The following is a 144,179-nucleotide window of genomic DNA, read 5'->3' as shown; positions in this document are numbered from 1 at the left end:
ATGACAAAGGATTTAAATGTTCTCTCTGTTACCGAGATCATAATTATACTACTCCTATTTATTTTTCAACACCCTGTTTCTCTTCCTCTCTCCTTTATTTCTCCATCATCTTCTTTCACAAGCTATTCTCTCTCTGTAAAAAAGAAAGCACGAAAACACTACATCGGATTCTGAGAGGACGGCACCGGCCAAGCCCCCGCTGGAGCAGTGGCTTGGCCTATTCTGTCTCTGTCCACATATAATAATATCTTTATAATACAGTAATAACATTAAGAACATATACATATCACAAAATTGGTATTGATATATAGTTGCTAGTTCTATAGCTAGAGAACTAGCAAAATCCAGCCAACTATTTTTCTTCAACAAGGTTGTTGCCAAACACATACAAACAATTTTAATTGCTGTTTAGTTACTCATAAGGTGGTAGTCTATTTTGGTAATGAAGGAAGTATATAAGAGTGGTAGTTAGAACACATTATTTCGTGGGCAGACGGAGTATTTATTAGTAATGACGTTTTTGTCATCTATTTGGAAGAGATGGGCGGAACGTTGTAATGGGAATTTCAGCAGGAAGGGGAAGGGGAATATTTAGAGCATCCGCAATGGTGCTTAGGCCAGCCATTCTCTCCTTTGCCACGTCAGCAACACTAAAAAAACCACCTGCCACGTCAGATTTAGGCCAGTCATAGGCCAGCCGCAATAAAAACAATTCAAAATATACTACATTTACGGAATTAAAATTACGATTAAAATACGGAATTAAATTTAGACACGTGTACGGGAAAATTCATTAATTGCATTTAAAAAAGTTACATAGATAAAAAAAAAGTACATGCATAATAAAGAAAAAAAACTATCGTCGTGCAGTCCTCCGTGCCCACAACTCTTCAATTATATCCTTTTGGAGTTGAATATGAGCATCCACTTGGCGCATGCTGGCAAATTCCTTGAGTCGGCCGGCTTCATCGAGGGGTACCCCCTGTTGTACACTAGGGGTGGCCGTTCCGTGGCTTGGACCGGCTTCATCGTCACTGACCCAACTAGTCAGTTGTACGCCTTCGTCTTCGACGATCATGTTGTGCAGGATAATGCAGGCGTACATTATCTCGGAAACGCATCCGACATCCCACAAACGCGTTGGGCCCTTGATTGCCGCCCATCGAGACTGGAGCACACCAAATGCGCGCTCCACGTCCTTGCGCGCCGACTCTTGTCGTTGCGCAAAGTAGGCCTTCTTTTCATCACTTGTTTGTCGGATCGTCTTCACAAAGACCGGCCACCGAGGGTATATCCCATCCGCCAAGTAGTAGCCCATATCATGCCGGTTGCCGTTGGCCACGAATGAGACGGCTGGACCGACGCCCTGGCACTTCTCGTTGAAGAGGGGAGATGAGTTCAGGACGTTGAGGTCGTTGTTCGACCCGGCTACCCCAAAATACGCATGCCAGATCCACAGCCGGTAATCAGCTACGGCCTCGAGGATTATTGTGGGGTTCTTTGACTTGTAGCCGGTCGTGTAGGCCCCCTTCCAGGCAGTCGGACAGTTCTTCCACTCCCAATGCATACGGTCTATGCTGCCTAACATCCCGGGGAACCCATGCTTCTCCCCGTGCATCTGCGTCAAATTCTGACAATCTTCGGGAGTAGGGCTTCGAAGGTACTGCTCACTGAAAATGCTGATCACGCCCCCACAGAACTCCTTCAGACATTTCAGGGCTGACGACTCACCGATGTGGAGGTACTCATCCCACATGTCTGCCGCGCCTCCGTAGGCCAACTGCCTGATTGCCGCCGTGCACTTTTGGATAGGGTTGTGGCCGGGTCTGCCAGCCGCATCGTGCCTGAAGCGGAAACACATATATTGACGCTTCAATGCCCTAACGATGCGCATAAACAACTCCCTGCGCATTCTGAAACGCCGCCGGAACATGTTGGCGGGAAACCGCGGGTACTCTGCAAAGTAGTCCTCGTACAACCGCTGATGTGCAGCTACGTGTTCGCGATCAATCACTGCTCGGTGGTGGACAACTCGTGGAGGGCGAGGTATCGCCTGCTGTTCCACCATACGCATGTACCGCTCCATCCCGCGGTTCATGTAGGCCTCCATAGCCTCGTTCATCCTCCGTTCGTACTCCTCAGGATCCCCACCACTACCGCTACCGCTACCACCTGCGTGATCCATCGCTCGATGATGCTCTTGAACAAAAAGTTAGAGAGAGAGAAAACTCGTTAAAACAAGTGGTGCAAATGAAAATGAAACGAAAATCGCGTTTATATATGATTTAAAAAAAAAATCGAAAATTGGCGCTGGCCGATCGCTGGCCGATCGGGCCTCCACAATGGCGGCTAGCCGATCGGCTAGCGTTTCGGCCAGCGACGAGCGATCGGCGAGCCCACGCCGATCCGCTCGCCGATTTTGCGCTGGCCGATTGCAATGGTTCGGCTAGCCGATCGGCCAGCGCGACGAATCGGCTAGCCGGTCGCTAGCCGACCATTGCGGATGCTCTTATGTCTGGTTTTGTTGATGGACGTGGTGGAGATGCACAAAAGATGTTTACGCCTAGCAACCATAAGCAAAAGGTTGCGGTCTTACGGAGGTGGTGGAAATGAAGATGGAAGTGAGAGCTACTACAACTTAACATATTGAGCTTCATATTGAGCTGAATGCTACTAGTACTTGGATGTGTTTGGTTGAAAATTGATCATATATATAGGCATACATATATACTCCCTCCGTCCCACGTTACTTGAGTCACTTCTTTTTCACACTCGTTTTCAAAATATAATACTTCCTCTGTCCCATTAAAAATGAAAGGTTTTCCTTTTTTGATTGTCCCATTAAAAATGAAATGTTTCCTAAAATGGAAACAACTCTATCTCTACTTTTTCATCTCTCTTACTTTACTCTCTCTTCATTAACTCACAAAACAACACTACATAAAATCATGTGCTGATTCCCAAATGTTTCATTTTAAGTGGGACGGAGGGAGTAATAAATAGTTAAAATGGAGAAAAAATAAAGTAAAAAGGAGAATACTATAGTTAAGACTATTCTCTATATTATTATCTCTCTTACTTTTCTTTCTCTTCACTTTAACTATTTATTTTTTCAAAACTAGTGCAAAAAAGAAATATCTCAAGTAACGTGGGACAGGGAGAGTATATGTTAATTAATGGAATGGATGCAACTGGTATAGTAGTAGTTGCTACAAGTCATATATAGCTCATCAATTATACAAGTTAGGCCATTACATAATATTCACAGTTTACTTCACCTTATGCAGGAGTAGATCAAAAAAAAAAAAAAATTGTATTTGTACAAATACGACGTTATTTATATGATGGCATTGTGAATAAACTTTTAATCGCTTCTACTTTACCAATATTATTGTTATTTATATTGTTTCAATAAAATATATCCTATGATATAGTATTAGTTACATATTTAATACGAGATTTTCTAATTGTATTGGTTACCAAATGGAAGATTAAAGTTAGAATTCTAGAGTTTTCTATATAAATAAATAAATAGATTTATCGCTTGAATGTTTTGTGAAGAGATTATAATGAATTACACTTTGAACATATAATATTCATCATGATAACAATGACTAGTAAGGTACATATTTCAACGTTAAATGCATCGTTGACATTATAAACATTAATTAATATGCATAATGCATGTACTAGTAATGATCATTTTCTTGTAATCCTCGTAATTCAAATTGAAGAATAGGAGACACCCACATATTATGGAAAAACAGGTAAAACCAAAATATTGGAGAGATGCAATGGGACGCACCAACCGATCTTTTAAATGAATTTTAAATTTAAAAAAAAAAAAAAAAGGTATTCAAGTTGAAAAACACATACCACCTAGACCTTGGTCTAAATAACATGGATCGATCTGAAACATATATTTTTATTTTTTTTATAAACCAAAATCTCAAACCACAAAAGTGGTGAGGAGGAGTACAAGAAAGAAACAATTTAACAATAACAACAAGAGAAACACAAACACAAACACAAACATAAACGACATTACAACACCCAAAGAGCTAACATGAAGAGAAGACAACAAGAGACAAGGCCAGAGGAGAAAAAACCAAACACTAACCGGTAACACCAAAGCAGCTAGCGTCCAGGGACTGCTCGAAATCGCAGCAGGCACCGAACAGGAGAAGAAACAAGCACTTCCCCAACAAGTCATCTTCTACGTGGGCTCGTTCCCCTTGCCCACCTTTTGATATCCTCAAAGTTTTCCACAACATTTCCTGGTGAAAATGGAAACTCCGATTTGTATAGCCATAAATTTTATTTTCTTCCTGACATATTGTTATTTTTTTAATACTAATACTTATTTATTATATTTAAAAGTTTGTAGGACATGAGTAAAACTTTGTAAGATAATTTAACAATAATTCATCAATCAATAATTTTAAACTCTGCAAGTGTGCCATAGTTAATCCAACATCCGAAACAAATCACACAACAAGTGAATTTCTAACTTTCGAGTTAACTCTGCATACGTGCCATAATCCGCAAGAACAATATTTACACGCTCGTCCTCCTCTTTGTCATGTTCATGCTCACGTAAAAAAATTATTTTACGAGTAAATTTTAAGTATTTAAAGGATGAAAATATAATTTATAAAAATTTGAAGGATGAAAATGAAAATCATAGAAATTTATAAGTGCAAAATATAAATTGCATACAATATGGAGGGAAATTGTAATTAAAAATATTTATGAGAGTCATTTTATAAAATTTCAAATGCAGTTAGTTAGTGTAGTTTTAGACGTCTTTTTGTAAATTTTCAAATGCAGACTACATATTCCTTTTTTCTTCTTCATTGCTATCATCAACAACCGTCTTCGTTTACAAAGCATAGTAAAAGTAAATTGATTATGGACTACTGCATCAATATTTTTTTATAATAACATTTTGAAGTTGGGTTTTAAGAAATTGTTTGATTTTATGAAGAAAAGTACAGGAAGAAATTTTGTGAAACGTGAGATACACTTTTAGTAAGCAACCGATTAGCTGCTGTGACAAGGGAATCGATCAGTTTCGAACACACTCGAATGAGAAACGATTGATCAAATTTCTGACCGGATTGAATCAGGAATATGATTCGATTCGAAGGGACATCTTGAAAGAGGAACCAACCCCATCAGTAGAGCAAGCCTACGGATGGGTGAAGACGGAGGCGGCTCGACGTAAAATCATGCCACTGGCATCGTCCTCACCCACCGGAGAAGCCAACGGCAGCAATGCCGATTCGTCATTTGGGGGTGAAATCGGACTCGGGCTCGCAGCAATCGGAAAGAACTCCAACCCCCAGAACCAGCGCCCACCGTACCGCGGCGCTCCACCGCGTCCCTCCGCCTCCAGCCGATCGGGAAACCCATGCCCCGACACCTCCAAATTGTGGTGCTCACACTGTGGAAAACAGAAGCACACATGGGAGACGTGCTTCAAACGGGTAGGATACCCAGAATGTGGGAGGAGCGACAGAAATCGAGACTAGGGGCGGCGGCGCATGCGAAGCTCGCCGTGGAGGTAAACCACGATGGAACACCACGGCGAATTGACGGAGGAAATCATGGAGAATCAGGTGGATTAGGGGCGGCGGGGCGTCAGGAGGACCAACCCGTCGGCGGCAACGTGAGAGGCGCCGAGAATTTCACGGAGAGGACGACTGGAATCGGCGGAACGGCGCAAGGAGGTAACGGGTTTGGGTTAATCCCAAACCCTAATTTAAAACCTGTATATTTTCAATTAAAACCCCATAGAAATTGGAAATATCGAAAAATACCCCATTTTGTTAATATTCGCCCCCTTGACTGCCCGAAAATTATAATTGAACCCCAGTCAGGTCGAGAATATTATATTTACCCCAATTATGTGTCTGAAAATCGTTTTGAACCTCCACAAGAAACTTCTGTTGCATTGCATGTTCATAATGTAATTGATAAACATTCTAAAGGTTGGATATTTGATTGTGGGGCAACTGATACCATGACTCGGAAAGGGATGATTTTATTACTTTTGATAGTGGGACGAAGTCATATATTAGAACAACCAGTGGGGAATTGATTACTGTTGAAGGATCAAGCACAATTGAAATTCCACCTACACTTAGACTGATGAATTGTCTATATGTTCCTACTTTATCTCAGAGACAGATGTCCATTAGTCATGTGACTAAGGAATTGAATTGCACGCTCCTAATGCACTCCAACTTTTGTATTTTGCAGGATATTCATACGAGGAGGATTCTTGGGCGTGGCACTGAGAGGCAAGGACTCTATTACGTGGACGAGATAGCTCAACATGGTAGTGCAATGCTGGCTCACGGATCCACGAAGCAGGAAACTTGGCTCTGGCACCGAAGACTAGGACACCCTTCTCCTGGTTACTTTAAATTGCTTTATCCGAACCTTTCAATTTCTTCTGATTTTTCATGTGAAACTTGTGTTTTGGCCAAGAGCCATAGACAGTCTTTTAAGCTGACAAATACTTGTCATGTTTTCTTTAGTACACTCTGATGTTTGGGGTCCCGCACCAACGGTGGGCGGGAATGTTTTTCGATACTTTGTGATTTTTATTGATGACTGCACTAGAATGACATGAGTTTATTTTTTAAAAAACAAATCTAATGTGTTTGATAGATTTACCTCATTCTTTAAATTGATTGAGACACAATTTCATACCACTATCAAAATCCTTAGGTCAGATAATGGGAGGGAATTCGTTAACAGTGCTATGACCCAATTTTGCAAAGAAAAGGGAGTGATCCACCAAACCTCGTGTGCCTATACACCAGAACAAAATGGGGTTGCCGAGCGGAAAAATAGGACAATCCTAGAAATGACCCGAGCCATAATGATTGAATCCAAAGTCCCGAAACATTTTTAGCCAGAAGCAGTTGCTACATCCATCTACCTCATCAATCGCCTTCCTATAAAAATCCTGAACATGAAAACCCCCCTTGATTCTCTATCCAAACAAGCCAAAATACCCGAACACTTGAACCTTCAGCCCAAAGTCTTTGGTTGTACCGTCTATACTCATATCCCAAAACACAAGAGAACCAAACTATCACCTTATGCAACCAAATGTGTCTTCGTGGGGTATGGAGTGAATCAAAGAGGCTATAGATGCTATGACCCATTCACTCGAAAAATCACCACTACCATGAACTGTAATTTTCTGGAAACCGAGTTTTTCTATCATACTCACCTTAGTAGTCAGGGGGAGAGTGGTTCGAGTAATTCCGAGGACTATCTAAGTTGGGTTGTGCCATTGCCAAGCTCCTCGATTGGGGAACTAACAGATCCAGTGGTAGTCGCTGCCGCCGAGCCCGTCTCACCACAAGAACCCTCTCATCCGCTCCCAAACGATCCTCCTACGACGATATCCGAGGTAATTCCTGAACCGAATGTTGTTGAAAGTACAGTTATTACTGATCCAATTAATACAGTACCCCAAGAGGAGGATAACACCGTGGACGTAGACACCGGAAAATATGTGCTTCCTTTCAGAAGTACAAGGGGGATTCCAGCGAAGCGATATTCCCCCGAAAAGATAGGAAGAAGAGCCGCTATAGGGTGACAAACTTTGTGTAAGGAAATCTGACTAAAATGGCTCGAGCTTTTGAGGCAGCTCTATATGAAGAAGAAGAAATCCCACAGACAGCCGAGGAGGCAATGAAGCATAAGAAATGGAGGGAAGCCATGCTTATTGAAATGAAGGACCTGATGAAGAATAACACGTGGATTAAAAGAAAATTGCCCGAAGGAGCTAGAACTGTCGGATGCAGATGGATATTCACGATAAAGAGAAGGCCAGATGGGACAATAGACAGATACAAGGCTCGACTCGTGGCGAAAGGATACACTCAGACGTATGGCGTGGACTATGCTGAGACGTTCTCTCCTGTTGCTAAGATCAATACCGTGCGGGTGTCGATTGCTGCAAATAAGGATTGGCCGCTCCACCAGTTTGATGAGACAAATGCATTCCTGCACGGAGAGTTCCCCAAGCCAGTATTTATGGAACCACCACCTGGTTTCATAGGAGAGTGAAGCTTCCCGATCTTTCGGTTTTGTTTAGACTGCGTGCACAGTAGGGAATAACAAGACTCCTAGGTCCAGTGAATCCACTAGATCACAAGGTCTAGGAACTCACGGATCGTTGGAAGATCTCGGTCGTCGGACACATAGAATACCACTTCAAAAAAAAACCCTCAACCACGTATACTAAAATTTAGCACAGGGAAGTAGGGATCGATCCCACAGAGATGGATGCGTAATGAACATGATCATGGACTTGGAAATTATTTTTGGGTCGGCTGCTGCCACGCATTTTTTTTGGGTTGAGGAAATTAGACTAAACTTGGAATTTAAATCTGTTGCGCTAACAGCTAGATCTAGGCAAAACGGAAATCATGCATGTAAACTGGAAACCGAGACAATCACTAGATCTAAGAAACTATTCTAAATTACCTAGACCTGGAAAATAAACTGACGGTGGGGACCATGGCTGAAAAAGCAGAGTACGGACGAAAAGCTGGAAAAACAACTAACTAAAGTACTAACTAACAGCGACATCATCTTCTTCAAATCAAATTGCACAAAAACTCAGTAGAACAGGTATGAAACGTAATTGGAAACAAAGCAGACTGGAATTAAGCAATTTAGCGAAGAACAATTAGGAACTAAACAGATCTACGGCTACTAGACGAAGTAAAACAGAAAGGAAATAGAAAACTCAAAATCCATGCACAACTTGAATCCCCTGTTCAGATCCAACCTCGAATGCTAAATCCACTCCGGATCCAAGCATCCGACACCAACTCCGGCCAAAAAATTCCATAACTTCAGAATCACCAAACAACCTCCGATCAACAACACCACCACAAATCCACAGCTGAATTCCCCAGATCAAGCACGAAATTGACCAAAACAGAGATTAACATGCAACTGCCGAAATAAAACTTCAACAAAACAGAATCAACGCAGATCAACACAAGATAAACACCATCATGACAGAAACTAAATGCATAGATGAATCGGTAACAGCAACAACCAAATCGACTTCCAAACGCGAAGTTCGAACGAAATAGAGTGCAAAAACAGAATATAAGTAGATTGTTTCTTCGCCCTTCGCGAGGACGGTGTTACGACTGACTCTCTCGGAAGATGAGACCCTTAGAATCCTAAACTACCCCAGAACTCCCATTTCCCAAGTGTGTGTTTTTGTGTGTGAGCTAAGAGCAAAATCCATTTTTTCTCGTGTGGTGCATGCTCCTTTATTTATAGGCGTTGAAGTGGGGCCAGCGAGGTATAAATAGTCTTTGTTGCCCTCAGCTATTGACTCCCTTCTTCTAGCCATTCTTTCCCTTTCACTTCTGCTCACTCTCCTTCATTTCCTTTGCTAGTCCGTTTCCTCCGGCTTTTCTTGGATCTAGCGATTCTGTCACACACCTGGCTTAAAAACGGTGTTAGACCCAGTAAAATATAGTGCTTTTCACCACATAACCGATGCATGAAATTAGCCTTATCAGAGAGTTTGTATATGGGGAAGTTTGTCAGCTCAAGAAGACACTATACGGGTTGAAACAGTTGCCTTGAGCGTGGTTTGGAAGATTTACTGAAGTGATGAAGAAGTACGAATATGAACAGAGTAATGCAGACCATACTCTGTTTATCAAGAAAAGAGGAGGAAAGATCACATGTCTGATTATATATGTAGACGACATGATCATTACTTGAAATGATGAGGAAGAGATAATCGAATTGAGGAAGAACCTATTCCATGAATTTGAAATGAAGGATCTTGGTCTCCTCAAATACTTCTTGGGGATAGAGGTACTAAGGTCAAAGGGGGGAATCTTCATAAATCAGATAAAGTATATACTTGACTTGTTGGACGAGATAGGGATGATCGATTGTAAGCCCGCATATACTCCTATGGTGCAGAATCATGGATTGCAGATAGTGAAAGGAGCAAAGTCGACCGACAAGGGGAGATATCAGAGGTTAGTCGGGAAACTTATCTATTTATCTCATACTAGACCAGATATTGTGTATGCAGTTGGAGTAGTAAGTCAGTTTATGCATGCACCGCAAGAAGCACATTGGGAGGCGGTTTTGAGAATCGTGCGATATCTGAAAGGAACAGCTGAACATGGACTTATGTTTGAGAAGCATGGACACATGGAGATACATGGTTTTACTGATGCTGACTGGGCAGGGAACACAAATGATAGGAAGTCGACTGCCGGGTATTTCACATTTGTGGGCGGAAGTCTTGTAAAATGGAGAAGTAAGAAGCAAAAGGTAGTAGCGCTTTCTAGCGCAGAGGCAGAGTTTAGAGGAATCAAAAGTGGACTGACAGAGATATTATGGCTGCGAAGACTGATGACGGAAATGGGTCTTCGACCTGCCCTTCCTTGTAGATTGTTTTGTGACAACAAGGCGGCCATTAGTATCTCGGAGAATCCAGTGCAACATGATAGAACCAAACATGTGGAGGTAGACAGACACTTTATTAAGGAGAACATTGAAGCAGAAGTGGTGGAAATGCCTTATATCAAATCTGAAGATCAGTTGGCGGATATCTTGACAAAGCCAGTGAATTCGAAGTCATTCCAAGAAGTACTATACAAGCTAAGCATTTGGAATCCCATTACTTAGCTTGAGGGGGAGTGTTAGAAGAAATATCACGTAAGTATGAAATTGATATGGAAGAATATTGTGTCTTATATAGAATAACAATTATTGTAAATTAGGTTTATCTTATGCAGAGATACTCTAGCCTATATATTCTTGTAATTTATGTATCATTGGCTGACTGAATAAAACAACCGATTCTCCCATTGAATTTCTACAATCTTGAATCTACATAACGTTGAAAAACAATACATTTACTAGTCATTTTTATCACTTATATAAAATGAATAAAAACTTTAAATTTTTTTGCTCCACTAAGAGATTGTGATGAACGGAAATTCCATTTTGTAACCACGTATAACGTGTGATATAGGAGTATTTAATTAAAATGTGATATATTTAATTGAAATTTATTTTGGATGCATCATGCATGGATTCGAATGTACAAAAGTGAAATACAACCGATTTAAATATTTATTCACTACGATATGTAACGCTGCACAAATACATTTTCCTGAAATGAAGTAAACTATGAATAATAAAATGGCCCAACTTTGATAATTGATTTAGCTATATTTGACTTGTAGCAACTACTATTCAAATTGAATGCATTCCATAAATAATTTACATATATAGTAACCTTGGCACAGTAACAAACATTCCTACATATATGATCACATTTCACAACAGTTTTCAACCAAACACATCTATATATTAGCTCAATATGAAGCTCAAGTTATTACTTGTGTTGGCTCTCACTTCCAACTTCATTTTCCACCACTTCCGCCACCATATGTAGTGCCCTATTTCCATCTTTTGTTGACCTCCGCCACCGCCATCGCCTCCACCGCCTCCCCCATCACCCCTCCACCTCCATCTCCGCCTCCACCCTCTCCACCACCTCCCTCGCCTCCGCCTCCACCCCCATCCCCTCCACCTCCCTCGCCTCCACCTCCATCCCTGCCTCCACCACCTCCGTCTCCGCCTCTATCCACGTTTTGCACATTATTTGGACAATTCTTTCCAAGATTATGTCCATCACGTGCCTAATAAATTATGAAAATGTGTCACCACCAATAAATCCTTACATCCTTTATTATACTTCCACCACTACATAAATAAACTACCACCTTATGAATAAATAAAACATTAATGAAAATTGTGTGTATGTGTTTGGCTACAATCTTGTTGAAGAAAAATAGTTGGCTAGATTTTGCTAGTTCGGATATCTCTCTAGCTATAGATTACTAGCAACTATATGTTTCTAATCATTAATGGATGTTCGCAGGCAATGTGATTCATGTTTAACTAATTAACCCCTTCACTTGACGCGGGATGGGACGCTTGCAATGCAGCCCTTTGTTGTATCTTCCCTGGGAATGCGACGCCCTACGCTGCAGATGTTCTAAGTTGTGAATTTCTGCTTATATATATACTCCATCCGTCCAGCTATAATGTCTCATTTGCTTTTTTAATACTGTTGGTAATTATCTTCACATTCCACTATAACTTTATCTCACTCACATTTTATAATAATTTTATCTCACTCACATTTTATTGGCTAGTCACTCGCACTAGTGTAAATTACAGCGGAAGAAACTGCAACCATAGAATCCTTGGGTGTATCCAATTGTCAGTGGTAATTCATCTCCGAGATAGAATGAAAATTTCAAGAGAATATACGATTGAGAGTTTGTGACACCTCATCTGTATTAACACTTAATTAATACAAGTGTCATGTTATAAGGTGTAATATTAGGTTAAGTGTGAGGATAGAATCTCTATCCCTTTACGTAAAACGTCATGAAAAAGATCATAGGTTACACTAAAACGCGTCATAAAATGACGTCAACTACTCTAACTAAATGAATTTGAAAATTTACAAAATGACTCTCATAAATATTTTTAATTATAATTCCCCTCTATATTGTATGCAATTTATATTTTGCACCTATAAAGTTCTATGATTTTCATTTTCATAATGATATTTTCATCCTTTAAATACTTAAAATTTACTTTGTAAAATTAGGGCCGGCAAATCTGCGTGTCGGGTCGTTATCGTGTCGACACGATAACGACACGAACACGATAACAACAAATACGAACACGACCCGTTAAGAAAACCTTCAACACGAACACGACCCGCTACCCTCAGACACGAACACGATACGAACACGACACGAACCCATTAACGACACGAACCACTTCCGGTCAACACGACACGATAACAACACGTATTGAAAAATGAGATTGTAAGAGTCATTTAATAAGTAGTGAAAAATGAAAATAATAAGAATTAATAATATTAAAATATTATTTGTTAACGGATAACACGAACACGCATTGTTAACGGACAACACGAACCCGACACGAACACGACACAAAATTTTCGTGTCCTTAATGGGTCGACCTGATAAGGACACGAACCCAATAAGCTCTGACCCAAACCCATTAATTTCGTGCCGGTTCATGTCGTGTTATCGTGTCGTGTCAAAAATTGTCAGCTCTATGTAAAATATTTTTTTTACGTGAGCATGACAATGAGGAGGATGAGCATGTATCTGTTGTTCTTGCGGATTATGGCACGTATGCACAGTTTACACGAAAGTTAGAATTAAATTCACATGTTGCGTGATTTGTTTCCGATGATGGATTATGGCACGCTTACGGAGTTTAAATGTATTGATTGATGAATTATTGTCAAATTTTCTTACGAACTTTTACTCATGTCCTACAAACTTTTAAATATAATAAATAAGTACTAATTAAACAAATAACAATATGTCAAGAAGAAAATGAAATTTATGGTTACAAATATGTTTCAGATCGATCCATGTTATTCAGACCAGGGTCTAGGTGCTGTGTGTTTTTCAACTTGCATAACTTTATTCTGATTCAAAACTCATTTAAAAGACCTCGGTTTAATTTACAGCAACTGAAAGTAGCACTTAAACCGTACTCATCTTCGCCACATTTAAGAATGTCTTTGCATAGTCCACTCTTCGCCACCAATAGAGCTTTGTATTGCTCGATAGATCCATTTGGTCTTCGTTTCGTAGAGAAAACCTCCCGATTGCCAATATATCGCTTGTCTACTGATAATTAACATGTCTCCCATTTGCAATTTTATCGACCAAGACTTCCATTTCTCCTTACATTTGCATTGCCTCTCTCCAATATTTGGATTATACAAATTCTTCCATAATACAAATTCTTCCATAATATGCGGTGTCTCTTCTTCAATTTGAATTATGAGAATTACAAGAAAATTGTCATTACAAGTACATGCATTATGCATATTAATTAATGTTTATTAATCAAATCAATGCTGTATGTCAACGACGCATTTAACGTTGAAATATGTACCGTATTTACTAGTCACAAGTGATAAATATGTTCATTTACATATATAGAAAACTCTAGAATTCAAACTTTAATCTTTTATTTGGTAACCAATACAGTTTGGAAAATCTCGCATTAAATATGTACACACTAACTAATACTACTATATCATAGAATAATGTATGATATATTCAATATTTTGATTGAAACAATATAAATAACAATAATATTGATAAAGTAGAAGGGATTAAAAGTTTATTCACAATGCCATCATAGAAATAACGTTGTACAATTTTTTTCTGGATCTACTCCTGCCTAAGGTGAAGTAAACTGTGAATATTATGTAAAAATGGCCTAACTTGTATAATTGATGAGCTATATATGACTTGTAGCAACTACTACTATACAAGTTGCATGCATTCCATTACTCAGCTTGAATATTTATGCCTATAAATATGATCACATTTCATAACATTTTTCAACCAAACACATCAAAGTATTAGTAGCATTGAGCTCAATATGAAGCTCAAGTTGTTACTTGTGGTGGCTCTCACTTCCATCTTCATCTCCACCACTTCCGCAACCTTATGCATACAGTTGTCAGGCTTAAACATCCTTTGTCCATCTCCACCACCACCTCCGCGATCGCCTCCACCACCTCCATCACCCCCTCCACCTCCATCTCCACCCCCGCCCTCTCCACCGCCACCTTCTCCACCACCCCCACCTCCATCTCCTCCCCCACCCTCTCCACCACCCCTGTCTCCACCTCCACCTCCATCCCCACCTCCACCTCCATCTCCGCCTCCGCCTCCACCCTCTCCCCCTCCCCCTCCGCCCTCTCCACCACCTCCACCCGTACAACGTCCATGCATACCTCTTCCCTTTCCCATTCCCCGTCCTCTTCCCCCAATATTCTGCTCATCTCCACCACCACCGCCTTCCAAATAGATGACAGATATGTCATTACTAATAAATACTTCGTCTGTCCACGAAATAATGTATTCTAACTACCACTCTTATATACTTCCTTCATTACCAAAATAAACTACCACCTTATTAGTAGTAATAACTAAACAGCAATTTAATTTGTCTGTATGTGTTTGGCTACAACCTTGTTGAAGAAAAATAGTTGGCTGGATTTTGCTAGTTCAGATATGCCTCTAGCTATGGAACTAGCAACTATATTTCAATACCAACTTTGTGATATGTATATGTTCTTAATGTTATACTATATAAAGATATTATTATTATATGTGGATACTTGCACACAGTGTGATTTATCTCTAGCTAATTAACCTCATCAATTAATCTACTATAGTGTCTAGATAAAAATTAAAGGAAAATTGGAACAGTATAAGTTGTGAATTCACTCTCATATACTATGTAAATAAATAAATAAAATACTCCCTCTATCCACCATTTAAAGAGTTATTTTGTCATTTTAAGTTGTTCATGATTTATAGAACCATTTACTTTATTCCATTTTTAAGTACAGACCTCACATATTATACTTACAATCCTTTATAAAACTACTACTAAAAATGGGCCCCACGTTCCACTTATTTTCTTTCTTTACTTTTATTCACAAAATCAAACAATTTCTTAAAACATGTGACGATCAAAAGTTATATAAAAACATATTGATGCAGTAGTCCATAATCAATTTACTTCTATTATGCTTTGTAAACGAAGACGGTTGTTGATGATATCAATGAAGAAGAATAAAAGGAATATGTGGTATGATGAACAAGACCAAAAAGAGTATGAGCATGATGCATCTGTCCGAGCGGATTATGACACGTTTAAAGAATATTCTTTACTCCTACTATTCAAAAATACATCATAACAATATATGAGTAAGAAATTAAAATTTATAGTTACAAACTTACTTAAAGATATATATGCATCATAACAATACATATTATTCGGACCATGCTCTAGGCGACTATTTCAGACCATACAATATGTTTTTCAACTAGCGGTCTAGCACACCTTTTCGATTCAAAACTCATTTTAAAGATCTGTCGGTGCGTCCATGTACACTTCCTTCTCTAAATCACCTTGCAAAAATGTATTGGTGACATCAAACTGACCAACCACGGTATGTAGCAACTGAAAATAACACTTAAACCGTATTCATTTTCGCCACATATGTGATAATGTCTTCGCATGCATCCACTCTGTGTATTACTCGATAGATTCATCATGTTTTCGCTTGATAGTGGAAACCCACAGATTGTCAATACTACTTGTACAGTATTGACCAAGGCTTCCATATCTTCTTGTATGGCCTTTCTCTAGTATTTTGATTTTACTGCTTGCTTCTTCCATAATCTGTGGGATCTCTTCTTCTTCAATTTTCTCATTCTCTTTCCTATGATACTCCCTTCGTCCCACAATAATTGCCACTATTATTGTGAGCACGTGTTTTAAGAAATGTAAAGAAAAATTAATTGGAAAAGTTAGTGGAATGTGAGACTCACTTTCTTATATTGATTTTATAATAAAATGTGAGTGAAGTGAGTTAGTGGAATGTGAGACCTAATTACCATTTAATGGTAAAAATGGTGTGATAATTATTGTAAGACAGACCGAAATGGAAAAGAGTGACAATTATTGTGGGACAGAGGAGTAATAAAAATGAGATGAAACTTACAAGTGTGTCAAAGTGGTCAGTTTTGCGGGTAATTCTCCAGTTATAGTTGCCTTACTTATTTTAGTACTAATGTACATTACTCCATATTCTACGTATTTTGAAGCATTACCAAATTTCTTTAGTCAACATTTTACATTATTTTACGATATTTTGATGCATCTTATACAACAATCAGAAAATGAATCTATATGGAGTTTGAATTATGAAAATTACAAGAAAATGAGCATAATTAGTGCATGCATATTAATTGAAGCTATTAAATCAAATTCTATCCATGTTATTCGGACCAAGGTCTAGGTGGTATGTGTTTTTCAACTTGCATACTTTTCTGATTCAAAACTCATTTAAAAGATCTATTGGTGTATCCATGTGCTCTTCTTCTGTAGCTCAGCATGCACGAATCTATTGGTAACATCAAACTGACTGACTTCTGTTTACAGCAACTGAAAGTAGCACTTGATCCGTTTTCATCTTCGCCACATTTAAGAATATCTTTGCATAGTCCACTCTTCACCACATGCGTACCCTTTTGGCCACCAATAGAGCTTAATATTGCTCGATAGATCTATTTGGTCTTCGTTTCGTAGAGAAAATCTCCCGATTGCCAATATATCGCTTGTCTACTGATAATTAACATGTCTCCCATTTGCAATTATCGACCAAGACTTCCATTTCTCCTTGCATTTGCATTGCTTCTCTCCAATATTTTGATTTTACCAGTTGTTCCATAATACGTGGAGTCTCCTCTTCTTCAATTTGAATTATGAGAGTTACAAGAAAATGATCATTACCAGTACATGCATTATGAAAATTAATTAATGTTCATTAATCAAATCAACACTCTATGTCAACTATGCATTTAACGTTGAAATATGTACTGTATTACTAGTCATTGTTACCATAATATCAAGTGATACATATATTCATTTACTTATATAGAAAACTCTAGAATTCAAACGTTAATCCTCGATAAGGTAACCAATACAATTTGGAAAATCTCGCATTATATATGTGTACGCAGTGCACACTAACTAATATAGCACTTCCTCCGTCCCACTTTAAATAGGAGTCTCAGTCACTTTTCTACACCAATTTTATTAAAATGATAATAAATAATTAAAGTGAAAAAATGGTAAAGTAAGAGACAGAATAATGTTGAGAAACTCTTCTAAACATTATTCTCTCTCTTACTTTACCATTTTCTACACTGGGTCCGTTTGATAAGTTAGTAATGCCTAGATATAGATACTTATATGACTATTTTTAAGTGTTTGATATCATAGTTAACCTATTATGTCAGCCCGTGGTTTTCTCTATGGCCCATCCGAGCCCGCAAATTTTTCCTTAAAATACAAAGATATGTATCTCACAAATTTGGTCGGATAGCATTTCTAACTCATTTATTATGATTTATTAATACAAAATCTAGATAATTTCTTGTCTACCAAACAACAACGAAAAAACCTTCATCCGAGCTTATCTTGACACGAAGCCCGCATTTCTTATCTTATTTAACAAATCTTGTTATATATCATCTTTCTTATCAAACGAGCCCTTAATTACTATCATTTTTATAAAATGGGTGCAGAAAAATGACTCGGACTCCTGAAGTGGGACGGAGGGAGTATATCATAGGATAATGTATATATTTCAATATTTGATTGAAACAATATAAATAACAATAATATTGGTAAAGCGATTAAATTAAATGTTTATTCACAATGGCATCATATATACTCGACATGAATATTTATGCCTATAAATATGATCACATTTCACAACAATTTCCAACCAAACACATCTAAATATTAGAAGCATAGAGCTCAATATGAAGCTCAATATGAAGCTCAATTTGTTACTTGTGGTAGCTCTCACTTCCATCTTCATTTCCACCACTTCCGCCACTGTATGTAATCCCCTATTTCCCATCTTTTGTCGACCTCCGCCACCACCGCTACGATCACCTCCACCTCCACCACCGCTATCACCCCCTCCTCCTCCACCCTCTCCACCACCACCTTCTCCACCACCACCCTCTCCACCGCCGCCTTCTCCCCCACCTCCATCTCCACCACCTCCCTCGTCTCCGCCTCCACCCCCATCTCCGCCTCCAGGCCCTCCACCACCTCCGCTTCAGCTGCTTCCGGCCAACTCTCTTCTTTGCCAAATAATTCAAGCAATAGCTCCACAATTCCTTCCACTAATCTGTCTACCAGCCTGATAAATTAAGACAAAGTGTGACCACACCACCAATAAATGTTCACTTATACTTATATATATACATCCCTCACTCCTTTGTTATACTTCCATCATCACCCAAATAAACTACTACCAACATATGAATAAATAAAATAGTAGCAATTAAAATTGCATGTATGTGTTTGGCTCTATAATACAATCTAGTTTAATAAAAATAGTTGGCTAGGTTTTGCCTATATATGGCAACTCTAGCTATAGAAAATTAGCAACTATATTTCAAGACCAAGTTTGTAATATGTACGATTTCACTATGTTATATATTATGAATAAATAAAATACTATCGATGGATACTTGTAGACAATGTGATTTATCTCTAACTGACTAACCCCATTCATCAATCTGACTAGACATAAATAGTACCTGATCTTTGTTTTATATCATTAACCCCAAAAACGATATAAAGCAAAGGTCCGATAGTACTATTTTTGTGCAAAAGTGAATGATCAGATGCTATTTATATAGTTTACTCCTTAGAAAAATCACCCATAATTTTTGTAGTCTTGTCTTAAAAACTTTTGAATCCGATTAAATTTATGATTTCAACTTCGAGGAACCTCTCGCACCTAAGTTGACTTTTGAGTTTCTTACTGAACAAAATTCCACAAGTTCTTCATCTATGGTATCATCCAATTTCCAAGTGAAAGAGACGCGCATTAAAAAGAGGTCAAATATATACTATTTCAGATGCATCTTAAAATAGTATATCCAGAAATCGAACCAAAAACACCAGATTAGATATACAAATTCAACAAAATTGCTTTGTCAACATTTGGGTGTGTGATAAATGTATTGATGATCAATTACTTAATTATCAAGAGCTCGAATCACCAGCACAGGGATCAACAATGGAGATGGTTGTTGGTGATGGAAACGAAAAATGAAAAGAGGAATACGCCCCATCAATATAGTCTGATGAACAACGCTAAGAGGAGGACGAGTGTGTGTTTGTTGTTCGAGCGGATTATGGCACGCTTGCAAAGTTAACACCACGGTTAAACATTTATTTGTTGTATGATATATTTCCCGTGTTGGAAATGAAATCCGGCTGGTGAATTTACACTCAATGCATGTTAATCTGATGGATTTAAATATAATGATCGATTAATTATTGATGAACTTTCTTAGTACAAACTTTTAAATCCATTAATTAATTACTATACAAAAATTTATATCATGAAGGTACTAATTAAAATTTATTGTTACAAACTTACAGATATTCATCAGAACATAACATGTTATTCGGACACTGCTCTAGGTGACTATTTCAGACAATGTGTTTTTCAACTTGCACACCTTTTCGATTCAAAACTCATTTAAAAAATCTGTTGGTGCGTCCATGCACACTTCCTTCTCTAATTCACTTTGCAAATATGTATTGGTGACATCAAACTGACCAACCTCGATTTGCAACAACTGAAAACAACACTTGAACCATATTCATTTTGTGAAAATAACGATCGAACAAGAAAGCAAAAACGCAAGAACACCAAGAAATAACGTGGTTCGGCCGAAGCCTACGTCCACGGACGGAGAAGATGATATGTATTGAGCTTAATCGAAAAGTGGAGCTACAAACGAACCAGCTAACTCTAGATTACAAGAAATAACGTGATATGTTTGGAGGCGTTTCCTAGGCATATATATACCTAGGGTTGACTTTGGGCCCAAAATAAACTATCGGACGAAGCTGGCGGGTCGCCAGGTTGGGTGTGCGTCGAAGCTGGCGAGTCGCCTGCTGCCTACGGCGTTTTTCTCGTGTTTTGGTGGCGGGTCGTCAGGTTCGTTTGCATGCGAACCTGGCGGGTAGCCAGCTATGTCACTGCTCTGCGCAGTCTTGGTAAAACGGCCATAACTTCTTCTACCGAACTCCGATTGAGACGCTTAAGATATCCACGCGAAGCTCTTTCGAAGAAGAAGAGAATGGTATGCATTACATGCGAATCGGACTTCAAAATATCCAGAAAATCTGTTTCAAACTTTGAGCAGCTGCACATCCACAACATATTTTGTATATTTTTCTACACATTCTTCACAAAATGGTCAAAATACCAACATAATAATGAAGTAGCTATAACCATGTCTCAAAGTACACAATATATGATCAAAACCAAGTAAAACTACCCTTTAAAATCATGTAAAATCCAAGTGAATCATACAACCAGATGAACATTCAACTCTCGTGATTTGTTTCTCACTGAATCGCACAAAAAAACTCTCTCAACCGTGGATGAAAATCTCCTTTCACTCTTGTGTATAATCTCTATGAGAATACTCTCTCAACTGAACTCCAGCTCACGCACTCATCATACTTATACCAATGTGCGTGAGTATGTGTGGTTACACCAGCTAGAACTCCAACTCAGCTCCAACGAGCTCAAGCGGTTGTAACCGCCGAAACAGAATTATTGAAGAGCCTCTCCCAATGGCTAGTTTCTTGATTCGAAAAGCTTTTGGTTTCTACTCCCTTGATCAGCCAAAAATCTTAACAAATCCTCCACCTGGATGATCAAGTCCTCTTACATACCACATCTCCATCTCCCATTTCAGAACCACTAGTTTCGGACCACCCCCACCAAATCTAAGCAATGGTTGAACTTGGACTTTGGTAGAGCCTTAGTGAGCATGTCTGCAACATTATGCAGACATGGATAAAATGCAACCTCACATCAATGTGTTTGCTGCGTTCATGGAAAGTATGATGCCTTGCCAGATATATAGTACTGCTGCTATCACACTTCACTGCCACACTCTCCTACCTTACTCCAAAATCATTTGCAATCCCCTTTAACCAGTGACTCTCCTTCACAGTCTCTGTTAAGGATATATATTCAGCCTCTGTTGTTGAAAGTGCTACCACAGATTGAAGACTTGACTTCCAACTTGTAGCCGAGTTGAACAATGTGAATATGTAGCAGATTGAGACCTTCTGTTGTCCAGATTTGTAGCATAATCTGAATCACAAAATCCAATCAAAGCATCTTATCCACCTGTGTCTTCTAATCTGATTATTATCCCCAAATCATCATGACTCTTCAAATATCTGAGAATATATTTCAAAGCCAGCCAATGATCCTTTCCAGCACATGACATGTATCTACTTGCTACACTAATGGCATGAGCAATGTCTGGCCTAGTACATATCATCATGTACATTATACTCCCAACTATGTTTGCATAAGGGATCTTATTCATCTCCCTCTCCTCAACCTCACTCTTTGGGCACTGGTCCTTAAAAAGCTTGAATTGCTATGAGATTGGGATTGAAGCTCCCTTACTGCCATCAATTTGGAATTTCTGTATCACTTTCCTTATATAATCTTTCTGAGACAGCCACAAAATCTTTTCTTCCCTATTTCTCTGTATGTCCATGCCCAATATTCTATGAGCACAGCCCATATCCTTGATCTCAAAGCTCTTAACCAGCATGTTCTTTACTTTCTGTATCTCTTCCTTATCTGGACTAGAGATCAAAATATTATCAACATACAACAATAGATACACCACATTTGCTTCATCTCTATTTTTGAAATAGACACAACTGTCATACTCAGATTTTCCAAACCCCATTCTCTCCATGTGTTCATCAAACTTCATATGCCATTGCCTGCTTGCTTGTTTCAAGCTATATAGGCTTTTCTTCAATAGGCAAACCTTATCCTCACTGCCATGCATCAAGAACCCCTCAGTTCTTTTAAGTCCCCATGTAAGAAGGTCGTCTTGACATCCAATTGTTCCAGTTCTCAATCCCTCTGTGCAGCCACTACTAACAAGACTCTGATTGAAGCATGCTTCACCACAAGGGAGAAAACTTCATTGTAATCAATGCCATCCTCTTGAGTGAACCCCCTTGCTACTAATCTTGCCTTAAATCTGATCTTATTTCCATCTTCCACCTTCTTCTTAAAGATCCATTTACAACTGACTGGCTTCTGATCACTAGGCCTCTTGACTAGCACCCAAGTTTTATTCTTCATTGACAGGTCCTAGAAGTGCAGTGCAGGTGCGGTGTGATATCACTCGATCTAACAGGTCCAGAGGATGCGACTAGACTTCAGAGACTAGAAGATCATGAAACTATCAGAAAGGGGTCGCTGGGTGCACTCTATTCCTTCAAAAACCTCAACCCACTATACTACAACTTAGCACAGGGAAGTAAAGGATTGATCCCACGAGGACGAAGGTGTTACGAAACTGCATTTGAGGATGTTTTGGGAAAAAAAGGGTTGGCTGCTGCCACGCAATTTTTGTGGGTCGAGAACTTAAAACTACTGGGTCTGAGGGATAGAAAAAAACTTTACTCTACCTACTGGGTCTAAGAAACGAAAGCGTACGGAACACACATGACTTAGAGAAACTGAGATATTTTGAAGTTCTAAGACAACTGGATGTAAACTTAATTAGACAGACTTTCCTAATCTGGACAGACAAGCATAAAGCGAAAAACAAGACAAGTTTCCTTAAACTACCAGGGTCTAGAAAAGCATGTAGAAAAGTAAAAAAGACAAAGCAGATCGTACTGACAGGGTCTGGAGGATATGCAGAAAAAGTAAAGTACATGCAGAAAAGTACTGACATAAAGCAGATCTGGTTCTAACTATCAACAACTTCATCTTCTTCGGGAATCAAACGAGAATAGCAGATAAAACAGAGTATTAAACACCATGAAAACAGAGCAAACTTTAGATCTAGACTTAAAACAAGAAATTACAGCCTAAACTAACAGATCTACGCTACTAGACCTAAAGGATGCAGAAACAGAAAGTAAACAGCCATAATCATGCACAACGTAAACAACAAACACCAGATACGCGAAATTCCAACTCAAAAACACCACGATTCAACAGATCCAAACATCTCCATACGCAAATCCCCAGCCTCCATCAACAAACCAACATATTTCAGCTTCAAAGATCCAACAATAAACAAAGAACGCAAGCTAAAAGCAAGAGATAAACATAAACTCAACGATATCCAACCTAAAGCAAACATAAACTTCCATAATAACTCGAAATAAGTCTGAATCCAGAAGATCAAAGTTACAAACTGGAGTTGCGAACTTAAAAACCACAAAGTACTCAACGAAAGCAAGTAAGATTGTTTCTTCGCCTTCACAAGGCGGTGTTACACAGCAAAATAACGATGATGATGAGAACCACGGTGGCCAGAATCCTCCATGTCCAAGTGCGCAGCAATCGAAATGAGAAATTTGAAGTGTGGAACTAAAGCATAGAACGAAAGCTAGAGCTAGGAAAGTGTAGAAGTGGCTGTCCAAGGTCTGTCTTGTTCTTCAAGGTTGAGCTCCTTATATATGTGAGGCTCTGATCCCTAGGGTATCCCTCTGGTGATTTGACGCTCTTGCCCTTGAGTAAGACTCTTTAAAATAATCTGCTCTCGCTCCATTCTGCTCCTGTCGCCAACTTTTGTTTCTCCCAGGTCCAAACGACGACTTCTAATTTTTGCTTCAATTTCATCTCTTTTGCATCTGCCAGGTCAGGTAACAGCAACTCCTAGGCCCAGCAGATTTACTACGCATCTGAACTCATAAATGTATAAATGCACATTAGCACCCCAAATGCACAGAATTTTAACCATAAACCGATGCATGAAACGAGCCTTATCAAACTGCTCACACTTAAAACCATACTTGTCCTCAAGTATAAAGACAAGAAAAAGGAATAAGGCAAGTTTCAATGCATGGTTTCCCCTTAACCGACTCTAAAAAAAGAAAAAGACTCAATCTACTAGACCTAGACGCTAAAGGACTTGGACAAACAAAACAGATAAAGACACATAATAAAACACATTGACACATTAATGCATAAACTGGTTCATTTTCTAGCAGCCATCCCCACAAGATTGAGGTCAATCCAAGAAACTACAGTCTCTGAATCTTTCCATTCCCTTCTTCTACCTAATCGGCTTGTCAGTTTGTCAAGATAGCCTCTAACTTCACTAACTGTTGGATTCGCTCGATCACTCATTCCTCACCAGGGATGTTAGGATCGTTCGCTCTAATAGTGCTATACCACTGATGCCTCGGGTCAGAGAGTTCCCCTGTCTTAGCTCTTATTATAATTTTTTCTCCTTCCCTCTCTGGACTTCGTCCAGCTTATTCCTCCCTGGACTTTGTCCAGCTTATACCTCCATTTTTTTTTTGACCTTGTCCCGTTTATTCCTCCTTTTTAGACCCTGGACTTCGTCAGCTTATACCTCCAGTACCCTTTTCCTAGGCCCGAGAGGTTACTTCTATCACCAAAAATTTTCTTCTTCTAAGTTCTCTCCCTAAGCATCAAGTGGCAGCCCTCTCATTTTGTGTTAGTATGAAGTGTTTAAAGGCTTATAACTCACTTTATGGAGGGCTTCACAACTAGATCAGTCGAGGCATATTCTATCGTCCTTACTTCATCCAAACCGATTTTGATTTATTAAGGAAAAGAGCATCAAAGTTGACATGCATTCTCTCTTCAATTACTCTCACTAAGGGGTTTTTGCTTTCTATTTACCAGTTATGCATAAACATAGAACACAGAATTTCCTACTAAACGACTACTGCTAACTCCTAGACCTAGTAAACAGACACACATACTTGATACTAACTTGCACTAACTCCCTCCCCCCTCCCACTTCACCATGCTTGTCCCCAAACATATTTGGTGAAGTGGAAAACAGGGCTAAGTTAGTGCGACACTTAATAGACTCACAAAACACATATTATATAAAAACAAACTTCTCACACTTAGACCGAGAATCGGGCTAAGTGGGAGAAGATACACAATTAAACAGACACCAAAGCATGCTATATAAAAAAACAAACTCCTCACACTTAGACCGAGCATCGGGCTAAGTGGGAGAAGATAGCTAACACATATATACAAAAAGATAACACAAATATTCACAGACACATATAAACGGGCATGCTTTGTAAAAAGAACTAAAACATAAAAAGACAAAAAAAATTGAAATTTAAAATTACTTGGTTATTGGGGGGGGGGGGGGGGTTTCAATTCTGGCTCTGGTCCCCCCGTGGGCCCAGACTTCTTGGGCACCGTCTTCACTTTCTTCTGGCTTGGTTTGGGTTCATCATCCTTCCTGGCCTTCTGTTCCCCTGGCCTAGGGGCATCCTTCTTCACTGGTACACTGGTGGTGGTCTCACTGTCCTTCCTCTTCTTCTCTGCTGGCATTCCCTGGACGCTGGAGGCTGGCTTCTCTGGGGTGACTCCTGGGGTCAGCTGCCTAGATTCTGTGGGCAACTTCGGAGGCATGCGCTGCTGCTGGGCTCGGAGGATCTTCTGGTCAACCACGGTGACCATTTTCATCATTGTCACGGCCTGGGCCATCTTGTCAGCTTGCGCGACCATCATCTCCCTCTGAGTTACTGCCTCCTGGTGCAGCTTCAGCAAGATCTCCTGTTGCTGCACCGCATTTGCTCCCAGCTTCAACATCGTTTCTTCCATCCTTGTCTGTCACCTTTCACTTGCCACTTTCTCATCACCTTCTTCATCCGCCTTCTCGGTCTTTATCTTCACTCCATCAGCTTTCCCTACTTCGTAAAATCTCAGCACGCCATCCTTCATTATCGTCAATCCCTTGTTGAAGAAGAACGGGAGATCGAAATATCCTGGGTCGCTACACATTGGCAGGTTGGTGACTGAGTTGGCTATCTTCATTGACACATTGTTCTGGAGGTATGCTCCCAGCAAGTTGCACGTTTAGAGATGGCGGTCAGAGTGAGTTCTGACTCTCTGGCATGCATAGGCAGTCCAGTACCCGAGGTGGACCTTCACGTTGTTTAGCATGCACCACATGAAATACAGCTCTGGAGTAGTAAGGGCTGCACCCACTTGACCCAAGAGATTGTACCCGATATATACTTGTGTCAATCGGAGTACAGGGTCAGTGATGTGTATCCCCTTCGATGTGCTTGTCTTGAACTTGGTCACCTTCTTGTGGGCAACCATCCTCCAGGCCTCCTCAGCATCGAAGCCTGCTGTATACTTGGGTGCGCCGATCTCTCTCTCGTTCCACGCTCCTTCTTCCTCCTCCTCGGGTGTGAGTAGTCCCAGTCTCAACGACCACTCCCTTATACTCATCTCCATCTCCTCGTTGAACAGCCTGAAAGAGATTGTGTCTGCATCGAGATCTGTAGATTGTTTGAACTTGAAGGACGTGAAGAACTCATTCGCCAGAGCCACTGGTACCTCCGCGTTGCTGTGGTTGAGAAGCCACTCAAACCCGATGCTTTTGAAGTAGGAGATGAACTTCTTCTCCACTCCCAGATCCTCCAGGTCCGAGAGGCACAATTTCTTTCCGGATTTCGCCGACTTCCCATTCGTGGCTCGGCCATCACATGCCTTCTTGGGGCTTTGGGTCCTCAAACTGGACCATGGCTTCCAACAACCTCTTGGTCACAAGGACCTCCATTATTTCAAAAGGGCTCTCCTCCACGGCTGGTATCTCAGCCTCCTCTTCTTCAGTTGGATGGGCACACGGCACACGGATCGCCTCCGGCTCGCTAATCACCACAGTGGTGTTCGCGGGGTGAGATTTCTTCCGTTGGGGCTTAGCAGTATGCTTCCCCTTCCTTTTCCTTTCCGCCTCGTATCTCATCTCCATAGCCTCTGGAGAGATTTCCTTCTCGGCTGCCACAGTCTCCTAGACCAGGGGGATATCATTCCCTGCCTCCTCTGTGTCCTCCAGCCTCAGGCGCTTGGGCCTGCCTGCCTCTGCCTCTTCCACTTGCTTCCTATTGCGACGGGAGTGCCTCCTCGTCAGCCTCTCATCAGTTGGGGTCCCTTGGTCGTCGGTAGTTATATCATCTACCACGACGATGTCAGTCTCTATCTCTTCACACGCTTCCTCGGCATCTTGTCCATCACCGTCTCATTCCTCTTCCTTCCCAACATCCTCCTTATTAGCAATTTCTTCCTCCTCTGTCTCCTTCCCAACAACTTCCTCATCAACACTCTCGCCTTCCTTCTCAGCCTTTTTGTCATCAATTGCTTCACCTTCTTCACCTACGCTGCCCTCACTAACCTTCCCACCATCCACAGTTTCATCTACACCCTGTTCCTCAATCTCTTCCACATCCCCAGTTTCTTCTTGATTCACTTCCTCTGCTCCATCATTCTCCCCACCATCTATACCCCCCTCCTGTTCCATTTCGTCCCCTGACCCAACGGCCTCTACATCCGGTGTTTCTTCTTGCTCACCTAGACAACCCCCTCCCTCCTCTCTTTCTGATTCCTCTGTATCCATCCTATCACCCTCCTCCTGTCCAGTTTCTTCTTCATTTACAGAGGATTCGGCATGGGGCTTAGTTTCTGTTTGAGGAATAGTGTGTGGGGGGTTCGTCTCTTAGGTTAGGGTTTCCGGTAAAATTTGGGGGTTTTCTGGGTGTGTGGGTAAGGCTTGTGCAGTGGGTGTTTCGATTAAGGTTTGGGGTCTTGGTGGAATTGTAGGTGGGGTTAGGCAGGAATTACCTCTTCTTGTTTCCGGCATGCCTCCGACATTTGGGCAAAGAATTTGCTCGCCTTCGGCCCCTTTCCGTACTTCCTCATGAATTCTTGTATGATTTCCTCGGGGTCCGGTTCTGCTTCGTCGGATTTTGCCTCGGCGGGGTTTTCTTGTCCGATGTCAGTCTCTGGTTGCACTTCGGTCGGTATGGGCTGCGGTGGAACTTCTGGCAGAGTGGGGTTTTCTTCTGGTGGCGGCGTGGGTGTTTTCTCGGCCGCGGGAGTCGAACTTGCCTCCTCTGTTGCCTTCTTTTTGGTTTTTTTTCCTTCGGCGGGTTCTTCCCGCGGGTTGAGAGTGACGCCAGATTTCTCTGCATCTTCGTCTACGGCGGTATTTTACGGCGGTGGGTTTGATGGTTCTCGGATCTGCAGAGAAAGAAAGAAAAGTTTGGGAATTAGGAGTTATGAGAAAATAATTTTAGGTGAGGGAAGTTAATTAGTTTTTTTTAGGGAAGTTATTTTAGGAAAAAGAAAATAAAAGGAAAATAAAAGAAATAAAAGTAAAAGAAAAGAAAATAAAATAAAAATAAGAAATGGAATATCAAGATTGGTTGCAGGCGAACGGTCGCGTCTCTGACGCAAGCAACCGTACGCCTCGCCAGCTTTTTGAATTTCAAAATTCAAACTTCCCCCTGATTTTTCTTACCTCCCTCTAACCGGGTAATCTTTAACACTTAGTAAAAAGAACGAAATTTGCTGAACGTCTGGGTCAAAGAGATGATCCTTTCACACTTGTGCGTTTCCATAGACGATCAGAATTTTCAAAAATCTTTTTGGGTTTTAGAAGTATATATATATTTTTGTATTTTCATAAAAAAACTTATTCATGTTATTTACACCTAAATGTTTAAATATTCTTGGGAATTAACTGGTCCAGTCAGCTGATCGAAAATTTTTCCCTATCTACCTGACCCAGTAATTCCTAAGAATATTTAAACATGGCTTACTAGGCAATAGTGGAAGGTGTGTGGAGTGGAATTTCTTCCACTTCACACAACTCCGAACTATCCCTAAACACTTTCACTCTATGACCATTAACAAGGAAAGGAACAGAGTTAGCATTGGCTCCCTGCTCCATGCACTCGAATACCAACGATTGTGTAAGGCCCTATCCACTTGGACTTCAGCTTCCCAGGTATGAGCTTGAGCCTTGACTGAAAAAGGAGTACTTTCTGCCCGACCTGCAGCTCCTTGACCCGAAGGTTTTTGTCGTGCCAGAGTTTGGTCCTCTCCTCATACCACATGGCCTAATCATATGACTCCAGCCTCAATTCCTCTAGCTCTTGTAGTTGCATCTTCCTCTCTTCCTCACAGGCATGAGCCTTCATTTTCATTTCCTTGACTGCCCAATAACCTTTGTGCTCTATCTCCACGGGCAGGTGACACATTTTTCCAAATACCAGTCTGTAGGGTGACATTCCTATTGGTGTCTTGTAAGCGGTTCTATAGGCCCAGAGGGCATCACCCAGACGCTTGCTCCAGTCCTTCCTTGAGGTATTCACCGTCTTCTCTAGGATGCCCTTGATCTCTCGATTTGAGATTTCAGCCTGCCCATTTGACTGGGATGATACGGAGTAGATAACCAATGGTGGACTCCATATTTTCTCATCAGTGCTTCAATCGTCCTATTACAGAAGTGAGTCCCTTGGTCTGAGATGATCGCTCGGGGCACGCCATATCGGTTGAATATATTGGCCTTTAGGAACTTTGAAACTTCCTTCGCGCCGTTTGAACTTGTAGCCTTGGCCTCTATCCATTTAGACACATAATCCACAGCAACCAATATATACGTATTTCCATATGAGGACGGAAATGGACCCATGAAGTCCATGCCCCAAACATCAAAGATTTCGCAGACTATTATCGGAGTCTGTGGCATCTCATCTCTCATAGAAATCCCTCCGGTCAGTTGGCACCTATTGCAATTTTGGCAGAACTCATAAGCATCTCTATTCAGCGAAGGCTAGTAGAACCCGCTATCCAGAACTTTCCTTGCAGTTTTCCTTGGGCCGAAATGGCCACCACACGCTAGTGCATGGCAATGGTTTATGAAGCGCAGGTTCTTTGTCCTAGTGGTTTTCGTATGTGAATTGGAGTGTATCCAACTGATCAGGAAGTGTTCCCGACCCAGCTGAGTCGTTGGTACGATAACCGGGACCTGGCTTCAAACAAATTTCCTCAACCCATTTCTACTGGCTAGTATAATGGAGGTAAGGGTCGAATCCCACGAGGATGGACACGTTTTGATAACTGTGGTGACTTTCCTGGGTGTTTTAGTTAGCTACCACGCTTGGGTTGAGATTTTACCTAGACGGGAAATAAAGATGGTACTCTACTGACTAGTAGGCAGGAAAATAACAGACATGTGGGAGTGTTCGTGAAAATAGGGGACAAGGTGTATCAGAGACATATGGAAAGTGGACAGTTACTAAAAGAGGAAATTTAGGCTACAAGGTATATCTGTTGGCTGGGGCTCTCTGACAGGTCTGGATAGTACATCTGAAAAGTAGGGAACAAAAGTAAAAGTAACTTAAAGTAAAAGGTGGTCCAATAAAGTTGATTTTGACGTTTTCTTCCTCACCAAGTATTGACAAAAATCATATGAACACAGACACCATAACTAAAACTTCAGATTCATAAATTCAAACTCAAGATCCATCGATTAAAATGCTTAACTTAAATTATACGGTAAAACTGTAACTTTACTTCTACTAACTGACATGCAAGGTGGTAATCACGGCGCAGAAAGGAAACTCATGCATGAAAACTTGCTAAACATAGCTGCAACTTACGATATCAACAACTCCCGATAAGAAAACACTTAGAAATTGAAAGCAATAACTAAATCTAACTTTCCTAGGCAGAATGAAGCAAACTCGAACCAAAGTGACATGCGAAATAGAAACTTCATAACGTGAATGTTGGAAAATAACAAGGTACTTCAAAAGAGCAACAACGATGAGTGTTTGCAAGAAACTTAAATGATGAAAACCATTAAACTTTAAACTAAGAAAGCGATTAAGATTGTTTTTTCCACTCCGGGCGATGATACTACTACACTGCTACGATAACTGGCTGGAACGGCGGACTGATGACTTCTCCGGCAAACTCTGGACGTCAAGTGACCATGGCTGTGGCGAGGAATGAGAGGTGGGATAATGCTGAAGGATGGATCTTCTAGAGAGAATTCTACTAAGTGTGATTGTCAAACTCCGAACCGAACTCCTTCTCTCTCTCCAAGTGGCTTCTTTTATAGGGAGGCTTGCCCTTGCTTTTAGGGTAGATTTCTCCTGCATTTTGACCTTTTTGCCCTCGTCAATGATCATCCCAGCTATCCTCCTTCTCCATCTCGAGCCTTTTATCTGGCATGCATCCTGGTCAGTTTCGCACCCTCCTGGCGCCCTTTTCACTTGCGTCACCCGAATCGTCTCATACTGACTTGGATCCTTCAACCCTGCACACTTAAGCAACTGTTTTGCAGATAATACACGCATTTCACAACATACTGACCAGTAACCAAGGCTTAGAATACGACTTATCAGTTTAGCACGTCTCTTTGCTCGCACTCTGGAATACACATTCTTATCACTTGATCTGAACCCATCTTCCAGAGGTATGGGTCATCCCAAAAGTAGTACTTGGAATCACTTTTAATTTTCATCCTCTAGGCCCTAGTGATTTCTTGTGCGGTAGGTAGTTCTCCAGTAACTAAATAATTCGCCAGGTCAGCGAACCAAGGCTCGTCATTTGGCTTGCCTTTCCGTTTCTCTGACTCCTCGGGCCCAGTTAATGCTAACACTGCTACCCATCTAATCGGTCTAGCGGATCCTCTTAAGCAATACAAGTGCTCCTCTGGAAAAGGGTCAGGTACGGCTTCCTCATCTTCTCCTTGGGTAATCCTGCTTAAATGGTCAACCACTCTATTCTTGGTCCCTTTCTTATCTCTGACTTCCCAGTCGAACTCTTGCAATAGCAGCACCCATCGGATCAGCCTTGGCTTAGATTCCTTCTTGGCTAGGAGATATTTTATGGCTGCATGGTCAGTGAACACTATTGCCCTCGACCCCAGTAGATATGGTCGGAATTTTTCAAATGAGTACACCACAACCAGCATCTTCTTCTCGGTGGTGTCATAGTTCTTTTGGGCCTGGTTGAGCGTCTTCGAGGCATAAAATATGACATAACTTTTTCCTTCGATCCTCTGGCCCAACACTGCTCCTATTGCAATGTCACTTGCGTCGCACATTACCTCGAAGGGGTAATCCCAGTTGGGCGAGCGGATTATTGGAGCTGTGACCAGACGATCCTTGAGTAGCTGGAAGGCTTTTTTACACTTATCATCAAACTCAAACTCCACATCATTCTGCAGAAGTCTTGTCAGGGGCTGGGTGATTTTTGCGAAGTCCTTAATGAACCTTCGGTAGAACCCTGCATGCCCCAAGAATCCTCGAATTTCCTTCTGATTCGTTGGGTGTGGAAGCTTAGAGATTACCTCCACCTTTGCTTGATCTACCTCGATGCCCCTCTCAGATACAACATGTCCCAGCACTATCCCTTCTTTGACCATAAAGTGGCATTTCTCATAGTTCAGCACCAAGTTCTTCTTCCTGCATCTCTCTAAAACAATATCCAGGTGCCCCAGGCAAGTCTCGAAAGAATCTCCATATACGGTGAAGTCATCCATAAAATTTCTATGCAGTCCTCCAGTAGATCCGAGAAAATGCTCATCATGCATCGCTGAAATGTCCCAGGTGCGTTGCACAGACCATAAGGCATTCTCCGGTAGGCGTATGTTTCAAAGGGGCAGGTAAATGTGGTCTTCTCCTGATCCTCCGGATTGAAATAGATGTGGAAGTATCCACTGTAGCCATCTAGAAAGCAGAAGTATTGCTTTCCCGCCAACCTTTCCAGCATTTAGTCGATGAAGGGTAGTGGGAAATGATCCTTGCGTGTGGCCGCATTGAGTTTCCTGTAGTCTATGCACATTCTCCACCCCGTGACTAGCCTTGTGGGCACAAGCTCGTTGCGGTCATTCTTGACTACTTGTATTCCTGATTTCTTCGGAACCATGTGGACAGGACTCACCCACTCACTATCGGGAATGGAGTATATGATTCCCAGGGCCAGCAGCTTCAATACTTCCTTTAAGACTTCCTCTCTCATGTTGGGGTTGAGTTTCCTCTGGAGATCCCGGTGTGCCTTGGCTCCTTCTTCCAAACGGATGTGGTGCATACATAGATCGGGGCTGATCCCCACTAGGTCACATAGAGTCCACCCTATTGCTTTCTGGTTCATCCCCAGCACTTCCAATAGCTTGACTTCCTGCTCCTGGGTCAGAAGGCTGTTGATTATGAAAGGCAGAGATTCGCCTTCGCCTAAGTAGGCATACTTCAGACCCGGAGGAAGGTTCTTCAACTCTTTCTTTGGAGGGGGTACTTCAGGTGGCAACAGATTCTTCTCCATTCCTTTCTTGACCAGCTCGTCCAACTCTGGCAACTTTTCTACACTGGCTAGTTGGACTGATCCCTTGGACCCAGGGATCGTGCCTCGCCACAAAAGTCCATTATTGCCTTTGTGATTTCTTCATCAGATAGCCCTTGTTTAATAACTGCTTCACACCATCCTGCAACTTTTTTCCTCATAGATTCTGTCATCTCCGAGGTATCAGCCTGTTCCTGCAATAGTTCGGTCTCAAGAAACTCCTGGACCGGGGGTTAATGACATCAACAAAATGGAGGTTTTCCACGTCAAGTGGTTTCCTCATAGCTTCATCAATGCTAAAAGTGAATTTCTCCCCATTGTAATCTAAACAGATGGTGCCATCAAAAACATCAATTATAGTCTTGGCGGTCCTTAAAAATGGTCTTCCTAAAAGAACGCCACTAGACTCAGCAGTCTCGTTTTCACTCATCTTTATCACATGGAAATCAACAGGGTATAGGAAATCATGAACTTTTACTATCACATTTTCTAACACTCCTTCAGGGCTAATGCATGATCTATCAGCTAACTGGATCACCACTTTCGTATCAGTCATTCTTGCTCCTACCAGTTTTTTATATATGGAAAGCGGTAACACATTAATAGACGCACCTAGATCACACATAGCATGCTCGACTCTGACACCTCCTATAGTGATAGGTAAGGTAAACATGCCTGGGTCAGTTTGCTTCGACGACATTATCCTCTTTTGAATTACTGCAGATACATTCTCCCCGATCACGATCTTTCCATCGGATTTTGCCTTGCCCGTAATGAACTCCTTAATGAATTTGTTGAACGGGGGCAGCTTCATAGCCTCCAAGAACGGGAGATTGATCTCCAGCTTTCCAAAAATCTCCATGAAATCTACGAGGTTGTCCTTTTTCTTCTTGGCATCCCCTCGGTAGGGAAAAGGTTTAATCCTCTTTGTTGCGTTGGTTGGATCTTCCTTAGAGGGCTCTTCCGCCTCTCCCTTCACTTTTTCAGTTTCTACCTCAGGCTCCGGTTCTAAGAAAAATGGGTCAGCCATCCGAGGTAACGATCCTCCCAAGTCACCGGCTTGGATATTATCCTCTGCCCTAACTTCTTCTTTTTGCTGGACCGGGTGGATAACATCTTCTCTCATCGGCACTGGCATTTCATCATTTACCTTCAGCTTGGGTCCTTCATATGCTTTCCCGGATCTTAGGGTAACTTGGCTGATATTTGCCCTTTCTGGTGGCTTTACTGAGGCTGGAATCCTCCCTTTATTTCCTCGCATGTCGCTCAGGGACGTTGCGATCTGAGATAATTGCTTCGACATCAGATCCATCGCGGCCTTGTGTTCCTGCTGAGCATGCTGGAGCTTGTAGACCACGTCATTATTTGCCAGTGAGTTGTTTTGCATGTGCTGTTAAGAACTCACTAGGTCATGGACCATATCATCCAGATTCCTCTGGGTCCTGGAGTTCGGTTAACTGCCACTTGGCCCTTGACCATGATTTGGTCCACCCCCTTGATGCGGGCGAAAGTTTCCTTGACCTCCTTGGTTATTGTTGTACTGATTCCCTGGTCCCTGATAGTTGTTGTTCCTCTGGTGTGGGGGTACATATGAGCTTCCCTGGTTATTTTGATTCCTATTGTTCCAGCTGGGTTGATTTCCTTGACCTCCCTGACTCCAATTACCTTGTGCTCCTTGATTCCAGTTGCCCTATCCTTCTTGATTCCTTCTGGGCCAGTTGGATTGGTTCCCTTGGTTTCCTTCTGAGTTAGTAATCTGGAGTGGAGGGTTTTGATTCCCATCGGACCACCTGAAGCATGGATTGTCCCTCCATGGAGTGTCTTTGATTCTCCACTGGTTCCAATTGCTGCCTTGATTATTTTGGTTCCAATTTCCTACAACATTTATATGGGCTGGACAATCTATCCCTCCTTGAGATCCGCAATAATTGTAACCATCCTCTGGGCCCAGTGCTTGTTTTTCTTTTTCTGTTGGACCCGGCGAGTCGTTCTTCCCCAGGGCGGTTAGAATAGTCTTCTCTAGCTGCTCCATTCTAACATCCATCCTTGCATCCACTCGGGCATCCATCCTTTCTTCATTTTGCACTGTTACTGCATCCACACTTCCTCTTCTTAGGATGGTACGAGGTGAATCATATGCCTTTTTTGCATCGATTAATCTTCCCAGTATCTCTCGGGCCTCGCTCACCTTCCTCTTGGTGAAATTTCCTCCACTAGCGGTATTCATCAGATCTTTGGACTCAGGTTTTTCCCTTCATAGAATAGATAGTAGGTTTCGGCTTCCATCATCCTGTGGTTTGGGCAAGCATTGAGCAACCCCTTAAATCTGGACCAGTATTGGCTCAACGATTCATCATATTCTTGCTTGCATTCCTGGATCTCCTTCTTAAGAGCATTCATTTTGTTAGAAGGGAAAAAGTAATCCATAAATTCCAACTTGAAATCCTTCCATGTATGGATTGAGTCGGGTGGCAACCTCAATAGCCATGTGTTAGCCTCCCCCTTTAGCGCAAACGGGATCGCGCGTAGTCGGTAATCCTCCTCTGTTGCATCGTTGGGCCTCTTCTGAATACTGCAAAGCTTACTGAACTCATTGAGGAATTCATATGGACATTCATTCCTCCGACCCGAGAAATTGGGTAGAATACCCAGCACATTAGTTTTGATGTCGATCGCCCTCTGGCGCTGGTTGGAGACGATAGCCTGGGCGGGCTCGCCGTCTAGGTGGGCAGTGAGCGAGCCGATCTCTGGGTCGTCGTCACCTGCGGTGGCCATGCTTTCAACGCTTTCCTCCTCTGTTTCTGAGGTTGACTTTGGTTCGTTCTTAACTGACGAAGTTGACTCCTCGTCGCTCTCAGAACTCAGGTGAACTGGATCCCCTGTTGTAAGACCCGATCTGGTGGTAACTGGGAATATCGCTTCCTTGACCCGCCAACTAGTCTGGGCGCTTCTCCAACCAGGTGAGTTGTTCCAGTGTCCGAACCGGTAGCTCCTGTTCATAAACTGAAAAAAGAAACAAAAGAAAACATAGTAAATAAACTATTTACACCAAAACATTCGCAAACACATAAATAACACCATGCATCCCCGGCAACGGCGCCATTTTGACAGGTCCTAGAAGTGCAGTGCAGGTGCGGTGTGATATCACTCGATCTAACAGGTCCAGAGGATGCGACTAGACTTCAGAGACTAGAAGATCATGAAACTATCAGAAAGGGGTCGGTGGGTGCACTCTATTCCTTCAAAAACCCCAACTCACTATACTACAACTTAGCATAGGGAAGTAAATGATCGATCCCACGAGGACGAAGGTGTTACGAAACTGCATTTGAGGATGTTTTGGGAAAAAGGGTTGGCTACTGCCACACAATTTTTGTGGGTCGAGAACTTAAAACTACTGGGTCTGAGGGATAGAAAAAAACTTTACTCTACCTACTGGGTCTAAGAAACGAAAGCGTACGGAATATACATGACTTAGAGAAACTGAGATATTTTAAAGTTCTAAGACAACTGGATGTAAACTTAACTAGACAGACTTTCCTAATCTGGACAGACAAGCATAAAGCGAAAAGCAAGACAAGTTTCCTTAAACTACCAGGGTCTGGAAAAGCATGCGGAAAAGTAAAAAAGACAAAGCAGATCGTACTGACAGGGTCTGGAGGATATGCAGAAAAAGTAAAGTACATGCTGAAAAGTACTGACATAAAGCAGATCTGGTTCTAACTACCAACAACTGCATCTTCTTCGGGAATCAAACGAGAATAACAGATAAAACAGAGTATTAAACACCATGAAAACAGAGCAAACTTTAGATCTAGACTTAAAACAAGAAATTAAAGCCTAAACTAACAGATCTACGCTACTGGACCTAAAGGATGCAGAAACAGAAAGTAAACAGCCATAATCATGCACAACGTAAACAGCAAACACAAGATACGCGAAATTCCAACTCAAAAACACCACGATTCAACAGATCCAAACATCTCCATACGCAAATCCCCAGCCTCCATCAACAAACCATCATATTTCAGCTCCAAACATCCAACAATAAACAAAGAACGCAAGCTAAAAGCAAGAGATAAACATAAACTCAACGGTATCCAACCAAAAGCAGACATAAACTTCCATAATAACTCGAAATAAGTCTGAACCCAGTAGATCAAAGTCAGAAACTGGAGTTGCGAACTTAAAAACCACAAAGTACTAAACGAAAGCAAGTAAGATTGTTTCTTCGCCTTCACAAGGCGGTGTTACACAACAAAATAACGATGATGATGAGAACCACGGTGGCCAGAATCCTCCATGTCCAAGTGCGCAGCAGTCGAAATGAGAAATTTGAAGTGTGGAACTAAAGCATAGAACGAAAGCTAGAGTTAGGAAAGTGTAGAAGTGGTTGTCCAAGGTCTGTCTTGTTCTTCAAGGTTGAGCTCCTTATATATGTGAGGCTCTGATCCCTAGGGTATCCCTCTGGTGATTTGACGCTCTTGCCCTTGAGTAAGACTCTTTAAAATAATCTGCTCTCGCTCCATTCTCCTCTTGTCGCCAACTTTTGATTCTCCCAGGTCCGAACGACGACTTCTAATTTTTGCTTCAATTTAATCTCTTTTGCATCTGCCAGGTCAGGTAACAACAACTCCTAGACCCATCAGATTTACTACGCACCTGAACTCATAAACGCACATTAGCGCCCCAAATGCACAGAATTTTAACTCTAAACCGATGCATGAAACGAGCTTTATCATTCATCAGAGACTGTATCTCCTCTATCATAGCATTCATCCACTGCTTACTCTCTTTAGACTTCATGGCTTCCTTGAAATTTGATGGTTCAGCATACTATATATTTTCTGCCACACATAGAGCATATAATAAGTACTCAGCCTCACTGTATCTGGAAGAAGGCTTAGGGATTCTTCTTGTTCTATCTCTGGCCAACATATAATCATCTAGATTCTGCTGAACAACCTGTGGCTCATTTGCACCATCACCTAACTCCTCTTCATCAAGAACTGGTGCTCCTTGTTCAGCTCCTTGTTGCCCAGATATATGGTTCTCAGAATCAGAATTCCCACTATCCTCAGAAGCCTCCATCTGAGCTGATCTCTCAGGTTCCAAAACCTCCAATTGCACTGTACCATCATGCTATGACTCCTGGTTTTCTTTTGTTGAATCATTGCTTGCCTGTGCCTTCTCCAGAAAAGACATTCTACTTTCCTCAAACTGCACATCTCTGGAAATGATAACCTTTTGGTTTCCTGGCTCTGCACACCCCTTAACTCCCTTTAGATAACCAACCAATCATCACACACTCAGAGCCCTTGCCTCAAGCTTACTCTGCTTGATATGAGCCTAGGCCATACAACCAAAAATTTTCAGACTTGAGTAATCCACATCTCTCCCATACCATTACAGATCTGGAGTCTCAAATGCTATTGCAGATGAGGGGCTTCTATTTATGAGAACTGCAGCCATGCTAACAGCCTCCCCCCAGAACCTCTTGGGCATTCCAGAACCAAATAGCATGCACCTAACCCTCTCCAAGATGTTCCTGTTCATTCGCTCAGCAACTCCATTTTGTTGTGGATTAGATGGAACTGTCCCGTGCCTCCTCATCCCCTTCTCCTTGCAGAAAGAATCAAAGTCTCTGCTCAAGAACTCCAATCTATTGTCAGTTCTCAAACACCTCAGTGAGCTACCTTTTCCAACCTCAACTTCTTTGCACCAGTCTTTAAATCTCATAAAGGCTTCTGACTTCTCCCTTAATATGAACACCCATAATTTTCTAGAGAAATCATCTATGATGGACAAGAAATATTTACCTCCACCAATGGTGACTGGAGTGGCTGGTCCCCACAAGTCACCGTGGGCATAGTCCAAAGGGGCTATGGAACTATGGATTCCCTTTGAGTATGACAACTTCTTGCTTTTTCCCAACACACACCGCTCACATAATCCCAGCTGCTCATTTGGATCACTTATGCAGATCAGATTTCTCTTCACAAGCTACTTGATTCCAGCCTCACCCAAATGCCCCAGCCTGAGATGCCATGTCTTCAAACTTAGACTCTGAACTGTATTCACAGCACCAGTGATCACAGATGCCTGCAAATAGTACAGACTCCTTCTCCTCTCAGCCAACATGATCACCTTTCCATCTTTGACTATATTCATAATCCCATCAGAAAGAACACAAGTATAACCAGAAGCATCCAAAACCCCAACATAAATCAAATTTCTCTTGATTTCTGGAATAAACCTCACACCAGTGAGCATCCTTATAGCTCCATTATGAAGTCTGAGTTTAATGCTCCCTATCCCTCTGATCCTGCATATCTTGTTGTTACCCAACAAAACTGATCCAGTAGCTTCATTCATATCAGTGAACCCGCTTCTGATTGGACACACATGAAAACTATATCCGGAGTCCATTATCCAAGGAAGCTCCTCATGACTGTCATAAACATTCAGAGCCTTAGGAATCTCCAACTCCTCTGCAAAATCAGTAGTGTTCTTCCCATTCTCTTCCTCATCTTGCTTCTTCTTCCAGGCAAAATAATTTTTCTTCAAGTGGCCTGGCTTCTTGCAATAATGGCATGATCTAGTCTCCTTTTCTTGATCTTGATCTGCCTTTTGAGGATAGGGCTGCTTAGATCCAGAACCCTTCTTCTTGAACCCCTTTTTTCCCTTTGCATTCTTGACCACAAGACTCTCTACCATCGGATCCGAATGCCCTTTGCTGCCCTGCTTCTGTAGCTCTTTGGACTTCAAAGCTGATTGCACCTCTTCCAATATTATGGAGGTTTCCCTCCCATAGAGCATCGCATCTTTCAACTGCTCGAAAGATCTTGGCAAGACATTCAACAATATTATTGCCTTTTCCTCATCCTCGAGCTTCACATCAATGTTCTCAAGGTCATCAATGATCTTGTTAAACATATCAAGTTGCTCCTCTATGCTCTTCTCATCTGCAATCTAGAAGGAATATAGCCTCTGCTTAACATACAAGCGATTTGCAAGAGACTTAGTCATGTATAATGACTAATTTTGTCCAGAAGGGGTTGTCTCTTTTGCAACCTCTCTAAGAACCTTATCCCCCAAATTTAGAATGATCGCACTATGCGCCCTCTCAAAGATCTCATCCCTTTTAGCCTTTTCTTTGGGATCGATCTCCTCCGCCGCCTTCGTTTTGTCTTCTCCATTTAATTCCTCGGCTAGCCCCAGTTGCACTAGCATGCCCTCATCTTCAAGCGCCAAAGACCAAAGTTATTTTTTCCCAAAAATTTCTCAGCCTCAAATCTGGAAATCGCCATCTTCACTTCCTTGCGCGACTATTCCTCTGTTCCCACAGACGGCGCCACGTTGTGAAAATAACGATCGAACAAGAAAGCAAAAACGCAAGAACACCAAGAAATAACGTGGTTCGGCCAAAGCCTACGTCCACGCACAGAGAAGATGATATGTATTGAGCTTAGTCGAAAAGTGGAGCTACAAACGAACCAGCTAGCTCTAGATTACAACAAGATGAACATTCAACTCTCGTGATTTGTTTCTCATTGAATCGCACAGAAAAACTCTCTCAACCGTGGATGAAAATCTCCTTTTACTCTTGTGTATAATCTCTCTGAGAATACTCTCACAACTGAACTCCAGCTCACACACTCATCATACTTATACCAATGTGCGTGAGTATGTGCGGTTACACCAGCCAGAACTCCAACTCAGCTCCAACGAGCTCAAGCGGTTGTAACCGCCGAAACAGAATTATTGAAGAGCCTCTCCCAACGGCTAGTTTCTTGATTCGAAAAGCTTTTGGTTTCTACTCCCTTGATCAGCCAAAAATCTTAACACATTTTCGCCACATATGTGATAATGTCTCCGCATGCATCCACTCTTTGTATTACTCAATAGATTCATCTGGTGTTTGCTTGATAGTGAAAACCCACAGATTGTCAATACTACCGATAATTGACATTTCTCCTATTTACAGTATGGACCAAGGCAGCAAGGCTTCCATATCATCTTGCATGGCCTCTCTCCAGTATTTCGATTTTCCTGCTTCTTCCATAATATGTGGGATCTCTTCTTCTTCAATTTTCTCATACTCTTTCCTCTGTATTATAAAAATGAGATGAAACTTACAAGTGTGTCAAAGTGGTCAGTTTTGCGGGTAAGTCTCCAGTTATAATTGTCTTCCTATTTTTAGTACTAATGTACATTACTCCATAATCTACGTATTTTGAAGCATTAAAAAATTTTAAATTATTTTCTTTAGTCAACATTTTACATTATTTTACGATATTTTTATGTATCTCACACAACAATTCAGAAAATGAATCTCTATGGAGTTTGAATTATGAAAATTACAAGAAAATGATCATAATTAGTGCATTATGCATATTGATTGAAGTTATTAAATCAAATTCTATCCATGTTATTCGGATCGATCCATGTTATTTGGACCAAGGTCTAGGTGGTATGTGTTTTTCAACTTGCATACTTTTTTTTTTAATTCAAAACTCATTTAAAAGATCTGTTGGTGCGTCCCAACTCCCATGTACACTTCTTCTGTAGCTCAGCATGCAAGAATCTATTGGCGACATCTACTGACTGACCTCGGTTTACATCAACTGAAAATAGCACTTGAACCGTATTCATCTTCGCCACATTTAAGAATATCTTTGCATAGTCCACTCTTAGCCACATGTGTACCCTTTGGCCACCAATAGAGCTTTGTATTTGTCTACTGATAATTAACATGTCTCCCATTTGCAATTATCGACCAAGACTTCCATAATATGTGTGGTGTCTCCTCTTCATCAATTTGAATTATGAGAATTACAAGAAAATGATCATTACTATAGTACATGCTTTATTCATATTAATTAATGTTTATTAATCAAATCAATGCTGTATGTCAACGATGCATTTAACGTTCAAATCTGTACCGTATTACTAGTCATTGTTATCATAATATTCAAGTGATAAATATGTTCATTTACTTATATAGAAAACTCTAGAATTCAAACTTTAATCCTCAATGTGGTAACCAAGAGAACTGATCTGCTGCACACCTAATATGAGCGACTGTGAGCGCTTACATGCCACGTAGGCCTGATTTTAAGTTGTTTCCGTATATCAGTTCTGTAATCTCTTTTCTCTTTCTTCTCTATCCAACGTATTTCTCAACCTTCTGCAATTCTCTCACCATTAGTAAAGCTCTTCATTAAATCTCGCCTCACCGTTGCATATTCTGCAACACATCATCCTGACCTCCCTTTCCACATCAAAGACCTCCTCACCGGGCTCCAAATCGGTGATGTCGAATCGAAAAAAGGCATACAATTTCGCTCAAATCATCTTTTTTTCTCCGGATGAATTCTCCTTCAACATTGTGTAACCCAGCAATTCCATTTTTCCTGATTTTTCAGCTTTTGATTTCTTGCTTCTCCTACAATTTCAGAAATCAAAACTTCTCCACAATTTCAGGAATCTCAAAATTGCAGAGCAAGAAATGTAAAATTCTTCAACTCTCTTTCTTCTCCTAAAAAATTTAGAAAAATTGCATAGTGTGAGGCGCAAAACTCATAACCCAAATCTTGAAATCAATCAAAAAAAATTGGTGAGGTTGTGATATAATCCACATGGATGAAGTTTGGGGATTATTTGGAGACGGAACAAAAGAGATTTGTGGAGAATTGCATGCCAACAAGGAAGAAATTTGGCAAGGAAGAATGAAATATTGAGGCGAGGAGAGAAAAAATGTTTTACGGTGACTATTGAACAATAATTCGGGCAAGATAAACTTACTGATGTAGTGAACTGACAACATCTGCTGTTCGGATTTCAGAATATTGGGGATGGTTTGTTACCTGCGTGGTTACTTGGTAGGAATGAAGTTACATATAATAAATTAAAAAATAATAAGAAGATTTATTATTCCATTGCCACGTAATTTGTCGCCTCTATATCGCTCACTTAATGCCGCTCAGGAGAACAGATCTTTGGTAACCAATACAATTTGGAAAAACTCGCATTAAATATGTACAAACTAACTAATACTAATATATCATAGGATAATGTATGATATATTTCATTGAAACAATATAAATAACAATAATATTGGTTAAGTAGAAGCGATTATAAGTTTATTCACAATGCCATCATAGAAATACATAATTTTTTTCTGGATCTACTCCTGCCTAAGGTGAAGTAAACTGTGAATATTATGTAAAAATGGCCTAACTTGTATAATTGATGATTTATATATGACTTGTAGCAACTACTATACAAGTTGCATGCATTCCATTAATTAACATATATACTCGGCATGAATATTTATGCCTATAAATATGATCACATTTCATAACAATTTTCAACCAAACACATCTAAGTATTAGAAGCATTGAGCTCAATATGAAGCTCAACTTGTTACTTGTGGTGGCTCTCTCTTCCATCTTCATTTCCACCACTTCCGCAACTCTTTGCTTACCACCATTCTCCACCCGCTTTTGTTCACCTCCACCACCACCACGGTCGACTCCACCACCGCCATCGCCCCCTCCACCACCCTCTCCACCACCACCATCACCTCCACCACCTCCATCTCCTCCTCCACCCTCTCCCCCACCTCCCTCGCCTCCGCCTCCACCCCCATCACCTCCTCCACCGCCTTCTCCGCCTCCACCACCTCCGTCTCAGCTGCTTCCACCCGACTCTCCTGTTTGCATATTCCTTCGACAAAACTTTCCACAATTCCTTCCACTATTCTGTCGTGCCTAATAAATTAGGAAAAAGTGTCACTACCCACAATAAATCTTCACTCACACACATACACATTCCTCACTACTCCTTTATTATACCAAACCACCTTATGAATAAATAAAATAGCAATTAAAATTGCCTGTATGTGTTTGGCTCTATAATACATTCTTGTTTAAGAAAAATAGTTGGCTAGATTTTGCCTATATATGGCAACTCTAGCTATAGAAAATTAGCAACTATATTTCAAAGATCAAGTTTGTAATATGTACTATGTTCTCTATGTGAGTATATTATAAATAAATAAATTATTATCTATGGATGCTTTGTCGAAGTTATTTATAAAAATCACCGAAACTTTTTCCAGCCAAATTAAAGGAATGAATTCCTCTTATATTTATATAACTAAAAAATTACACTTCGTAATAAAACAATGAAGATACAGAAAAGCATTTTGATAGAGTGCTCCATTATCATTTAATTTTTTTAATGCTTTGTACTGCAAGTAAGCTTATGTAATCATGTGGCTTATTTATAAAGAGCTCGAATTTCATTGGTTTAAATCAATATCCATCCAAGAAGCACCAGCACCAGCACCAACACTGAAAACGTTTCTGTTGTTGATGATAACAATGAACAATACAAAGAAAAGGGCTAGTGTGTTTGTTCGAGCGGATTATGACACGTTTAACGTGATAATTATAAATAAATTTACTTGATTTGTTTCCCGTGTTTGATATGATCTCATGTTACTATGTATGTAAACCGTATCTCTATTTTCCAGCATTGAAATCTGTTACTTCCTCCGTCCGCCATTAAATATCTTAGTTTTCTTTTTGTCCGTCTGCTAATACTTGACATACTTACCTTTTACTATTTTTGGCAATGGATCTCATATTCCACTAACTCATTCTCACTCACATTATACTATAAAACTAATACTCCCTCAGTCCAATAAAAATAGGCCATTTAGAGTCGGGCACAACTTTTAATGCATAATCGGTAAAATAAAAGAGAAGGAGTAAAAACAGTTGAAATCGTGTAGTAGAAAGTGGGGCGCATAAATGATAAAGTAAAATAAAAGAAAAAAGTTGTTATAAATGGATATGGATTATATCTATTGGTCAGAGGGCAAAAAGATATGGTATATTTCTATGGAACAGAAAGACTATATGAAAGTAGGACCCACATTCCATCGCCATCTGCATCGCCCCGGCCACCCCACCCTCTCCACCACCCCCGCCTCCGCCTCCACCTCCACCCTCTCCACCATCCCCCATACAAAGGGTGTTGGGAATCCATGGAACCCCCAACAATTTCAGTCTATATATTTTATATGCATAACTTTATTTCTTTCCTTACCTGCGCCAGTGGTAAGCTACCATGGCTACCAACTTCTTGGACTGTGTTCAATTCCTTCCAAGCTCAATTTGGTTTTTATTATTTTAGTTTGTTTATTTACTATTTTTTGTGATATCTTTTATTTTCCTTACTACTATTATGCATAAAAAAATATTATGTTTTATAGTACTTTATTAATTAACTTATTTCAAAATTTATTCATAATTGATAATTTAATTTTTTTGCTTTTTCTGTGCTCTTTTTTTCTATAACTGTTATGCACAATAAATTTCATGTTACATAGTATTTCATCACTTAACTTATTTCAAAGTTTATTCATAATTTTTAAATACTAATACTATCTCGAGTTTTCATATTATTTAATTATTTTTATCTCATTACTCATCTCATTTGCATCTTTATAATGTCACAACTTTTAACTACGCCGACATAAAAAAATACCCTATCAGTTATTACCAGTATTTTGGAGCCCTGCTTCAGAACTCAAAATGCTGCATTCGCCATTCTTCTTCTCCCCTTTCCTTTCTCTTTCCCTTTACCTTTACCTGTAACATCCCGAAAATTGGCTTAGAATGAATTTACTATTCCGATATATATATCTTGAATAAATATTGTTAGAAAATAAAATAAAAGGATGTGATAATTAATTTGAAATGAGTAATACTTTATTTATGAAATAAATAGTTTATAAAGTGAAGTTAGGATTAGTATATGGCCTAAATAATTCTTGGAGGATAAATTGATTTTGCTAGAATTCTTAAATATTTTTCTTAGCTAATTGTGGAAGTAGCGTGTAGTATTATAATAGAATAGTTAAGTACATTAAATTTTGATCCATTCTATCAATATTAATTTTCAATATATATATATATATATACATACCAAATATTAGGAAGTGGAATGACACTAATTTTCTTCTCTCTTCAAGAAGTGTCGAGAAGGTCAGTTGGGAGGAGATATTATACCAACAAGATAATTTTTAATTATAATGAATAATCTAGAAAATGAGATATTTACATGCTTCAATATTTTTATGCCATGTGTACACTTGAATTACCATGTAATATTTTACTATGTTTATAAATATAGAGGAGGAAGAGAATTGGGAGGGGGAGACCCTCGGCCCATCTCACTAAATACATAGGAAGATTTTCCTTTTCAATTTCTTCATAATTTTCAAGTGTGAATCAATGAAAAGGCGACAAAACGTCGGCTATTCTAGTAATCTTCTTCCCAATTTGTGAGCTATTGTCAATGCAAAATCAAGACAATTGGAGAAGGGCGTTATCGAGGTAACACTCTTACCTTATTCTTTTATAGTTTTGATACTAATGAAATTTATATTGAATTATATGTTGGAATTTAGAAAAGAAATCATAGGAATGATTTATGAGCCTTTTGAACTATTGTTTATGAGTTAATATGCTTATTATAGAATGTCAAATATTATATATTCATTATTCAAATCAAAGTTCCGAAGATAAAGAGAATTGATGAATTTTAAGAATAGGATGTTATTTGGTTGAAGTAGATATATATTTTAATAGCATGTCAAATATGTGATAGGATAGAAAGGAATTAGAGTAATTTTTATGGGAGATTAGAGATGATCAAGAAACTCATTTGAGTAGGGCTTAATGTTGTGAATCTTATTTGGTTGAATTAAATGCATAAATATAATTTAGACTTGATCATTTGCATAATCCAATTTTATTAGAGATCAAATAATAGACTTTGGAAATTTGATAAAAACGTCTAAGTTTATGCAACTTAATCATATGAATATATTCTAGACATTGATTTAATATATGTTATGAATTCATAGAAATTCATAGTTTAAGAATGAATGGATTTTCAAACTAAATTAGAATATTGGAGATGAAGGAGAAGTTAAATTCATATAGAAATGAAATATTTAGATAGCTTAGAATTTAGAAATATGGTTTGGCAAAATATAAGCGACTAATAAACTTAGGAAGATTTTCAAAGAAGGTTTAATATTCTTAATCATCTATTTGATCTCTCTTAAGAAATAAACTATGAATAGTAACCCATGAATAGAATTAGAATAAGTGAACATTTTTATTTGAAAGGATCAATGAGGAACAATTGAGAAGAAGTGAATATACTTTATAGATGATAATATTGATAATATGAGGAATGTTTATAATTAATTGGAGGACCAAATATAATCAGAAGGTATATTTAGTGAATTCATATTGGCTGTGAATAGTGACGGGTGAATAGTGACAGAGGGTTGTCTCAATTCAGTTAAATAGTTTAGGAAAATTGGTTTCTAAAATCATGAACTTTGTCTAAAATTTGGTATTTACCATGAACTTTGAAATTGGTATATAATATCACGACCTTTGCATTTTGTTTGGTATTTCCCAAACTCACTCAAATAAGATATTTTCATCAAAATCTTATTTAATATAGGCAACCTTGATATGTTTTATAATAATTGAAACCACTTTTTAAGTTCATAACATGTAGCATAAAAAGTCACGTTGAAAACTACGTTGATTTAATTGTGCCAAGTATGATAAAAAAGCCTCGTAAGTTAGTCAAATATAGCAATAAACATGCCGTGGGAAATACCAAACAAAATGCAAAGTTCGTGATATTATATACCAATTTCAAAGTTCATGGGAAATACCAAATTTTAAGCAAAGTTCATGGTTTTAGAGACCAATTTCCCAATAGTTTAATAATAATAATATGGAAAGTAAGTAGAATGGAATTTAGAATTTTATTAGCCATTTAGAATATTTAGTGAAATTGTAACATAATGGAGTTAGATTATGAATAGTTGTTAGTCAATATTGCTAGATGATGAATAAAGGAAATTAGAGTATAAATATGCCGCATATTAGAGTATAAATATGCCGCATATAGTGTTAACGAAGGCTATTAAGGGTTTTTGGCTTTTTAAACCAAAATCTTTCTCCGAATTCCGGTTTTTCTCATGAACTATGAGATTTGTTTTTAAAACCACGAACTTTCATTTCGTTAGGATTTTCCCCGGGCAGGTCAACGACGAAACCCGGGTTGTCTACATGTCAATTTTAATCCTATTTGTTACTAAATTGATTACTTGGATCCTATTTGTCACAATAATACATACAGTCACAATTATTACATAACAAATGACAACTTTTGAATAAACAAAACACAACTTTAACATTTTGAATTATACTATTCGGGTCGGAAATGTGTTATTCGGGTCGGGTTGGGAAAATCCTAACGAAATGAAAGTTCGTGGTTTTAAAAAAAATCTCACAGTTCATGGGAAAAACCGGAATTCGGGGAAAGGTTTTGGTTTAAAAAGCCAAAAACCCGGCTATTAAATAATAATTGAAGGAATAAGATTAAGAGCAAATGTAATGTAGAAATCAAGGGTTATGTTAAAGCTTCTAGAATAAATTTGAGGTTATGAGATCATTATGAGTTTTGTGTGAGTAGTAAACGAAGCGAGAAGCTTATCGGCAACAGTAAAAAGGAAGGACTTGCAGTGACTTGAACGCTAAGGTGGTAAAGGGCTTATGCTCATATGTCCATCATGTAGTATACTTAACATTTAAGAGCCTAATTCTATTGTGTGACGCTATGTGCTATTATGTGATAATCGTAAACTCATGATTCGTGTGATTATTTATCTGCGATATAGTAACATTGTTGGAAATGACGTATAAAATATGAGAATATTGGATAAAATATGGTAATGAGATGAATTGACGAATGATTTGGGAATAAGATGGATTGCCAAGTGAACATGATGACTTATGTGATTTCCCGTGCTTAGTTGATCTCGTTGGGGAAAATTGGCATGTCATATGATGAGATTAATTCGATCAGGCCACGCGCGGTGGCAATGATATGTTTTGTGCACCATATTCACTCATGGGGCTATACGGCCAGGCGGTTCATGATGAGGTATGATGATAAATTGCCCCATGAGCTATACGGCCAGGTGGTAATAAGTATGTAGGTGCATCATGTTCACTCATGGGGCTATAAGGCCAGGCGGTTCATGATATATGATAATGAATTTCCCCATGAGCTATAAGGCCAGATGGTACATGTATGAGTGCGCAATGTTGCGGCTTATTCGGTCGGTCCACACGCGGTGGAAATATTATATGATATCGATCGGGCCTCACGCGGGGGCATATTATTGTCAATATACCCATGCTGTCACCAAGCACGTGGAAGAAGAGGGCTTAATGATATGAGCTGATGTTTTGCTTGATTATGTGTGGTTGACGATGCTTTATGTGAATCACTGATAATTGATAACCGTATAAATTATTGGATTGTGTGGATATTGATCTTTATTGCTGTATTATCCAAATTCTATGATTTATGTTTATGCATATTGTTGGCTCCCGGGCATGTGCTGGTTATAGAGGAAATATTGCTCAATTTATATTAAGAATAAACAATATAATCATAAAATGATATAAATTGGTTGGTCGGAGAGTCAATGGTTATTGATTATGGATTTCGGCGTATCTGTCTAATTTTGTTAGATGCAACATGTTTGTGACTCGGAATATATGCATGCAATAGCTTACTCTATAATAGGTTTTGATTTTATATAATTTTGAAAACGGTTTTAAAATGCCGCTAGAAATGAATTTTGAATTTACGAAATTATGGTACCGAAATTGTGACATCACCTATTCGGTTGGTAGCCAATCGGGTAGAGGGTGTTACATTACCCCTTAGAGCACTCCCAATGGAGTTCCCTTATTTCTCCCTTATTTCTCCCTAACTCCTGCCACATCAGCGCCACATCAGCATCACATTTTATCCCCAGTTTTTAGCCAACCCCTACAATGGTTTCTCCCTTATTTCTCCCTTATTTCTCCCTAACTCAACATTTCATTTTTACATCATCACTAATTTAATTGTTTTATTTTTATATATAATAAAGCTAGCTTATTTAATTTATAAAGATAAATCAAATAAATAGTAATAAAGTTCGTTGTATTAAACACGGGTACACATTACAACGAAGAAAATTAAAAAAAAAAAAAGTACACGAATGGAAATAAAAAATCAAAAAAAAAATTCAAAGAAAAAAAAATTCAAGGGCGGTGGGCGCGGTTTCTATTTGCCCACAATTCTTCGATGATATCGTGTTGTAGTGCTTGATGGGCCTCCTTCTGGTGTATGTCCATGAACGCCTGGAACCGTTCATGTTCGTTGTGCGGTACACCCTGGCGGGCGGACTCGGTTGAGACACCGTGACTCGATGATGCAACACTTGGGTCGTTGGTGACGTCGAGGACGCCTTCGTGTTCATCTTCGATGATCATGTTATGCATGATGATGCACGCATACATGATATCGGCAATATCCCCCTGGTAGAAAAAGCGCGTCGGACCCTTTACCAGTGCAAATCGCGATTGGAGCACCCCAAATGCCCTCTCCACATCCTTGCGCGCAGACTCTTGCGCTCGGGCAAAATACCTTCTTCTATCTCCGAGTGGGCATCTGATCGTCTTCAGAAACACGGGCCATTGCGGATAGATGCCGTCAGCCAGGTAGTACCCCATGTTATGCACATTGCCATTGGCCGTGAATTCGATGGAGGGGCCTAATCCGTTGATCCGCTCGTTGAAAAGGGGCGAGGAATTGAGAACATTTAGGTCGTTGTTCGACCCGGCTATACCAAAATAAGCATGCCAAATCCAAAGCCGTTGGTCGGCAACGGCTTCAAGAATGATGGTGGGATGCGTACCTTTGTAGCCGGTAGTAAACTGGCCTCGCCACGCGGTTGGGCAGTTCTTCCACTGCCAGTGCATACAGTCGATGCTGCCGAGCATCCCCGGAAAGCCGTGGGTCCTCCAGTGCCAATCCAGTAGGAACTGGCAGTCAGCTGCGTCCGGCGAGCGAAGGTAGTGCTCCCCAAATATCTCTCGCACGCCCTGACAGAAATTCTTCAGGCACTCGTTGCCAGTCGTCTCGCCGCATTGCAGATACTCATCGAACATGTCGGCGGACCCTCCATATGCCAACTGCCGGATGGCAACAGTGCATTTCTGTAGGGGCGATAGTCCGGGCTTCCCTGCTGCGTCTCGCTGGAGCCGGAACTCGGGGTAACGCGCGGACAACGCATTAACAATGCGCAGGAAGAGGGAGCGGCGCATTCTGAACCGGCGACGAAATACATCTGCCGGATAACGTGGTTCCTCCGCGAAATAATCGGCGAACAGCCGATCGTGCGCACCAGTGTGGTTGCGAGGGATGTATCGGCGCCGCCGGCGGATTGGCCGTTGGGGGGGTGGCTGCTGCATTCGAGCGATCTCGCTTTGTATGCAGCGGGAGATATAGTTGTTGATTGGGTTGTTGGCGAAACCCGCTACATCCCATCCGGTGGGAGCGGGAGGTACCTCTTCTTCGGAAGAAGAATGTGATATTTCCTCGTCGGACTGAGCACGAGACGATGAATCAGAACTCATTTAATAAAGATGGAGAGAAAAAAGATTGAAAATTTGTGTGAATGAAGTTTGTGGGTGATGAATGGAGGAAGAGGATGAAATATTTATAGGGGTGGGATAAAATAGCCGTTCGGCCAAAAAAAAAAAAAAAAATTTTAAAAATCGCCGATTATCGCCGAGCGTCGCCCACAGTGGCCGGCGATCGCTCGGCGATAATCCGGCGATAAATCGCCACTCGGCGAAGCAACGGTAACATTATCGCCGAATTATCGCCGACTTCGCCACAATGGCCGGCGATAATTCGGCGATAATCGGCGATTTATCGCCGAGAATTCGCCACCTCCATTGGGAGTGCTCTTACCCTTAATTCAATATTGCGCCTATTTACAGAACCATTTACCTTATTCCACTTTTAGTACAGACCTCACATATTACACTCACAATCTTTTACAAAACTAATAAGTAGTAGTTGCTTCTGGCTTCTGTCGATATTGATCCACAAACCGTGGATTCTCCGGTAATAAGTTTCCGGATCGAGGTTTCCTTGTTTGATGTTTATTGCTTTCTCTTCCAGGTCGTAGATGTGGTATTTATCGGTCTTGTTCTCGAAGGTCACGGCAAGGCTGTCCCACAGCGCTTTGGCAGTCAGATGGTGCGCGAAGTTGGCGATGATATCGTTCTCGATGTTGTCAACGATCCACGAGAACACCACCAAGTCGTTTTCCTCCCACACATCGAACCCTTTGCTTCCTGGTTCCGGGGGCTCGTTCCTGATGTATGAGTAGGCTCCTCGGCCTCCAATTTTTACTTTGATCAATCGAGACCAAAGGGGGTAGTTTCTTCCATTCAACTTGAACGCAACCGTGATGCTTTTGCTATTCCTCAGACTCGTTATCTGTTCTGGATCAATTTTCGTGTCTTCTGTGTCTGACATTTTCAGTTGTAGGGGCTGTTTTCTGGGCTTAATCTGTTTGGAAAAGGGTCGAGAAATAGGTATTATCGACTATGATGAAAATTTTCTGAGCCAAGATCGATTTGCTCTGAGGCCATGTAGAAATTCAATGGGAGAATCAGTTACGATACATAAATTACAATAATATATAGGCTAGAGTATCTCTACATATGGTAAACCTAATTTACAATAATTGCTATTCTATATAAGGCACAATATTCTTCCATATCAATTTCATATAATTTCCCTGATCTTACGTGATATTTCTTCTAACAAAGATGTCACTATATCTATATTATTGTTGAAGTTAAAGTGCGTCGTTGACATATATAATAAACATTAATTAATACATAATGTACTAATTAGTACTCTCTTCGTCCCAACTAAGTTGAGATATAATTTTTGGGCACGGAGATTAAAATTATGTTAAAAAGTAGGAGAGATGAATAAAGTAGGAAAAATAAAGAGAGGTTAGTAAATAGTGGAATGAAGTAAGAATGATTAGATGTTTTATTTTTTTTTTTAAAAGGGAATGAGTCAACTTAATTAGGATATTTTAAAAAGGAATACGACTCAATTTAGTTAGAACTCAGGACGGAGGGAATACTAATTAACTATATGGTCGTTTTCTTGTAAATTTCATAATTTAAGTTTTAAGCTTCATTTTAATTGGTTACCGAGATAGTATATCAAAATATCAGTATAACAAAGTACGTAATATCTTTGACTAAAAAAAATAATCGAATTATGCAAAACTTATCACAATAATTACTAAACTGCGTGAAAATGCCGAAAGGAATTTGAAGTCACTCCGATATAGTATTCGATATTTTAGGCGTCTTTAGTTAAGATTGCATCAATCTATTTATGCTTATAAGGCAGCATTTGCATAGAGCATCCACGATGCGGCGCGCCATATAGGGCGTTCTATCCTCCGCTACATCAGCAGTTTATCCTCCAACTCATTTACCTGTAATGGGACGTCTTATAGCCCGCCTTATAATTTTAACTCTTATTTTGTATTTGTTTTTTTATTTTTTATGTTTGCAAATATATCAATTAGCAAGATTAAAAATATAAAAACACCACAAATTAAAGGCATATCCTATTGTCAGTATTCATTTTTTATTTTTTGTATTTTATGCTTGCAAATATGAAAATCGTCGGAATTCTTTATTGAATTTAGAGAAAAAGTGAGATGGGGAAGAGAGTAGAGTGAAAGGTGTGAAATGAAGTAAGAAAAATTGGTGATATATATAGAAGAAAATACAAAAAAAAAAAAAAAAAAAAAAAATGTGTGCATAGTCCGGACTATTGTTCTTACCCCCTGCAATGGGGCGGAGGATAGGCCGGACTATGCAAAAATGTGTGCATAGTCCGCGGACGATGCATAGGGCGCGGACTTATAAGGAAATCGCATAGGGTGGAGTGCTGCAGTGGCGCCCTAAGGCGAGCCCGATGCATAGGGCAGGCTTTAGGGCGCTCCATGGTGGAGCTCTAAGAGATTAAATTATTCGGAGCCATTACTAGTCATGACTCATGGTTGATCAAATTGCTAAAACATCGTTGTACGACTCATTGCAAAATAATCGACCAAGTAAACTAGAGAAGAAACTTATAATTTTCTAGTCATGGAGCATTATTTTTTTTTATAAAAAAGGGAATATATCTTCGTAAAAATATATATGGATATGCAAATCATATCATGAAATATACTTACATGATCACGGTAGCATAGCTAAGATTTTCTTTCGTGGTGACCCAAGCATTGTTAACATTTGTGGAGTAATTTTCGTTGCTAGCGTTGTCGGAAGCTGTTCAAACACGAGTAGTAAGGACTGAAAGGGAGATGGACAATGAGAGATAAATAATTAGAGGATGACAATAGTATATATGGTTTATCTATTCTTAAAAGCAATGTCGATATCGAAAGAGCTAATGGTATATATGAAATAGATGGTGGCGATGTCAATTATTAATAACACTCTACGACTAAATCGTAATACTAATAATATATAGTGGAGTATTTCTTTTTCTCCACCTATCCATAACTACGATTAATGATTCAAAATTTTACAAGATTTTTTCAAATATTTTTGGTCATATGTAAGTGTCTCATAATAAAATTCAATGTAGATGATAAAAATGAATCAAAGTATACTTTTAAAATTAAAAAATTTAATTAAATTCATAATATTATATAATATACTTATATGATTAAATTAAATAATTCTTGGATTGTGAAGACCATAGTACATTGCAATCTTAAATTTAAACGAATACAAAAAGGGAAATAGTTTGTATCACTGCTTGATTAATTTATAGTATTAAAATGGATCTCACCGGATATGGAAATAACATGGCACGACCAAAAAGAAAATCAGATAATCTCATGAACCAAGATCACATGCTGATGTCGGAATCAAATCTCGACATGTCCATTTCATTTTTATTTTAATTGTTCATTATTTCTCCATCCACCAACACACCTCTTACTTTTTCATGACACAACACAAGTAATATAATTAGAAAGGTTAATGTACTGTTAATTCACTTTTACATAGTATTAAAATTTTATAGGACTACTAAAAACTACTCCTACTTTCTAAATATAATAGTAAAAACATTTATTTAATGACCAATGTCCCTATATAATTTATTGAGATATGTAATTGATAGATGGAGTATCATTTATATATCTGCCATGTTTTGTAATTAATGGAACGTAATTTTATTCATGACATTAAACTATTTTAGTAGTATTTAATTTAATCGATCTCCAAGACTCCTAAAATTAGCTAGATATTGTCAAGTTTGTGCCTTAGTAATAAACATCAGAACTACTACTAGAAAATACTAACAAAAACAACTGCTATATATATACAAATTTCATACTCCAGAGTGTACTAAAGAAAAAAGAATTTAAAGCATATATCATAAGAAACTAGATGTGTATAAAAAAATAAATGCTAACTACTATGAGATAAATTGGAGTGATATTTTTTGTCAATATTATTTGTGCAACATCTCCATAAGGAAAATAAGGCTCATTACTTCTTGAATTCTTTCAAATATAAAATCCACATAATTTTATACGATAATATTATTTTTATAAAAAGTTCTTTGAAGATCCTCAGAATGGCATTTTATATAAGGCATTTTACCATCAATGGCATATTCATTTTTTTTAAATACTACTAGAAATAATTAGATTACCAAAATTATTTTTATTTTGAATGGAACGGAATCAACGGTTGAGATCTAGCCATCACTGATCAATCTTGCGCCCTCTGCTCCCCACCAACCCAATAACTTTATGAATTTCTATCTTCGGATTTAACGCCTCAGATAATTCACATTTAAAGAAGCCATTGATTCTGAGTGGAGCACAGTCGCCTCGCCACTCTCACCATTGAGGTACTCTCTCTCTCTCTCTCCATCTTTGTCTTCTCGCTGTTGTGGCTATCAATCTGCGTTGGCATTGACTCGAGGTTCAATTTGAATGATTTTGCATCACTGAGAAAAATTGCCGCTGGTGCTTGTGAAATTAGTAATGCTGTGATTTTTAGTGACAATTTGTAGAAAACGCATCGGATTTCATTTATTCTGTACTGCTACTTGCTGCGATCTGGTCGAATTTGGGGATTGTGTTGTTGATTTGTTGTTTTATGTGTTTATGTGTTTGTTTGTGGATAATGAGCTGCGCGTGTACTTCATTTTTGCAGATCTAGCTAGTTCATGCATGAGTTGTGCATTTTGGTTAAAAATAAGTGAATCTTCACTAGTGAATTTGGAAAATCTTCTTTTTTGATAAAGAGCTGAACCTTTCTGCAACCAAACCTTACTTATTAAAGGCATCTTCTTTTTCTTGTTTTACTGATACAACAACTGTAAATTGCACTTGAAACACGGGTACACATACACAAACATCAAAAATGATACATACAAAATTTAGTTGTTGGATGTTTAATTAGCACTGTAGTAATTGTTGTTCATTTTTAGTGGATTGTGAGTTGTGTATGCTTCTCTGTTCCTGAATATGTCTTGAAGTATATCTTGAAGTATATGTATATATCTACTAGTCAAGTTTGTTGCTGCACATCATGATTGACTGCTTTCTCGATTTTTAGTGAAAATGTTGTTTTGGCATTTACTGAATATTGCAAAATTGGATGCTTTTTGACTTTTGTTAAGATGAGTCTATCTTTTTCAGTCGAATAGAAGCACTGTTTACAAAATTGTTGTGCCACTGTACTGAATTAGATTGGATCAGATATCCTTAGAATTGATAGGGGAATTAGATTGGCATTTATTTGTGTGTATCCATTCCCTCATAAATTAGAATTGATAGGGGATTGTGAATCTGTGGTTGTGAATCTTGTGATTGCTCTACCTCAAATTTGATTCCTAGCTTATGCTGTTCATTTCCTGGACAGACTGTTTGCTACTTTTCTCTCATTATTCCTTTTCCAATTTTGTAGGCCTGTACTTTATAACAATGTCGGATCTAGAGGCTCCCCTACGCCCTAAGAGAAAGAAGATTTGGGTGGACTACTTTGTCCAATTCCGATGGATAATTGTTATCTTTGTCGTCCTTCCGATTTCATTCACTCTATACTTCCTCACGTATCTTGGGGATGTGTGGTCTGAGTCGAAATCGTTCAAGAAGCGCCAGAAGGAGCATGACGAAAATGTCGAGAAGGTTGTGAAGCGGCTCAAGGAGAGGAACCCGAAGAAGGATGGTTTAGTCTGCACCGCCCGCAAGCCATGGATTGCTGTTGGAATGCGAAATGTGGACTATAAGCGTGCTCGCCATTTCGAGGTTGACCTTTCGGCCTTCAGAAATGTTCTGGAGATCGACCAGGAGAGAATGATAGCTAGAGTCGAACCTTTGGTCAATATGGGACAGATTTCCAGGGTCACTGTCCCGATGAATCTGGCTCTTGCAGTTGTTGCAGAGCTTGATGATCTTACTGTTGGAGGTCTGATCAACGGCTATGGTATCGAAGGAAGCTCCCATATCTATGGTCTGTTCTCTGACACTGTTGTGGCTTATGAGATTGTTTTGGCTGACGGCCGGTTGGTTAGAGCAACGAAAGACAATGAATACTCCGACCTGTTCTATGCTATCCCATGGTCACAGGGGACGCTAGGACTCCTTGTCGCAGCCGAGATTAAACTCATCCCCATCAAGGAATACATGAGGGTAACATACAAGCCTTTGGTGGGTAATCTCAAGGAGCTTGCCCAAGGCTATATTGATTCTTTCGCACCAAGGGATGGGGATCAGGACAATCCTGAAAAGGTACCGGACTTCGTTGAGACCATGATCTACTCCCCGACCGAAGCTGTCTTCATGACGGGTAGATATGCTTCGAAGGAGGAAGCCAAGAAGAAGGGAAACAAGACCAACAGCGTTGGCTGGTGGTACAAGACCTGGTTCTACCAGCATGCTCAGACTGCATTGAAGAAAGGTGAATTTGTTGAGTATATCCCAACGAGAGAATACTACCACAGGCATACTCGGTGCTTGTATTGGGAGGGGAAGCTCATTCTTCCCTTCGGTGATCAGTGGTGGTTCAGATTTCTCTTCGGTTGGTTGATGCCCCCTAAGGTCTCTCTCCTCAAGGCTACTCAGGGCGACGCTATTCGAAACTATTACCATGAAATGCACGTCATTCAGGACATGCTCGTCCCGCTCTACAAGGTGGGAGATGCTCTGGAATGGGTCCACAAAGAGATGGAGGTATAACTTAGTTTTGATGTAGTCAGTTTTTTACAATATTGATGTTAGTTTTGTATTGATGCTAAAAAAGTGAATGTTGTATAGGTATATCCAATCTGGCTCTGTCCACACAGGCTGTACAAACTCCCGGTGAAAACCATGGTCTATCCCGAGCCAGGATTCGAGCTCCAGCGCAGACAGGGCGACACTCAGTATGCTCAAATGTACACTGATGTTGGAGTCTACTACGCTCCGGGGCCAGTCTTGAGAGGTGAGGAGTTCGACGGGTCTGAGGCGGTCCGTAGGATGGAGAGCTGGCTGATCGAGAACCACGGATTCCAGCCGCAGTATGCTGTGTCCGAGCTCAGCGAGAAGAACTTCTGGAGAATGTTTGATGCTGGCCTCTACGAGCACGCCAGGAGGAAGTACGGAGCTGTGGGAACCTTCATGAGCTTGTACTATAAATCGAAGAAGGGGAGGAAGACGGAGAAGGAGGTGCAGGAAGCCGAGCAGGCGATCTGCGAAGCCCCCGACGCGGAGGCTAACTAGACTATATAGCACAGGCGAATGCTGGTTGTTGTAGCTGTTGTTGTTGTGTTTGAGATTCGAGTAGGATTGAGTTGTTTTGATGTTTCTTTCCCTTTTATCTGAATTTTAGCGTATTTTGTTTTGCTTATTTATTGAGGACTTGTAGTTTTGCTCAGTTTGACTATTTAATCTCAGAGAGCACTTTTATTTCTTTTTGGGTGATTTTATGATCTGTTTGTTGAGGGAAAGAAAAAGGGTTGTCTATTATTTTTGTGTATGTGACAAATTATGTAGTCTGATTAAAGTTTATTTTATCCATTTAAATTTTAAACACATTCAATGTATTCTAACTTCTAAGCCTATCATTTGGGTTCATGATTTCCCAACTTTGATTAAATGAGATTATTCTCCGAAATATTACTATATCCTAAAGCTGATTATTGGCAATTAAATATTCTGTCTTTAATATAAAAGTCCTTCCTCCATAGCCAATATTTTTACTTTTTCCATTTTTCCATTTTGTTTATTAGAAAATGGAGTAGTATTTTTGAAGATTACGATTCTTAATAATAGAATTACGTGGAATATTCTTAATTGATTACATATTTTGTATTGAAAATAGAAAAAAAAAATTGGTTAATTTTTTTAATTTATATTAATCAATTATATTATAATTAAATTAAATAATCGATGTAATAATTGCAGCAATATTTTTAATTAATACAATATCAATAACAATCATATGATTAATAACATTCAATTATATTAATATTTACTTAATAAATTATTAATTGATAAAATGTCATCATTTAATCTATACATATATAAAAGACGAGTTTTGGACTTCATGTTGAATATATATAAGTTTTGGGTGTCATTGCAATTAATTTAAATTTGAAATCCGGCAGTTTCATATGTATAAATGCAATCCACCATGGAGTAATTAAATTTTTCAATCATGCGGTTAGAAATTTAAAGGGTTATTATATAGTGGGATTAATTTTCATGTGTTTAGAGCATTCAGTCAAAATATTGATTTTAATTAGTTCAATACATTAAATGCACACATGACTAAAACGCATTGGAAATTTTTATAGTAGTAATTGAAAAGTTCTTGATTATTGGGTTTAATGTGTGATAATGTTTTGAAACCATCACTAATGTTACGTCGCAATCATGTAGATCAATTCCCCACATCAAATTACATGTAACAGCATGCAAAGAAATTAAGAAAACAATTAAAAGAATAGATTGCGGGAATAATGGCGTGAGTAGTACAAGGTGATCATGGGAGTCCTTTGGCTTTTCACTTTCAAGTAACCTTCATTGTCTTAATTTTGTGGTCTATAGTGTGTTAATTTCATGACCTTCCATGTCCTTATTTTGTGGTTATAAAAAATATAGAGTTGTAGATGAATTACACATCAACAAAAGCATTCTATCTTATCTCTCAATCTCTCTACATTTTAGTGTGTATTTCAGAAGCATTGTATTGCTAGATTTTCGGAGCTCAATCAATTTCGGCGGTACCTAGCGGGTTTGAGGTACTTCTATATGCTAAGAGAGTATTATCTTTGAAACAATACGTCAATTCGAGAGCACTAGCCGCGACATAATTTGTCTTCCAGAAAGAGGGATTTCCCGACTCGACTAATCATAGTTTGGTTTATTTTATTATTTTCATTGTGATTTCTGTTCCACACACTTATTATAGTTTTTTTCTTCGATTGTAATAGCTAGAATGTCGCCTGTATAATTTTATCTTAAATGTGGCTCTTAATGTGGTACGGACCAAAATGACAAAATGTGACCCTCATTGTGGGACGGAGAGAGTATTATTTATTACAATAAATAAAATTTAATTATTTATGTGAATGTTGTTTGTACTAATATTTTTATTTTTATTATAATTTGACCTTTCAGAAATTGATATATATTCTTTAATTTAATTTAAGGTTTATTATCAAAAACAACGTTAGTGTGTCATAATATTTGTGAATTTACTTATTTTTTCATTATTTTGTATATATGTCTTGAGTGAGAGTCAGAGAAAGTAGTATATTTGATGTTTTATTCTTTCTTCTCATTATTCGGTCATGAAAAATGATTGGATCGTGCGTCGCACGTAGGTAGATACTAGTATAACTAAATATACAGTACTTAATTTTCATGCTAAAAAGAATACTATACGCTTTATTGTTTTAAAATGGACGGAATATTAAATTATTGACAGCTTATAATAATGAGCTTTATACCTTTCGAAATTCCCATTATATAAATGATCAATTCCAGTCCATTCAATTCTTCATACTACTAGTAATATTCCAACTACACAACTCTCTTCTTTCTCTGCGATGGGGTTGGTGATAGTGATATCTCTGCCTTTGATTATTTTCTCTATTCTTCTGGGATTTGGGTGCTATCTATTGGGAAGGGAAAAGGGGAGGAAAGAATCATACGCCACCGCTCAAATTATGGGCCCACCTGCGCCGCCGCCGGGAATTATCGCCGCCGATACCCAAGCTCCTCCTCCACCACAGTTCAAGCCCCACGATTCTGCCAATGTTTAGTGCTCATATCTCTGCAATCAGAGAGCTTTTTACTACTATTTGTGAATTGGGTAATTTTTTTATTGTTTATATGTAAGTGGATTTTTTATGAAAACTTTAGTAGTTTGTAGGAGTAATTAAATAATACTCTCTCCGTCACACATTTATAGTCACATTTGGTTATGGCATGGATTTTAAGGAATTGGTCAAGTGTGTAATTAATGAAGTGAGAAGTGGAGTGTGTAATAAATAAAGTGAGATGGTGGAGTGTGTAATAAATGAAGTGAGTTGATTGAAGGTGAGTCTCTTTTGACTTTTTGGTTTTTTTATTTTTATTTTGATTTATTTTAATGTAGATAATGACATTTGGGTGTAATTTTAGTGAATAATGGGATAAAATTTTATGTCCAAATATAGAAAATTCTAAATGTGACTTTAAATGTGGAACGAACTTTTATGGCAAAGTATGATTATAAAACTAGGAGGAGGTCCACTACTATATTTTTTCTATATTTGTTGAAATATCACACCCGCAAATAATTCTATATCTATCGTGAAAAAAATTGTGAATTTTTAGTACTTATTCTATTTCCGACGCTGGCAAAATTGTCGGTTGACTATTTTAACTGATTAAATTTGGACTACTACAAGATAAGCCTTTCACCCACGACAAAAGTTTTATTTTGCTATTTTCATTTCATATTTTACTTTTACCATAAATAGTAATCCTTCTGTCTCATTACAAGTGAGATGTTTCTTTTTTTACCGTTGTTTTACAAAAACTAATACTCCCTCCGTCCGCGATTAGGAGTCTCGGTCACTTTTGTGCACCTATTTTATAAAAATGATAAAAAATAGTTAAAGTGGAGAAATAGTAAAATAAAAAAGAGAATAATGTTGAGAAGACTCTTGTCAACATTATTCTCTCTATTACATTACCATTTCTCCACTTTAACTATTTTTTATATTTTTTATAAAACGGATGCGCAAAATTGACTGGGACTCCTAATCGCGGACGGAGAGAGTAATAAATACTCCCTTCGTTCTATTAAATATGCAACGTTTGCTTTTCAGCACATAATTTTATGTAGTGTTGTTTTGTGAGTTAATGAAGAGAGAGTAAAGTAAGAGAGAGTATTGTTTCCATTTTTAGAAACGTTTTATTTTTAATGGGACAGACTAAAAAAGAAAACGTGTCATTTCTAATGGGACAGAGGGAGTAGTTAAAATGAAGAAAAAGTAAAGTAAGAGGAAGAATTACATAAAAGAGAATTGTATATACATTATTATCTTACTCACTTCACTTTATCTATACTCAAACTATTTTATTATCATTTTTGCAAAACAACGTCCAATTTAGAACGCATCACTTATAATGGGACGGAATGAGTAATATGTTTCACTGATTTATTTCACTTACATTTTATTTACATTTTATTTAAAACTAAATATAAGTGGAATCTACATCTACTGTCGTGAGACTAATGAAGTAGGAGTAACATATTAAAGGAATATTGCTATGATGATTAACATTGTTTTGATAAGATAAGACATTTTGGTCTAATTAGAGACTCTCACATGCCATATCAAATTAAGAAAATATCGTTTTGGACATTTTGATTTGTATTTTGTCATATCCTTTAATTTAGACACCCCATCCATTATTAATTGAAACACTTTTTTTAATACTGAATTAAGTAAAGCTATGTTTTGTTAATAAAAATAAAAGTACTACAGTACTTATTTTTACCAAAGCATAATTCATTTACTTTAAAACATAAAAAGAAATGTAAATCATTTGACAAGGAACAATTTACGCATAAAAAAAAGAAATATAGTTAAAGACATTTTCCGTTAAACTAACATCAATACTTCGAGATAAATAAGAATTTCTTTTTCAAAAATAAACCTTCATCTGAGAGTAGTAGTACTAGTAATTTTTTATTTACTATTCACTTAAAAACATAACAAAAAAAAGAGTAAAAGATAAAACGCATTTCCGGGAATACGACTTTACTTCAACAAGCTTCCCTACACACACGGCCGTCGGTGGCGATCAGATCAACCAAAAACCGATCTCGCGGCGGCCGAGTTCTCACCGTCGGCCGCATCAATTCCGTTTCTTCTTCTCTCAATCGCTTAATTATCGATCCGCTGAACTCCAATCTCAACCAATGGCTGTTAAACCCAAGTCCCGCACAGTTCTCGAACCCTTCGCACAATCCGCCGTCGACTCCGCCGCCTCTCCGATCAAACACGCCGCTCTCTCCAAACTCTCCGACGACCAATCTCTGATCTACATCGCCAATCTCTCCGGCGTCCTCTCACTCTACTCGCTGCGAACCTCCCCGCCGCAAATCGCCTTCGTCAGACGCCTCGCGCTGCCCGGCACCGGCGCGCTGAGCTCGATCCTCCCCCTCGTTCACATCGGTAAAGTCATTGTCCTCGTTGATGGATATTTATACCTAATTGATTCCAATTTAGCTGAAACGCCTAAGAGAATTGCTCTATTTAGAGGAGTCACTGCGATTTCTCGGAAATTTCGAAGTCGAAGCTGTAGTTCGGAATCTCTTCATAGCAATGGCGTTGCTCAAGCTGATTATGTTCATAGAAATGGCGATGGTAATGATGTGAAGAGTTTCTTCGCGGTTGGGATTGGGAAAAAATTGGTGTTAGCGGAATTGGTTTTGGGTGGCTCTTTGGTGATATTGAAGGAGATTCAAGGGGTTTTTGATGGATTTATTACGACTGTGCAGTGGATTGATGATTCTGTGTTTGTTGGTACCAAAACTGGGTATTATTTGTATAATTGTGTGAACGGGCGGTGCGAGCTGATCTTTTCACTACCAGATTCGTCTAGTTTGCCGAGATTGAAGTTGCTGGCAAAGGAGTCGAGGGTGATGTTAATGGTTGACAATGTAGGGATTGTTGTGGACCTGGTGGGGCAGCCTGTGGGAGGCAGCTTGGTGTTTAAGGAGGCTCCTGATTCGATTAAGGAGATAGGAAGTTATGTGATTGCTGCGAGGAATCTGACGTTGGAAGTGTATCACAAGAAAACGGGATTCTGTGTTCAGAGGCTTACGTTTGGGAATGGAGGCGCAGGGCCGTGCATGCTGGCGGATGAGGAGAGCGAGAATGGGAAGCTTGTTGCAGTTGCAACGAGTTTAAAGGTATCTAAAGAGCTTGAAAAATAGTGATTGAATCTTGAGTTGAATGTGTAATGCGTCACTGTGAATCATAGATTATGTACTTGCATTGTTTTTTATTATAATGTTATTCTGTTTAGAATTTAGATCAAGGCATCAGCTGCATACAGTAGATTGCTCGATCTTTTACCTAATATGTTACTGAAAAAGGTCTAAGTAATGAATTTGGAGTCAAATTTAACTGAGACTTGATTGTCGATAATTTTGTTGATCGCCTTTCTTTTCCGGACACTTATTTTGTTGTAATATGTCTCTTATTTTTTTGTATCGAAGCTGATCTGCTACTGGAAAGTTTCTGGAGAAGAGCAAATTAAAGATCTGCTCAGGAAAAAGAGCTTCAAGGAAGCCATCTCCTTGGTTGAAGAGCTAGAGAACGATGATGAGATGACAAAGGAGATGCTCTCGTTTGTCCATGCACAGGTGGGATTCCTGTTGCTATTTGATTTGCATTTCAAGGAAGCAGTAGATCACTTCTTGCTTTCAGAAAACATGCAGCCTTCTGAACTTTTTCCATTTATCATGCCAGACCCAAACCGCTGGACACTGCTGGTATGTGTAAATTCCTTTCAGTTTTGTGCTCATTGGGCAGCTTTAAGTTTTTCTTTTTGTCCTTTTTGAATGTCACACCACTATCTTAGTCTTATTCTCTAAAACTTTTGTCCATGTTATCATGTGCATCTGTTGTTACTAATGTATGTTAAATTGTTTGGATCCAGGTCCCAAGAAATCGGTATTGGGGTTTGCATCCTCCTCCAACACCTCTTGAAAATGTAATAGATGATGGATTGACAGCTATTCAAAGAGCTGTTTTTCTAAAGAAGGCAGGTGTAGAGTCTGCTGTTGATGATGAGTTTCTTCTAAATCCCCCAACAAGAGCTGATCTGTTAGAGTCTGCCATAGAGAACATGATAAGGTGTTTCTAATTTTTTTTGAGAGGAGGTGTTTCTGAATTTCAGTTGGTAGTTATTTGATGTTCACTATATTCAGCGTCGTCCGAGGGCCAGAGTTCTTTCTATGAGTGCTTGAAATATTTCGGTTTCCCTCCCAAGGCATGTTGCATGGTGCACTACTTTGTATCTGGCTAGTTTTGTTTGTCTCACTTTCACTAATGTGCTGCAGATATTTGCAAACATGTCGTGGAAGAGATCTAGCCATTTCAGTGAAGGAGGGAGTTGACACTCTTCTGATGTATCTTTACAGAGCTCGGAATTGTGTTGATGACATGGAAAGGCTTGCTTCTTCGGAGAACTGCTGTGTAGTGGTATGGATTGCCTTTTACTTCTCCCTCAATTAGCTGAGGTATCTGTTATGGACTGATTTATTATGTCCTTTTATGGTCTGTAATAATGGAAGATTGAATATGAGGTTGGTTAGCATTCAGTGCTTGACTGCTTGAGTGGCTTCTAAATTCTTATTGCTGCAAAGTTTTGTGAGTCAACTAAAAGATTTTGTAACAATTGTGTTAGAATAAGTGAATAAATCTTGCTTTGTGTTAATAATGGCACAAGTTCTATCTAAATCAAATTACCGACTTGTCTAAACAATGACCATGGGAATTCAATGGGCAGTGCAGGAGGAGCTAGAAGCACTAATGAATGAATCTGGGCATTTGCGAACACTTGCTTTCCTTTATGCTGGCAAAGGAATGAGTGCTAAGGCTGTTTCTACTTGGCGTGTGTTGGCCAGAAAATATTCGTCAGGAAGCTATCGTAATGAACAATCTGAGGAAATTGATTTACAAGATCCCACTAGAAGGTTTATCTCAAATAGGGAGACTGCAGCAATAGAGGCATCTAAGATTCTCGAGGAATCATCAGACCAGGATTTGATACTTCAGCACCTCGGATGGGTTGGTGACTAACCCTTCTGAATATTTTCAGCTTTTTGCTTGATATATCTGATTTTGTGTTGGACCTTTTGTTTCTCTTTCTAGATTGCAGATATTAGCCAGGTGCTTGCAGTTCAAATTCTGATATCAGAAAAAAGGAGCGATTTACTATCACCAGGCAAGGCTAACAGGGATATTAATAGGCGTCATGATATTCCAAGCATGTGCTATTTATTTTCTACTACTATATTTCAAGACCTGAGAAGTTTCCAGGATTAAGTTTGATGGACTATTATGTCCTTGTATCTAAAGAGAAGAGCTCCCTAGTTGGTTGCGGTAACATACTATGATATACTCCCTCCGTCCCAAGGTAGATGACCCCTTCCTTGGGCGGCACGGGAGTTTATGCATCTTTATTTTGTGTGTTGGAGAGAGTAAAGTAAGAGAGAGGGAATAAAGTAGAGATAAAAGGTGTTTCCATTTTTAGTAATGGGTCATCTTGGTTGGGACAAACTAAAAAGGAAAGTGGGTCATCTTTAATGGGACGGAGGGAGTATTAACCGAAGTTACTACTATTATTTGTTTGAATGAAAAGAACTGTGCTGGTTGCTAGTAGACTTGCACATCTCTTTTCTGCCGCGGTTTTGCTAGTTTATTCATCAGTTCCTTTAGATAAAAATTTAGTACAGTATATAAATTTTAGGCGTGTGACCTTTTTGGCTAGTTTTCTGCAATTCAAATGACTTTATGTTGAACTTTAGTAATGGTATCCCTGAATTTATCTGCAAAACTTGTGATTCTTAGTTGTAATACTTTTGCTGTTATATTATGGTGCACTAATCCTTCTTTACGTTGCTGATTTTGATACAACTTTTAACGTGACAGACGAAGTTATCGCTGCAATTGATCCCAAAAAAGTAGAAATTCTTCAAAGGTATATTAATATTTATGCTGTTTTATAATTAAATGGAAATGGTGCATTTCTTACTTTTCCTTGTATACTTCTTCCAGTTAATACAATAACATTTCTACCTAATCATTTTAAGAAATCTTAGTTTACCTCGACTTATCATGATTGCTTTGTAAACCACGAATGATTTTGCGTGTTGTGATACAGATATCTCCAGTGGTTGATTGAAGACCAAGACTCTGAGGACCTGCAGTTCCATACAACATATGCACTCTTGCTTGCAAAGTCAGCACTTGAAACTTATGATGAGGAGCTTTCAACTCAAAATGTTCTCAGTGAGATGAACGTGTCTGAAAATGGAAGGAGTTCAATTTTTGATACTCCTGTTAGGGAAAGACTCCAGATATTCTTACAGTCATCAGCCCTATATGATGCAGAAGAGGTCCTCGATATGATTGAAGAGTCAGAACTTTGGCTTGAAAAGGTTGACTAATAATTCTCGAATTCAGTATGTCTATTTTACTTGAAATAATAAGAATACATAGTAAGATGTTTTTCCATATTAACAGATGAATCTGATATTGAACATTTAACTTTACTCTCTAATACTAACTAATCTGGCTTGGTTTTCTTTGGCAGGCTATTCTTTATAGGAGGCTTGGCCAAGAAGCCCTCGTGCTTGATATTTTGGCTTTGTAAGTTTGCAACACAATCAAAAGTAGGATTGCCGTATAAGTTTCCAAGAAACTGAATAAGAGCCTACTTATTGTTGAAGTATAGTGCATGTAAAATAGGGAGATTCATGGTATATAATCAAGAGTGACAAGGTTTATATGTCCCTTTTAATTTATTAGGAAACTGGAGAACTTTGAAGCTGCTGAAAACTACTGCGCAGAGATTGGTAGACCAGATGCTTATATGCAGTCAGTTATCTTTCTCTCCTTTTATTCATTAAAATGCTGGGGATGATACTTTCTCCATGGCTTAATATTATTCTTTCTCTGCGATGCCATCAGGTTGCTCGACATATATTTGGATCCTAAGGATGGCAGAGAGCCCATGTTCAAAGCCGCTGTCCGTCTTCTCCACAATCATGGAGAAATGCTAGATCCTTTGAAAGTGCTCGAGGTATAAGTTTGCATCCCACTTTCCCATCTTCTTTTTCTGATTATGAATACGACTTATTTATGTTACTTATTTCCTGTCCCAGAGATTATCACCGGATATGCCTCTTCAGCTTGCTTCAGATACAATATTAAAAATGTTAAAAGCCCGGCAACATCATCGACTGCAAGGAAAAGTATGTTTCGTGATATGCTCTTTCTCTTTGCACTGCCATGCTTCCATATGCCCTTCTGTCAAAAAATTACTTATTATTCGGTTGTTTTGGATAATCATTAGAAATTGACATGATTCAGGCTTCGAAGGTTAGTTTGTGTAAAAAAGAAATTTGTTGATGATAGCAATGATAATCAGGCCCTTCGAGACTGCTAAATATACCACCTTTTTCGCAGATTGTTCACAAGATGTCTCATGCCTTGAATGTTGATGCGAGTTTAGCAAGACTGGAAGAGAGGTCCCGCCTTGTGCAGATTAATGATGAAAGTACTTGTGATTCTTGCCATGCTCGTCTCGGTACCAAGCTGTTTGCAATGTACCCAGACGATTCTGTTGTTTGTTACAAGGTTTGTTGATTGTTTTGTTCCTCTCTATGGTTTATGTCTGAATTTTATGCTCCATCTTGGATTGATGGACGCCTTTCTTGCAGTGCTACCGCCGTCAAGGTGAGTCCACTTCAGTCAGTGGCCGTGATTTCAAGAGAGAGATATTGCTTAAACCCGGATGGCTGGTTACTCGATGAAATGCTGAATATATAATTCTCAATTCAAGATGACACGGTACAGCTATATTAAACCTGGACAAGCGAACAGATATTAGTCAAATTCATCTTTCAATCGGAATTTTGCTGGGTTAGTTTAACTTGCTATGAGGTTAGTTGATCTGAGATAGCCGCCTCAGCTGTTTGCTTCTTACCAAGTTATAGATGTGTAATATTTGAGGAAATTTAGAGTAAAAATTTGCAGGAGAAGTAGAAATTTTTGTTGGAGACGATGTATATAATCTTGTAAACTAGCTAAATTTCTGACTCGAGTTCCAATTCTTTCCTTACTGTTGTTACGCATTGTGCTTGTGCGATTGATTTTGTAACGACAAACAAGATTCGAATCGCTGAATAACATGACATTATTTATATTTACATATCACCGATTTGAGTTTGTCTGATTACCAAAAAAAAAGAACACACAGATACGCAGTTAAAGTGGGCTCCAAACGCCACCTCCTCCCTTGGATGTGAAGGGCGTCTATGATGATGTGAAACATGTTGTAAGACGTGGTGGCGGGTGGCTGCTTGCTGATATGTTCTTCACCAAGAGGCTCATAGACTCGATCTGCTGCTATGGCTCCTGCAGTTCTTTCCAAATGAGAGTATTTTTCTCGTTCTGCAGCCAGGCGGAGTTGCTTGCAGGCGCTGCACGGGCGAGGGGTTTCTCCGGGCGACCATTTTTCTGTAACAAAATGTTTGGTGAATGGGCTCTATTTACAGTGGTGAACTACCGATTTCCTGCCACGTGGCACAGCTTTGGCGGGGAAATAGACAATGCATCTTTGGTGGGAAAATAAATACGGTATTCATTTATGATTTACCGTATTAGACTTTCCGTACAAGTGGGGTCGGATGGGTTAGATGATCGCATCTGGCTAGGAATGTCAGAGTGTCCACTGTAGATGGCCGGGCCAAGCCACAAAGTGTGGCCAGACCACAAAATCGTGGCCGGGCCACCAATGCCCATGTTTCCCACTATAGTGGACATGGTCAAGCCACCAAAAATTTTATTTTTTCCATTTTATTTATATTTTAATTAAAGACGGGTATATTTATAGAATTTGTGTAGGAAAGAGGTAAAAAAATGTGTATACTTATAGAATTTTAAAAAAATTATCAAAAAATATGGAGAGCCGCGGCTCATGGCCAATACAATAGGAGGGCCACGGCTCCCGCCCAAGAGCCGCGGCCGGGCCACGATCGTGGCGCGCCCACGTCCACCCCCTCCCCCCCCGCTGCCCACCCCAGTCACTATAGGGAGCCGCGGCTCTCCTGTGGCCCGGCCGCGGCTCTTCTATAGTGGACACTTTCAATGTAATCCGCAACCTGTGTGCCAGCCCGCATAGCCCGCTAAATTTATAGGGTTAGGGTCGATAAAATTGCAGCCCGATTAACCCGCCACCCGTTAGGGTTTTATTATAATAATAGATAAATAAATTAGAAACTTCAAATACACTAAAAAAATATATTTAAATTTCTAAAACATGCTTTAAAATTTCGTGATGTTTATATTTTATTTTGCATAAATCTCAAATATTAGTATTTGATCATATTTATGTTTGAGTTTAAGCATATATCTCAAATTCATCATAATTAAATATTTTACATTTTTATAAATATAACTAATTTCCACCATTATTTATTGGATTGATCGCATGTTAATTTTATCGGTAGCAATCCGATTAACCCGCTGGGCTAGCCCGAAACCCGAGCTTTTAGGGTTAGGGTTAAACTTTTATAACCCGAAAAAATCACAGCCCGATTAGTCTGCACCCGATTGACCCGCAACCCGAATAGGGTTGGCCTGAAACCCGGTGGCTGGCCCGATTGACATCCCTATATCTGGCGATATAAGTGGGGTCGGATGGATTGAATGATGCCACCCAGTGCGGCGGCACTCACTCCGTCCCAAGATAAGCGACTCACATTTCTTTTGGGATGTCCCAAGATAAGTGAGTCATTTTATTTTTTGGTATTTCATCTCTTACTTTTTCTCTCTACTTTATTAACTTTCTTTATTCACTCTCCACTTTACTAACAAAACTCCATTTCCTTAAATCCCGTGCCTAAAAGTTTTTGCTCACTTATCTTGGGACGAAGGGAGTACTATATTACTCCCTCCATTCCATAATAATGGAAGCATTTCTTTTCAGCACAGAGATTAAGAAAAATTGTGTTAGGTAAGTTAACTAAAGGGAAAAATAAATAAGATAGAGAGATGAAGAGAGAAAAAAGTAAGAGAGAGTAAAATAGGTGTGAAAAAATGTGTTGACTTTTACTAAAAAGGGAAATGACTATATTACTATGGAAAATACTAAAATGACAAAATGACGCTATTACTATGTAACGGAGGGAGTACTAGTTAAAAACACCCCGCCAATACTTTATTACAGTGTTCCATTCTAGTTAATTCATTTAATTACTCTCTTTTAGTTATATGAATTTAATCAAATCAAATCCATGATACTATATTACTCGTATATTTTGATCTTAGAATTTACTCATTAACTATTACACAGATGAGGACGTAAATAAATAAAAAATAGTTCCCAGGTCATTTACTTATTATTATTAGCTAATAGCTACCTTTATATAGTAATTATAATTATTCATACATGTAAAATGATAAAATAATACTATAAGAGTAAAATTATATAATCACTCATAATTTCAACAAATCATTGCTATTTGATAAGAAAATAAGAAATTTAAGTTATCACGGCAAACAAAACATACTCCCTCTGTCACATTCAAGATAGTCACCTTTCCGTTTTTGTTTTTCCCAATCAAGATGATGACTTTCAATTTTGGAAATAACCCCTCTCTCCTCATTAAAATATTCAACTACATTTTTTCTCTCCACTTTATTCCACCTACGACACTTCCTAAAATCTCATGTCACTTAAGAATGTGGTCATCTTAAGTGGGACGGGGGGAGTATTAATCATAATTAAATCATAAATAAAATTTAATAGCTTTACTTTAACTAGGTGAAATTATGAGTTAATATAGTTTCATTCTTATAGTACCATTATTTTACCATTTCATGTATATGAATACTTATACTGTTAAATATAAACGTAGTTAATAATAAGTAAATGACATGAAAATTAGTCTTGTTATTTGTGTTTTTACTATTTTTTATATTTCTTACATCAATTATACATAAAGAATTCATGTTTTATAGCACTTCATTAATAACTTATTCAAAATTTATGCATAACTGATAATTTCAATTTTTTTAGCTATTTTTGCAATCTATTCATTTCTCTTGCAGCTCTGTTATGTATAGGTTTGTTTCTATAATTGTCTGACACTAAAAATATGCAATTATTGTTAGTGTAATTTGGAACCCCAAGTAAAAAAATAATGTGATCGCATTATAATAAAATTAATTTTCAATCTAAAACGCAAAACTTTCAATAATGTATAATAACATTATTAACATAATAACATAATTTTACCAACACAGCATATAAATTTAGTTATCACATCTATAAGTATATCATCAATCTTGTGTTAGTACACTTATTATCTTAGTATTAATAATTGTAATATAAAAACTGAATTAAAAATAGTTAGCATTGATATACTTTATATGTAAAAATTAATTACATTTTCTCATATAATCGCCTTGTTGTAGTTACATTGAATCAAACCAATCTACCAACACAAAAGAAATGTTCATCACTGCCTACTATTAGTAACAGACAAAATGAAGCTCTTCCTCTTCTTCTGCAACTGCTCCTTCAAATGCCTAATCTTCGCCTCCACCCTCGCCGAATATCCGACCTGCGTCTCCCTCTTCGACCTCTCCTGCTCCCTCTCCCACACCACCGAGTCCCCCACGGCGTCCCTCTCCGTCCGCTCCATCTCCCTTATCACATCCTCATCCGCCGGATAAAACGACCGCCGCACCGCCAGGTGCACGAAATACGGCATCAGGGCCGCCGCCACCACCAGCGGCGTCGCGAGCCAGTACACCGGCGCGGCGCCTATCTGGTCCGTGAAGACCTTATACGCAGCAGCATCGGAGTAGGCGGAGCTGTAGAGGGAGAGGAAGGCGTACCAAGAGAGGATGCTGCCCCAAGTCAAGAAGTGGCTGATCCAGGTGAAGTGGGAGGTGATGAGGGCGATCTGGCAGTTGACGGCCCAGATGGCGCAGGTGTAGGTGGCGGCACCAAGGTGGGTGGCATCCGCGGGGGAGCCACGGCGGTCGAGGGCGGAGGGGGAGAGGATGGAGATGGGGAGGGTGAAGAGGATGAGGGAGGTGAGGATGGCGTTGGAGATCCACCCAAGGATTCGTTTCCAGCTGAAGCATGTGTTTTGCTGGCCGTGTTTGTAAAGGGCGGGAAACTGCATAACGGTTGGTTCAGTTAAAAACTTTCAGTCGAAAAAATCATGAAATTTAGATTTATTTGCGATTATTCAAACTATTTTGAATGAAATTATACTACTATTGATATGACACTCGAAAAATATATGTATACTGGTCATTATGATAGCCTAAAAATGTATATATGGAGGGTATCAAGATTATAAAAAAACAATATTGTATTGTTTGAATAAATATATCAATATTATAATTATACGAAGATAAATCAATTCTTCCCGCCATTAGAAAATTGTGAAAAAATTCAAATTTCATGGATTTCCTGATTAATTTTCAAAATTGCAGGACTTGCTAGATTGATACTTCCTCCGTCCATAAGATAGTCTCATTTGGTGGACGATATGAAGTTTAAAGAGATAATATGGGTAAAATATGATAGAAAAAAGAAGATAATATGGGTAAAATAGAAGAAAAAGTCATTATAAATGAAAATGAGGCTAATTTTGGTGGATGGACAAAAATATAAACATTAAATTTGTAAATGGATGCAGCACTTAGCTTAGTTAGACCGGTTTGGTTTTCGACCTAACTTATTCGATTATCAACCAAAAACCGAATTGGTTAGTTCGCTTCGATCTTTTTGAACCGTTCAATTAGATTCGGCCTTAATCGGAGTAAAAAGGACATTGATTCGAAGTCGAATTTTTACCTTGATGCAGACATCGGACGAGACGTCTTGCTCTAGGACGCCGAGGGCGACGACGGGCAACGAGGTTAGGAGCACGTTGAACATCACCATGTACCAATCGTCGTAAAACTCTTGCCCCGAGAAGCCGGTGAAAACGTTGTAGTAGAACAGCGTCAGCCCAAACGCCACATTTTTGTACACAAAGTAAAGAATCTGCAAAACAATCATAAAAATCAGGTTTCTGTCACATTTTTATTTAAGCATGAAATAAAAATTGAATATTTTGTAACAAATTAAATTATCACCATCTTAGAAATCCTTCTATAACACCATTGGCCGTGGATGATCAACAATCTCTCCAAAAATCGAAATTCAGGCAATGAGAAATCACTTGCCATCACTGCCTGCAAGCATATGCAAAAACATCATAAAAACACACACAAACACACAATAATATGGCAAAAAACTAACTGAAAAAACACCTGCATTCCTTCCATCCCACTTATCCCAACTCCAATATCAGCTTCCTGAATCATGCCAACGTCGTTGGCTCCATCTCCGATGGCCAAGATCGTCTTTCCCGAGTACTCCTTCACCCTCCTCGTGATCTGAAAAAAATGACGTTCAATGAGCTAAACAGCACCCATTAGGCCAAGAAAAGATCAAGAGAAACACGACCCTCTCCCTACCGATGCCTTCTGCTTGGGGGAGACGCGGCAGCATATGACGACGTCGCAGTTCATAGCAACCGACAAGAACTTTTCAGACAGATTGGTGTTCAGACACAGCTCCAGAGCCTTTCCATCCACCACAAGAGCAAAAGGGGATTTTTCTCCTATGTCTTCTTCAATAAACAATTGGTTGAATCTTTGCAATTGGATCATAATTTCTTCCTTTGCATCCTGAAAAACTAAAAACAAAGAGTCTTTCATCCCAAATTCAAGCATTTTTATCATCCAAGAATGATGAAGATTGGATTTTTTGAGTGTAAGACCGACCTTCGCCTTCATCCGCACCTCGTTGCTCGTGGAGAGATGGAGCTGCTCCATGTCGTGGCGGAGCAAACTGCAGGCGAATCTGCAAAAACAGGCGGATCAATAGGGATTTTCGACGAAAAAGACAATGAAGAAGGTCTCACCCTATATTCACTGCTGTCTCCTTCTTGTCACCAGTTAGTAACCAAATCTTCAGCCCTGCTTGTGCTAGCTTATCTATGCATTCAGGAACCTGTGACCAACCAAAATCGAAAAATCGAAAATAGAAAAACACATCATACTTCGAAATCGAATAATAAATAACTAACAGAATCTCAAGATTGACACACACCCCTCTCTGGAGCTTATCTTCAACTGCCACAGCACCTAGCAGGATGAGATCCCTCTCTATCATATCGGATGCACTCTCGAGCAGCTCGTCTCGCTCCGGGCCTACAGCGGCCTTTGCCTTGGCAAACACCCCGCTCCACTTCTCGTACTCAGAGGCACCTACTCTTCTGTAGGAGAACACCATTGTCCGGAGCCCATCTTCTGCATAGTTCGACAGGTGCATCACCGTTGCTTGCTGGTACGTCCTCCCGCCGTCGCTCAGCCTATCAAAGATAACCCTACACACACACACCAAATCATTACACAACACACACAAAATTGAACCAAAATCCCTCTCTCTGATAACAAAAGAACATACTCATCAGCCCCTTTGCAGAAAAGGAAGATTTCACCATCTTCATTCCTCACTATCACAGACATTCTCTTCCTTGAGCTATTGAACTCCAACAAATTTAAAAGCTTATATTCCCTACACACAAATTGACACTTTGTTACGCACAAAAACACACACATAAACACAAACCAAAGCAGCATTGCATCACACACACACCTCATCACCTCCACCCCTGACATAGGATCAACCTCCTCAACAACCATAGCAGACTGAGTCCTCTGACAAAACCTAAACCCGAACTCCCTGGCTGCAACAAGAAACGCGACCTCCTCAGGCGACTCAGCCTCGTACCCCGCCTCCCCCTCAACCGGAATCCCAGTATGGCAAAGAGCCATCACCCTAAAAAACATCACCATCTCCCCCACATTAGACCTGTAAATCCACATCTTATCCATCAACCTCCCATCCCTAAAGTTAAACCCCTTAACCCCCCTCTCCTTCTCCGAAACCGACACCCTCGAATCCCTCCCTTTCCCTCCACCACCACCACCTCCGCCACTCAAACCTTCCTTCTCCGTGCTCCCATCCGCAGTAAACAGATCAAACATCTCAACACTCCTCGCGGTCGAATCAGAGGCGCCGTCCAAACTAAACCTATGCCTCTCCACATCAATGTTCATCCTCCTAGAAGCAGCTAAATCAACCTCAGTCACCTCACCACCAAAAGAAATCCCCTCAATCGAACACTTCCTAAACTCCATCTGATTACACGTCAGCGTCCCCGTCTTATCCGATAAGATCATCTCCACCTGCCCGAGCTCCTCGTTCAGATTAGACGTCCTCGCCTCCACAGCCTTCCCCGTCGCCTCATCATACATCGCTAAATCATTGTTGATCATCATCGCCTGCAGCACCTTCACCACCTCAATCGACACATACAGAGAGATCGGAATCAAGTAGCCGTAAAGCATCAACGCCTTCACAAACTGCAGAAAACCGCTCAACACCGCCCGATCCGGATCAAACAGCTCATCATCGCCGCCGTGGAGCCGCAGATACCACCTCTCCACATCCGATCTCATCGTGAAAACCGCAGATCCGACCGCCGTCACCAGAGATATAAAAACCATCACTCCGAAGAGGAGATAAATCACGCGATCCATCGTCCTCTCCACTCTGCTCCGCTTCGACGGCGATCTCGTCGAATTCCTCACCGCCTTCGTGTCTCCGCCGCTGAAAATCACCGCTCCGTACGCGAATTCCGTGTTCCTGAGCTTCGAATCGCGCAGCAAAATCTGCGCCGTAGTTAACGAATGCGTCTCCTCGTTCAAAATCAGATTACCTACGAATGTGTAGAGGCTCGGATTCGGATCCTCGCAGCGAATCGTAGCTCTGAAATCGCGAAACGAGGCTTCCTCGTCTAGAGAGAGAGTCGATTCCAAGCTCCGTTTCGCTTTGAGATTTGTTTCTCCGTCGAGATTCATCGTCTCCACGTAACAAAGTCCATCCTCGTAGCTCGAACTGAGGAGAAGAAGATCGCTGGGGAAATACTCGTTTTTGGAGACCTTCACCACATCTCCAACCCCCAAATTCTCCCATGATTTCTGCACAAACAATCCTTCTCCGGCGTGAACCAACACCTTCCTCGAATTCACTTTCCTATCCTGCAATTCGAGAGAATCGAGTTCAGTGTTCTCGACTATCGGTAGAGTGGTTAATGCCTAAGCGAGTAACGAACACGAAAAATAGTTGCAACGAGCTAAAATTGAATTTTCCGAAAATCAGAACGAACAGGTCGAAAGTTGAATTTTTTGGTTAGGACTTTGGCCCCGTGCCGAATTTGCCACGAAGCCAAAGTCCTAAAGTTACCACTCTAATATTTTGGTTGGAGGTTCTGAAAGTGACATCAGCAGCTAAAGTCTCGGATTCGAGTCCACTGATTACCTGTAAGAATCTGTGCCAGTCTTCGACGGCCTCTTTGACCATGCTAATCCCGATGACGAACACGAGCGGGGCCACCACGCTGACGCGGTTGAACGCGGCCAGCGGCGTGAGCGAGAGGATCGCCGCGAGAAGGAAGTACAAGTTCGCGACCCTCCGGAACTGCTCGAACAACGCGATTGGGACGAACGTCGCGACGTTGTACTTCGTCGTCGACACGTAGTTGCTGGAGTACTTGTAAGGCTTGCTCCTGTGCAGCCGGGACTCATTGCAGAACACGACGCGCGAGAACCCCGGCTGCCCGAGAAGCCGATCGGCCACGGGCGCGGACGACTGATCGTCCGCGCCCGGCCGGAGGCACGAGAACGTGTAGAGCTTGCTCCATTTAAGCTTATGCTTCTTCTTCTCCTTCATCCCTCTCTTTCACTACTACTCTCTCTCTTCACCATTCATCTATTAATAAAAACTAGATTCGTTGATGTTGATGATGATGACACTTCCTTGTACAATCAATCGTGACAGAGCTTCGAAGATAACAATGATGTTAGAAGAGGGAAAAGAAGGAAACAAAAAAACTACCAAAAATAATTATTCTTAATCCAAAACTTTGTTCATATATGCTTGTCTGTCATTCTTGATTTAATCACATAATTATTTTTTTAATTCAAGGGATTTTCTTGGATCAATCAGGCTGGCCTGCATGCATAAATAATAGTGAAAAAAAGCACTAAAAACCAAGTGACATGAATCTCTACGAAAAGGCATTGACAAATCCGAAAACCCATAGTTTTTTAAAGTGGTAATTACTAATTAGATTAAAATAATTAGTGTTACATGTGATAGAGTGATAGCTAGTTGATTCTCTATTTGACTTGTTGGATTTGATTAATTGCTCATCTTCTTGTTCCACTATGTAATCCGGCATAAAACTAGCCACATTTTATGGTTGCTTAATTTTTAAACAAAGTAAGCAAATTTCATTTTGTTTTCCTTAAGTGAAAGAACCAAGATTTTACAATAGATGAAATACTCACTTTGGTCCCGTCTCATATTTGACCAATATGAATTTTAGTAAATTATTTAACTTTATTAGTAAAAATAAGCAAAAAAGGTTAGTGAAATACGAAAGGTTAGTGAAATATGAAATTTACTGCTAAAAAGTTTAAATAAAAGTGGAATGGGAGACATTTATTTTAGTATTTTATCAGATTATTCATAAACGTATTACTTACTTTTTAATAGCTTAAATTATAAGAGAATGGTAAAAAAAAAGTTAATGATATGTGAGTTTAGATTTTAACTTTTTATGTATTGAATTTACAGTGAAATATGAGTAAATTCATTAATAGAATATAAGATTTATTTATTATAAAAAAATTAAAAAAATATCGGATAAAATAAAATGATACAATATATTGATGAACGATTAAAATGAATTTTACAAACGGCCAGCAGATTTTGTAGTGTGGATTTCGAGATTATGTGTTATACAAGAAATGAAGTTACGTCGTAGATAGGCTAGATTAAATTTTTAATTGAAACGGCTAGAATCTAGGAATTAATTAATAAAGCTGATTCGTACAGTCTGAAATTGGGTGTTAGTTTTTTTGCAAATGTCCAATAAAAATAAAAATATTATGGGGAAAGAGGATCATGATTAATGCAACAGTTCATCACTAATTTCAATTCTTAATTAAGACTTCCTAGAAACATACAGTATATTTTTGTATCCTTGTGACTTAGTACTAGTTACTACACCCTAGTGGTATCTATATAGTCCGGCTCTATAGTTTTTGATATTTTAAAATGTTGAAATTATATAAAAGTAAAAAATAAAGATGAATTATCGATGTGAGTCTTCTAATTTTAATACTAATAGTACTTTTTTGAATTGTACTATCCGTACAAGCAATAATAATATAGTAATGGGACGTAATCAATTGCTAACTAATTACCAATCTTAAATTGAGACTAATTTTCAACCATTAGATTAGAAGATCTTATGGTTAATATGATGCTAAGTATAATATATTTTAAATTTAAATAATTATTAATTAAATTAAAAGGGTATTAATGTCAAATTCTATATATAGTAATTATAACTAACTACTTTCTCTCTCCTCAAAATCATCTCAAATCTTTAAATTTACGTAACTCTCTCAATTTAAATTATTTTTTTGCAAAAAATATATCAAATTAAAGATAATTTAATAAGGATTCCAACGAGATATCAATTGCATATGTTCCGACGATGTTCGGGTGATGAAATTTGATAAATTATATTTCAATTTTCGTACATGTTGATAAGCAGCTATTTTCAACAAATGCAACAAAAAATCTCAATATATTGTAGGCAAAATCTCAATATTATGCATGTCCAATCTCAATAAAAATGTGTTGATATTCCAATGTCATATTGTTGATATTTGTAATACACAATGTTGATATAAAAAAACACTCACGAAAATTATCATATGATAACATAATGACGATATACCTTTTGTTGATATTTTGTCTACTATTTATTGAGATTTTGTGAGCTTTAATCTCATCCACTCATTTTAAAATCCAAGGGTGGAGATTTAGTCTTGATATTGGATTAGAGTGCTAAAAGCATTAGAATATGACCCATATAGTAATATAGCTTATTTGATTTGAAAGATTATAAGATTTATGAATAATGGGACTATATGATTAAATATTTATATATTTGGTTTATTAAATGAAATTTTATAATTTAATCTTAAATGAATAATGATGTGATAATAAGTTATAGTCGTTCTTTTAATTAAAATAATTTTTTAATTTAATCTTAAATAATTAATTATATAATAATGAGTAAGCAATAGAATGACACCATAGGATATAATTAAATAGAATCACTTACTAAGAACTAAATTTGAGTCACAAAATACTCAAAGAATGAGCTAAGATGCAAAATTAATTCTCTCAAAATTCATTTAACAAATAACATTCTATTTTTTGGAATAATTTATATGCCAACTATATTGGCGTTTTGTTATTGTTAGATGGCTCAATGCTAATGCTCGAGCTCATTGTCTAGGTCTCCTACAACATGACCCGGATCAAATTCCTAATATAAATTTGAAATGTGGTCATTGGTGATCAAACCAAACAACAGACATCAACATTTTAAACCACTTTTACGTCTTTAACGATATGTTAGATGGTAGGACATCCACTACAAACTTCACGGCCAATGAACCTTGGAGAGAAAAGGGCCACACCCTCACGAACGACATCCATCTGAGGTGTCCGACTTTCGTCAAGACCTTTCCTCATCAATCAGGGCTCGTTTCAGTTACATATGTTTTAATTTCAGTTGCGTGATTTTAGTTACTTAATAGAATTTTAGTTTTTTATTCGTAAATTAATTTAATCGAAAATACTTCAATAGATATAGTAATAAATATGAAAATTGGATAAATAACGCAGTGTCCACATAATTTCATAATATCATAGATATAGTAATATTTTGAATTTGTCACAACCAATACAAACGACCTGTTGCGGCCCGAGCAAATATCAAATATAACCCGAGCTCATTGTTCCGGTCCACAACATGTCCCGGTTCAAACAAACTGGGCTCAATTTCGCACTTGCACTTATCCAGTTCTTCTCTAGCATCATCGATCTGATCCGAAATTATTCGATAATCATCGGAATCTAAGCTCCTCCGCGCCATTTTTAGGTTGCGGTCTACTTCAATGTAATTCTTCGAGCACAAACGATACTTCTCTTTCCACTTCACATCGTTCGTGTCTTTGTACCACTTGTAGAGCTCGTCGCTGAATGCCTCTGCCTTTTGCATCGCCACACTAATCGTGCAATCGGCGATGCTTACACTGTCGGATTCAGAGCAGTGATCTCTCAATTGTTGAACGACGTCGTTTGAGGTCTTCGATTTTATTCGATATCGGGCGCTAGAAATTGGAATGGTAATGGCGAGGATGAGAGCGATGAGTATCGTTTTATGTAAATAAGAAGCCATGTTTTTTTATTATAGGTTATGTTACATTTCTTTATGATTTTGTTGATGAAATGTTTCTTGAATTTAATTTGTTTATAACGTTATATAGTTGTAACTTGTGTCATTAGTGTTTGCTTACGTTAAGTATTTTATATAGTTATGATGTTAGATTATTAATGCCATGTCTTTATAAATTGATCACTTTAATTTTAATGCGCTTTTGCCAAGTTGTCAATATTTAATCTCCCTCCATTGTCTTTTTGGGATGTTTCAAAACTTAAAATTATCATACGAATTTTTTTAGTAAAATAAACATATTAAATCTTTATAAAGAATATATAATAAAATGGGTAAACAAAATGAAAACACCGTAGTATCAATAGTTTTGAACTTTTGATGTTTAATATTTTTTGTTTTTTATTCACACATTATAAACTCGAGTTACTTAGATATATATCCATTTCTTTTCGGTTATAAATTAAGAGGTTTTCTTTCACGGTTTTATTATGAATAATGTAGTATGGCCATCTATTATTTCGTAACCATAAAATATTATGGATGAAACTTTCCCATAAAAAAAAAAAAACAAATCATCGTATCAACATAAATAAGACACAAATATATACTTTTTGAAGGTTTCTAGACACAAATATATACTTTAAATTAAAAATAACTTACTATATACCTACTTACGTACCAAAGTATTAATAAATCCAAATTGCAAGTATCTAAAAATAATTTGTTAGTGATATTGTCCTATTTTAAGAAGTAAATTACTATACTACCTGTTGACGCTATCAAAATATTCACTGGATAAATTTTTGTTATTATAATAGTATTTATTAAACTAACTATTTACTTCTTCTCTATCATTCCCTATATAAAACCGAAATTTAAAAATTATCCAAGTAAATATATCATCATTATTATCTTATTATTACAAAAACCGAAATTGCAAAATTATTAGAGGAAATCAAACCCAAATTACAAAAAATATTTACTACTATATTATTATTATTATTAGTTATTTTAATATTTCAACTATCGTATCTATCTAATTAAACAGGTATCTTAATATACTTAGCTCTGTGTCTAGATCATATAGTCGTGTCACAATTATGTCAACGTGAAAGTGAAACATATAGAATCGTACGAATTTAAAAGGAAAATTTTCTCAATAATGATACAAGCAAGAATATTTTCATATTATTACTTCAGCAATAATTTATCCAACTTAAATTCATATTTCCACAAAATCAAAACTATTGTTATTTGAAATTCACCGGAAACTAGTCTAAACGGGTTGCTGCAGCCCGAACAATGTCCAAATAAATCTGAATCTCATTATTCCGGTTCTCAACATGACCGGGGTCAAACGAACCCGACCCGAACACTCTCCCGCACTTTTTCAATTCCTTTTGAGCATTGTTAACCCGATCCGCAGTTCTCCTATAGTCATCGGAATCAAAATCCCTTTGTGCATCCTCGAGGTACGCGCTCACTTCTTCGTAATTCTTGGAGCACGAGCCATATTTCTTTCTTATTTTATTGTCGCTGGTATCTTTGTACCACTGGTTGAGCTGGTCTCCAAACACATTGGATTTCTCTAGTGCTAGATTAATTACATCGGAAACCGCGTCTAATTTGTTAGAGTTTTTGAATAGGTGCGGGTTCGCCTTGATGATGCTCAAGCACGCGTCGGCTCGGTTGTTTTGAGAGCAGATGTCTCGGAGGAATTGTTCTGCGTTGCCGCCTCGTCTCCATCCTCCTCTTCTTCTCCATTCTGCTCTATTGTAGGCAATTGAATTTGGGATTGTGATGGTGAGAATGAGAGTGATGAGGATTAGTTTTTGTGAATAAGGAGCCATTTTACTAGTAGTGTGGGAATTTATTGTTGGTGATGAATATTTGTTGAAATATAAATTTGTTATATATAGTACTTGGTGTCATTAATTCTTTGCATAGGTAAGTTTCAACTTCAAATTGTGAAGTGTGGGAGATTAATTACATACTTTTAATAAATGAGTTATGTTAATGGGTATTAATTACATGCGTTTAATAAGGGAGTTATTTAAGTGTTAGTTAATTTGAGCTTTTGTCAATTTCTTTTTCTTATTTACTACAACTATTAGTTTCTAAGATCTTTAACACTACGCTTCTTTCAAAACATTGCACACGATTATGAAATAATTGACAAATTATTATTATTATTATTATTATTATTATTATTATTATTATTATTATTATTATTATTATTATTATTATTATTATTATTATTATTATTATTATGTATATAAAGGGGAAAATACTTGTTACATATTATTTATTTTGTTTAGCTATTAATTTATTGTATTATGCCCTAATTAGCCGTTTATTTTTTGAGATCTAGACAGATAAAAATAATAAAACAATTCACTGGCAATCTATTCATTACTATTACTTTATTCCATAATTGGCGAAGTTAATTCCATATTTTGTTATTAAAAATATTATTTTAATTGTGATCCAAATCATTATAATTGTAAACGTCCGTTGCAGCTCAAGTCATGTCCATGTAAACCCCGAGCTCATTGTTTTGACCTAAGCAACACGATAAGAAAATCTAATACAAACACACACAAAATTAATGAGTTTGGATCGAATCTAATGTCCTTATCGGGTTGGCCTGCTAGAAATCTGATATTTTCAAGTTGCCCTAGATTTGGATAGCCCATTAATATATAATATTATTATTTTAATTATTTTTATTCTTTTAAAAAATTTGTTTATACTTTAGTGATATACTCCCTCCATCCCAAGGAAGATGACCCCTTCCTTGGGCGGCACGGGATTTTATGCAGTTAATTTTTGTGTATTAAGAGGAGAGAGTAAAGTAAGAGTGGGGGAATAAAGTAAAGATAAAGGTGTTTCCATTTTAAGTAATGGGTCATCTTGGTTGGGACAAACCAAAAAGGAAAGTGAGTCATCTTCAATGGGACGGAGGGAGTATATGTTAAGATGACAACCCTGTTTAAAGTGACAACGTACCACCAATCTCGTATTGCCATGTGGCATGTTTTCCAGCAATATTAGAGGCATATCCAACAATACTCATTTAGTATGCGTTTACTGATTGCATGATAGTAGTAGGTGGATTGCTGTGTAGATTATTGAGTATTGTTGTATACGCATAGAATGTTTCAGTTGCAGTATATACATAGACATATTGCCTTTTTATACATTTATTTTGTTGTATAGCCTATACAGCAATACTCATTACTCTACACAACGATCCACGTAGTACTATCAAGCAATCTGTGGAAATCCATCTAAAACGCTTACTATGATATTGTTGGATAAGCCCCTAATATTGCTGGATAGCGTGCCACGTGGCAGCACGAGGTTGGTTGTACATTGTCACTCTAACTATGATGGCACCCTAATGTTCCCCTACTTTAGGGTATTGTCTAGCTTTGTTATTTAAAAATTAGGTTTAAAATGAGGTGTTATTTTAGTTTAATAATGTTCAATTATTTATTTCTTCTGTTATACACTAAATAAAACTGAAACAACAAAAATATTATACTCCATTACCTTTCATAAAATTCAAGCAATCATGCTTATGCTTTAATAGTCTCGATCGATCACACCATGTCCTATCACTATTATGTCAAGTTTTAAAACAAATATTCTACTATCAATATTTTCATATATTATTACTTCCACAATAATTTAATTAATCTCATAAAACTCCATATTATTTCATATTTCCATCTGATTAACTAGTCCAAGCGGGTAGTGGCAGCCCGAACAATGTCCAAATAAATCCCAATCTCATTGTTCCGGTTCTCAACATGACCGGGGTCAATCGAACCGGGCCCGAACACCCGCTTGCACCGGTCCAACTCATCCCTAGCCTCGTCAACCCGGTCCGCCACGCTCCGCAAGTCATCCGACCCGAAGTCCCTCTTGGCATCCTCAATGTGGGCCCTGACGTCATCATAGTTTTCGGCGCACGAGCCATACCTCTCTCTGATGGTGTTGTCGTTCGTATCCTCGTACCACTTGTTGAGCTGCTCCCCAAAAGCATTAATTTTCTCTAGTGCCAAATCAATCACATCGGAGACCGCGTCAGCGCTGTTTGAGTTGTCAAATAGGCGCGGGTCCCCCTTTATGAGGCTCAGACACGCGTCGGCTTTTTCGTGATTGGAGCAAATGTCTCTGAGGAATTGCTCCGCGTTTTTGTCGTCGCCGCGGCTAGGTGATCTTCTCCCCCATCTTCTTCTATGGGCGGTTGAGATTGGGATTGTGATGGTGAGGATGAGGGTGATGAGGATAAGTTTTTTGGAGTAGGAAGCCATTTTTAGGTATTAGTGTGGAGTTGTTTGATGAGATTGATTTGTTTTATATAGTAGTTTGTGTCATTAATTGGGAGTAATTAATTGATGCCTTTGCAAGGGTAAGTTTCATCTTCAAAATTGAATTTTTGGGTGTTATTTGATTTGGATTAATTACATGCGTTTAATAAGGGAGTTATATTGAGTGTTACTCAAATTCAAGTAACTGAATGTTACTAATAATTTAAAATTTTAACATACTACTCCTATTCCTCCGTCTTCAAAAAGTATGAATTTGAGTATGACACTGATTTTAATGCATTATTGATAAAGTAAGAGAAAGATAGATAGAAAAAATTTTAAAGTATTGTTAGTGGAGAATGAGTCCCATTCATTAGAGAGAAGAGAGTTTCCAAAATTGGAATGTTCACTCTTTGGGGACGGACAAAAACGGAAATAGTGCATACTTTTCAGAGATGGAGAAAGTATTATTATACTCTATTTGTCCACGAAAAATAGACAAATTTTATTTTATCATTTTGAACCGTCCACAAAAATAAATTAAGTTCAAAAAGAAAAGTTTTCAATCAATACTAAACTTATACATCATTCTGTGGATCCACAATCCACTAACACTCATTTCACTACCTTTTACTTTTCTTATATCTCTATTACTTTACCAATTATACATTAAAACTTGTGTCATTCAAAATCTTGTCTATTTACATACTAAAATATCTCTAAAATTTACAAAATTATTGGGGATCATGGGGCCCAGCCCATCATGTACCTTTGCCTATGATTACATACTTACTGTGAGATCTCACTGTATTTTTTTTTTCTAATTCTTCAATTTGTATCAATCAACAATCAAACCAACTCAAGATTCAATAATAATTGAAAAATATAAAAATTGGAGCCCAAACGCCCCTTTTTCTCTACATTTTACACTCTAGTTCACATCAACAAAAAAACAAAAAAAAAACTTATACAAAATCTGCAGAAGTAATTTGGAGGGCCTTCAAACATCAAACATTCAAGAAATGTGGAGACTCACAAATATCTTTACAATGACACTTTCTCTAGTGCCTTATTGCAACGCACGAGCACGAGCCGCATTGGCCAAGGCGCGTGCGTGCGTTTACGTACAACATGGATCTCCACATTCGTCGAACCACCTCGATCAACAGCTCATCTCATTGTCCTAGTTAGCTTGCACTTGGAGATGAATGTCGTGTCCGAGTAATTGAGGCTGCAGAGCTTCAAAAGCTCGGACGCACGCTGCTTGAGCGCAGGGCTGCAGCCGCTCTGGATGACGAGGAGGAGCTTCGCCGCAAGGCCGGCCTCCACTGCAACGGGTGAGCATTCCTCGGGTGAAACCTTGCATACACACCACAAGATCGACAAGGCGTGTTCTGTGCAATTCTCGGACACTCTCATCAACAGCTTCACGACATTTGGTATAGTCCCCGAGCAATCCTTAAGAGCTTGTCGACCTTCTGGCACGGACGACAGGGCGTCTAAAACGAAAAGGGCCAGCTCTACGGACTCCGGATTCAAGGCCGGTATCAGCTCCACCAACTGAGGTATAGCCCCGATGCTGACTGTCAAGACTCGGGCTTTTTCACTAGTGCAAACGAGCTTGAGTAGGCGAAGACCGGGGAAACGATGCCTCTTATCCCTCACCAGCCTCATCAATGCAGCTAACAAGCTATGGCTCGAGACGATTTGCGCCCTAAAATCGCTCTCCTCCATCAACGTCTCGATCAACCTAACACAATTCACTTTAGTCTCAACAGACCCTTCATTCAACAAATCAACAATGGATGACATCTTTGCCGGCTGCATCAACTCCCTCTTCGTCTCACAATCCAAGTCCAAATTCACAAGAATCGAAACAACCTCACACCCCACACCATAAGAGGTGAACGGGCCAAGAAATGAGAATAACAGAGCCACACCCCCTTCCTCCACAACCGCCTTCCTACCTAAACAATGCCTCACCACAACTCCCCTCAGCTCTTTAAGAGCCAGGATTCTCGATTGCCCCTTCACCGTTTTAAGGCTACCAAGAAGCTCGGACGCCCTCCCATAAGCGTCCTCGGATCTCTTCCTCATTTGGACATATTTTTGAGAGAACCACATATGGATCAAATGGAGGAGAGTCTTGTTCGATGTGAGTGTGTCGTCCCACAACTCCTGCATCGTCGTGGGGCACGTGTAATGCCCCAAGCTAAACCATTTGAGGATGTTTGATTGCTCGTAGGTTTGGCCCGTGCAGAGTGTCACAGGGTCTTTCATTGGCTCAAGGGAGATGGGGCAAATGAAAACAGATGGAACTTCAACCATATTCAGCTCTTCAATCATTTTCTTGAGATCCAACTTCTCCCCTCCCACATAGTTACAATTCCCAGCTACAATTCCACTAAAAATCCCATCTTTAACCTCTCTATCTACATCCAATATGCACCCATCTAATCTCACCTCAATTCCAAGAATCCCATCTTCCTTAAACATAGGCATTCTTACCAAAAACCTTATTATGCTAAAAAAACTACTCAATTATCAACCAACATGTAATAAAACCTAGAATTTCAAGCATATATAAAGCACACATGTGTATGAATGAAAAGGGGGTAATGAAAGAATGAAAAGGCTCTACATCAACAACTGTTGGGAAGGGGACATCTTTATTTGGGGGTTTCTCTCTCTACTTTATCCATTTCCCCCTTTTACTGGTCAAAAGACTCATCACCATCATCATTCAACACTCATACTTCAACACACTTCCCAAAAATCAATCTTTCTATCTTTTTCAATCAAGCCCAAAATAGAGATGAACTCAACAGAGAAGAAAATGGGAGCAAACAAATCAAAATAGACAGAGATGCATAAAGGGTAAAAAAGACTGGATTTTTATCAAAATGCAACAGAAAATCAAGAAAATAAGTGAGTCACAGATGACAAAAACCTGTGACAAATAATGATTCAAAGGCAATCCAGGCAAAGGGACAGATAACTAGATAGATAGAAAGTGAGGATAGAGAAAGCAAATCTGGTCCAGCTTAGGCTATATTACATTTCTCTTTTTCTTCCTTTCTTTCTGGGCCCAGAATCCAGATCCACTTCTATTAAATAAACTTGAATTACCAAAAAAAAATACTAGCATATTTTTTTGGGAAATGTTGAGAAGTTCATAAAATGAATTTTGAGGATAATAGTATTTATTTAAATCAAGATTTTCGATCATTCCAGTAAGTAAAACAAAATTAAAGCAAAGTATTAAATTAATTTTTATAATTACCTTCGTTCCAATAAATATGAAAAATTTGTTTTTCGTATCGAAATTATATATAGTGTTGTTTTATGAGTTAACAAAGAGGGAGGAAAGTAAGAAAGAGAAAAAAGTAAGAATAATGTTATTTTAATTTTAAAATAATTTAATTGGATAATTTAAAAAGAAAAATATTTTATTTTTAATGGAAAAGAGAGAATATTTTTTTATAATTAATTTTCGACCGTCACCAATCACCATAAAACCCATTGTGAAAAATTAACACTATTCTCTTAAGTGAAAATGAGTTTTTTTTTCACCAATTTAAAATCATGGACAATAATTAAATCACCTCCAACCTAATAAAGTAGTACTCCCACCGTCCGGTACTAGGAGTTCCGATTGAGTTGGTTGTGGGTTTTAAAAAATATTTGACTGTGTAATAATTGGAGTGTGTGATAATGGAATGTAGGACCATTTGTATTATTATTTGCTTTAATCTTTGGATGTGTTTTTACTTGTGTTTTTTAGTGTTTTATTTTATAATATTTTTATTTCACTTTCTATGAAATGTCTAACCGGAATTCCTAATGTCGGACGGATGAAAATAGTCAACATAATCAACCGGGACTCCTAGTGCCGGACGAAGGGAGTACCACTATTGTTTTTCTCCTTTAATAAGAAATAAAAAATATGAGTCGATTATAAGAATGTAGAAGAGAAACCTAACACATCTCAAAATTTTAGTTCAAAGAAAAACTTTAATAAATGCAATGAAAATCTGTAATTACGGATCATAAAAGTTTTGGGCCTTGAAATATATTGCTTTTGTTACAGTTGAACATTTTCAATTAGCATAATACTAATGGCCCAAGCAGACCATAGAACTAATAAACCCAAACAATCCCTATGTATTTTACTTCCTCCGTTCGAAAATAATCTTTTGTATCAAAATTTTCCTCTATAAATGATTTTAAATTTTAGATATTTTTTTCTTAGTTTTAGAATAATTTATAATTTTCAAATTTTCATAGTTTTCTTCAATAATAGTTGGAAAGAAGCCTTTCATCTCGATCAACTATAACATAAATTAAAGCTTGCGTTCGTGTCATTATTTTGGCATTGTTCATAATTAATTCTTTATGAAAATTAAAAATCATATTTTACGTAAATCATTATTAAAATAATAAATATATTGAGGTTTTGATGGGTTAGTTCTTAATATTGTCTTGATCGGCTTTAGAGGCGATATGACAGTAGTGTCAGATGATGGGACGATGGAATAATGAGTCGAGGTGGAACCTAAAAGTTGATAATGTGAGATCGAGTGGAAATCTCCCTAGGCCCTGTAGTCTTAGTCGCCCTTGCCCCTTGCCACACCTCGACAACGCTAGCCATGGGCGGAAAAACATTGAGAGGCCAAATGGCTTTAGCCCGTATTCAATTCAATTTTTTTTAAAATTCAATTAAAACATTTTAAAATTTATTTATATATCATTATATAAAAGTCTCTATAAATATAAAAATATTTTAAAACAACAATGGTAAAATTTGGCTCATAATTACATTAAATTCTGTGTCCGACTGTAGCTCATCGACTCGTCTATGCAGAAACGGACCTTAGCTTGCGCGATATATCACGTGTTTGAATCTTGTCTAATCAATCAAGTCGAGCAATGACTAATCTTTGTTATATTAAAAAAAAGAAAAGGAAATGTGAAATAAGATGGTAAGTGGGTCCCACGAGACCGTGCTTGGTTCAATCAAAGGGTCAGAAGCTAGCAGTAGGGGTGGGAATACAGGTATCTGTGGATACCCGACCCGAAAAAATCGGGTATCCAAGCCCGAAAATCATCTAAAATGTCCACCCGATACCCGACCCAATATATTTTCAGATAACCCAATACCCGCCCCGGGTATCCAAACCCGACGAATCGGGTACCCAAATACCCGACTCTTTAAAGGTGTTAATAACTAATAAAAAAAATTCAAATTATAATTATATTTATATTACTATAGATATTTAAATAGACTAATATATTTATTGTTGCATTTATTGTGTAGTATAAAACTATAAAAAAAAATGGGTTACTTTTATTTTAGTGTACACGATTATATTTATGAGGATTGGTAATGTAAGTAAAACAGTAAAAGTTACGCATTTAATTAAAATATAGAAGCAGTGACCTAGAGTAAGAGAGATTGACTTATTTATACTACTCCCTCCGTCCCAAGGAAGATGACCCTTCCTTGGGCGGCATGAGATTTTATACAATTTTATTTTGTGTGTTGAGAGAAGAGAGTAAAGTAAGATAGAGGGAATAAAGTAGAGATAAAAGTGTTTCCATTTTAAGTAATGAGTTATCTTGGTTGGGACAAACTATAAAGGAAAGTGGATCATCTTCAATGGGACGGAGGGAGTATAAGTTTAGAGAAAGTTATAATTAGTAAATAAATTAGTCCGACACTTGAAGCCCGAAATGACTAAACCTAACTTATAAAAATACTTAAAATAATAAATGGGTATTCGGGTAATTCCCGATATCCATTCGGGTTACCCAATACCCGAATTATCTTAAATTTCAATATCTAATCCCATATCCAATCCCACAAAAGTGGATATTGGATACCCAATACCCGACGGATATCGGGTTGGGTACGGGTAAACTTTCCAACCCCTAGCTGGCAGTATGAAGTTTGGTGACGTGGCATCCTCAGCTTTAATTGGCCATGACCAACCCCACCAATCACCATCTTATACAATAATATTACTCCATTTGTCCCACCAAATCAGATATTTTTGAGTTGTTTCATTTAAACTATAAAAGAATAGTAGTATTTTTAAAATTAAAATTAATATTATTTTCATTTAACACACCAAACATTATACATAAAATTGGGAGTATAAAAAATATTTATAACTTATTTTATAATTTAATAACTAACTTTCGTACAAAAATATTGTGACATGTTTACCATAGTTCTATAAATCTTTTCTATGGATGTGACATGTTTTATGATATTTGCAACGTGTTGATTGCTTCAGTATTTTGAGATTTGTTTCTTAGGTTTTATGGTATCTTATTTGATTAGATGAATAATTTTTTGAAACTCTTATCAAGCACGATCAAAAGATTTTAATAACGTTATATGCAAAAAAGAATAATTACTAAAATTAAGGACTAAATTTACAAAATGGAAAGAAAAAAGAAGCCGTATCAAATCTTGATCAATTTGTTAATAGTAGAGTATATTAGTCAAAATGTAATTATAGTAAAAAAAATAATTAAGGTAAATAATTACGTACAATTATTTATAATTCGAACCATTAACTTCATTATTTATAATTCGAAACGCCTCCATCTCTCTCAAGTCATTTTCTCTCTAATCGGCGGCGGAATTCGGCCATCCCCCAAAATTCTCGATCGATCGAAAATAGTGTAAGAAATTATTTATTTTACGTTTTGAATATGTTGAATCTAAATTAGCCTAGGATGATTGGTGAAACAAGTTTCAATTAAAATTTATTCACAATTCAGTGATTGTTGTTTATCTAATTTAGACCATTTCCAACCATACTCTATAAATGAGTTTTGGTGTAGAAATCTTCTCCAACCATACACCAAACTCAAACTTATTTTTGGTGCTTTTTGTGAAACAACACCAAATATGGTGCTGCTGCAAAAAATTTATGAGACAAAAATCCAAAAATAGTGTAAATTTTGAATTTGGTATAAATTGTTGGAGTAAAACTACTTTTTGGTGTGACGTATACTAAAAAATTATTTGAGTTTGGTCTAAATGGTTAGAGATGCTCTTGGGAGTGGTGTAGAATGATTGATCGGTGAAACAGTTTCAGTTTCAATTAAATTTATTTGAACTGAGATTCAGTGATTAATGTTTGTTTATCTAATTTCGATTAGGATTAGGGCTAATTTGATTGAGCAGCATAGCATATGGAGGGCGGTTTACGCTTCACGTTGCTTACCCAAAGGGCGGATCCTTTGAATAAGACTCTGCACTATTGTAGTTTCAACGAGTCGGATTTGGAGGATTGTAGTGATGTACATCCTAAAATGTGTGATTTTTAAGGACAACTAGGAAAAGACCTTCCAATTTGTCATGAAATTTTCCGTGTGGATGCTACATTGTTCATGGTGGGAGGTAACATCCTTTTTAAACCCACCAAGTGTATGTGGAAAGTAGATGTTGCTTCTTTAAATGTGGATTGGACTCTTTGCCCCACGCCTATGAATGTAGAGCGATCCAACCCCATGCTACTCCCATTACGTGATGGCAGAATATTCATCTGCGGGGGCACTGCCGAACTAGAAAGTTGGGCTGAGATCTACGACCCAGTAAAAGGCCAGTTCGAGGCTAGGAAATTGACGTATGATTATGATGAAGAAATCGGGTATCCCTATCCAAATTCTTGCTTCCAGTGGACCGACCAAGTGGTTGTGATATACTATCACTGTTGTTTATACGAAACAAAAGAATTCTACCAACCAACATTCTCCTACACAGAAACAAAACCGTCTTTCCTCTCTTACAACATGCACACACATGTGTGGAAAGTCATAACACAAGACCTCCCTAAACCATTATTCCACGTGGGGAAGAGGAACCTTGTCTATGTAGGGTGTGACTCTCTATTCATTATCGACAGCACATATGGTTGGTTCTTCTACCATCTGTCTTCCAATGAGGTTGGGAAAGTGAAGGTTGAGGGTCAGAGTGAGGAGGATAAGGATGAGAATGAGGATGGATATGCGGTAGTCTTGGGAGCTGTGTATGGTCCAGGGACCAACATTCAACTCTACCTATTCCAGTCTGATAGGGACAACTTGGATACTAGTCTTCGCTATTCCAAGTTTCAACTTGTCCAAACCAAGGCCGGGGATTACGTTGCTACACTTCGCTTCACTGGTCTCCTAACAGTCTGTTTATGTACCGGTTTGTGTGTGTGAGCCCCTTATTCCATATCATTTGACCAGTTTCGTTAATCATTTACTCGTACATATATTGAATGCTCCTTTTAAATTTGTATGTAGCATCGCTGACAAACTCAGTGCTGCGGACGATGACGGACCCGGGAAATAGAAATGGTGAGGTCGGATAAAAGAATTAGTAGTATATACTTACTAATTTAATTATTATTATTTTAAATATATATTTTTTAAATAATTATTATAAAAACTTTTAAAATTTAAAATTTATTTTTATTTTGTTATGAACTGTAGTTAATTTTATACAACTATAATTTACTCATAAACTACTATTGCTAAATGAATTACACATAGATTAACTGCCATATAGTACTTAAATATGTTAATTAGTTATAACATAAATTAAATTGAAAAAAAAATGAATAGCAACGGCGCCTCTCAGCTTCTTCCACAATTCTCTTTCCTTGATTCTGCAACTTTTTCTCATCAAGCTCTCTTCTTCAATTCAACTTTCTCCTCAAGTTCATTCTTTTTCTTCACTTCCACAATAACACTTTCTCTCTATTTCTCCCCTCTCCTTTCTATTTTTCTCTAATTTTCCAGTTACTCTCTTCCTCAATAGAGATGAAGGTATACCTTTCGTGGGGTCGGAGGGCGGAGTTTCCCGTTGTCGATTATGAAGCTTCACGGCATCACTCACGGACCTGCGGTGGGGTTGGCCGACCCCGCGCGACCCCACCTAGGTCCGTCACTGGCTGCGGAGAAGGAGGAGGAACACAAGTGAATCAACCATTTTATGTTCGTATTTTAGATTTTTTTTCATCGTGATTATGGTATTTTGAATTTTATTATTTTGGGATTTGTTTATGTCACATAATCTATGGACAATTATGGAAAACTGAAAGTTCGAATTTAATATTTTGTTTTCAAATGTTATGGAGCTAATAAGAATTTGATTAAGATAATCAAAATGACTATCATCTTTGCAAATCGGTATCATGAACTTATGACACTATAAACCCGTCCTGTGAAATACATATGTCGATGATTTTATTCACCAATTTTAAAAATTATGGTAAATAATTAATTAGATAATTAAGTCACTTCTACAAGTATTATTTTTCCTCCTTTACTAATAATTAAAAAAAAATACTCCACGAATTTAGAAGAGAAACATAAGTACATAACACATCTCAACACTTTTCGTGGACGGATGGAGTATGTCTTAATTAAATTGATATACATAATTTTTAAAATAAGCATTAAAGTTAAAAAATACTCCCACCGCCCCATACTATGTAGAATATTTCTTGTTCAACATGTGATTTTATGTAGTGTCATTTTATAATTTAAGTGAAGAGATAATAAAGTAAACAAATAAATAAATTATATAATAATGTTTCTATTTTAAGAAATGTGTCATTTAGTGTAAGACGTCTAAAAACACACAACACATACAAACACACAAGTAAGAAATCTCCTTGGGCCATGTTGTCATAGTCGCCCTTGCCACACCTTGGGCCCTGTAGTCTTAGTCGCCCTTGCCACACCTCGACAATGCTAGCCATAGGCGGAACAACATGGAGAGGCCAAATGGCTTTAGCTCGTATACAATTCAATTTTTTTTTTTAATTTAATTAAAACATTCCAAAATTTATTTATATATCATTATATAAAAGTCCCTATAAATATAAAAATATTTTTAAACAACAATGGTAAAATTTGGCTCATAATTACGTTTATTTCTGTGTCCGTCTCTAGCTCATCGACTCGTTTATACAGACACGGACCTTAGTATGTGCGACATATCACGTGTTTGAATCTTGTCTAATCAATCAAGTCGAGGATGGACTAATCATTGTTATATTAAAAAAGAATAGGAAATGTGAAATAAGATGGTAAGTGGATCCCACGAGACCGTACTTGGTTCAGTCAAAGGGTCAGAGCCAGTCAAAGGAGTAGCTGGCAGTATGAATTTGGTGACGTGGCATCCTCAGCTTTAATTGGCCACGACCAACCCCACCATCTTAATACAACAATATTTTTGTTGTCCCACCAAATAAGATGTGCAGTATTTTTCTTTTTTGAGTGTTTAATATTATTGTCATTTAACACATAACGTTTTATGTATTATACATAAAATTGGGAGTATAAAATTTTTTATAACTTATTTTATAATTTAAATAACTAACTTTCGTACAAAAAAATTGTGTGACTTCCACACTTCACATGTTTACTGTTAGGAGTTCATTTTTTTTTCCTACACAAATTTTAAAAAACAATACTATAAATAGATAAGGGTTGAAAAAGTTATTGAATTTGGACTTTCATCTACTTCGTCCCTTCAAAAAAATAATCTTATCAGTGGATGATATACTTTTAATGCAAAATTACAAAAACATAAAAGCAAAGAGAAACAAAATGTGAAAAATTTTCATGAATAAAAATTAGACTAATTTCGGCGGACTAACCATATTGAAAAATGACTAAATGAGACTAATTTTGGTGGAGTGATCGAAATGAAAAAATCATGATTTAAATATTTCTAGACATATAAAGTATAAGTTTTATAATGAAATATAAGCGAAATGTAACATATATTCATAGTCATAATTTATTTTAAACATCAAATTAAGCTTTTATTAGCAGAAGAACTGAAATGGCAAAAAAAAAAAAAAAAAATAGTATCAACCATGCATGAATACAAATGATTATCCCCACGGGGTAATTTGGAGTGTCAATAATTTGATACAAAGGTGTACTAAGATTGAGATCACTCAACATCTTTAACGTTGACTCTTACCATCTATGTTCTAATGCCAACAATTGCCTAATTTTTAAATAAAATGTGCGTGCCATTAGTAATGTACATGTTGTACATGGTATGTATGACAATCGAGTATTATCCAGGATGAGATTAATAGCGGATACCGGAAACTGAACTCGTGGAATTGAACACAGTGAAAAAAAGGTTGTTGACGGCGTCAGAAGAGACTTTGCAACTGGAAATGTAACTCGTGAGATTAAACACAGTGGTAAAAGATTATTGACAGCGACAAAAGGCAAAGACTTTGCGACAATTAATCGTCACAGGAAATCAATTGTGACAAGTAAATTCAACTCTAGATTGTTGGGATTTTATGTACTCCCCCGTTTCATAATAATATAGTCATTTTATCATTTTGGTACGTTCTATAGTAATAGAGTCATTTCTCTTTTTTTTATATTAAAAGTCAACACATTTTCCCACACCTACTTACTCTCTCTTACTTTTTTCTTTCTTCATCTCTCTACCTTTTTTCATTTTCCACTTTATTCTCCCTTTACTCAACTCACCTAACATAATTTTTCTTAATCTCCGTGCCGAAAAGAAACGCTTCCGTTACTATGGAACGAAGGGAGTAACTTTATCTTGTGTGTTGAGTGGAGAGATTTAATTAAGAGGAAGGGAATAAAGTAGATATAAAAGGTGTTTCATTTTAGTAATAGATCATTTTGAGTGAGACAAACTAAAATGAAAATTGTGTTATATTTAATGAGACAGAGAAGTAGAGTATACTATGACTATCACACAATTCCATATTAATTATTCGTATTTTTTCGAGGGTAACATAATCATTTATTATGCATCTAGGTACCAAGTTAATGATGAGATTAGATGACAAACAAATTATTAGTGCACGATCACAGTCTCTCTCTCTCTCTCTCTAGAAAGTTAGTTGGTGTGAAATTTTTCTTGGATTCGCTAAAGCTGCAAATATTTACACTGAGCTCACGTGGTTTACCTTTCGACACGATCTTCTTTGTTACAAGTAGATTTTTTTCTTTTTTGACATAACAACCTCGTATTCATTAATTTAATCTAACTTAATTACTCTCTCCGTTCTCGATTAGGAGTCACACTTTTCCATTTCGGTCCGTCTCCAATTAAGAGTCACACTTCATTTTTACCATAAATAGTAAGTAAGTCTCACATTCCACTAACTCAATCCAATCACATTTTATTATAAAACCAATATAAAAAAGGGATCTCACATTCCACTAACTTTTTCAATCAACTTTTCTTTACATTTCTTGGAATCCATGCCTGGTCAAAGTGTGACTCTTAATCGAGAACGGATAGAGTACTATATTTATGTACGAGTTCATGTTAGGAAATGCACAATTTGAATAATTTAAATAAATTATTCTCCGTATTTTGATATGAAGAGATTCTCAAATACTGGTTACGAATACTAACGATTCATATTGATAGCGTGCAGCGTGATACACAAAGTACAATTTGAGGTTGTTCGCACTCATACCTGATACACAAGGCCGAATCGATAAATTTCAATTATTAGTTGTGGAATATTTTATACGAATTAATGATAACAATCCATATATTTCATCGCACGCAACAACCTAGCACATACGGTGCACATAGGATGTTGCGCGCTGAGACAAATGCAAAAAATCTCTAGTCATGTATATCAGACAAATTTCATTCGGTCGTCAAATAAACCACATCCATAATGCCTAATTTTACCATTTTAAAAATTGTCACTCTCTTTGATATTGATAACCATTTACTAAAATTTTAATTTTTTTATACAATGAAGAAGTAGATTTAAAGAGGCAAGGATAACTAGTGCTAATTAAAGTTGTTAATTATATAAAGGGTAGGAAAAAAAAATCAGAATCTGTGTAGACAGTCGGTCAAAATTTACAGTCTCTTTCCTTGGCCTTTTCTTAATGGCAAATGGCAACGCTTTTCTCTCTCTCTAGAATTTTCCATGGCTGTGGTAGGGTGAAGTGGGGTTAGTCATTGCATTAGCAGTTTTAGATTTGAAGCTTTTAACTTTCTAGATTTTTGATGATTTTAAGAGAGACCAGAGAGAGAGAGAAGCTATGATGCATTAAAATCCCTAAATCAGAAATTGAGCACAACGTGTTCGATGAAAAGATTCATTCAATAACAAGCTCAAAAACTGATTCACCAAACAACCCTTAATTCCCTCTCTCTCTCTCTCTCTTGCATGGAACTGACAATATCTAACCAAGGCGGCGGCGTGCAGAGAGACTACAGGAGGGGGAACTGGAGCCTCGAAGAAACGATGATCCTAATCGAGGCGAAAAGGATGGACGACGAGCGGCGGATGAAGCGGCTTGGCGATGCTGCGAAGCCGGCCGAGCTGCGGTGGAAATGGGTGGAGGACTACTGCTGGAGAAGGGGGTGCTTCCGCAGCCAGAATCAGTGCAACGACAAGTGGGACAATCTGATGAGGGATTTCAAGAAAATCAGAGAATTCGAGCGGAGAGAGGAAAGGAATTCGTATTGGAAAATGGAGAGAAGCGAGAGGAAAGACAGCAATTTGCCTTCAAACATGCTGCTGCAGATATACGAAGCGCTCGTCGCGGCGGTGGAGAGGAAAGGCCAACCAACCGGTGTGGAGAAATCTACCGGACAATTTTTGCACTCAACGGTCCATCCTATGCTTCGCTCTCCGATGATTCCTCAATCTCCGGCGGCTCAGCCATTGCCCACACTAGGTATCTATTCCTCTCTTTTTTATTGAAAAAAAGGATCTATAATGGTTCTGATTTGAAGAGAAGCGTGTCTGTTTTATTCAAAATGTGAATTTGAAATAGTAACAAACTCTACCCTAAAAGCTATAATGTGGTTGAAAATTATAGACATAGGTTTTAGATTTCTACCTATTTCTTGATATTGTTGTATTTATTGGTTCAGTTCATCTTTTTTTATCCTTGTTTAAGCATAAGGAAAACCCTTGTCTTAATATTTTTCTCAATGAACTTATTTAAGTTAGTTAAGATATTAATCGACGATGAAATGCATAAGTGCGTGGGCGTGTAAGCAAATTATCAATCTTTATGCATGGTCTTGCCATGTTTGCATCAAATTAATATAAAAAATGCGATCTTGATTTTGATAGAAGTCTACGGGAGTAAATCCTAAAATCAATTGGTGATGAAAGGCGAAAACTCGTTAGACTTGTACATTGGTTACAGTTTTCTCTTTATACTTATGTGGGCGGGATTGTTTGTTTTTACATTTGCCAACAAATTTATATTTTATGGGTTCCAATCTTTATTTTTTTTAGGGTTTCTTGAATTTAAGATAAAAAAATGGATCTTAATGTTGTGAGTGGTATATTCATTTGAACCAAATGTATACTAAGGTTAATCATTAATCATCCAATTTTGTGATAGCTAGATTCCGGCTCGCAATCAAAAAGAAGGCGACTAGGAGGAGGCGAAGGCGAAGGGGGAGAAGGAACGAGTGGCACGACCGCGACTACATTGCAAGAAGTAGGGTATGAGATATCAAGGAGTGCTTCGATCATAGCTGAGGCAATTCAATCATGTGAGAATAGGGAGGATGAAAGGCACAAAGAAATGGCGAGTTTATACAAAAGAAGGCTGCAGATTGAGGAATCAAAGGCTGAGATCAATCGACGAGGCATCAACGGCCTAATCGATGCCATTAACAAGCTAGCTAATTCCATGCTTGCTTTGGCAGCCAATACAACCCAACCCTCTTCCAAATAATCATTTCGTTAATTGATGATTAATTCTTATAATTTATATAGTATGTATAGTCATTGCAATAAATATTGCATAGATCTAGAGATAGAGGGCCGTTTCGGTTATCATGGTTATTTGCAAATATCTTGCGTAATCTTATCTCTTGTTCGATTGAATTTTCTCAAAAGTTTGGCTCATCTTCATAATACTAAGATTAAATTGTACTACCTCTGTCCCTGAAAATTTGATACATATTACCATTTCGGTCCGTCCCTGAAAATTCGATACACTTCACTTTTATCATTTTTGGTAGTGGACCCCATATTCCACTAACTCATTCCTACTCACATTTTATTATAAAACTAATACTTTAAAAGTAGGACCCACATCTCACCAACTTTTTCAACTCACTTTCCATTACATTTCTTAAAACCCGTGTCGGATCAAAGTGTAGCAAATTTTGGGGGACGGAGGTAGTAGTATTCTATAAATATTCAAATCACTACTATCTCTATTAGTAACTTATTTTAGTTTATCTGATATTGTGTATTTAATTGTCCAATGAACTAAACGTCACCCAATTATAGTCTACAGTATAGAGACTCGTTATTTCATGTTTAACTCCCACTTAATTAATTAGTGAGTTTAAATTTAAAATGATTGATTAATTAGGGAAAATTTGTGTGTGCCACGTGGGAAAAGGAGGTGGTCAAATAGGGTTAAGAGAGTCAAGATTTCAAGTTTGGAAAGACTGCAAGTCTGCAATTACAACAGAGTGGCCTTTTGTGAGTTATTATTGGTGTCAGCATTGTTTTTGGGTTTTATTTAATTTTTATTTACTACTAGTATTGAGAAGAATGAAAAATATTAAATTAAATAAACTTATAGTGTCTTTACGCTCTCTTTGTCTCTTTGTCATCAATTGGTATTTCAGCTTTTGATCACACTCGTGAACCGACTGCCACCTTCTCTGTTTGTTTATGGTCCATCTACAACAATAATAATCCACTTTTAATTTTTACTACAAATGTAATATTTTCATATCATATTAACCTAATCTAATCACAGTTTATTAGTATAGGATTTTTTGGAGATGTTTTATAGGATAAATTAAAAAGAAAATAACTTTTTTTAGAATAAACTAAAAATAAAAATGTGATATCTATTGTGGGTCGAGAGGAGTATATAACTTACGCATAAAAGTGGAAATCATATTTCATGAACTTTTTCCTTTTTTATTACTCAATCCGTCTCGCAAAAGATGTCACACTCTCCTTTTTAATTTGTCCCATAAAAGATGTCACATTTTCCTTTTTAGAAAAAGTTCTCTTTCGCATGAATATAAAAATTATATTTTATACTCTTCATTTAACACACAATACAAAACCTCCTAAATCCCGTGCCGTTCCACAAGTGTGACATCTTTTGTGGGACGGAGGGAGGGAGTACTTTTCTTAAAACTTGCGTCAAAATGTATAACATTTTGAAAAAATTTGGAATCGACTTCCAGTGTGACATGCAATAAGGCTGCATTTTCAATCACAAAATGTAGTGAAATTAGGGCAACTGATTTTTTTGTGATTACTTGCAATAGTCCGCAAAATGTCCATTGTCCTCAAAAGTAAGAAGCACGGTGTTGAGCAGGTTGTGGTGACACGATACCGCGTGCTTGAACACGGGTGCCGCACTTTCACCATAGTCCAATCATTGGGCGACACATGTCGTATATTTTTATTTTATAAATCCCAAAATCATTTTAATTTAAAAGAAAAATAAATAACTTGGAGGGTCAAAAATGGGAAATCACTAAAATTGGGGGGTTGATTCATTATATGATTATAATTTATAATTATATGCTTAAACTTCTTCCTTTCTTGGCGTCATTGCAAAACCACACCTAAAATCCCTTTCCTTCAATCCAATTTTTGTTCGCAGCTGCCAAGTTTCAATTGCTACTCCACCGGATTCATCTGCTGAATTTTCCCCAAAAATTGCTAATGGCATCAAGCGCAAACCAGAACATCAACGCTAAGCTGGTTTCTACTTTATTACGATCGCTTTACTTTTTCCCCTGTATTTAAATCAATTTCAGCTGCATACTTCGTTAAAAGATCACAAATTTCAACTCGTGCTTGATTTAATTTGTCACGAACACCATGTGTTTGTTTGATTTCTTGCCAATTTGAGTTTTTTTTAAGTTTCCAGCAGTAGAATTTGTGCCAATTTTTGATAATTAGGTTAACAGTCTTGGAAAAATCTGTATAAATTATTTGATTGTAAAAATTGTAGTTAGTTATTAGCCTTCTGAATTTGTATGTATATTTGTTTAGTTTGTGAATTACGGTAGTTAATTATGCATTTGATTGAATAGATAAAAGAATATTTCAGAAAAGTGAGACTGTCCAAAACCATGTTTGATTTGGTTTTTTGAGCAAATCAACTACTCCCTCCGTCCCACATTTAGAGTCACTTATTGTTATGGCTCGATTTTAAGAAATAGTTGAAGTGTGTAATAAATGAAGTGAGATGGTGGAGTGTGTAATAAATGAAGTGAGATGGTAGAGTTATTTGAAGGTGGGTCCTTTTTTATTTTTGTTTTGGTTTATTTTAATGTAGATAATGGTATTTTGATGTAATTTTGATGAAGAATGGGGTAAATTGTATGAACAAATATGGAAAATTCTAAAAGTGACTCTTAAACTGTGACGGACTTTTATGGCAAAAAGTGACTCTTAATCTGGGACGGAGGGAGTACTTTTTTGCAGTGGAGTTCTTGTTTAGTCCTTTAATTTTCAAGAGTGAATTTGTCTAGTATGATTCGTTTATGTCGAGTAGTTTAAATCAGCCGTTATAAGGTAGAATTGGGACTTCTTCTTGTATGATAAGATTGCATACAATATTTTGGAAGATTTGATTAGCTTTCTGCATTTTGTTTGTAGGCCTGATTAGAAATGTAGTTGAAATGCTCATACTTGTGACTCGTAAAGTCGTCTTATCTTTCTCATTGCAAATTTAAATGAGGTTTTGTTGATTTTCCCCTATTTTAGGTACTCCTAGGAGATGTCGGAGCTGGAAAATCTAGTCTAGTGTTGCGTTTTGTGAAAGGGCAGTTCGTTGAATTCCAGGTTGGTATATGATAAACGTCAAAGATTTGAAATTTTCGTGCGACTTAACTGGTCTGGTGTTTTAGGAATCGACAATAGGGGCTGCCTTTTTTTCACAAACAGTCGCTGTGGATGACGCAACTGTGAAATTCGAGATATGGGACACGGCTGGTCAAGAGAGATACCATAGCTTAGCTCCAATGTATTACAGAGGGGCTGCTGCGGCCATCATTGTCTATGATATCACGAATCAAGTAATTCCGACTACTTAACACACTCAACCGAGCCAAAAAATGGATTCCGTTTCTAACTATTCTTGTCAACTTTGCAGGCCTCATTTGACCGAGCCAAAAAATGGGTTAAAGAGCTACAAGCACAAGGTAATATCCTTATTGTCTTGGTTCTAAGCAACTTTTTACAATACTTTGTACACTTAATTGTGAATTCAATGTGCCCTATTTCCCTTAATTTTATATTAAGACTCTCTATCGCATTGTGGAATAAGGTAATCCAAATATGGTTATGGCACTCGCTGGGAATAAATCAGATATGGTGGATGGACGAACGGTTGCACCCGAGGCAAGCATTTATCATTTTCTTCTCCTTCATTTTCTGTGAATAACTATGCTAAGTGTTTTGAATTTTTAGGGATAGAAAACATAGGTTCTAAAATGGACTTTGTTTTGCAGGATGCTCAAACCTATGCCCAAGAAAATGGTCTTTTCTATTTGGAAACTTCTGCAAAGACAGCAACCAACGTCAACGAAGTATTTTATGAAATAGGTAAGCGTTTTATTACTCTTTTACCATGTAATCAAGCGCCAGTAGTCTAGATATGTTGTAGGTGTGTGACCGCGTGCGAATGAGTAACTATTTATGCCGTGATAACTCTTTCGCATCACTCATTTTCTTTGTATAAACTTGTGTATACAGCAAAGAGATTGCCGCGGCTGCAGCAGACACCAAATCCATCGGGCATGGTCCTCGTGGATCGACCAGCGGAAAGTGCAAACAGTGCTTCTTGTTGTTCTTGAAAATTCGACCGTATCAAGCTGGTGTTATGTCCATACCAGTGAGAGCTTACTCTTGTGTACCCTCCATATTTGTACATATGATTTCAGCTTTATATAAGCATTTCCCACTTAGTAGTGAAAATATGTCACATGAAATCTCTGGTCCATTTACACAATCACAAAATTAGAATGTTGTGAAAATAAAACAAAATTGAGCGTTTGGAAGTTTGTTTTATTTAGTTTTGTAAGTTGGTTTTATGAATGGTATTGGCTTATATTTTGGCCTAGTCTTATTGATGTTGCTTGTTTCGAACGGACAAAAAACGACGTCGTTTACCAATTACTTAACTTTCTTCCCCACAACTCTGTTTTTCCTGGTCAAAATAAGCCCATTTACAAGAGTAGAAGAATTAAAAGTAGAGAATCATATCATCTTTTCAGACACAAAAATGTGTGGTCAGTATTGACAGCAGGTTGATTTCCAGCACCAAATGTGAAATCTATCTGCTACTGTGTGTGTGTATCGTTGGATTCGCCTCTTTCCCACGGAATCCGAGCACAAATGCCGGGGATATGTACAGCATCGTCTTCATGTCTTGGTGAAGCATTGCACTATGTTTTTCATGTCTTTTTCATTAAGGTCTTCTTCATACCCTTGAGGATCTTCCCAAACCACATCAAATTCATGATTCCGAGTGCCAAGGGCACAACAAACACCAAAAGAGAACCAAATATGTGCATCTGCATCACCTGCACAAAGTTTGTAAATTCTATTAGGCACCTAGCCAGATTCCCTTCTTATAAAGTACTCTACCTAGCTAGATTGAAATTGCTTAGGGTATGTCAAGACGAGACAGCAGACGACCTTCAATTTCAAAATACTACTATGAGAAGTTTAAAGAATCCTTGGTTACAAACATGTCACAATGCTATTAAGAGGAGGGCCAAGGAAAGTGGAAAACATGAGAAACTTGAAGAACTATACTGGGTTGAGACATCTTATTTGAGGAATGAAATGCAATAAACGATACAATGTCGCAACGAGGTGCTAAGAAAGGCATGCATACCTGGTTGTGGTGACGATAAACATGGTAGAACATGTAACCAAACAAAAGAATTCTTGCAACCTGCATTTCCCAATAATAACTTCATCAAGCATGGACAAGAAACGAAGCCTAATATGATGTAATTGACTTACCAACCAACTGAAAAATATGATGACTCCATTGATAAGATATGCAATGGAATTCTTCAATCCAGATACATCAAGATACCTGTCCAAATTACAGACAAATCAATCAGAGTTCTAATTCCCTCCCCATTCCGGGAACTGCAGCCTGGAAAACTTACCATCTCATATTGATACATGGTGTTGTTATCTCGGATATCAGGACCATATATGTGTAGAGCTGGCCCTCCCCCATGTACATGGCATATGCGACTGCAATTGCCGACAGGGAGTGATGGAGAACCTAGGATCCAAAAGCACTTGTTTAGAGTGAGAGACAAATGCATATGGAGAGATAGGTTGAGCCTAATAATTCTCATTCTAGCAGTTCACTTACATACTCAGGTCCACCTAAAGAAGGATATTGCCAACAGATCATTGCAAGGTCTGACAAGAAGTAGCCGACAGAGAGCTGCCAAAAATTCACAAAAGCAAACAGAGAAAATAAATATCATGGACAACCCATCACCACATATACCATCAGAGCTGAAACAAGAACCCCTGGTAGAAGTGCTTCACCGTCAAATTTTATGGTTTCATTGTGTACTATCTGTTCACTTGTGTCTCTTTTTTTTAACTAAAATATGGCAGTAACAAAACAAGAAACTGTAAATGTGGCTGTATTTTCATTTGATGGCATATATTAAGGTCATAAACCCCCAATAGAGATTAACGAGTAAAAAAACTTAATAAGAAAATTGTCTTTTATTGGCTACTCCTATTTCTATCTGTAATACTTGAAACAGCAGAAGTTATAGTGGCCACATGCTGTCTTCCTTCTACACAGAATATATGTTTAACATATGCTCATAAACCCCCAATAGAGTACTTGATTGAAATGTTGAATATATGCTGCTGAACGATAGATCTATCAACAAATGTAGCATGTCTAAGAAGATTTATAGAAAATATTAAGAATTTAAAAGCCATTTCACTATTATGGATAATTTTGCAACAATAAAAATGCAAGCGAATAGATACATCAGGCACTTACCCCAAGTGCAAATGTCGAGATAGATGAATTTCTGAAAGTAACTAGTCCAGCAGAATGATTTTGATCAGAGAAAAGTTCAGACCAGAATACAAAGTATAAAGCCATAATCGAAATAAAAACGGCATGAAGAGTGGAAACGGCACTGCAAAAAAGATGATATGACGATTGTCAGCAGAGTAACAAAACTAAATACAAAAGAAGGGCAAAACTAAATGCGCAGAGAGAATTAATTCACCGGTTATTCCAGTCCATCCTTTGGATCTTAGTGAGGGCATTATAATTTATGAAGTAAAATGTGCTGATGAGCTGACTCAGATCATAGGCCTGCCAGAGGGACAAAGAGTGACTGGATTTCAGTAAAGTCTTAGAAACAAGAGAGAACTGAAGAAAACATGCTTCTTTATAGTAACTTTTAACCGCCGAATAAATAATTAGATTTTGCTACATGTAGTTTGAATTTCCAAACTGGACGAATATTCATACTCCCTCCGTCCCTGAATAGGAGTCCCGGTTCACTTTTACCATAAATGGTAATAGGGTCTCACCTTCCACTTACTCATTCCACTCACATTTCATTTAAAACTAATATATACAAGTGGGACCCATATTCCACTAACTTTTTGCCATCCACTTTTCTTAACATTTCTCAGAACCCGTGCCATCAACAATTGAGACTCCTAATGGCGGACGGAGGGAGTATTTGACAACTACAACTTCCAAATGTACCAGAGTATGCGCTGCACTTTAAACCAATCTATAAGCAATTGGGAAGGACTGACATACCAATTTGCAAGTAACCATTCCAAGAAACATTGAAGTGTATGGAATGTAAGGATCCGCTAGTACATAGTTTTTGACCAGCACACCAGCCTGATTTTGGTAAGCTTTAAGTGTCTCAACAGTTCTTAAAGAACGCCCCATCACTCTGAGTTACTGTACCATATAGAACTTGGTAATACTCGGGCTCGTGGAAACAAATTGACAGATTCAGACTCGGTAAAAGCCAAATCTGCGTATAAATTATCGTAAACCACAAAGGAAAAAAGGCAAGATATCGAATCTTTGGAAAGACACACCATTCCCCTACATAAGGAATAGACTTTCGCATGCTTAATCCATAAGAATAACCACAAAAAACAATCGGCAATAGGCAAAAGACGATATAACGCCAATGTATAGACAAGCACCAATTTTCCAAAAGAAAGCCAACACACAAACAATTCTACCTCATAAATTCCGAGATGAGATCATAAAATGCGAGAGCCAGCAGAGATAGAGATATCATAAATTCACTTGTGCGGTTGCTTTCAGGAGCTCATTTCAAGACTACGCAACATTTACCAAAAATTCGGTATGCCATATAATCAATGCATATATAATAAGTGCATAAATTCAAGTTGCATTAATGAAAGGGAAATAATCACGCGGTTGAGATACGAATAAATGCAACAATGAGCTACGCGGCGGATAAGGACCACCTACATTTACTGAAAGCAACTAATATCCACCTTTCCCGACCTAGAAATGCCTAGTTATCACACACATCACACATCACAAAGCTCAGATTCAAGACCAAATCCTCTCTATGCAAAGATCATTACAAACAAAACCCCTAATCTCAAACAGCAAGACCAGTGTGACAATGCCAAGCTCGCAAACCGAAAAGTACAAAATCAATAGCGCAATGTACAACACCAGCCACGGCGAGGCCAAATCAATCAAAAATACTCAAATCACGGCAAATGCAGCAGGAGATCATAACATTATTCAACTCAAAGCTCGTTAATTTTGAACGATTAACACCTCAAAACAAACGGAAACACACAAATTGAACGCGGAAATACCTAATTAGTTGCGAAATCGCGAAAACCCCTAGGGCATTCAATCGCATTCCACATTCGCGAGCGAGAGGGGGGGGAGGGAATGTGATTTGTGATTGTTCGTTGGTTTGGGGGAAAATTGATGAAAATGAAGCGAATAAAAAGGGGGAAAAGGAGAGGTTGGAGAGAGATTGAAGCAATCCAGAAAAAGGAAAGGAGAATCGATGTAAGATTATGGAGGAATCGAGGAAATGGAAATGGTGAGTGATCAAATTCGTGAATGCTGTGAATCGAATCTCCAACCGCAACCATGAATGAGAGAGAGAGATTATTATTAAATCTAATTAATAATACTAATATGTATAATAAAAATATATTATAAAAATATAAAATCAAATAACTTAGAGAATTCAAAAATATGCACACAAATATACCAGAGATTAGTGAATTTGGCATCCATGTTTTTGTTAATATTATAATAATTTAAATTAAAGAATTTATATTTGTTTTAAGAACCTATCTCCCCCTTATTTTCACACACACACACACAAGTATTCTGCAGTAAATCTGCTTTCAGCATACACAAAATAAGTACCGATTATAAATTAGAAGTCAGGCAATATGTTTGATTCATGTCTTGAAAATATGGTTAGTATAAGATGTTGTTTGCATTATTTTATTGTTGAATAAGCATTACTTGTATTAATCCCACTTGATTTGTATCCATAACTTTTTGATTTCGATAAAGTTTTGAACAATCATAAATCGATCAAGTCTTAAGTAAATATGTCTTAAGTAAATATGTACAGTATAGTAAATAAAATTTGAGTTGAACAACCACAAAATGGAAACTGGGATTAAGGATGTGAAATGAGATTGGAGGAATATCATCATACAACAGGAGAAATTAAGAAAATCCATCTCACAAAACAAAGAAATTGAAAAAGAGAGAGAAAACAACTACTTAGCACAACTAGAAATTAAGAACATGTCTATTGGCAACACAAGCTTCACAATCGTCTTCTTCATCTTCGTTGGACCAATTATTAGGTTTTTGGTAGCAACGGTGGAGTTTGCTAGAAAAGATGGGCGGATCTTTGAGCACCAGATTGGATATCCACATTTGTCCTAATTCCTCTTTCAGTTTTCGACAACACCATCTCAATCTTGTCTTTATATATCCATTCCTAATCATTTTAGCCATCAATTTAATCCCCTCCTGTTTGACTTGATCGATCCCACTCATAAGAGAAATAATACAACAAGCATACAGGGCTCTAACATGCCCCACTTCCACGGCCTTGTCCAACTTTGGAATAGCTGATTCTAGGCTTGCCTTGTTGAAAAAATCCAACTGTCACACCAACCAATTAAATATATTAACTTATGCAACATTTTTCTATTTTCAATGTGAAATAGTAGCATATTTTACAAATAAAAATACGTACCAGTGCTTCTCTATATCATATTTCAGGATTAGAGGTTTGTTTGCATCTATTGAGAAACTTTTATTTTTTCTCACATAATGGACTCCACTTTATGATCGGAAATTTGTCTAAACATGCATGTCGGTAGACGTCTCCATCTTCAGCAATTTCTCTTAATTCTTTACAACTGTGATACCAAAAACAAATAAATAAATCAAGTAAAATAATGTTGTTTTTATAAGATAAGTAAAAGAGAGTAAGAAAGTTCGTAAAAGTATAGTATATTGAAAAACAAGTGAAACGGCTGATCATCTTGAATCAAGATTTTCATGTGTAAAAAATAAGGTGTGCTAATATTTTTTTTACTATCTATTTTAAACTTTAAATAGTATTATGCAGCGTTGTAAACTTGCAAAATTAAATAAAATGTATACAAGATAGCAATGGCATATCCAAGATTTCTTCTTTGGGGATGCGACAAATTTCGGAGCTTCAAAATTTGATCAATACTTTTATTTTTTAAAATTTGTTTTCTCAATCAAAAAACATGATTTATTATTAAAATGCATTAGTTATATTACTAAAAAAACTAAAATGAAAAAGATATAAAAAAATTCTTTAAAAGATCTGAAAAGCAGAAAAAAATAAATACATGTATAAATTCTGCAGGTTTCAAATGCGTATAATATTTTAAAAATAAATAAGATGTGCATAAGATTTAAACACAAAGAATAATGAAGATCTGTGCATTTTAAAAAGGACATAAAAGAAGGAAATATAAATACGTGTATTGTGTAGGTTTCGATTTTTTTAATGTATTTTAGAATGTTTGATGAGAATCGAACTCAAACTCCATATAGTAAAAGTTTTGTATGATAAAATTAGCCAACTTTGATAAACAAGTAGTATTAAATCAACCATGAAAATTAAGACATACCTTAACTTAATGCTAGAGATATTGGCTGTTGAGGATGATGCTACTCGACATAAAATTTGTGTTGTCAATTCACGAGGTATAATTTGAAGATATGAAACTCCATTCTTCTTTGGAAGTCTCCTCATCCTCATAATTGATAAATGACAATTCTACGTGTTTCAGCTTCTGCAACTTGTCTCGGTGACTACATTTTATAGGTGGTTTGTTGTATTAGTTTTAATTTGGATTTGATTCCTAATCCAACTCCAACATGGAAAATAATTGAGTTTATTTTAGGAAATTTACCTTTCGTGAAGAAATTGTAATTATGAAAACTTCTCAGTTTAATTATGGAATCTGCAAATATGTACATACATATATTTTGTTTCCTTATTTTTGAGCTAATAATTCAACTAATTAAACTTTTAGAACGAATTTTTATTATAATTATTATAATAAAATTATTATTATTGTTAAACACGGTGGAGTTTCCTTATGTGTGCATATTATTCTAATTATTACTGATGCGTTAGCGTACTTTTATAAAATTTTAAATAATTGTTATTTTATTGTATTTATCAATAATTTCAGTCATAATCGATAATCTTTAGGCTTCAGTTCAGTTAGACGGTGTAGACGGCAATTCAACTCAGAACACATTATTCAACTATGAAAAATTTCTATAATGATATTTTATTATATTGTTACATTTTTAATTATTATTATCATTAATAGAAAACGTTTTTTCATTATAAAAAGATATATTACTAAAGTTTATAATTAGCATAGCTCCCAAATTCATTTGTTTGGACTATAAATACATGACAATTGATAATTTATAATCCACTCAACCTGCTATTTTCTATAAAAAAATTTGTTTCAATTCATGTATTCTTCTTAATCTTCTACGTATTGTTTTTGCTTTTGATATATATTTATACTTGTGATCATGGCATAAGTTCATGTTCCCATCAAATGATTTTCTATATTATCATCAAATTTTAATATATGTGTTTATATGTACTGTTATTATTTTTTGCTTAAAGTTCTTATATAGATGAAGGCAATCTGACACGATGGAGAAGATGACACCGGCACGGGGCGATGAAAGAGCGGGAGATTATGACCGGAATAAGTGAGACTATTGGAGATAGAGACAAGGCTTTAGGATTGGGAGGGAGTAGATGACCATTGACAGTTTATAATTCACTTACTCGCTATTTTCTGCAAAATGTTGCTTGATTTAAGGTATTCTTCTGAATCTTCTACATATTGTTTTTTTTTAATATATACTAGTGTTAGCCCACGCGCTATGCGCGATACATAATATTTTTGTTCTATTAATTAGATATTATGAATAAATTAAATAAATTAAAAAAATAACATCATCATTACACAAGATTAAAAATATAATATTATATAGTAAAAATATGTTAAATATTATAGATATAAAATTAAATGAATTTTAAATTAAACCAACATGAAAATATTTTTTAATTACGAACACTTTATCATTACAACTATATACTTCAATACTAATATTACTAAAATATATCAATATTAAATTGATATAAAATATTAAATATACAATTAAAAAGTATAATTAGGATAATATCATTATTATAAAAAGATAAAATAATATAAAAAACAAATAAAAAGGACACACCTATAAACATTTAGAACAATAAAACAATAGTTTATAAGACGTGAAAAAGGAAAGTAGAATCGATGAAAGATGTTGGTTTCTGGATTTACAAGAAGGAATACAAAGAGCTAATTGAATCGAAATGACAAAAGAAGATTCGAAACAAATAAACTGGAAAAGGAAATAGCTGAGTCGAGGAGGCCTCTTTCCGCAAGACGAGATACGCCCCGGTAGTGCTCTTCGGATTGGCGTTTCGTCCCCAAAGATAAAAAGGCTGCGTCTCCGGTGAAGCAGCACCACTATCAACAGAGCTCCGGCGAACTGGATGGAGGAGAGGGCAGAGCTTCGACAGAAGAACAATGCAGAGGGAGGAGAGAGTGTATGATGCAGAGTGGATTCTAGTTTCTGTGTGTTTAGAATGCTAGAATGGCTAGCCTATTTATAGGCTCGGTCCACTGCAGGGGGTCAACGGCCATAATGGCCGTCATCAATGCTAGATCGTAACGGTCGTCGGTTACGAAGCGTTACAAAACGTTACAAAGCTGAGAGTCTGAATCTAGAAGCTTCTAGATTCGTTCATGACGTGGACTATCACGTGTCAGCCACGTTGGCTTACCGCGTCATACTGACGAGGTGGCATCCCGCTTGGCTCGCTGACGTGGAAACGGTGATGGTCTAAAAAGAACTAGACCTACTAAACTTGGGTCAAGCCCGCAACCAGGCCCAAAGAACAGCCCAAAGACCACCCAAAGACCAATTGCCAAGATCCAAGTCCAAGTCCAAGTGCGGCGCGCGCATGTGGGCTCTACAGCCCATCTTAGTCCATTATAATTATTCCATGTAATAATCCTTCTTATTAAATACTAGTTTAATAAGGTTGTAACTTCCAATGTGTGATAATTAACTCTCTTAATTATTCCCTAAGCTTCTCTCATAGCTCATTAAGTTTGCAATTTTGCACAACTTTAATCCCTTATTTCCCACTCACCGGGAATCGGATTTGAGAAAATGAATATACCACGGTCATCTACTCCGAATGTAGATCGATGCTATCTCATTTAATTTTACAAAATTAAATGTCTCGTTGAAATTATAATTGGTCAAAGTTCATTGATCGGACATAGATTCCAACAAAAGATTATGGAGGAATCGAGGAAATGGATATGGTGAGTGATCAAATTCGTGAATGCTGTGAATAGAATCTCCAACCGCAACCATGAATAAGAGAAAGACAGAAATGAGAGAGAATATTAATCCAAAATGCTATTTTCATTGTTAATAATTTATCTTAAAATATTAATTAATTTATAAATTTTGGTTCATCAAGATATAATTCAAGATAAGGTATAAAAAGACCTTTGTGTCCTTTGTATATACTCTCTCCGTCCCACGTTACTTTAGGTGTTTCTTTTCGGCACGGGATTTAAGAAAATGGTGTTTAGTGAGTTAAATAAAGATAAAATAAGCAGATGACAGAATAAAGTAAGAGAGAATAAAGTAGAAGAAAGAATAAAGTGTGTAGGATTAGATGCTTTATTTTTAACTGAAAAAAATAACTCAAGTAGTTTGGGACAATCCAAAATGAAATATGACTCAAATAACTAGAGACGCAGGGAATAATAGTAAATTGTTAATCCTATTAGTTATTTATAAAAATACTTAATTCCATTGTAAATTATGATTTTCTTAACATACTTCGTATTTAATAATTTAATGACAAAGTAATTGCAATGTTTATAAATTCATAATTAAGGAAATTCGTAAAAGAAAACCTATATTTAAAGATTAATGACAAGGAAAGTAAGCATATCCGAAATAAATAAAAAATTTAGTTTTTCATTCATTATTTTGTAAGTATATCAGTGTACTTCTCCTTCTCCGATTAGAAGTTCCAATTTACATGATTAGTATACAATTCCGGCTTAATATAATGTACACATATTAATCGTATTTTTGTATCATGAGGAAAATTGTTGAAGCGTTCATTTAACACATAAAATAAACTCTCCATTACATGATTAATACCACATTACATTACCGAATGTACACATTATATGATCAATAAATTACACTTTTTATTCCAAAGACCTATATAATTTAATTTTAACTTGACCCGAAGCCATTTTAACTGTAGCAATAAAGTACATTCTTTATTCCAAGACCTATATAATTTATTTTAATTCGTCACGGAATGAGTCACCACGAGGTAAATAAGCATAGCAGATCTCACGGGACGGGGTCAATGAGAACTTGAGAGATGAGCTTCTGCATTTCCAATCCTACATTTGTGTACCAATCGCCCTTGGTATACATAACCCCAATAACACGGGCGAAGTTGAGAATACGGGAAAGTAGAGGGGTCGGGATTTTATTTGAGAAATGCCTCGTTTATGAGCTTCCACGCTGTCTCAACCCGGTTTAGTAATTCCTTAACAGCTTCTTCTTTTGATTTGTTATGCTCCTTTGTGTAGCACTCTACCATAGAAGGTATGTGCTCTCTGTTTTTCTCAAACTGAAAATAAAATAAATGTTTTAAGAGCATCCGCAATGGTGCTTAGGCCAGCCATAGGCCAGCCATTCTCTCCCCTGCCACGTCAGCAACACTAAAAAATCTACCTGCCACATCAGATTTAGGCCAACCATAGGCCAGCCGCAATAAAAATAATTCAAAATATACTACATTTACGGAATTAAAATTACGATTAAAATACGGAATTAAATTTACGATTAAAATACGGAAAAATTCATTAACTGCATTTAAAAAAGTTACATAGATAAAAAAAATTACATGCATAATAAAGAAAAAAAACTATCGCCTGCAATCCTCCGTGCCCACAACTCTTCAATTATATCCTTTTGGAGTTGAATATGAGCATCCACTTGGCGCATGTTGGCAAATTCCTGAAGGCGGCCGGCTTCATCGAGAGGTACCCCACGTCGTACACTAGGGGTGGCCGTTCCGTGGCTTGGACCGGCTTCATCGTCACTGACCCAACTAGTCAGTTGTACGCCTTCGTCTTCGACGATCATGTTGTGAAGGATAATGCAGGCGTACATTATCTGGGAAACGCATCCGACATCCCACAAACGCGTTGGACCCTTAATTGCCGCCCATCGAAACTGGAGCACACCAAATGCGCGCTCCACGTCCTTGCGCGCCGACTCCTGTCGTTGCGCAAAGTAGGCCTTCTTTTCATCACTTGTTTGTCGGATCGTCTTCACAAAGACCGGCCACCGAGGGTATATCCCATCCGCCAAGTAGTAGCCCATATCATGCCGGTTGTCGTTGGCCACAAATGAGACGGCTGGACCGACGCCCTGGCACTTCTCGTTGAAGAGGGGAGACGAGTTCAGGACGTTGAGGTCGTTGTTCGACCCGGCTACCCCAAAATACGCATGCCAGATCCACATCCGGTAATCAGCTACGGCCTCGAGGATTATCGTGGGGTTCTTTGACTTGTAGCCGGTCGTGTAGGCCCCCTTCCAGGCAGTCGGACAGTTCTTCCACTCCCAATGCATACAATCTATGCTGCCTAACATCCCGGGGAACCCATGCTTCTCCCCGTGCATCTGCATCAAATTCTGACAATCTTCGGGAGTAGGGCTTCGAAGGTACTGCTCACCGAAAATGCTGATCACGCCCCCACAGAAATCCTTCAGACATTTCAGGGCTGACGACTCACCGATGTGGAGGTACTCATCCCACATGTCTGCCGCGCCTCCGTAGGCCAACTGCCTGATTGCCGCCATGCACTTTTGAATAGGGGTGTGGCCGGGTCTGCCAGCCGAATCGTGCCTGAAGCAGAAACACAGATATTGACGCTCTAATGCCCCAACGATGCGCATAAACAACTTCCTGCGCATTCTAAAACGCCGCCGGAACATGTTGGCGGGAAACCGCGGGTTCCCTGAAAAGTAGTCGTCGTACAGCCGCTGATGTGCAGCTACGTGATCCCGATCAATCACTGCTCGGTGGTGGACAACTCATGGAGGGCGAGGTATCGCCTGCTGTTCCACCATACGCATGTACCGCTCCATCCCGCGGTTCATGTAGGCATCCATAGCCTCGTTCATCCTCCGTTCGTACTCCTCAGCATCCCCACCACTACCACCACTACCACCACCGCTACCACCCGCGTTACTCATCGCTCGATGATGCTCTTGTACAGAAAGTTAGAGAGAGGGAAAACTCGTTAAAACAAGTGGTGCAAATGAAAATGAAATGAAAATCGCGTTTATATAGGTTTTTTTTTTTTTTAAAAATAAAACAAAAAATCGGCGCTGGCCGATCGGGCCGCCACAATGGCGGCTAGCCGATCGGCCAGCCCACGCCGATCCGCTCGCCGATTACGCTCTCGCCGGCTGCAATGGTTCGGCTAGCGCGACGAATCGGCTAGCCGGTCGCTAGCCGACCATTGCGGATGCTCTAAGGTGAAGTTAGTAAAGATAAAAAATTGAAATTCTAAAAATAATATTTTGGAATTTTAAGAAATTACCAATCAAGTGAAATCAAATCAAACTCATTTAAAAGCCATATAATATTATATCATGTTTTATTAAAAATTACTAGTATAATTTTGATTACCATAATTTTTACACATTGCACACACACTTAAAATTAAAATTATCCAATTCATGTATGGATACAACATTAATATGGTTAAGAAGGTGAGAAAAGATAATAGATTATTCACTAACTATATATAAATTAAATAAAATGTTAGACATTTATAATAATTACTTCATGTCCCACGATATCATCAGTCAGCATGCAAATATTTAAGGCAGATTTCATAACATCTGGCTCAGATAGAACGTAATCGAATGCTTCTTTTGTCACACAATCTCCCATTCCAAGAAATGAGCAAATTATTAGTGAAGTATAACCAGAGCTAGCTGTTGCAACCTGCATGTACTCATCGCTCTTCGGTTTGTACTTTTCTTCCCTCCATTTAATCTCAGTAAAATAGTTTCGAGCTAAGTCTTTCATCTGTCCATTACCACAAATAATTAGAATTTACATATGTTATACTCGATAAAATATGTTACTTGTGGAATTATGTTTATGTAATTACTGCTTCAATTCCATAGCCAAGACGATACAAAGTTCCCTCTTTGGTCATATAATCTTCAATTTCTTCAAAGACTTCCAAGAGCGCCTTGTAAAATCCCCTCATATATTCCGGAATTTCGTCCAAGCACGACATGCTCCACCTATAATCATAAAATCAACAAGCATTATGAATTTTTTTTAACTAATTTTTATATTTAAAAATTAATTTTCACAAATAAATAAATATAAGAACTTCATAATAGCCGATATTTATTTGTTGGGCCCGACAAGCATTATGAATTTGAATCGACATGCGTTGTTGATGGTCTTAGTATTTTGCTTAAGTTTCTAATTTAAGAAATCTAACATTTCAATTGCTACCATGAAGAGCTCCAGTTCTTCGAAAGTAGCATAGGCGTCGAATGCATCATCAAATAGCGATGCAAATGCAATCAATTTGGTTGTAATGTGTCTAGCCTTAGCATATTTTGGTTCGAAATAGACACCCAATATCCAAAGTAGCCCTCCACCATTCGATCTCTCGCATAAAATAACATTGTCGGAACCTCCAAATCTTTCCACCACCTACCACAAATCAACAATATAATCTCAATATAAATAAAATCACAAGACCTAATTAACTCGTCGCGTGAGCCCGACAGGGGCCTAAAGATGCGTTTCTCGTCTCGTAAAAGCAAAAAAACAGCTTACCGATAAAGCTCACTTAGCTCCTCTTTGTGCATAGCCTGAAGCAAGTTGAAATCCAACTTTGCAAGCTCGAGCAGTTTTGGGTTATGAGAGTCAAATTGGGCGTAGATGGAGATGTAATGCCTTGCCTCGACACGTGGCAGTCTCCTGCGGATCGAGTATTTGTGCAGTGTGTGGTCCACTTGTTCAGCAACAGGATTGGTCAGAAGCGGCAGAGAAGATTCTAGAAGCTTCCGACTAGAAACGTAGCCGTAATCAAGAAAGTCTTCGCCGTTGACTCTCAGATGCGTGGCCTCGAAATATTCTAGGATTCCCAAAATACCCTCCGCTGTGTCGGGAGCCTTGGAATTGACTTTTACGACATTCTTAAATTGTTCGAACAAACCTTAACATTTGAATTAAAAAAATTTAAAATATGCTACAAATTAAATGCATCTCTCAATTTTCCATTTTTGGAGCATCTTTTATTAAATACTCTGATCTCATTCTGTTGTACTACCTATTTTTGGTAAATAAATACTCCTACGATTTTATAAAACTCATTTCACAAATTATCAATTAGGAGTAACAATTATACGTCTCAAATGTGACACATGCATAATATAGATTGTAGAAAAGCTGATGTTATGAAAACAAAATAGTTGAAGAACTTGAAATCTCAAGATCCTAAACTCAAGATTTAGAAAATGAATGATAAAATAAGAAAGTTAATTACTTACTGCAAGATATTTTGTATCCATGTTGTCTCAAAAGGCGAAAACCAAGAGCATTGGTGTATAAATCATCTCTGTCTTTGCAAAACTCTTCAAAGATTTGGGACAAATTTTGCAGAGCTTGATCGATCTCCTCTTCAAAGTGATACTCAATGCCCAATCTTTGTATTGCATCCACCAATTTCAGTAGCCCTACGACGTCGTTTGATGCCTTCTTTAGCTCTCCTTTCACTTCATCCTTCAGCTTCTCCACCAATTCCTTTTCGACAGCCTATGTCACAAAACATTTAATTAAATTCATATTAGGGTGCAAACCCATTCCCCGTCGATGAACAACAAAAGTTGAAACAATATAGACTAAAGTCCAATTTTAGTCCCTTACATTTGCTCTAAAATTTTTTAGGTCTCATACATTAAGTTTGTGACCTTTTGGTCCCTAACATATTGTTTTAGTACATTTCAGTCCCAAACAAGGTCACAAACTTAAATGTATAGGACTCAAAAAGAATTTTACAAAAAATGTACGAGATCAAAATTGGACTTTAGTCCCATATTATAATTAAGTTATTAAATTGATTAAACATTTTGATTGTTAGTTTTAACAGAAAATGGTTATTTTGGACCAAAACAATATGTTTGGGACCAAATTGTACCAAAATAATATATTAGGGACCAAAAGGTCACAGACTTAATGTATGAGACCAAAAAGAATTTTAGGTCAAATGTAAGGGACCAAAATTAAACTTTAGTCAACAATATATATAAATGTTTCATCAGTTCCACTAGTATGAGACGTTTTTTGGAATGACCCTAAAACAAAACCGTGAAAGACCTATGGATGTGTAATACAGAACTACGTATAGCTTGCATTGATTTGATATGTAGTGACGCAAAATTAAATTGTGAAGGGTTTGGTCTAAAACAGATGATATCTTACTAATGTAGAGTTCGGATCGAATTACTAATGCTAACATATATACACTTAATTTATACCATTATCAATTCTCTGGTAGCATGATTTGATATGTATAACTTATATTGACAAATGTGAATATAGAAAAAATATATATATGCATAAAATCTCGTATCGGAACTTTATTACCTTACATGGTCGTGGAGTGTAGACGAGGAAGCGATCTCCCCATACATTTGGGTGATAATTTGCAAGAGGTCGAGAAAAAGTAGTAACTGAAGCAAATTGATTCATCTTGTGATATATAGGTGAATATTATTGAACTATTTTCTGTTAGCAACTTGTGAGATAAATCTCAACTATTTGTGGCTTCTATAAATAGAAAGAAATATGTTGCTAGGTATACATTTTTTAACTACTGTATTTAAGTAGCGTAGTTACATAGATTAGTTAGCTGTCACATTTATTGGATTTGCTCAATAGATATGGACATATAGTTACCAATAAGACTGTTACCAATACAAGTAATATTCGCCGCCAATTTTTTTGTAAACCATTTGTCTGCTATATGGCATGAAGAGTATAGACTATAGAGTTGAAAAAGAGTGGTCAATTTCAAATGTGTTACTCCCCTAATTCCGATCCATCCAAAAAAAAATAGTCACATATATATACGGCCTGAGTTTAATAAAAAATTAGTTAAATAATTGAGAAAAAGAAAGATAAAAAGGAAGCGAGAAAGGAGAAAAAGTTAGAGAGAGAATAAAAAGGAGTAGTTAATGTAAGAGAAAGTTTCTATTTTTGAAATGAGACTATATTTTTTGTGGACAGTTCAAAATGACGAAATGAGATAATTTTTTTGAACGGTTTAATAAAAAGTTTTAGATTTATAATATTATAATTTCAAATACTTCCACTTCTAAAGTTTGAAGTTTATAATCAATATCTATATTTAAAATTTTGAATAATTATAGACTTGCACATATCTTAAAACACACGGCATACACAATGCACACACACACTCACAACACTTACGTGACATGAATTCGTAGTTTGCTAAACGACACAATACAATAACAACACGATAATTATGACAAGAATCCAACACAAGTACACGACAATTTTCAGGATAATGACACTATATTACTCACACTATATTACTCATGTGTGTTATGAAGGATATATGACTTGGCAGTGGTGGTGGTCGTCGTGATGGTAACGGTAAGATATGGAGATATCAGATACACAAAGTTGTGAAATAGGTGGTGAAGACATGAAATGGGAGAATGCATGTGGCATATGAAAAGTGAAAAAATAAAAACCTAATTTAACTCTGAATTAATATAAAATTAAAAAAGAATGATAATTAATGGGTTATAGGAATCTTACCTGAGTACAACTCGAACTCAGTTTGAAATTGTCATAGGAAAAGTGAGAAAATAAAAACCTAATTTTACTCTGAATTAATATAAAATTAGAAAAGAATGATAATTAATGGGTTATAGGAATCTGACCCGAGTACAACTCGAACTCAGTTTAAAATTGTCATGTCCTTATTCGATCGAGTTTATACTAACAGTAACACTAGGGGTGTACATTCGGGTTTCGGTTCGGTTTTTCGCCCAAACCGAACCGAACCCGAAAAACCGAATTTAGGCTAAAATTGAAATTGAACCGAACCGAAAAACCGAAAAATCGAAAAACCGAAAACCGAACTTAAAAAACCGAACCAAACCGAAAAAACCGAAATTTCAAAACAAAACCGAAAAACCGAAAAAAAATAGTATATTTTAATATATCTAATTTATTTTATTTTATATATACTAATAGAATATAAATATATATAACATAAAATTAATATAATATATATAATATTTATTATATAAAAATATATTAGAAGAATATATATTATATATATGATATAATATAAATTAATAGGATAAAAATATATAATAATATATTTAAAATATAATTCGGTTTTTCGGTTTTTCGAATTTTTTTTTCGCCCAAACCGAACCGAACCGAAAAACCGAAATTTTTGTATTTTTAAAACCGAACCGAACCGAAAAATCAAAAAAATCGAACCGAATTTCAAAATTTCGGTTTGGTTCGATTCGGATATTCGGTTTTCGGTTATTTTGCTCACCCCTAAGTAACACGACAAGACTGAACTCAAGGGTTTCTGTGTCACGTCAAAATTGTGAGTCCCTAACAAAAAAAACGTTGATCTTTAGCACATAAAGTACACTCTTTTATTACATATATAATACATCACCAAATACACACATTACATGATTATTATACACATTAATTAGCAAATAAAGTACACTCTTTAGAAAAACCAACATAATTTATTTTAATTCAACACGAACGAGTTACCATAAGGGCATCCACAATACGCCCCGAAAATCAGCCCCATTTGTTGGGATGCGGGGTCCTTGTTGGGTTTGTATACTAAAAGATGCTTCGAGTGTACATGTCTTTGTACAGTCAACTCATGCCTGTATACAAGAAACGCCGCATCCACTTGTTTACCTAATTATGAGAATAAATAATACTCCCTCCGTCCCACTTTAGGAGTCCCGGTTGAGTTCGGCACGGGTTTTAAAAAATATAAAGGAAAGTTGATGAAAAAAGATAGTGGAATGTGGGTCCTACTTTTATATATTAGTTTTATAATAAAATGTGAGTGGAAAAAGGTGAGTGGAATGTGGGGCCTATTACCAATTATGGAATATTCCAACCGGGACTCCTAAAGTGGGACACCCAAAAGTAGTAAACTGGGACTCCTAAAGTGGGACAGAGGGAGTATAATATAATGGTTTATTATTGAAATATAATAAACAAGTCTAGGACTTCTTACTAAGAAGGTCAAGTAGGGAAATTCAATGAATCTCCTCATGAGTTTTGCAGTAGGGGACTTGGCCAGATCTAGTAAGAAGAAAAACGCATTCACAACCTAGATAGGCTTTGGCTACCTATTGGTATGGTTGCGGTGTTTGCGATAATTCTCTCTTACCTAATAAGAGATTAGTAACACCGGTGTGGTAAAGCATTGAAAGAATCTAATACAAAATGTATTCTGTATTGCTATGTACTGTAAGAATATATTTAAGAAAGTTTAGTATTTTCTAGTCTACTATATTAATATCATTAATATTGTTTATTATGTCAGACGCCACTTTGACTTATCAATATAGGAGAGTTTGTACGTAACTCAAACATGATATCTTTGGTGGTAGTAATTGAATAACATGAATGTATTGGAATATTATTTCATAGAAATCACGTGCCCAGTGTGGTATGATTAAATCCCAAAGGATGATCCCCAAGAGGTGTTTAAAAAAGTTATTTATTATTTAGAAAGCTACGCAGTTGGAATTTATGTTAGGTTTGGTATACTGAAAAGCATGTTTCGAGCAAGTTTCGCGCGAAGAGAATCTTGCTTGTATACGTAAAACTCTACAACCTGATTCAGTATTATTCGAGCAGTTTCGCACGAATAGAATCACTATTATTATTACATTGTGTTTGCTTGTGCATTTAGAAGATGTTTTATAAACATTTAAATGGTAAGAAGTAAACAAAGCTTGAGTCTTTTGCTTAGTAGATCGGTTGTGGGCGACGTCCACTTTAAGGTAACACGGTCAGATCTATGCAATGCTTTCCAAAAGAAAAAGAAGAATTTCACAACCTAGATAGGCTTTGGCTATCTATCGTGAAAGGTTGCAATGTCAGTCCGCATATTTCTAAGCCTTATTGAAATAAGATGACATTGGTGTGGTATAGCACTGAACGGATCTAACAGCAAGGCGTGTCTTTATGCTATCTATTGAAAGACTGGGTCTTGATAAAATACTATTTCTTAATCTACATATGTTAGCATTGAGCATACAGTATTGATTATGCACTACTTTGACTTATCAAATGGTGCGGGTTTTTCGCAACTCAATAATCCTGATATATTGGATAGTGGTGATTAATATCTAGTGGTGCTAGAATTGCTATTATGTTGAATCGCGTGCGAGGTGAGTCTCGTTTGATAATGTCCTCAAGAGGAGCTCGAACAAGATTTTATTATTCGGAAAACTAGCCAGTTGGAGTTTTATCGCTCTATGAATAATAATTAAGTGTTTCTTGCTAAGTCCACTCTTGGAATTAATAAGATATTAATTAATTAAGTCCATAGCAGACATTAATTAATCAATGGACATTTATATCTTAAGCGCGGAAAATAAATAATAAACAACGGAAGCCCGGATTACTTGTGATTTCGGATTTGGATGGGGAGAGTTCAATATTACTTCTGTAGTGGCTGCTCGTAATATTCCAATATAAGCTTGTATTAAATTGTGGATTCAATTTAATTAGTAAAAAGCTAATTGGGGGAGCTCATATCCAAAACCTTCCATAGATTCCTGTCTGGGCCCAAAAGTAACTTAATATAAATAGGAGAATAAAGGAGACAGAATAGTTAATTATTACATTAATGAAATTTTCGTTTCTCTCTCTACAGAAGGAAACGATTTTTCATTGTTTTTCTCATCCGTGAGATTTTTCAGCTCCTCCTCCGTGAAGAATTTTATGTCTTCTTTATTCAAGTCCTAGTATTTTGATAAGATCAGCCCACCCTGATATCGAGATACAGTTCGGGAACCAGAGAGAAGATCCGTGGTCTAGTATTGAAGATCATCACGTGGAGAAGGCGCGAACAATCGACGATTCACGTGGAGAATCAAGGCGCGAACAATCGACAATTGAATAATAAATAAAGTCTCAAACTAGAAAATTATTCGGAGAATTAATTTAATTCAAGTCACATAGCAGACAAAAGAATTAAATTGATGGATTAAAATAATCTTAAACGCAGGAAATATTGTAAAATAAAATGGACCCAAGTTATTTGTAATTTGGTGATTTAGATGGGAGTACAATACTATTTTTTAGTGGAACAAAATAATATTCCAGTGATAATATATTAAATGATGAATCATTTGATTTAATTAGATACTTATCTAATGGGTGAGCCCAACATCTAAGTCATTCCATGGACCCCCATCCTAGCCCAATAAGTCCAAGCTTATAAATAGTGAAGAGATGGGAAACCCTAGTATGCAAAAAGACTGGGTAAATATACCGAAAAAACGGTATATCGATCGTATCATATTGAAAAATATCGAACAATATTGAATTTTCGGCATACCGAAACTTTCGGTACGATACAATACCGTATCGAAAGTTTTCGGTATGATAACGATATGAATTTTCTTATACCGCGGTATACCGTTTTATATCGAATATACGATATATATCGATATTATCGGTACACCGAAATATATCGAAAATCAATATGTATCGAATTATCGATACATATCGTTATACCGTTTATACCGATGATAATGATGATGATGATGATGATGATGATGATGATGATGATGATGATGATGATGATGATGATGATGATGATGATGATGATGATAATAATAATAATAATAATTTATTTTTTTAAGATTAAAAGTTTAAATCATAAATGTATCCATATAACTTAATTATATATTTTTTGATTATGAAGATGTGGACAATGTTTATTTTATTATGTTAAAATTATACATTAATTTTGGTTTTATTTTTCGGTTTTGAAATTATATTTTTTGGTATACAGGTATTTGAAATTGTATAAAATTTCGGTATATCATACGAAATATCAATATGCCGTTCACAACGGTATACCGAAGTTCGGTACGATATACCGAAATTTTGAAACGGTAACGGTATAGTTTTTTTCCATATCGAAATTTCGGTATAACGAAATACGGTATACCGAAACTTTCGAAACAATAACGATATGAAATTCTTTCATATCGATATTTTCGGTATGATAACGAAACAAAATTTTTGATACGGTATATCGTATCGACCCAGCCCTAGCAAAACACACATCACAACACTCCTAACCCTAACCCTAGCCGCCATAACCGGCGTTCTCTCCCTTCCATATAGTTCATTATACCCCCTCCGTCCCAAGGTAGTTGAGTTGTTTCATTTTTGCACTCGTTTTAAAAAAATGATAAAAAAATTTAAAGTCGAGAGATAATAAAGTAAGATAGAAAATATTGTAGAGTAGACTCTTCTCTATATTATTCACTCTTACTGTATCGTATCTTCACTTTAAATATTTATTACCAGATTTTCAAAATGAGTGAAAAAAAATGTGATTGCATCTTATTTTACAATCATGTTATCATGGTTGTCAAACCATGTGAATCAATGTTTAAAAAATTGGACCGGTAATTACATCGGATCGATTGGACTAATGGTCGAACTTAAATATGGCAATTATTTAGTAGTATAAAGATTTATATAATTTATTTAACTTAATACAAATTGAGTCACCATGATAAGAGGATCCTATCCGATCCGATCTCACGGGACAGGGTCAATGAGAACTTGAGTGATGATCTTCTGCATTTCAGGACCTACATTTGTGTACCAATCGCCCTTGCTGTACATAACCTCAATAACACGGGCGAAATTGAGAATACGGGAAAGTAGAGGGGTCAGGATTTTAGTTGGTTTGAGAAATGCTTCGTTTATGAGCTTCCACGCTGTCTCAACCCGGTTTAGTAATTCCTTAACAGCTTCTTCTTTTGATTTGTTATGCTCCTTTGTGTAGCACTCTACCATAGAAGGTATGTGCTCTCTGTCTCTCTCAAACTGAAAATAAAATAAAATAGAATTATATACACAAGGTTCATCGTACTATATCATGTTTTATTAGGAAATAGTACATAATTTTGATTACAAAACTTTTACACATTGCACACAAAGTTAACAATAAAATTATCCAATAATTCATGTATGAATAGAACATTAATATGGTTAAGAAGGTGAGCAAAGATAATAGATCATTCATCATTGATTTAAAGTTTAAACTAATAGTTCACCAACCATATAGTACAAATTAAATAAAATATATTAGACATTTATAATAAATACCTCATGTCCCACAATATCATCAGTCAGCCTGCAAATATTCAAGGCAGATTTCACAACATCTGGCTCAGATAGAACAAAATCGAATGCTTCTTTTGTCACACAATCTCCCATTCCAAGAAATGAGCAAATTATAAGTGAAGTATAGCCAGAGCTAGCTGTTGCAACCTGCATGTACTCCTCGCTCTTCGGTTTGTACTTTTCTTCCCTCCATTTAATCTCAGTAAAATAGTTTCGAGCTACGTCTTTCATCTGTCCATTACCACAAATTATTAGAATATACATATATATAGGGGCATGTTAGGGTGTCACCACCCCTTAAAATAACATCATACCACCATTCCTAGCCATTCATTTGTACACGTGGACGAATAATAAGCTGTCACGTGGCAAAAAATCTGGAAAAAGACGGTCAGCAATTTGCTGGTCTTTATCCAGCAATATTTCTTGTCCAGCAATATCCGACACACTATACAGCAATCTATAGATTGCTGTGTAGTGTTTCTAATATTGTTGTGTAACGTTTATAATATTGTTGTATAAGCGGTGTCACGGTGTCATTTTAAGAGGGGTTGTCATTTTTATACTCGATAAAATATGTTAATTGGAGCATTATGTTTCTGTAATTACTGCTTCAATTCCATAGCCAAGGCGATACAAAGTTCCCTCTTTGGTCATATATTCCTCAATTTCTTCAAATACTTCCAACAGCGCCTTGTAAAAACCTCTCATATATTCCGGAATTTTGTCCAAGCATGACATGCTCCACCTGTAATCATAAAATCGACAAGCATTATGAATTTGAATCGACATGCGTTGCTGATGGTCTTAGTATTTTGCTTAATTTCTAATTTAAGAAATTTAACCTCTCAATTGCTACCATGAAGAGCTCCAATTCTTCAAAAGTAGCATACGCGTCGAAGGTATCATCAAAGAGCGATGCAAATGTAAGCAATTTGGTTGTAATGTGCCTAGCTTTAGCATATTTTGGTTCGAAATAGACTCCCAATATCCAAAAGTAACCCTCCACCATTCGATCTCTTGCATAAAATAACTTTGTCGGAGCCTCGAAATCTTTCCACCACCTACCCACAAATCAACAGTATAAGCTCAACATAAATAAAATCAACATACCTAATTAAGTATCTTACATTTTTAAATTCGAAAGTACACAGACCTAAGGATGCGTTTCTCGTCTCGTAAAAGCGAAAACAACTCACCTATAAAGCTCACATAGCTCCTCTTTGTGCATATCCTGCAGCATGTTGAAATCCAACTTTGCTAGCTCGAGCAATTTAGGATGATGAGAGTCAAATTGGGCGTAGATGGAGATGTAGTGCCTCGCCTCGACACGTGGCAGTCCCCTGCGTTTCGAGTATTGGTGCAGCGCGTGGTCCATTTGTTCAGCAATGGGATTGGTCAGAAGTGGCAGAGAAGATTCTAGAAGCTTCCGACTAGAAACGTAGCCGTCATCAAGAATGTCTTCGCCGTTGACTCTCAGATGCGTGGCCTCGAAAAATTCAAGGATTCCCGAAATACCCTCCGCTGTGTTGAGAGATTTGGAATTGACTTTTAAGACATCCTTAAATTTCTCAAACAAACCTGAATATAAAAAGTAATTTGAATTAAAAAAGGGTAACTCAACTTAGTTGGGACTAGAGATTTGGAATTGACTTTTAAGACATCCTTAAATTTTTCAAACAAACCTGAATATAAAAAGTAATTTGAATTAAAAAAGGGTGACTCAACTTAGTTGGGATTGAAGGAGTGCTACAAAATAAAACTACCCAATGTTTCATAGTTGACCGGCTTGGATTCTGAGAAATTGTTTTGAAATGAGACATCTATTAGTGAAAAACAAAAATGAAAAATGAGACATTTAATTGGCGGACTCGGAGGAGTACTCAGAGAGTACAAATTAAATACTTCTCTCAATTTTCCAATTTTGTAACATCTTTTATTAAATATATCATTTTATTTTACTACTGCTATTTTTGGTAAATAAACTACTCCTACGATTTTATAAAACTCATTTCACAAATTCTTAAGTTATACTCCCATTATTAAATAGGAGTACCAATTATACGTCTCAAATTGGTACACACATAGAAGATTATAGTTTGAGAACTTGAAATCTCAAGATCCAAAACTCAAGTTTTAGAAAATGAATGGTAAAATAAAAAAATTAATTACTTACTACATGATATTTTGTATCCATGTTGTCTCAAAAGGCGAAAACCAAGAGCATTGGTGTATAAATCATCTCTGTCTTTGCAAAACTCTTCAAAGATTTGGGACAAATTTTGCAGAGCTTGATCGATCTCCTCTTCAAAGTGATACTCAATGCCCAATCTTTGTATTGCATCCACCAATTTCAGTAGCCCTACGACGTCGTTTGATGCCTTCTTTAGCTCTCCTTTCACTTCATCCTTCAGCTTCTCCACCAATTCCTTTTCGACAGCCTATGTCACAAAACATTTAATTAAATTCATATTAGGGTGCAAACCCATTCCCCGTCGATGAACAACAAAAGTTGAAACAATATAGACTAAAGTCCAATTTTAGTCCCTTACATTTGCTCTAAAATTTTTTAGGTCTCATACATTAAGTTTGTGACCTTTTGGTCCCTAACATATTGTTTTAGTACATTTCAGTCCCAAACAAGGTCACAAACTTAAATGTATAGGACTCAAAAAGAATTTTACAAAAAATGTACGAGATCAAAATTGGACTTTAGTCCCATATTATAATTAAGTTATTAAATTGATTAAACATTTTGATTGTTAGTTTTAACAGAAAATGGTTATTTTGGACCAAAACAATATGTTTGGGACCAAATTGTACCAAAATAATATATTAGGGACCAAAAGGTCACAGACTTAATGTATGAGACCAAAAAGAATTTTAGGTCAAATGTAAGGGACCAAAATTAAACTTTAGTCAACAATATATATAAATGTTTCATCAGTTCCACTAGTATGAGACGTTTTTTGGAATGACCCTAAAACAAAACCGTGAAAGACCTATGGATGTGTAATACAGAACTACGTATAGCTTGCATTGATTTGATATGTAGTGACGCAAAATTAAATTGTGAAGGGTTTGGTCTAAAACAGATGATATCTTACTAATGTGAGTTCGGATTGAATTACTAATGCTAACATATATACACTTAATTTATACCATTATCAATTCTCTGGTAGCATGATTTGATATGTATAACTTATATTGACAAATGTGAATATAGAAAAAATATATATATGCATAAAATCTCGTATCGAAACTTTATTACCTTACATGGTCGTGGAGTGTAGACGAGGAAGCGATCTCCCCATACATTTGGGTGATAATTTGCAAGAGGTCGAGAAAAAGTAGTAACTGAAGCAAATTGATTCATCTTGTGATATATAGTTTTGATTAATATTGAACTATTTTCTTTTCGAAACTTGTGACATATAAATCTCAACTGTATGAGGCTTTTATAAATAGACAGAAATTTGTTGCTAGGTACTCCATTTTTTAACGATATAAGTAGCGCCTGTACATAGATTAATTGGTTGGCTGTCTCATTTATTAGATTTGCTCAATAGATATAGTTAATCTATTTGACAGTACTAACTACATCCAATTCCACGTGTGTCACTTTAATAAGATTGTTACCCATAACATTAATATTCGCCGGCAATTTTTTTTATAAACAATTGTTTGCTATATGGCATTAAAGATAGTTTTATAGGTGGACAATATAACTTTTAATGAAAAATTACTAAAATAAGAAAAATGTGAGAAAAAGTAGTTTAAGTAGGAAAGAAAAAGTAGAATGAGAAAAAATGGGTAAATTATAAGAAAATGTCTCCATTTCAAAATGAGATTCTTTTTAATTCATGGACATTTCAAAATTGCAAAATGAAGCTATATTTTTATGGATGGATGAAATATTTTTTTATCACACAAATGTTTAGATTTATAATTGAATTATAATTTCAAACTTTATACTAGTATGTATTGCAATACACTCAAGTGACATGAATTCGCAGTTTGCTAATGATACGGTTTTAGTCATGTTGACATAATAAGATAACAACAAGAGTCCAACACGAGTATATGACAGCCAAACGATAATGATACGAAAAAAATTTATTCATGTTATGAAGGAGATATGACTCGGCAGTGGTGTTGGTGGTGGCGTCGTCGTGACGGTAATGGTAAGGAACAGGGCTACAAAAAGTTTTGAAATAGGTGGTGAAGACATGGAATGGAACAACACATCATACATGTGGCATATGAAAAGTGAGAAAGTAAAGACCTAATTTTAACTCTGGAGTAATACAAAATTAATAAAGAATGAAAATAATAATTAATGGGTCATAGGAAATAAAGAGTTGTACTCGGGCCATATTCCAATCTAACCCGAGTACAGGCCCGAGTACAACTCGATCCCAGTCTGAATTTATCATATCCTTATTGGATCAAGCTTATACTAACATTACCACGACAAGACTGAACTCGAGTGTTTTCGTGTCATGTCAAAATTGTGAGTCCTAACACGAAATACTATTGTTGATTGTTTTTGTGTTAAAACAACGGAAAAAGCATTGATTTTTACCACATAAAGTACACTCTTTTATTACATATTACATCACCAAATGTACACATTACATGATTATTATACACATTAATTAGTCTATTCTTTAAAAAACCTACATAATTTATTTTAATTCAACACAAAACGAGTCACCGTAAGGGCATCCACATTACTGCCCCGAAAATCTTTCACGGGACGGGGTCGATAAGAAGTTGAGTGATGAGCTTTTGCATTTCAGGACCTACATGTGTGTACCAATCGCCCTTGCTGTAAATAACCTCAATCACACGGGCAAAATTGAGAATACGAGTAAGTAGAGGGGTCGGAATTTTAGTTGGTTTGAAAAAGGCCTCGTTTATGAGCTTCCACGCTGTCTCAATCCGTTTTAGCAATTCATGAATAGCTTCTTCCTTTGATTTGTTATGCTCCTCTGTGTAGCACTCCACCATAGATGGTATGTGCTCTCTTTTACTCTCAAACTAAAAAATAAATAAAATTATATTACTAAAATAAATAAAAATGTAGACTGTTGGAGTAATTACCTCATGCCCCACAATATCATCAGTGATCCTACAAATATTCAAGGTAGCTTTCACAATATCTTGCCTAGATAGCACAAAATCGAATGCTTCTTTTGTCACACAATCTCCCATTCCAAGAAATGAGCAAATTATTAGTGAAGTATAAGCCGAGCTTGCCGTTGCAACATGCATGTACTCCTCGCTCTTTGGTTTGTACTTTTCTTCCCTCCATTTAATCTCAGTAAAATAGTCTCGAGCCATCACTTTCATCTGCCCATGCCCACAAAAAAACATTTTGTTAATATTGAATATGTATGTGTATGACTAAGAATGTTCATGCATTTTGTAATCATAAGATAAGATAGACCAATATTATGAATTTGAATTCCACAAACAAATTCAAAATGGAGTTATGTTTAAGTAATTACTGCTTCAATTCCATAGCCAAGGCGATACAAAGTCCCCTTTTTGATCATATATTCCTCAATATCTTCAAAGGCTTCCAATAGCGCCTTGTAAAAACCTTTCATGTATTCCGGAATTTCATCCAAACACGACATGCTCCACCTGTAACACAAGATCCACTAGTATTAATTGTCAAGTATGTTTCTCTTAACGCATCGGTAAGGGTAGGAATTTTTGGGTTGGGCCGCAAAAGTATTAGTCTGGTCCGGGACTGGGCCTAAGACCCCTCTGGCGGTATGCGTCTAGGACTAATTAAGTCGTAGTGTGATTTGGGTATGAAGTCGTTGGAATTGTGACATGGCGTAGAATTTGAGAGGAAGAGTTACGGTCCGATTTAGAGTTTAATAGTATATGACATGCGTTGTTGATGGCCTTAGTATTTCGCATAATATCTAATTTAAGAAAGCTAACCTTTCAATTGCTACCATGAAGAGCTCCAATTCTTCAAAAGTAGCGTATGCGTCAAAGGTATCATCAAACAGCGATGCTATTGCAATCATTTTGGTCGTAGTCTGTCTACCCTTAGCATATTTTGGTTCGAAATAGACACCCATTATCCAAAAGTAGCACTCTACCATTCGATCTCTTGCATAAAATAACTTTGTCGGAACCTCCAAATCTTTCCACCACCTACCCACAAATCAACAATACTATCTCAATATAAATAAAATCACAGGACCTAATTAATAAGTAGTAACTCACAATTTCGTGTGAACCCGACAGGGTCCTAAAGATGCGTTTCTCGTCTCGTAAAAGTGAAAAAACGGCTTACCTATAAAGCTCACTTAGCTCCTCTTTGTGCATAGCCTGAAGCAAGTTGAAATCCAACTTTGCAAGCTCGAGCAGTTTTGGGTTATGAGAGTCAAATTGGGCGTAGATGGAGATGTAGTGCCTCACCTCGACACGTGGCAGTCCCCTGCGGATCGAGTATTGGTTCAGTGCGTGGTTGACTTGTTCAGCAACAACGGAAATGGTCAGAAGCGACAAAGAAGATTCTAGAAGCTTCCGACTAGAAACGTAGCCGTCATCAAGAAAGTCTTCGCCGTTGACTCTCATATGCGTGGCCTCGTAAAATTCTAGGATTCCCAAAATACCCTCCAATGTGTCGGGAGCCTTGGAACTGCCTTTCACGACATCCTTAAATTTCTCGAACAAACCTTGTCCATAACAAAATAATTTAAGTTAAGAGAAATTGCATTAAAAAAATTTGACTCTATTCCTCCCTACTAAGTTGATCGACCACCGAAATTAAGAAATTGTATTACATAAATTAAATAAAAATAAAATATAATATGAGAGAGAATAAAGAAGAGAGATAAAAGAGAAAAGTAAAAGAAAATAAAGTAAAAGTGATAATTGAATGTTTTGTTATTAAAAAAAATGAAATGGCTCATCTTAGTTGGAAAATCCCAAAAAAATATATATATACTAAGAAAAATCCAAAAAAAAAATATGTACAACTCATATGTTTACTATATCATTTCTTTTTAACTATTCCATATGTTCAATTTAAATGGAGATGTTATGCATTTTTGTTTTGTAAATTGTGAGTAGAGAAAATAAAGTAAGAGAGAATAAAGTAGAAATGATATTATTCTCTTTTTTATTTTACCATTTCACCAATTTAAATATTTATTATCATTTTTATAAAATGAGTACGCAAAAGGGACTGAGAATCCTAATGATGCACGGAAGGAGTATACAAATATATTTTCACATATTCTATTTACTTTAATCATACACTTTTTTTATATTTCTTAAAACTGTGCCGAGTCAAAGTCAAATACAACTGTAGAAAGGTAGGATTATAACAATATAAAGCGTAGGTCCGATGATTGTTGGGTCAAGCTTGGGAGCTTTGCTCTATGACATCAATTTTTGCTTATTATCTTGTGAATCGTTGTCTCATAGCTGAGGTTTGAAATAACAATAGTAGAAGAACTAGAATTCTCAAGATCTTTAACTCAAAATTAAGATAATTAATCGTAAATGATAAAATGGGAAAATTAATTACTTACCGCATGATATTCTATATCCATGTTGTCTCAAAAGGCGAAAACCAAGAGCATTGATGTATAAATCATCTTCGTCTTTGCAAAAGTCTTCAAAAATTTGGGACAAATTTTGCAGAGCTTGATCAATCTCCTCTTCAAAGTGATACTCGATGCCCAATCTTTGTATTGCATCCACCAATTTCAGTAGCCCTATGACGTTGTTTGATGCCTTCTTTAGCTCTCCTTTCACTTCCTCCTTTAGCTTCCCAATCAATTCCTTTTCACCAGCCTATGTCACGCAGCATTCATTTAGTTCATCTTTTCATGTCAATCAACAACAAAAGTTGAAACGATATAAAGTGTTTCTTAAATTCCATTAGTACAAACTACAAGTCTTTTGATAGTGACCAAAAACACAAAATTGTGAAGCTCATATATATGTCAAACTACGTATAACTTGTATTGATAACATACACATAGTTTATACCATGATCAATTTATTGATTTAATGAATATGCAATGACCCAAAAAATAAAAGTAAGAGGGACTTAACCCAAAACAGACGATATCATACTAATAAAGTCGATACGTATATAGTCAAACTAACATTTATATCATAATTCATACATTTGCTTTATACCATTATCAGTTCTCTGATATTGTGATTTGATATGTACTCCATTTGTTCATTATTAATTAAGTCACTTCTTTTTATCACAAAGATTAAGAAAAAGATGTTAAGTATTTTCATAGAGGGGGAATAAAATAAGTGAGAGTGTTACTTTTTGCCAAAAATAGAAATGATTTAATTATCTTGAAACTTCTGGAGATGGGAAAATGACTCAGTTAACAATAAACAAAACTTATACAGGTAACGGCAAATATGTTATCAAAATATATTATATTGTATGAAATTTTATTATGGATAATATTTATATATTACCTTGCATGGGTGGGGAGTGTAGACAAGGAAGCGATCTCCCCATACATTTGGGTGATAAACTGCAAGAGGTCGAGAGGAAGTAGTGATTGAAGCAATATGATTCTTGTGCTCCATCTTGTGATAGTTTTGAATATTATCGAATTGTTTTTATTTAGCAACTTGTGGCATAAATCTCAACTACATGTGGCTTCTATAAATAGACATAAATTTGTTGCTGGGAAAGTACTTCCTTCTGTCGTCCAAGGAAGGGGTCATCTTGTTAAACGGAAGGAAAATACTCCCTCTTACTTTAATCTTTCTTCATGTGTCTATCTTGTTTCTTTCTACGTTATTCTCTTTTTACTTAACTCATTTAAAACTATTTTTCTTAAATCCCGTATCGAAAAGATATGCATCTGCTACAAAGGGACGGAGGAAGTACAATTTTATTTAGTGTGTTAAACGGAGAGAATAAAGTGAAAGAGGGAATAAAGTAGATATAAAAGTGTTTCTATTTTAGGTAATGAGTCTCTTGATTGGGACAAACTAAAAAAAGTAAGTCATCTTCAATATATGGAGGAAGTAACTCTTATATATAGATTTTGTAATAAATATGAATAGAGTGATTACTAAAATGTGGAGTTCACTTGCATAAAATGTTAAGTAAAATAAAATTTTTAATGAAGATAGAATAAAACAATATAAGACTTCGAATCTAACTTCCTCGGATGAAGCACATTTTATTAACTACTTAAGTAGCGCCGATATAGATATGGTGAATCTATCTCTATGTCATACTCTACTAACTACTTAGTACATGCACATGTTTCACTTTATTAAGATAGCTTCCCAGTTCCCAAACGTTAATATTCGCCGCCAAACATTAAAATTCGCCGCCAATTTTTTCATAAACACTTTGTTTGCTACCATGGCATTAAGAGTATAGACTTGAAAAACGTGGTAAACCTGTTTTTTTTATTATAAAAATATTTATATTTATGATGAGTTCGATTCCAAATCGCCTTTCACAAGCACCGTGCGAATTTCAAGTCATTCTGACCAGTGGCGGACGAAGGATTTTTATACTGGGGGTCCAAATTATATTAACAATAGTTGCACATTTTTTAGTGTCGACGATTATAGAAACAACCAGAGACATTTCAAAGCTGCGAGAGAGATGAATAGTTTGAGATGCATTTTTCTCGTGTTCTTGCTTCGTATTTATCGGTTACATTTTATATTCCCTCGGTCCATAAAAAATAGTCTCATTTGTGGATGAAAGTAAGAGAGAGGAGAGAAAAAATAGATAAAGGAGAAGAGGGAAAATAAAAAAGTAAGAGAGAAAAGGTGAAAAAGTGGGTAAAGCATGAAAAAAAGTTTCTATTTTTAAAATAAGATTATTTTCGTGGATTGAAGGAGTATTTTTATTTGATTTCTATTATGCTTTTACTTTTTTAATTCTAGCCCACATTTTTTGCTTTGGATGTCAAGGTGAAAAAATTACTCACAATTGGAAAGAGATAAAAAATTGTAGTGGGACCAAAGGAGTAGAAATCAACTAAAGGGCTCATATTTAAAATTCAACAATTAAATGCCAGCTGGGGAATTAGAACGCATAACCAAGTGGTTGCATGGCCAAACTACCAACCAACTGGGCTAACTAATAACTTGAAAAACAATAGCTAATTATACATAATATAGTAAATAGCAAAATGGGTGGGGGTTCCAAGGAACCCCCATATCCCCATGTAGGTCCACCTCTGATTCTGAGGCCGCAGGTTTTAGCCCGATTTCTACGTCCGGACTGCATCATAAAAATAGGACTCACATTAACTTTTTCAACTTACTTTCCGCTACATTTCTTAAAACATGTGTTCGATCAAAGTGCGACAAAATTTAAGGGACGGATGAAGTATATACTACAATACACACTATGCAAAACGCACACAATACACTCACGCGACATGAATTCGCAGTTCGCAAACGACATAATCTTAGTCGCAGCGGCGGATGCAGGTGGGATCGCGCGGGGTCGGCCGACCCCACCGCCGTCCCCGGAGAACCACCGGAGTACATTGTAATTTTTACCACACAAAGAACACTCTTTTACTTATTAATATACACATTAATTAGAACGTAAAGTACATTCCTTTAAAAAACCTACTTAAGTTATTTTAATTCAACGCGAAACGAGTCACCATAAGGGCATCCACGGTACTGCCCCGAAAATCAGCCCAATTTCACGGGACAGGGTCGATGAGAAGTTGAGTGATGAGCTTTTGCATTTCAGGACCTACATGTGTGTACCAATCGCCCTTGCTGTAAATAACCTCAATTACACGGGCGAAATTGAGAATACGGGTAAGTAGAGGGGTCGGAATTTTAGTTGGTTTGAGAAAGGCCTCGTTTATGAGCTTCCATGTTGTCTCAATCCGTTTTAGCAATTCATCAACAGCTTCTTCCTTTGATTTGTTATACTCCTCTGTGTAGCACTCCACCATAGATGGTATGTGCTCTCTTTTCCTCTCAAACTTGAAAAATAAATAAAATTATATTACTAAATTAAATAAAAATGTAAGACAGTTAAAATAATTACCTCATGTCCCACAATATCATCAGTGAGCCTGCAAATATTTAAGGTAGCTTTCACAATATCTTGCAAAAGATAGCACGAATTCGAATGCTTCTTTTGTCACACAATCTCCCATTCCAAGAAATGAGCAAATTATTAGTGAAGTATAAGCCGAGCTAGCCGTTGCAACATGCATGTACTCCTCGCTCTTCGGTTTGTACTTTTCTTCCCTCCATTTAATCTCAGTAAAATAGTCTCTAGCCATCACTTTAATCTGCCCATGCCCACAAAATAACATTTTGTAATTATAAGATAACATCGACCAATATTATGAGTTTGAATTCCACCAACAAAATTCAAAAGGGAGTTATGTGTTATTAATTACTGCTTCGATTCCATAGTCAAGGCGATACAAAGTCCCCTTTCTGATCATATATTCCTCAATATCTTCAAAGGCTTCTAATAGCGCCTTGTAAAAACCTCTCATATATTCCGGAAGTTCGTCCAAACACGACATGCTCCACCTGCAATCATATGATCGACTAGCATTATGAATTTGAGTTCCATTGTCAACTATGATTCTCTTAGCGCATCAGTAAAGGTAGGGATTTTTAGGTCGGGCCAAAGGGGACTAGGCCTTAGACCCCTTTGGCGTATGATTTGGTATATGAAGTTGTTGGAATTATGACATGGCATAGAATTTGAGAGGACGAGTTGTGGTCTGATTATATGGCATGCAATTCTTAGTATTTTTTTCGCATAATTTCTAGTTTAAGAAATTTAACCTTTCAATTGCTACCATGAAGTGCTCCAATTCTTCAAAAGTAGCATATGCGTCAAAGGTATCATCAAACAGCGATGCTATTGCAATCATTTTGGTTGTAATATGTCTACCCTTAGCATATTTTGGTTCGAAATACACTCCCATTATCCAAAAATAACACTCCACCATTCGATCTCTCGCATAAAATAATTTTGTTGGAACCTCCAAATCTTTCCACCACCTACTCACAAATCAACGATAATATCAACAATATATAATATCAACATAAATAAAATCACAAGACGTAATTACCTTGCATTTTTGAACTCATGTGAACCCAAAAGTACAAGGACCTAAGGATGCATTTCTTTATCTCGTAAAAGCGAAAACAACTCACCTATAAAGCTCACTGAGCTCCTCTTTGTGCATATCCTGCAGCATGTTGAAATCCAACTTTGCAAGCTTGAGCAGTTTAGGATGATGAGAGTCAAATTGGGCGTAGATGGAGATGTAGTGCCTCGCCTCGACACGGGCAGTCCCCTGCGGATCGAGTATTTGTGTAGTGCGTGGTCCACTTGTTCAGCAACGGGATTGGTCAGAAGCAGCAAAGAAGATTCTAGAAGCTTCCGACTAGAAACGTAGCTGTCATCAAGAATGTCTTCACCGTTGACTCTCAGATGCGTGGCCTCGAAAAATTCTAAGATTCCCAAAATACCCTCCGCTGTGTCGGGAGCCTTGGAATTGACGTTTACGACATCCTTAAATTTCTCGAACAAGCCTTATCATAAAAAAATAATTTGAATTAAAAGAAAATTAAAAATATACTTCTTCCTCCGTCCATGAATAAATGTCTCATAGTTGACCGCCTCTGATTTTAAGAAATTTTTTGACATTGTGAAGGAATAAATTGATAGAAAAAATAATGAAATGTGAATGAAATAAGGTAGTGGAATATAGGGTCTAGTTATCTAAAATAGTAAAAGTGAAATTATATATTTATTGGCGGACGAAAGAAAAAGAATAAATGAAACATTCCAGTACAAATTAAATACTTCTCTCAATTTTCCATATTTAGAACTATCTTTTATTAAATGTCATTATATTTTACTACCATTTTTGGTAAATAAACTACTCCTATGATTTTATAAACTCATTTCACAAATTCTTAATTTGTACCATTATCAAATAGGAGTAGCAATTATACGTCTCAAAGTGGGACATAATATAGATTATACAAAAGATGATGTTATGAAGACAAAATAGTTGAAGAACTTGAAATCTCAAGATCCTAAACTCAAGATTTAGAAAATGAATGGTAAAATAAGAAAATTAATTACTTACTGCATGATATTCTGTATCCATGTTGTCTCAATAGACGAAAACCAAGAGCGTTGATGTATAAATCATCTTTGTCTTTGCAAAACTCTTCAAAGATTTGGGACAAATTTTGCAGAACTTGATCTATCTCCTCTTCAAAGTGATACTCAATGCCCAATCTTTGTATTGCATCCACCAATTTCAGTATCCCTACGACGTCGTTTGATGCCTTCTTTAGCTCTCCTTTCACTTCATCCTTCAGTTTCTCCACCAATTCCTTTTCACCAGCCTATATATGTCACAGAAGATTTTATTAAATTCATGTTGGGGTGCAAACCCATTCCACGTTGATGAACAACAAAAGTTGAAACAATATATAAATTTTTCATCAGTTCTACAAGAACTTAGCTCAAAGCAGACAATATCATACTACTAATATAGAGTTTGGATGTGTACCACCTAACTACACTACATATAACTTGCATTGATAACATACACTTAATTTCTATCATTATTAATTCCCTGATACAGTGATTTGATATGTACTCAATTAGTGATCAAATCAAATTGTGAATAGTTTGGTCTAAAACAGACGATATCATACTAATGTAGAGTTCAGATCGAAATAATAGTGATAACATACACTTAATTTATACCTTAGTTTTCCGGTACCGTGATTATAACTTATATCAATAAATGTGAATGTAGTAGTATTAAAATATACATAAACTCTCATATCGAAAATTTATTACCTGGTATGGTTGTGGAGTGTAGACGAGGAAGCGATCTCCCCATACATTTGGATGATAATTTGCAAGAGGTCGAGAAAAAGCAGTGACTGAAGCAATATGATTTATCTTAGTTTGAATAATATTGAACTATTTTCTTTTAGCAACTTTTGTGACAAGTAAATCTCAACTATATGAGGCTTTAAGTTTTAACTACTGTATTTAGGTAGCGCCGATACATAGATTAGTCAGCTGTCACATTTATTGGATTTGCTCATCAATAGATATTGTCATATAGTGAATCTACGTGTTTACTTTGATAAAAAATAATATTCGCCGCCAAATATTAATATTCTTCGCCAAATATTTTATAAACAATTTGTCTGCTATATGGCATTATGAGTATAGAGATGAAATAAAGTGGTCAATTTCAAATCTCTTACTTCCTCCGTCAACAAAAAATAGTTTTATTTGTGGATGATGTGGGTCAATGACGGACGCAGGAGTTGAAACTCGTGGGGTCGAATATAATAGAAAATCATAATTAATATAATATTTAAATAATTATATTTTTTAAAAATATTTACTTTAAATAGTTTATTTTATAGCTTAAATTTTTGTTTTTGAAGTTATCTATAAAATGTTTATCAATAATTTTACAAATAAAAGTTAGATAAAATAAAATGAAATTATCATTAATATAATGAACATTATAATTATAACTACTCTTAATTTATCTATTAACTTATTTTAATCTAGTAACTTTTTTAGAGTAGGCCCAATTGTTTGGCTCATTTCATACAAGAGTAGTAGTAACAATTAGAGCAGTCTTCTTCTCCATCGTTCTTTCCACAGCGTCGACCTCTCCTTTTCCTCTCCGTCTCTCTCATCTATTCTCTTCAATTGTTATTCCCTATCTCTTTTATTTCCCGGAAAGGATGAAGAATTGCGGTGGAGATCTGTCTCTTGGCGTCAAGGTGGAGCTCTGTGGGGTCGAAGGTGGAGTTGCACCAGATCTCGGAGGTCCTTTAATGGAGTTTTAGGCAGCTCTCGGCGGGCAACGGTGGGGTCGCTCGACCCCATCTGGGTCCGTCATTGTGGGTTTTAATGAGAAATTGATAAAATAAAATAAAAATTAAAAAAAAAAAAAAGAAGAGAGAGAGAGAGAATAAGAAAAAGGGGTAAAGTATAAGAGAAAATTTTCATTTTTGAAATGAGACTAGTATTTTTTTGGACACTCCAAAATCGCAAAATATATAGGACTATTTTTCGTGGAAGTATGATGTATTTTTTATTACAAAGTTTAGATTTATAATTGAATTATAATTTCAAATACTTCCACTTCTAAAGTTTGAAGTTTATAATCAATATCTATATTTAACTTTTGAATAATTATAAACTTGAGCATATCTTAAAACACAGTGCATACACAATGCACACAACACACTCACAACATTCACGCGCTAACGACACAATACGATAACAACACGATTTATGACAAGAATCAAACACGAGTATGCTACAACCACATGATAATGACACGAAATGATTCATGCGTGTTACGAAGGAGACATGACTCGCAAGTGGTGGTGGTCGTCGTGACGATAAAGGTAAGGAATATAGAGCTACACAAAGTTGTGACTTGTGAAATGGGCGGTGAAGATATGGAATGGAAGAATACATGTGGCATATGAAAAGTGAGAAAATAAAAACCTAACTTTAACACTGAAATAATATAACATTAAAAAAGAATGAAAATAATAATAAATGGGTTATAGGAATCTGTCCTGAGTACAACTCGAACACAGTATGAAATTATCATGTCTTTATTGGGTCGAGCTTATACTAACAATCTAACGACAAGACTGACACTCAAGTGTTTTCTTGTCGTGTCAAAAGTGTGACTCCTAACACGAATTATTATTGTTGATTGTTTTATGTTTACCACATAATAAAGAACACTCTTTTAATAAATAGATCAGTATACATAATACATCACCAAATGCATACATTACAT

At 37.2% G+C, this 144,179-nt stretch overlaps 9 protein-coding genes and 6 pseudogenes across 15 annotated transcripts in view; 6 read left to right on the top strand and 9 right to left on the bottom strand.

Annotated features, from left to right (window-relative positions):
- Positions 1-56,760: 56,760 nt before the first annotated feature.
- On the top strand, positions 56,761-59,922 carry LOC125200822 (delta(24)-sterol reductase). 2 transcript variants are annotated; one of them, XM_048098599.2, is made up of 3 exons: positions 56,761-56,875; positions 57,940-59,204; positions 59,289-59,922. In XM_048098599.2, exons 2-3 carry the CDS (start codon positions 57,957-57,959, stop codon positions 59,730-59,732), a joined length of 1,692 nt encoding a protein of 563 aa, XP_047954556.1. In that variant the 5' UTR covers positions 56,761-56,875; positions 57,940-57,956; the 3' UTR covers positions 59,733-59,922. The 2 variants fall into 2 exon arrangements, with proteins under 2 accessions (XP_047954556.1, XP_088921867.1); XM_089065741.1 differs by lacking the exon at positions 56,761-56,875 and adding an exon at positions 57,043-57,066.
- A 2,069-nt stretch (positions 59,923-61,991) lies between these two features.
- On the top strand, positions 61,992-62,557 carry LOC148931760 (uncharacterized). The gene has a single exon (XM_089066174.1). It carries the CDS (start codon positions 62,066-62,068, stop codon positions 62,279-62,281), a length of 216 nt encoding a protein of 71 aa, XP_088922300.1. The 5' UTR covers positions 61,992-62,065; the 3' UTR covers positions 62,282-62,557.
- A 1,718-nt stretch (positions 62,558-64,275) lies between these two features.
- Positions 64,276-70,463, top strand: LOC125201084 (Vacuolar sorting protein 39). Its single transcript, XM_048098996.2, has 14 exons — positions 64,276-65,430; positions 65,740-66,015; positions 66,183-66,379; positions 66,586-66,727; positions 67,040-67,315; positions 67,400-67,472; positions 68,180-68,228; positions 68,412-68,688; positions 68,844-68,899; positions 69,059-69,127; positions 69,221-69,332; positions 69,415-69,504; positions 69,719-69,889; positions 69,973-70,463. Exons 1-14 carry the CDS (start codon positions 64,435-64,437, stop codon positions 70,063-70,065), a joined length of 2,877 nt encoding a protein of 958 aa, XP_047954953.1. The 5' UTR covers positions 64,276-64,434; the 3' UTR covers positions 70,066-70,463.
- A 3,190-nt stretch (positions 70,464-73,653) lies between these two features.
- Positions 73,654-79,236, bottom strand: LOC125202406 (putative phospholipid-transporting ATPase 5). Its single transcript, XM_048100796.2, has 11 exons — positions 78,714-79,236; positions 76,986-78,433; positions 76,794-76,904; positions 76,437-76,713; positions 76,249-76,337; positions 76,109-76,187; positions 75,800-76,012; positions 75,593-75,718; positions 75,416-75,514; positions 75,132-75,323; positions 73,654-74,445 (listed from the first exon to the last, which is right to left on the bottom strand). Exons 1-11 carry the CDS (start codon positions 79,122-79,124, stop codon positions 73,777-73,779), a joined length of 3,714 nt encoding a protein of 1,237 aa, XP_047956753.1. The 5' UTR covers positions 79,125-79,236; the 3' UTR covers positions 73,654-73,776.
- Positions 79,237-87,887: 8,651 nt separating this feature from the next.
- LOC125207506 (U-box domain-containing protein 30 pseudogene) lies at positions 87,888-90,092 on the bottom strand (annotated as a pseudogene).
- Positions 90,093-94,247: 4,155 nt separating this feature from the next.
- On the top strand, positions 94,248-95,261 carry LOC148931759 (uncharacterized; annotated as a pseudogene).
- A 4,569-nt stretch (positions 95,262-99,830) lies between these two features.
- Positions 99,831-101,995, top strand: LOC125201991 (uncharacterized). 2 transcript variants are annotated; one of them, XM_048100302.2, is made up of 3 exons: positions 99,832-100,039; positions 100,298-100,772; positions 101,458-101,995. In XM_048100302.2, exons 2-3 carry the CDS (start codon positions 100,337-100,339, stop codon positions 101,790-101,792), a joined length of 771 nt encoding a protein of 256 aa, XP_047956259.1. In that variant the 5' UTR covers positions 99,832-100,039; positions 100,298-100,336; the 3' UTR covers positions 101,793-101,995. The 2 variants fall into 2 exon arrangements, with proteins under 2 accessions (XP_047956257.1, XP_047956259.1); XM_048100300.2 differs by having other exon boundaries at positions 99,831-100,772.
- Positions 101,996-103,634: 1,639 nt separating this feature from the next.
- On the top strand, positions 103,635-106,172 carry LOC125201263 (ras-related protein RABF2b-like). Its single transcript, XM_048099305.2, has 7 exons — positions 103,635-103,804; positions 104,816-104,893; positions 104,959-105,126; positions 105,204-105,252; positions 105,378-105,451; positions 105,562-105,655; positions 105,806-106,172. Exons 1-7 carry the CDS (start codon positions 103,766-103,768, stop codon positions 105,904-105,906), a joined length of 603 nt encoding a protein of 200 aa, XP_047955262.1. The 5' UTR covers positions 103,635-103,765; the 3' UTR covers positions 105,907-106,172.
- Positions 106,173-106,200: 28 nt separating this feature from the next.
- On the bottom strand, positions 106,201-110,243 carry LOC125201262 (uncharacterized). 4 transcript variants are annotated; one of them, XM_048099302.2, is made up of 9 exons: positions 109,952-110,243; positions 108,891-109,116; positions 108,343-108,431; positions 108,108-108,249; positions 107,451-107,525; positions 107,236-107,357; positions 107,084-107,159; positions 106,953-107,012; positions 106,201-106,635 (listed from the first exon to the last, which is right to left on the bottom strand). In XM_048099302.2, the coding sequence occupies exons 2-9, from the start codon at positions 109,026-109,028 to the stop codon at positions 106,507-106,509; spliced, it is 831 nt and encodes a 276-aa protein (XP_047955259.1). In that variant the 5' UTR covers positions 109,029-109,116; positions 109,952-110,243; the 3' UTR covers positions 106,201-106,506. The 4 variants fall into 4 exon arrangements, with proteins under 4 accessions (XP_047955259.1, XP_047955261.1, XP_088921553.1 ...); XM_048099304.2 differs by having other exon boundaries at positions 108,891-109,040; XM_089065427.1 differs by lacking the exon at positions 109,952-110,243 and adding an exon at positions 109,334-109,865 and having other exon boundaries at positions 108,891-109,040.
- A 657-nt stretch (positions 110,244-110,900) lies between these two features.
- LOC148931758 (F-box protein At2g35280-like) lies at positions 110,901-112,416 on the bottom strand (annotated as a pseudogene).
- A 3,725-nt stretch (positions 112,417-116,141) lies between these two features.
- Positions 116,142-121,625, bottom strand: LOC125196691 (bicyclogermacrene synthase-like; annotated as a pseudogene).
- A 6,013-nt stretch (positions 121,626-127,638) lies between these two features.
- Positions 127,639-131,713, bottom strand: LOC125188628 (bicyclogermacrene synthase-like). Its single transcript, XM_089066071.1, has 7 exons — positions 131,588-131,713; positions 130,493-130,757; positions 129,516-129,897; positions 129,162-129,380; positions 128,926-129,064; positions 128,299-128,547; positions 127,639-128,016 (listed from the first exon to the last, which is right to left on the bottom strand). Exons 1-7 carry the CDS (start codon positions 131,690-131,692, stop codon positions 127,726-127,728), a joined length of 1,650 nt encoding a protein of 549 aa, XP_088922197.1. The 5' UTR covers positions 131,693-131,713; the 3' UTR covers positions 127,639-127,725.
- Positions 131,714-132,887: 1,174 nt separating this feature from the next.
- On the bottom strand, positions 132,888-136,945 carry LOC148931757 (bifunctional sesquiterpene synthase 1-like). The gene is made up of 7 exons (XM_089064313.1): positions 136,804-136,945; positions 135,885-136,149; positions 134,639-135,023; positions 134,278-134,496; positions 133,830-133,968; positions 133,423-133,671; positions 132,888-133,359 (listed from the first exon to the last, which is right to left on the bottom strand). The coding sequence occupies exons 1-7, from the start codon at positions 136,915-136,917 to the stop codon at positions 133,069-133,071; spliced, it is 1,662 nt and encodes a 553-aa protein (XP_088920439.1). The 5' UTR covers positions 136,918-136,945; the 3' UTR covers positions 132,888-133,068.
- A 2,077-nt stretch (positions 136,946-139,022) lies between these two features.
- On the bottom strand, positions 139,023-143,245 carry LOC148931756 (bifunctional sesquiterpene synthase 1-like; annotated as a pseudogene).
- An 866-nt stretch (positions 143,246-144,111) lies between these two features.
- LOC148931755 (bicyclogermacrene synthase-like) overlaps positions 144,112-144,179 on the bottom strand; it is a 4,345-nt pseudogene continuing 4,277 nt past the window's right edge. The window contains exon 7 of the transcript XR_016135940.1: positions 144,112-144,179. This exon is cut by the window's right edge and continues 416 nt beyond it. The product of XR_016135940.1 is annotated as a bicyclogermacrene synthase-like (transcript).

The sequence above is a fragment of the Salvia hispanica genome, chromosome 2 (assembly GCF_029641045.1).
Source record: "Salvia hispanica isolate PSC_SH4W2 chromosome 2, Shi_PSC_v1, whole genome shotgun sequence".
Classification (NCBI taxonomy): Eukaryota; Viridiplantae; Streptophyta; class Magnoliopsida; order Lamiales; family Lamiaceae; genus Salvia; species Salvia hispanica.
The sequence above is the reverse complement of the archived record's forward strand: the minus strand, read 5'-3'. Positions and strand labels throughout refer to the sequence as shown.

Bases quoted from the DNA above. Each gene is read 5' to 3' on its own strand.
- LOC125201991 (XM_048100300.2), top strand. From the start codon at position 100,259: ATGGAACTGACAATATCTAACCAAGGCGGCGGCGTGCAGAGAGACTAC. The intron at 100,773-101,457 runs GTATCTATTCCT...TGTGATAGCTAG, and splicing joins TCAGCCATTGCCCACACTAG to ATTCCGGCTCGCAATCAAAA.
- LOC125201262 (XM_048099302.2), bottom strand. From the start codon at position 109,028: ATGGGGCGTTCTTTAAGAACTGTTGAGACACTTAAAGCTTACCAAAAT. The intron at 107,526-108,107 runs GTAAGTGCCTGA...AATTTTTGGCAG, and splicing joins TCTCGACATTTGCACTTGGG to CTCTCTGTCGGCTACTTCTT. The intron at 107,358-107,450 runs GTAAGTGAACTG...TTTGGATCCTAG, and splicing joins CTTTAGGTGGACCTGAGTAT to GTTCTCCATCACTCCCTGTC.
- LOC125200822 (XM_048098599.2), top strand. From the start codon at position 57,957: ATGTCGGATCTAGAGGCTCCCCTACGCCCTAAGAGAAAGAAGATTTGG. The intron at 59,205-59,288 runs GTATAACTTAGT...AATGTTGTATAG, and splicing joins GGGTCCACAAAGAGATGGAG to GTATATCCAATCTGGCTCTG.
- LOC125201084 (XM_048098996.2), top strand. From the start codon at position 64,435: ATGGCTGTTAAACCCAAGTCCCGCACAGTTCTCGAACCCTTCGCACAA. The intron at 69,333-69,414 runs GTATAAGTTTGC...TTCCTGTCCCAG, and splicing joins ATCCTTTGAAAGTGCTCGAG to AGATTATCACCGGATATGCC. The intron at 69,890-69,972 runs GTTTGTTGATTG...CCTTTCTTGCAG, and splicing joins ATTCTGTTGTTTGTTACAAG to TGCTACCGCCGTCAAGGTGA.
- LOC148931757 (XM_089064313.1), bottom strand. From the start codon at position 136,917: ATGGAGCACAAGAATCATATTGCTTCAATCACTACTTCCTCTCGACCT. The intron at 135,024-135,884 runs GTAAGTAATTAA...GTTATGGACAAG, and splicing joins TGGATATAGAATATCATGCG to GTTTGTTCGAGAAATTTAAG. The intron at 133,672-133,829 runs GTAATTACTTAA...GGGCATGGGCAG, and splicing joins TTGGCTATGGAATTGAAGCA to ATGAAAGTGATGGCTCGAGA.
- LOC125202406 (XM_048100796.2), bottom strand. From the start codon at position 79,124: ATGAAGGAGAAGAAGAAGCATAAGCTTAAATGGAGCAAGCTCTACACG. The intron at 78,434-78,713 runs GTAATCAGTGGA...CTCGAATTGCAG, and splicing joins ACTGGCACAGATTCTTACAG to GATAGGAAAGTGAATTCGAG. The intron at 75,324-75,415 runs GTGATAATTTAA...ATTGTTTTGCAG, and splicing joins ATAGAAGGATTTCTAAGATG to ATTCTTTACTTTGTGTACAA.
- LOC125188628 (XM_089066071.1), bottom strand. From the start codon at position 131,692: ATGAATCAATTTGCTTCAGTTACTACTTTTTCTCGACCTCTTGCAAAT. The intron at 129,381-129,515 runs GTGAGTTGTTTT...ATTTGTGGGTAG, and splicing joins GAGCTATGTGAGCTTTATAG to GTGGTGGAAAGATTTCGAGG. The intron at 128,017-128,298 runs GTATTTATTATA...TTTTATTTTCAG, and splicing joins ATGATATTGTGGGACATGAG to TTTGAGAGAGACAGAGAGCA.
- LOC125201263 (XM_048099305.2), top strand. From the start codon at position 103,766: ATGGCATCAAGCGCAAACCAGAACATCAACGCTAAGCTG. The intron at 105,127-105,203 runs GTAATTCCGACT...TCAACTTTGCAG, and splicing joins TCTATGATATCACGAATCAA to GCCTCATTTGACCGAGCCAA. The intron at 105,656-105,805 runs GTAAGCGTTTTA...TTGTGTATACAG, and splicing joins CGAAGTATTTTATGAAATAG to CAAAGAGATTGCCGCGGCTG.
- LOC148931760 (XM_089066174.1), top strand. From the start codon at position 62,066: ATGGGGTTGGTGATAGTGATATCTCTGCCTTTGATTATTTTCTCTATT.